At 37.7% G+C, this 144179-nt stretch overlaps 2 protein-coding genes and 1 pseudogene across 6 annotated transcripts; 1 reads left to right on the top strand and 2 right to left on the bottom strand.

Moving 5' to 3' along the window:
* Positions 1-27022: 27022 nt before the first annotated feature.
* LOC101334739 (securin-like) lies at positions 27023-27624 on the top strand (annotated as a pseudogene).
* Positions 27625-29469: 1845 nt separating this feature from the next.
* Positions 29470-35568, bottom strand: GCG (glucagon). 2 transcript variants are annotated; one of them, XM_033860347.2, is made up of 5 exons: positions 35447-35568; positions 33816-33977; positions 32042-32179; positions 30538-30681; positions 29470-29929 (listed from the first exon to the last, which is right to left on the bottom strand). In XM_033860347.2, exons 1-5 carry the CDS (start codon positions 35536-35538, stop codon positions 29923-29925), a joined length of 543 nt encoding a protein of 180 aa, XP_033716238.1. In that variant the 5' UTR covers positions 35539-35568; the 3' UTR covers positions 29470-29922. The 2 variants fall into 2 exon arrangements, with proteins under 2 accessions (XP_033716238.1, XP_073663083.1); XM_073806982.1 differs by lacking the exon at positions 29470-29929 and having other exon boundaries at positions 30534-30681.
* Positions 35569-54714: 19146 nt separating this feature from the next.
* On the bottom strand, positions 54715-126848 carry FAP (fibroblast activation protein alpha). 4 transcript variants are annotated; one of them, XM_019923268.3, is made up of 27 exons: positions 126759-126848; positions 125673-125854; positions 125256-125340; positions 109627-109725; positions 108570-108664; positions 107572-107646; positions 105986-106038; positions 102608-102680; positions 101782-101902; positions 100729-100883; positions 98602-98705; positions 96680-96815; positions 93018-93062; positions 86658-86762; positions 86489-86559; positions 84075-84128; positions 82312-82436; positions 78387-78434; positions 72946-73044; positions 72406-72475; positions 71467-71661; positions 65942-65996; positions 58558-58657; positions 57407-57471; positions 56833-56905; positions 56497-56570; positions 54715-55116 (listed from the first exon to the last, which is right to left on the bottom strand). In XM_019923268.3, the coding sequence occupies exons 2-27, from the start codon at positions 125676-125678 to the stop codon at positions 55015-55017; spliced, it is 2283 nt and encodes a 760-aa protein (XP_019778827.2). In that variant the 5' UTR covers positions 125679-125854; positions 126759-126848; the 3' UTR covers positions 54715-55014. The 4 variants fall into 4 exon arrangements, with proteins under 4 accessions (XP_019778827.2, XP_019778828.2, XP_073663744.1 ...); XM_019923269.3 differs by having other exon boundaries at positions 125673-125737; positions 126759-126813; XM_073807643.1 differs by lacking the exons at positions 125673-125854; positions 126759-126848 and adding an exon at positions 125589-125611.
* Positions 126849-144179: the final 17331 nt, after the last annotated feature.

The raw sequence follows: 144179 nt of genomic DNA, 5'->3' as shown, positions 1-144179 counted from the left end.
GCCACCCACAGAGAAGCAGCCCAAGCAAGGGAGCAGGAAAAGGTTTAGTGCTAAATCAGTTCTAGTTTCTGATTATGTAAGATATTCACATTACTGAATTTAACTCTGTTTGTTACTGAAGTGACTGCAGGATGTTCTTGTCCTGATATAGATGCCTGAGAATGTCTAGGAAAGTCGTGGGGTGTGCCTGAGTATGACAGGCACTTCCCTTTCAGGGACAAGGGAAGGTCAACTCCACTGAACACATGTGTAGTGGGAGTGGATCATAAAAACAGAGGTGCTGTGATTTCATCATGGATCATATTTGTTCAATATCTGTTACACTTGAAATTACATGACAAATTGAATGTCAAAGAAATAATTTGTCAATTCTCTGTTTGACTGTTCTCCCTAACCCAATCTCCTAATGACTACAGATACCAATGCAATTCCATTTCAACCAAAACTCTTCTCCCTTCTGCACTTACAGCAGTTCTACAGAGGAAAAACCAGGAGAACAAAGTATTCTAGAAGCCAGGTGAAAAAATCTGTAGGAAGGAAAGAGTGAACAATCCTATCAAATGCAGATAATCAAGGAAGATGAAGACTGAGAATGAATCATTGGATTTAGTAACATGTAAGTTACTGGTGAGCTTGATAAGAACAAATTTGGGGGAGTAATGTTTACAAAATCTCAATTAGAGTAGGTTCAACAGATAACAGAAGGAGCTCAATTGGAGGCAGCAAGTATAGACAGCTCTTTCAAGTTTTGTTGTTGTTGTTGTTAAGGGAAGGAGAAGAATGGGAAATAGCTAGAGAGAGAAATAGGATGAAGAGAGTTTTTAATCAGTGAATATAGAAATAAAAGTTTGTAGGATGATTCCAGTAGAGAGGAAGAAATGGATGAAACAGGAGAGAGAGGAAGAATTGCTGGAGCAATGGCTTGAGTAAGTAGGTTAGAGGGGATGGGTTCTAGCACATCATTGGAGGGGTTGGTCTTTAGGAACATGGAAGGCTCAACTGTACTGCAAGAAACAAAGTGAAGCACAAGCACCCATTCAGTTGTGTGGGTAGATGTGAAGGGGCTCTTCTGCTTGCTATAGTTTTCTTAGTTACATAGGAGGCAAAGTCATCATCTGAGAATGAGGGTGGAGGAGGTATTGGAGTTTGAGGAGAGAGAAGGTAAACATAGTCACTTAGGAGAGTAGAAGAGTAAGTGATCCAGGGAAATGCAATATAATTGCTGGATAGTTTAATCACCCACATAATATTGGTGATCATGAATCTAGATTGATGTCATCAGTGGATTTTTCTCTAGGCCTGTTCATCTGTGTGTGTGTGTGTAGGCACAGAGGAGTCAGAATGTTGAATTTAACCAGGACGGGGCTTTATCCTAGAGAGTGTGATGAAGCAAGAGCAAGGCAAAGATGTTGGGGACAGATTTACAGGGTGATTATAATAAATGACGATGGAAGGGAAAGTGAGTGAGGATACAAGGAGAACCAGTAAAAGTTGTAGGATCAATGGATTGGAGGCGTTTGTGGAGTTGAGAGATTGTTGGAATTGGGGTATAGGAAGTGAACTGGAGGAAAAAAGTGTAGTTATTGGCCAGAAAGTAAGCTGTTTAGAACTGAGATTGTGGAGGGTTTGTAGTTATTGATATAAATTCAAGGCTACATCCCTGGGAATGAGTGGCCAGGGTGAAGGGGAGGACAAGATCATTGAAAGAAGGGAGGGCAAGGAATTGAGAGGACAGACATGGAAAGGCATCACCTATTGGATATTGAACTCATTGAGAAGTATGAGAGGAGTAAAATTAGAAAGAGTGAATCTTAAACTATCTTCAAAGAATAACAAGGGGTAACCAAGTAATGGTGTGGGGCAGTGGTGGGGTAGGGCTTGGGTAGATGACTTCAAAGAACCCAGTCAACTCTAGAATGACACACAGGTCTAGCTTAAAATGTTCTCCTAGTTGTTCCATGTAGTCAAGTGGACAATGAGGGAACATGTTTTATGCTAGTATTCTTACTCTCATCATCATTTTTCTGTTTCAGCTGAGTACATGAGTATTATAACAGAGAGAGGAAAGAATTTGGAGTAATGATAATTCCGTTGCTTTAATACAGCTAATTAATGAATTTCAAAGTGTGGGCTGGAATTCCTCAAGAACTTTTTCAGGTCATAACTTTTCGCTTAATGATACTAAGATGTCACTTGCCGTTTTCCCTTTTTGTCTCATGAATGTACAGTGGGGTTTTCCAGAGACTATGTGATGTATGAGAGCACAATAGATTGAGTTCAGAAGCAGACATGAGAATCCAATTGTCTTCTATTAAGCTAGAAATTAAAGAAATTTCAAAAAATGTAAGACAACACCATTTTGGGGACTATTTTTTTTTGTTTTGGAAAATTTAGGATTTTTTCTCCATAAAAATTGTTATTTATGTTAACCTGTAACGGGCTTTTTTTTTTTCATTTTATTTATTTAAAAATTCACCAATTTATTAAACAGATTTACTGATTATCTACTGTATAATACATGTTGAACATCCTGAGATAATTTGTACAGCTCATTGGCTGATAGAGAAAACAGACACAGAAACAAATAAAGCTCAAAGTTATAATACTATGATAACTCTATGTGTATAACTACATTTCCCACTTTCTGTTTCTGCTTGCCAGAATGCTCCTCACCTCCATCTTCTCATAGCTGATTCTTTATCATTTGAGGTCTCAGAGAAAATATCCCCTCCTCAGGAAGAATTTTCCCCATTTTATCAGATAAATTATTTGAAGTATCCTACAGCCAGCCCCCTCCATAAACATATCTGAAGACACTAACCAATAGAATATGCCAAACGTGTGGGATATAGATGATTGTGTGATTCTCTTACATAAGACTGCAGTGCTCATTTTTCTGGAGGTGCTTGCTGTCTCCTTTGCTGGCTTTGAGGAAGCAAGTGGCCATGCTGGAGAACCCCATGTGGTGAGAAACTACAGGTGCCTCAAGGAGCTGAGGGTGGCCCTCAACCCACAGCCAGCAAGAAACTGTGTTCTGCCAACAACCTGAGTGAGTTCGGAAGCATATCCTTCCCCAGCAGAACCTCAGATGAGGCTGAAGTCTCAGACAGAATCTTTTGTTTTTTTGTTTTTCAGCTTTCTTGAGGTATAATTGACAAATAAAATTGTAAGTCTACAATGTGAATATTTGATATATGTAAACATTGTAAAAGGATTCCCTCATCAAATTAATTAGCACATCCATAACCTCACATATTTATCTTTTTTTGCTGAGAATATTTAAGTTCTACTCTCTTAGCAAATTTCAATTATACAATTACAGTGTCAACAACTAGAGTCACCAAGTTATACATTAGATTCTCAGATCGTATTCATCTTATAACTGAAACTTTGTACCATTTTACCAACTTCTCCTTATTCTGCTCACACTCCAGCCCATGGCAACGATTTCTCTACTCTCTGTTTCTATGACTTTGTCCTTTTTTTTTTAATTCCACATATAAGTGATAACATGCAGTATTTGTCTTTATGTGTCTTGTTTATTTCATATAACATCCTCCAGGTTCATACATGTCACAAATGACAGGAATTTCTTCTGTATTAAGGCTGAATAATATACATATACGTATACACACATATATATATATTTTTTTTTTAATAAATTTATTTATTTATTTATTTTTGGCTGCCTTGGGTCTTTGTTGCTGTGTGTGGGCTTTCTCTAGTTGCAGAGACAAAGGGCTACTCTTTGCTGCAGTGTGGGAGCTTCTCACCACAGTGGCTTCTCCTGTTGCGGAGCTCAGGCTCTAAGCACATGGGCTCAGTAGTTGTGGCTCACAGGCTCTAGGGCGCAGGCTCGGTTGTTGTGGTGCATGGGCTAGTTGCCCCATGGCATGTGGGAACTTCCTGGACCAGGGCTTGAACCCATGTCCCCTGCATTGGCAGGCGGATTCTTAACCACTGTGTCACCAGGGAAGTCCTATTTTTTTTTCTTTATTGATTCATCCCTTGACAGACACTTAGGTTGTGTCCATATCTTGGCTATTGTGACTAATGATTCAGTGAACTTGGGAGTACACATATCTCTTTGAGATATGATTTTGTTTACTTTGGATGTATAACCAGAAGTTCAATTTTCATATCATATGGTAGTTCTATTTTTAATTTTTTGAGGAAACTTCATAGTGCTTTCCATAGTAGTTTGTATTCCCACCAACAGTGTAAAAGTGTTCTCTTTTCTTTGTGTCCTTGACAACATTTGTGATTTCTTTTCTTTTAATAAAAGCCATCCTAACATATTTAAGGTGATAGATCACTGTGATCTTCATTTGCATTTCCCTGATGATTAGGGATGTTGAGCATCTCTTCATGTACCCTGTTGGCCATTTGTGTGTCTTCTTTGGAAAACTGTCTGTCCAGGTCTATTGCCCCTTTTTAAATTGGGTTATTTGATTTGTTGCTATTAAGTTGTATGAGTTCCAATATATTTTGGATATTAACCTCTTATTGGATATGTAGTTTTAAAATATTTTTATTTTGCTGATGGTTCCCCTTGCTGAGCAGAAGCTTTTAAGTTTGATGTAGCTCCACTTGTTTATTTTGGCTTTTAGTGTCAAACCCCCAAAATCATGGTCAAGACCAATGTCAAGAAGCTTACCATCTATATTTTTTTCCAAGTGTTTTACTGTTTCAGGTCTCACATTCAAGTCTTCAATCTATTTTGAGTTGATTTTTTTGTATGGTGCAAGACAGGGGTCCAGTTTCACTCTTTTGCATGTGACAATGCAGTTTCTTCAACACCATTTATTGCAGAGACTGCCCTTTCTCCATTGTATGTATTTGGTTCCTTTGTCAAAAATTAATTGACCATATATGCATGGGTTTATTTCTGGGCTCTCTAGTCTGTTCCATTGATCTATGTGTCTGTTTTTATGCCAATACCATACTGTTTTGATTACTATAGCTTTGTAATATAGTTTAAAATCAGGTCGTGTGATGCCTCCAGTTTTATTCCTCTTTCTCAAGATTGCATTAACTATTTGAGGTCTTTTGTGGCTCCAAACAAATTTTAGGATTGCTTTTTCTATTTCTGTGAAAAATGCTATTGTCATTTTTATAGGGATTGCATTGCATGTGTAGATCACTTTGAGAAGCATAGAAATTTTAACAGTATTAATTCTTCTAATCTATGAGCACAGAATATCTTTCAGTTTATCTGTGTTTTCTTCAATTTCTTTCATCAATAACTTAAAGTTTCAGTGCATAGATCTTTAACCTCATTTGTTAAATTTATTCTTAAGTATTTTATTCTTTTTCATGCTATAGTAAATGGGATTGTTTTCTTAATTCCTTTTTCTATGGCTTGTTGTTAGTGTATAGAAATGCAACTGATTTTGTATATTTATTTTCATATACTGCAATTTTACTAAACTTGTTTATTAGTTCTAAGAGTTTTTTGGTTGAGTCTTTAGGATTTTCTATATATAATATTATGTCTTCTGCAAATAGAGACAATTTTACTTCTTTCTTTCCAATTTGAATGACTTTTATTTCTTTTTCTTGCATAATTGCTCTGGCTAGGACTTCCAATATGATGTTGAATAAAAGTAGTGAGAGTGTGCATCCTCCAGGGATGATCACAAACATTTCCTAGATGTATATTAAATTAGAAGGCTGACTCTCAGGCAGCTGCTTTCAAAGTCTGCCGGTGGAGCCCTTTTACAGAAAGACTTGGAAATGGGCATTTTTCCTTGCTCCCTCTGTGCTGAGCCCTGGGGAGATAGCTGCAGTGAGTGCTGGCCTGTCCCTTAAGAACTGTTTCTTTGTTTGCTGTAGTCTTGAGGGTCTCAAGGATGCAAGCCTTATTGGCTTTCAGAGCTAGGTGTTTGGGGACCCATCTCTTGGGTGGGAGTCTTAAAAACTGGAGCACTAGATGTGGGGTCTAAATCATTCACTCCTTAGGGAGAATCTGGGAGTTGGGAGTGCCCTCAGGATTGTATACGCTGTACCAGGGGTGAGGTTTATGGCGAGAGTGTGCCTCAGCCTTTCCTACCCAATTCAATGTTGGTACATGTCATTCACTTGATGTGTAGGGTTTCTGGAGTTCTTTCAGAGGTAATTTCTCTGTGTGTAGCTATACTTTCTGCATGTCCATGGGAGGAGGGCAGTTCAGGAGCCTCCTATGTCATCATCTTGGTCGACCTCTTCCTTATTCTTTTATTTTAAATGAATTAAAATAAATACGTAGAAATTTCTGTTTTAATTTTGAATATGTTGAATATTAATAGATATAACCTAAATAAACAAAATCTCTTTGGCATAGTCAATCATTTTTAAAAGAGTAAAGGGGCCTTGACACCGGAAAGTTTGAGACCCACTAATTTTTAACACTTACTAGAAGATGAAGACCTGCTCCCAGGGAAAGGTTGAAAGGTTGGACCTGTGCAAAAGAAGTCGAGGTGGAGAAGCTTTCTGGAGACTGTGACCTACAACTTGAGACAATGTCTCCACAGGAATAGCAGGGAACATATGGAGAAAAAGTATCACAAAGTAACTTTTTGAGCTGTAGGAGGCTTCTTTGAATACTGCAAGAATATTTCTATGAAAAATTGGTTAATAAATAAATCTGTATGTATAGATATAAAGAAAATGATATATCTTTGCAATCTCCATGAAATCTATTTGTTTTAAAGATTTAGAAGATTTTTTTTCTGATTATGAAAGCAATACACATTCACTGTAGAAAATACAGAAAATTCTGAAAAGTGTTAATAAAATAGGAATTAGTTGCAATTCTACCTCTTAGAATGAGTTAGCATATATTCTATTTACTTCTGTCTCTATTTTTAAATTGTTATATGTATAATTTCATATCTACTATATTTACTTAACCTTCTATTATGAGCATTTTCTCATTTGACAATCATTTGAAATCACTATATGTAGTGGAGCAAAATATTCCATTGAGATAATACAATAATTTATTTAGCCCATCTGCTAAAGTTGTACATGAGGAGTTATTTTTCTCCTTTTATAAATAATATTTGAATGTGTCCCTCTCTATGTAATCATTTATTCTGTACACACACACACACACACACACACACACACACACACTTGCATAGGCCAAGAACTCTGCATATGTTCTTATCTACATCACTGGTTCAAAAGCATTCGTTATACTTAATGGAATAAATATTGCAAAGATGTAACCTCCTCCAAAATTAACTTCTAAATTTACTGTCAAAATTATTGTTAACTCCAATGAAAGTGCCAGTAATTTTTTAAAGACAATGAAATGATTCCAAATTTCATGTGGATAAATTAAAGGATTAAAAAGATTTGGAGGGCTTCCCTGGTGGCGCAGTGCTTGAGAGTCCACCTGCCGATGCAGGAGACATGGGTTTGTGCCCTGGTCTGGGAGGCTACCACATGCCGCCGAGCGGCTGGGCCCGTGAGCCATGGCTGCTGAGCCTGTGCATCTGGAGCCTGTGCTCTGCAACGGGCGAAGCCACAACAGTGAGAGGCCTGCGTACCGCAAAAAAAAAAAAAAAAAAGATTTTGAAATTGAAGACACAGTTGAGGAGTAATGGTGGTGATAAAAGATATTAAAGTGTATTGTAAAACTAAAGTAGTTAAAACAGCATGGTGTTGTAATAAGAATTGACAGGTAAAATAATAAAATTGTCTGGAAACGTGTAGCACATATAGAAATTTAGTATATGATTAAAAATAGTATTACAAATGAGTAATGACACAATGAACATTCAATAAATGGCACCAAAAAACTATTAACTCTTTGAAAAACAATAGACAAAAACAAAAAGGAAATCCCATTTCTAAAAAGCTACTTTGAGATCAAATTAGAAGGAAAGATGTAGAATGCCATCTAGTGGTGAAATAGGTAACTGCATACATATTGCTTAACAGCATCTATTGGCAGAAATTTAAACAAATGCAGACTTGAGGGAGGTAAATTATTCATTAATAAAAAGGCTTATACCTCATACTTCACAAATTTAAAGGAAGTTTTCTCAAAACTGATAAGATGATTTTACTGTTTCGGAGAATATTATAAATGATAACCTATATAGTGATCCTAAGTTAACATGTAAGAAATTACAGTGGCAGACATTCACATAAACAAGCATGCCAACCTGTCATACTTTTTTTTAGTAACACGATGAAACAAAAGAACAATTTGAGTAAAAGTGTGCTGTTCGGAAATTCACATATGAGAGTGGAACCTGCCAGTAATTATAGTTTTGAATAAGAACACATTCCCAGAACCTGTTCTCTGGATTGTGATGCTTGATGGAGGTCCAGAGCTTGCTCTGAGCTTGTGCCTCATGTGGCTGCATAGTTCCTGGAATTAACGGAGGCTTCATTTCCTCTCATTGACCCCAGATACAAGCTCCACATATGCCACAATGTCCATACTGGCTCTGCCTCCAGGTTTGCAATCAGTCCATCTAAGTTGTAGTAAGGAAACTCAGGGAAAATCTGCAAAGCAGCCCCTGCGGTTCTGGGAACAAGCCCTCCTTCCCCATCCAAGTGGCTGCAGCACAGCTGCCCTGTTGTGATGTACCTCTGCTCCCTGGCACGGCTCTTTGGTCAAGAGATGAGCTCCTAGATTAAAGATGAGCCTGGAAGTCCCCTCCATTGGCATTTAGGATTTAGACATGGAAGCACTGGACCAGTCTGAAAGCTTAAAATTCAGGAGCTTTTGGAGACCATTAATGAAACTGGAGGAACAGAAAAAGCAAGTGGAAGGGATGAAGCTCAAAGAAGCAACAATAGGAGATAAATGAAGCGCCACTTTGCTCCCACTCCTGGCTCCGTAGCTCCCAACAAACATCTCTGCCCTTCGCTCAGCTTGGACGTTCAGTTCCTACTTGGATTCCTTATATTCCTAATATCCTTCAGAGAAACACTTCCTTTTGCTAAAACAAATGTCAGTATGTTTTTCTGTCCCTTGGATTTAAAACTGTACCATATGGGACATCCCTGGTGGTTCCTGTGGGTAAGACCCCGTGCTCCCAATGCAGGGGGCCCGGGTTCGCTCCCTGCTCGGGGAACTAGATGCCACAGGTGTGCCGCAACTAAGACCCAGCACAACCAAAAAAAAAAAAAAAACACAGCAAGAACAAAAACTGTACCATAATAATGCTTTCGAAAGGACACACCTGATCTATATCTTTCAAGGGTGGCTCATTACCATTGCATAAAAGTCCAAATCCTTTAGCATGGTTATGAGGCCTCTCATGATCCCTCAAGCCTCATCACTGACTTTCTCTTGTTCTCTCCTTCTTCCCATCCACCGTTCACCCTCCTCTGCTGCCCTCCAAGCTCCAGCCATACGCTAAGACTCTCGTCTCCCATACCACAGCATTCTATCCGCCTCTTGGCCAGGCTCTTCCCTCTCCATGAAATACTCTCCACCACCCTCTCCCCCAGCAGCTCCCATTTATCCTTCAGATCCCAGCTTAGGCATCATTCCCTCCTGAAACCCTCGTAGGTCCCCTCAAACTGGGTTGGTTACTCCTCCTAAGTTTGCATCATGTCCCTAACCCCATTATAGCTTTTATCCCTTTACAGCAAAATGTCCTATTTATTTGTCTCCCCCAGGTGACTCTAAGTTCCATGAGGGAAGGACAGAGTCGGCCTCACCGTTGCATCCTAATGCCTTGGACATAACCTGGAATACAGTCAGCACTCAAATATTTGTTCGATGAACAAATGAACATACATAGAGAACTGTACTTAAGTGCGAAACACTGAGGCCCAAGTGAGCCATGAATCTTTTCAGAGCACAGTGTCCAATTGGTCTAATTTCTGCTCTGATGAGGTTCTGTACATTTTTCATAACATTTTAAAGAGCTACCACTTCAGATTTCAAAACCAGACAAATACTTCTAACATATGCAACTTCTTCTTATGTTAAATGAAAGCTGAATGCACGTGAATCAATGTAAGGATTATCTGTAATTTTGTGGACATGGGTGGTCCAGACACCCACGAGGAGATAAATAAATGTTTGAGGTGGGTCCTTCAATGATTTTTACACACAATGCCAATTTGGCAAGCTTGACCGGGCCCTACCAGTATGAGGAACCATGATTTTGGTATGATGTTGGGGAATTTGTGGCTTCCATCTGCTGGTTATCTCACAAAATGTGGAGCTGAGAAAAATCACATACTGATTAAATCATAGAATCCCACACTTGGAAGGGACTTCATGAGATGATCTGGGCCCGCCTCCTGAAGGTCAATGCATAAATCATCTTGTGCAGATGGCTGTTTATACTATTTTTAAAGCTCTTTAAGGATGGAGATTACACAGCTTCCCTTGGTAGTCTGATCTTCATGGTCAAGAACTTCCTTTTTTAAAAGCCCAGCTTCTCACTGCGGTTTGGCCCATTTCCTCTTTTTCTCAGCTCTCTGTGAATATGGAGAGTACAAGATCAACCTTTCCTGCTAAGTATCTCGGGCTCACACTCCATACACCCACAATTAATTATTAAGATTTATGCTACCCCCCCAAGCCACACAGTTGCAATTCGTTTAGTTTTCAGAAGACTTACTTTTTTCCCTCTACAATGATTTTTGTAATTAAGATTTTTCTCCTTAGAGCCTATTCTATACCTCACTATATAAAACTGGTAATGGCATTTCTTCTCAAATCCAAATCAGCTGTAGATAAACAGCAAAGTTTTCTTCTTATCTTACCCCAGCATCGTATTTGCTGTTTAAATTACAGCATTTCCTTTTTGTTTCTGGCATAGATAAATCTCAAGCCTTTTACTGTCAAACTGCTGTTTTTTATATGTCATATCTGTATAATTTGTCTTGGGTTTTGTGGTAGGCTAACGAATGTCCCCGCAAAGATGTCCGAATACTGATCCCCAGAACCTGTGATTATGCTACTTTACATGGAAAAGGGGACTTTGCAGATGCTATTACATTAAAGATCTTGAAAGGCAGAGGTTATCCTGGATTATCCAGATGGACCCAATATAATCACAAGCGTGCTTATAAAAGGGAGATAGGAGGATAAGGCGACTAAAAAGATATGACGGGAGCACAGATTGGAGAGAGACACTTTGAAGACAGAGGAAGAGTCAGGAATGCAGAGGAATGCAGGCAGCCTTTAAGAAGTTGGAAGAAGCGAGGGAACAGAGTTTTCCCTAGAGCCCCTGGAAGGAGTGTGGCCCTGCCAATACCTTGATTTCAGCCTATTGAAACCCATTTTGGGCTTCTGAACTGCAGAAGGGTAAGATAATAAATTCATGTTGCAATGAGCAACTAAGCTTGAGGTAGTTTGTTACAGCAGCAATAAGAAACTAATACAGCTTTATTCATGAAAATATCTGTGCTTGTCTTGAACTTCATGGTTTTATTTAACAGACCACTTTTGGATTCAAAATGGTTATTTAGTATTATGTTCCCATCACCCAAAGCCACAACAAAACTAGTGGGTATTTACTAGACTATTGATAACCTTAATTTCTTATCAACTGTTTTAAAATAATTTATGTAATAGAAGATTCCATTTATTGAAAGGGTTCTATTTGCCAGGGACTACAGCATGAGCTTGGAACGTGCTGTCTCACTTAATGAGGTAGGGATTATTATCCTCATTTCATTCACCGATAGAACTGACATTCAAGCCTCAGTATGCCTCATTTTAAAGCCCATCTTCTCTCAACTCCACCACGTTGACCTGCCACTGCCTTCTGCTCCATTTCTCTAGCTGGGGTATAAAATTGTTAAGAATGTGAAGCACCATGAAGTTTCAAGGAAGATGTGTTACTCTAAATGTAACTTTCTTGAAAAAAAAAAAGAGAGAAAGCTAGTTCCCTAGAAATGCCATGCGTTTGTTCCAGACGTCAGATAGAAACGATTTCAAACATCAAATGAAATGATAATTATTGGAAAAGTGGGAGGGATCCCTCAAAAACATTAGGGGGGAAGGCAAGAACTCTCTCTGTCTTGGCAGGGACATGTGATTTCCCTGGGGAAATAGCATTTGTAAAGAGAAAAACTTCAGAACTAGTTTCAAGCAAGGTTATTGTTTAAACTCATATTCTGCCCTATGAAAGTCTCTGAACTCGTGTTGTTCTTCAGTCATTGTTTTTGGTTACCTACATAATTTGACATGTTAGGCTATGAAGGGTGGTATTTTATCTCTGTGCACTGTTCCTTCTCTTACTTCTCTCTGTTTGAAAGAGAAGAGAGTGCAATTTCATTTGAATAGCAACCTTCCCCAATTCTGCTTTCCATGTGGTCTGCCCAGGCTGGGAGGGAGGAGATACAAATTTCTTCTCAAGTCATCTCATCTTAACAAACCAACCAACAAATATTCAATCAACAAACAACCACTCCTTAGTTCTACTAACCATCCCTCTCTCTCCTCCTTTTTCCATCTGAACAACTGGTAAGTTTTCTTCATTCTATATAAAACATTATGCAAAGATAGCATCAAATCCCACCCGTCTTCCAACCATACTGTTCCTATGTCCTTCTTATGTATAAACATTACAGCTGTTCCTATCCTTTTCCTTTTGGGTAAAACTCTAAAGACCACAGTGGTTTATACTTGGCTGCACCCCTCGTTTTCTTGTCTCTTCTTAATCCACTATAATTCTGTTGCTCCATTACTCTTTGGTGGGACAAGTTTCAGTGGGTTCTCACGGGGTAGGAGTGGGTGTAGAATTCAGCTGGATATCTTTTATATGTTCCAACTAAACCCACTGTTTTCTCTCCAGTTTCTAAAACCTGCCCCTCAGCCAGTATGTACTCTTTAGTGAAGGACACTACCTAGATGCCAAACCAGAAATCTAGAATGCGACTCTATTCTGTCTTCTTATATTCATGCCACCTCCTTAAGATTTTGCCTACATCTTCCTTTCTATTCACTATCAGTTCTTCAATTCAAGTCTTCAGCATTTTTCAACTGAATTACTGAAATTCTCTTCAACCTGCTGCTTCCCTCTAATCTTTAAAGTTGTTTTATGAGATTCCAGTTCATTCCTGATAAAAGAAGAAAACAGAGGGCATTGCTAATGTGTAGGAAACATAGATATCTGTGTCAAAAGCCAAAGACATCCAGAGCAATAAGATGGCCAAAGGAAGAAAATAAGGAAAGAAACTGAAATTAGACAGAAGATGTGGGCTAAAATGTGAGGGTCACAGTGACTGCTCTAAAATACATGTGAGCTAGTGTGCTCTTAAACACGCCTGTGTCCCAGAATATTATGTCTAATTGGGCATGAGTAGATGAAATATAGTCTATGTATGCATATATTATGCAGTGAGAGTTGTTAAGGTGATGAGAGGAGCTCAGTTTATAGAAGTGTAATCAGAATCACCAGCCATGGCTACAAAATTATTGTTATTTATTTTTATCATTATTTTGTCTTTATGGGTATTTTATTGAGAAGTTAGAACACAATAGCCTTTCCTTCTCATTCTCTTTCCTTATCATCATTTCCTCTATAATTTATTGTGACACTTTTAAGACATTTAAGAAAATATGAAGGCTAATGAACACCAATATACTCACCACCAACCCTAAAATATAAACTTCCAAATTCCACAAAAATTGAAGTACTATGCTCAATCTCTGCTTCTTTCCCTTGACTCTTAACCAGAGGTAACCCACTCTTCTAAAATTAGTATTCTTTCATTCCCACATGTATTCACTTTTAATGCCCAAATTACAATGGCTCTCACTCACCTGATGTAGCATCTCAGCCACACCACCCAATCGCTGAAGATAAAAATTGAGGAGTAATCCTTCATTCATCACTTTTTCTCATCTTGTGGAATGATGCTCTGGGCTCGTACACTGGGGAGTAACAATAGTGCACATTTCTTCCCAAATCCATGTTCAGTGTGAGATTGGCCATAGTGGGGGTACTCACACCATGAACACTGGCAATAACTACAAATCAAGTGTTTCCTCCTCATTCTCCTCCCACCCCCTAAGAATGGGCCATTAAACATTTACCAACATGTTACTGTTCATCTCAGAGGTGGCAATTTTGGGTGTGAAGGAGATGCCAGTGAGGGTGGAAGGAATAACAGGGGAACAGGGTCTCTCATGGATGCATCAGGAGGGAAGAAAGGCTGTAATCTAGGACACTGAGCAGGGAACACAGCAGCCAGAAGTCCCTGACCTTGGGATCTAAGCAGGCCAAGCTAGGGGTGTTTTGAGGAAGCACCTTATTATGGCTAGTACGGTTTCGAATACATTGTTTGGCTTGACATTGAGGTGAATGATGTTTAGTGCTGCCAGGCAGTTGGCAGGAGACTTACGGTTTTGCAAGTGTTTTGACAGACACATGGTTCTCAGGGTAAACAGTTAGTTATTTCAGAAAAATAGTATTCTACAGGGTCCTCTAAGCTGACCAACTGGAATCCTAATGTCTAGTGAGGTTGAGGTGTGTTGACTGAGGTGCTCTCATCTCCAATGGTGACCTCGTGGGCTGGGGTGACATCCTCTGAAGCGCTGGTGTCTTGGGGGTGGTGAAGGCCAACTTGGGGGAAGGTGACTTTTCTGAGTGGGACACAGGAAGGAGTGGCTGGCTGCTGTAAAGTTCTAAGTATAAATGCTAGAGGCCTATCTCAGGATGAAATTACAAGTACAGGATCGACTGCTAGTTGAGCAGATCTCAGTGAGCTCTGTAGGATCCTCAGGGGCTCCTTGCAAAGGAGTGTGTGATGTCTATGATGGAGGTTTGTGCGGACTCCAGCTATGATGCACGTAGCTTCTGGGCATATTGATGGGCTAATTGTAGGAACGTTTTGTGGATGGCAGCTTTAAAATCCAGAGATCGCCCTGTTAAGACTATATAGTAGAACCATTAGGGCACAAACCTGTCAGCCAGATGGGTCTGATTTGATTACACTGGGAGGCCATTCTGCCTGGGATATAATTTGAAGCATGGTATAAGGTGGGAGCGGCTCATTTAAGCATGGCTTCCATTGGAGACATTTAATATAGAAGGAAGTGAGCTCTGAGTCAGAATCCACTCCTGGTGGCACGCTGGCCGAAGCCCTTCCAACAGGGCCTGTCACTCAGTCATCCTCCTGTGCAGTTGTTCACCTGGCTGGTATTCCCACACATCTCCTGAGACAGGATTAGGCCTGCGGGGTCTACTAACAACTCTATCATCCAGGCTATACACAATTAAGAGCAATAACCATAATAAAGGAGAGTATTTGCATTGGACTAACTTGCTGGGGCCTCCTTCAGAGCAAGTAATCTGGATACTGATCAAAGGTAGAGTTGCTTTGAATCAGTAGGTTGTTTCCTCCTCCCCCAAGGTGCTGGATTCCAGGGTGACCTGGATTCCAGGGTTCCTTTATGGATTTCACTTCCTAATGTGACTGGCATCCATTAGGCAGAGGGCCTGTGTTCTTCTCTCTGAGACCCACACAGTTATTCACTAGTGGCTTCTGGAGCTATAATTTCCATCTCTTGTAAACTTTTTGATGAACTTGGTTTAATTAACCAACTTTTATTACCTGAATAGTGAGGCAGAGCCAGTGGCCTGAACTTCATGTCTGGTACTGGGCCATCATCTGGGCCAATGATATCTGTATAATCATGATTTCTAAACAATTTTGTTCCCTTGGTTTCTCTGTTATAAGAGGGTCATATTGCAGAATCCACCCTCAGTTGGGTTGCCAGTATGTGGAAGATGGCGAGATTATTGAAAAGTCAAAATGACAAGGGAAGCATTTATCTGTAAGCAGACTTGAATGACCTCCTCTCTGCTATGGAGGGAGTGAGAGTTCCCTGTAAGTACCAGCAGGGAAGTCTTTGGAGAAGACTGTCGGTGATGTGAGGGGTTTGGAGACTTGGAGTCCAGGAGTTAAGGAGTATGAGAGCTTGGGGTAAAAATTTTGTTTATTTGGGTGGTCATTTATTGTTTAAAAGCTTGAGGAACATGTCTTTGAGTAGGCCATTGTCCTTCTCTATAAGTCTGGTCACTTGGGGTCAGTAAGCTAGGTGGAAATTCCATAAGATTCCATGTTCTGGATGGATCTTAGCTAGATGTAGGGCATGATTGAACAGCTTGGGAAAGTGAAATGGTACCTTGATCTGACTCTACAATGTCTGGTGGGCCAAAGTGAATGAGTACCTGCTTAAGAAGGAGATTACACAATGGGAAGCAGCATTTCAGGAGGAAACAGCCATTAGGAGTCTGTCGCCTAATATGTCCCCTAATACTATGTTGCTTGTCCAACATATGGACCAGGGAGTTACAGCGACTTTCGAGAAATATTATTTATGTCACACTTTCCTCAGGCAGTAAAGGCGAGTGATGAATCAAGAACAACCTTGTGACAATTTTGGAAGGACTATAACATCTACAAGGCCATAAAAAACCTTGACTTTGCTTGGAGTGAGGTTACGGCAGTCACCATGGGGTGAATGGGGTTTGGAAGAACCTTTGCCCGCAGCTTGTTCATGATTTTCTTGGATATAGGAAGGTGGATGACGAGTCCAAAGAGGTCTTCAGCAACTTAGTGACCCTCAGCAAGAAGCTGGAGCTAGATCTGCAAGAGGACGACTTCACTGAAATCCTTACTGTGCAAGACGAGGAGCTTACTAATGAAGACCTGATGGAATTGGAGGCCCAGAGAAAGGACGAAGAGAGAAAAGAGGAAGAAGAAGTAATTGAAGAACTGAAGAGATTCATGATGCAGGAAACGGCGAAGGGATTTTGTTTATTTGATGAGGCACTGTTAGTTCTTGAGGCACAGGACCCAAATGTAGAACAGTACATGAAGGTTGCAGTAGTCGTTCAGAATGCAATCCAGTGCTACCGTGTCATCTATGATGAGAAAAAAAGAGCTACAACCCAGACATCACTGGATCATATTTTCAGGAAGGCAGATAGGATTGAATCCAGCAAGGAACCAGAACCTGTGCCATCAACGTTCAGGCCTGAGTGAAATTGCAGCTTGCCCTCCGTCTCCTATTGCTGACGATCCTTCAGCTCTACCATCTCCCACCTCCTCTCCCTCCTCCAGTCAGTAACTCTTCTTGCCTGTTCACTCGATGCCAGCCCCTCTATGCCAGCTGCTGTACTGTACTGTAAGATTTAATATGTTTTCTTTATTTTTTGTTTGTTTATTTTTTATGTATTATTTGGGTGAAAAGCATTATAAACCTATTACAGAACAGTACTATATAGCCGATTGTGTTAGTTGGGTACCTAGGCTAGTTTTGTTAGACTACGAACAAATTGGAGTTACGAACACACTCTCGGAACAGAACTCGTTGGTATGTAGGGGACTTACTGTATCCACAATGGTGGTTTCATACCTACTAGCTCCAGGAGAGGGCGGTGGCCGTCAAATAAAAATCATTTGCCGGGCTTCCCTGGTGGCGCAGTGGTTGAGAGTCCGCCTGCCGATGCAGGGGACACGGGTTCGTGCCCCGGTCCGGGAAGATCCCACATACCACGGAGTGGCTGGGCCCGTGAGCCATGGCCGCTGAGCCTGTGCGTCCGGAGCCTGTGCTCGGTAACGGGAGAGGCCACAACAGTGAGAGGCCCGCGTACCGCAAAAAGAAAAAAAAAAAAAAAAAAAATCATTTGCCATAGCAGTAGGGTCTATTGCCCCAGGGAACACACCCCCACCTGGGAGCCTCCCAGAGTTTTGTTTGGGAGCAAAGGGGGCAATTATCTGCCACCATTTTGTCTAGAGCCAGAGTGAAGAAGATGCTGTGCCTATTTTCCCAGTCAGTCACTACCTGATGTCTTGATGTGATGTGGTCCCATTCTGCTAGTGGGTATGGCATCTCTGGAGGAATAGTTGTTTCCGGGGCTATGTCTGGTACTCTGGGGTGCGGCTCATGTGGGGCCTTGGAACAGGTGTGTAACTTGGATAAAGAGTCTGCAATGCTATTATAATGTGCTTTTGGTGTTTGTTTATGTGTGTGTGTGTGTGTGTGCGTGCGTGCGTGTGCAGAGATACATAAGTGACCACAATCGACATGTGTGAGCTGCCTATCTCCAGATGGAGGCATCCCCGAGAGGCTTTCCTTGAATCATAAAATTACCCTTTTGCCAGTGTCCAGGCCAGGCTGTGACAGGCCTCCCCAAGATGTGCTACTTTGGCATGTGGATTATTTTGAGCTAAAGGCAGTGGAGACCCTATAGGCTCAAGAAAAACTACTGTCCCTCCCTTAACTACCTAGAAGAATTTAGATTGGAGATTTTCCCCAGTAAAACAGTTATTACCAAGAATCTCTCATGTATGTGGGGTTCCTGCATGTATGAAATGAAATTTGATTTTCTCCTGTTAATCTAATGTTAACTTAATTTTAGACCAGCCAGAAGAAACTAGAAGAGCAAAGGAAAATTTTTTTCTTCCCCAACAATTACGCTAATACTACTGGAAACAAACTTATCTTTATGAACTGAAACTCCTTCTTCTTCTTTTTTAATGGGTATACAGTTCCCTATTTCATGGATGTATCTTGATTCATTCAACTAGTATCATATGGGTATTCAGGTTATTTCTAATTTTTTACAATGAATAATCAATATCCACAAACAGTAACTTTGTACGTAAGTAGATTTTTATTTTTTTAATTTTATTTATTTATTTTTAAAATAAATTTATTTATTTATTTTTGGCTGTGTTGGGTCTTTGTTGCTGTGCACGGGCTTTCTCTAGCTGCCATGAGCGGGGGCTACTCTTTGTTGCAGTGCGCGGTCTTCTCATTGTTGTGGATTCTCTTATTGCGGAGCACGAGCTCTAGCCGCGCAGGTTTCAGTAGTTGTGGCAAGTGGGCTCAGTAGTTGTGGCTTGTGGGCTCTAGAGCGCAGGCTCAGTAGTTGTGGCACATGGGCTTAGTTGCTCCATGGCATGTGGGATCTTCCCCAGCCAGGGCATGAACCTGTGTCCCTTGCATTGGCAGGCAGATTGTTAACCACTGTGCCACCAGGGAAGCCCTAGATTTTTATTTTTTAGTGTGTATCTTTAGGGTAAATTTCTAGAACTGGGGCTGTTGAGGAAAAGGGCAAACGTCTAAGTAGTTCTGGTATATTGTCAAATACTCCTCCAGAAGGGGTAATGACATTTTGTATGCTCATCTACAGCGTTTGAAAGGTTCTGTGTACCCACATCCTTATCAACAGAGTGTATTGCCAAGCTTTTGAGTTAGAACTAATATCTTAATATAGTTTTATTCATATAGATTTTGCATATTTAAGTTTATTTATTAAGGCACAATTTATACACAGTGAACTGCATAGATCTCAAGCGCACATTTTGCCAAGGTCTGATAAATGTGCATTTCCATGTAACCCACATCTTAATCAAGAAATAGAACATTTCCGTCATTTTCATTTTCTAGGAAGCTCTCTGGTGTCCATTCTACTCAGAACTCCACACCTCCCTCCCCAGAGGCAGCCATTAAGCTATTCTACCACCATTGCTTAGTCTGTGCTGCTCTTAAGCTTCTTATAATAGAATCAAGTAGTATGTTCTATTTTGTCTTTGGCTACTTTTGTGTAACATATTATTTGTGAGATAATTGTCTTGTTGTGTGTATCATCATAATAATTTGTCTTTTTTATTGCTGTGTAATATTTCATTGTATGAATATACCAGTTTTTCTCTCCATTCTTCTGTTGATGGACATTTGGGTTTCCAATATTTCGGCTATTAGGAAAGTTACTAGAACATCTTTGTTCAAATCATATACATACAAATACACATTTTTTTAATGGCTATGCAGTTTGTCCATTTTGTCGAAGTAACTTGATTCCTTCAACCAGTATCCTATGGATAGATGTATGGGTATTTAAGTTGTTTATAATAATGTTTCTTTTGGTAATATATATAGGGTACATATGTGTTTAACTTTATAACAAATTGCCAAACAGCTTTCCTGTGTACTCATCTCATTTTATACTATCATCCAGAATATATGAGACTTCCAGTGCCATATCTTTGCCACCATTTTGGCTGTTGCCTTTTACAAATTTGATATAAATGTGTAATGCATTAATTCCATTTTATATGCAGCATGTGTGGAGATAATGATAATTTTTTTTCTTTTTAGATCTCTTAATATGGTACATTATATTGACAGATTTTCTAATATGGAACCCCCTTGATAACTTTGGAATAAATTACATTTAATCATAGTGTATTAATATTTTTAATATGCTATTGAATTCTATTTGCTGGGATTTTTAGGATTTGTGTGTGTGTGTGTGTGTGTGGTATGCAGGCCTCTCACTGCCGTGGCCTCTCCCCGTTGCAGAGCACAGACTCCGGACGCGCAGGATCAGCGGCCCTGGCTCACGGGCCCAGCCGCTCCGTGACATGTGGGATCTTCCCAGACCAGGACACGAACCCGTGTCCCCTGCATCGGCAGGCGGACTCTCAATCACCAGGGAAGCCCGATTTTTAGGATTTTAAAATCAACTTCATAAATGAAATTAGCTCACAATTTTCTGGGTTTTTTTCTTCTATCTTTATCAAACTTAAGTATCAATGTTACACTCACTTTATAAAAAGAATTAGAACATTGGTCTTCTCCTTTTCTCCCCTTAGCCTCTGAAATAAGTTAGGAAGTATCGTAATTACCAACTTCTTTGAAAGTTTGATAGAAGATCCATGCAAAACCACCTGGACCCGGTGACTTTTTAAAAAAATAAATTTATTTATTTTATTTATTTATTATTTTTGGCTGTGTTGGGTCTGTTGCTGCGTGTGGGCCTTCTCTAGTTGCAGCAATTGGGGGCTACTTTTCATTGCAGCGTGCAGGCTTCTCACTGCGGTGGCTTCTCTTGTTGAGAAGCATGGGCTCTAGTAGTTGCAGCTTCAGTAGTTGCAGCACGTGGCTTCAGTAGTTGTAGCTCATGGGCTCTAGAGTGCAGGCTCAGTAGTTGTGGTGTGTGAGCTTAGTTGCTCCGTGTCACGTGGGATCTTCCCAGACCAGGGATTGAACCCGTGTCCCCTGAACTGGCAGGTGGGTTCTTAACCATTGCACCACCAGGGAAGCCCCTAGACCTGGTGACTTTTTATGAGATGATTCTTTGATATTTTTGTCCATTTCTTCTATGGAAATTGGTTTATTTAAGCTTTTTTAATCTCTACTAATGTCAACTTTTATAATTACATTTTCTTTCAAATTTCATCTCTCTCTTCTAGGTTTTCAAATACATTTTATTCTAATAAATCATAGACATTTTCAATAGTCTCATATTTGTTTTAATTTCATTCGCTTCAGTGGTTGTTTTCAAATTCATTTTATTTTATATATTGTTGTTTCTTCTTATTCTTTGTTTGTTCTGTAATATTTCTTTTATATATTGCTAGATTTGATTCATCAATGTCTTATATAGGATTTTTTTACCTATGTTCAGTCAGATTGTGTTCCTTTTCTGTAAAATCTTTGTCAGATTTTTGTATCAGGGTTATCCTGGTCTCATAAAATGAGGTGGGAAATGTTTTATATTTGCTCCTTATTTTGAAGAATTTATGTAATATTGGTGGTTTTTTTTCCTTAGATGTTTAGAAGAATTCACCTGTTAAGCCATCTGGGCCTGGAGCTCTTTTCTGGAAAAGTTTTTAAAATAACAAATCCAATTTCCATAATAGACAGAGGACTATTAAGATTTTCCTATTATTTGTGTCTATTTAAGTAACATTTTAAAAAAGAATTTGTCCACTTTAACTAATTGTCAAATTTACCAGGCATAGAATTTTATGTACTATATACTTATTATCATGATATTGTCTGTAAGATCTTTAGAGATGTCCCCTTTTATTATAGGTATTGGTCATTTTTCCTCTTTTTGTCCTTGCCTAGTCTTGCTAGGGATTTATTAATTTTATTAATCTACCCAAAGCACTAACTTTTGCCTTTGTTAATTTTTAGTACCAATTTTTAACTATTTCATTATTTTCTTCTAGTTTTTTAAAATTTCCTTTCTTTTACTTTCTGAAATTTGCTGTCCTTTTCCCCCCAGCTTTTAGAGGTAAAAGCTTAGGCTATTGATTTCCAAACTTTCTTCTTTCCTAACAAATACATTTAAAGCTATGTTTTATTCTTAAATACAGCTTTAGTTGTATCTTCATTGTATTTATCTTATTTTCATTATAGTACAGTTCAAAAGTATTTTTTGATTTCCTTTATGATGTCTTTGACTGATGGGTTATTTAGAAGTGATTGCCTAGTTTCAAGCAGTTGTGAATTTTTAAGCTATCTTTTGTTTTTGATTTTTAACTTGATTCCACTATGGTCTGAATGATTCCAATCTTCAAAATTTGTACAATTATTTGTATAATTAAGGTTTTCTTTGTGGCCAACAATGTGGTCAATTTTTGTGACTTTTCCATTCCATTTTGAAGAACATGTATCCTCTTTCATCAGAATTCATAGTTCAATTTAGATCTATAAGATCTACCTTATTGATTATGCTGTTTAGGTATCTGTATCCTAATATTTTTCTTCCCTGACTCTATCTTGAGTTAAGAGAGGAGAGTTTAGATTTCTTTTTACCAGTGTATTTCTGACTATTGCTTCTTGAATCTCATGTAGTTTCTGCTTTATGAAAGTGGTTGATGTGTTATTGGGTGCATAAATATTAACAGCTGTTATAGATCTTCATTAAGATTCAGAACACTCAGCATTGTAAAGTGTCCTTCTTTTCCTTAATATTTTTTTGCTGGAGTTTTAACTTTTGGTGCCAATAGTTCAACCCCTGCTTTCTTTTATATTTATATCTGCCTGGTTCATTCAACATGACTGCTTTATAGTCTTATCCTCATTATTTAATCTTAGTTCTATAATTAAAGATATAAAATGCTTGTATGAGTCTTATCTAAATGTTCTACAGTAATCTTTGTTGGATGTTTTACTTTTATCACATTGAATTCAGAGGGAGTCCAGGGTTTGGCAAACCTGCTTGGACTTAGGCCAATGAAACTTCAAACTACAAAGGTGGCACTCAGTAAAATGTGGCTTGGGCATCTCAACCCCGACTGTGGCAAAGCACCACTTGATTCTAATTTCATACATATATTCATTCTCTTACCTTTCCTTACTAATATAATCCCGTTTTGTATGGGCTGCAACATATTCATCTGAAAGACAAAATTCCCTAGCCTTCCTTGTAGCCAGGATGAGGTCATGCGACACATTTCTGGCCAAAAAAAAAAAAAAATCAAAATTCTTCTGGAGATTCCTGGGAATGTTTTGCTTTTTCAAAATCTGTGCATTCCGGGCTTCCCTGGTGGCGCAGTGGCTGAGAGTCCGCCTGCCAATGCAGGGGACGCGGGTTCGTGCCCCAGTCTCTGGGAAGATCCCACATGCCGCAGAGCGGCTGGGCCCGTGAGCCGTGGCCACTGAGCCTGCGCGTCCGGAGCCTGTGCTCCGCGACGGGAGAGGCCACAGCAGTGAGAGGCCCGCGTACCGCCAAAAAAGAAAAAAATAATAATTTGTGCATTCCCTTCCTGATTGTCAGTTCTCCTTTTAGACTTATTCTCATTTTCCTCCTCTTCTTCTTCCTCTTTATCCTCCTACCCATCCTTTTTTCCTCTGTATCTTCCCTAAAAAATGGACAGGAAACTGGGAGATGGCTCAGTCCTTTTTCAAATTTGAGGTGCCTGTGAGAGGAAAGCCATTTGCTAATGATGGCAAAGCAGAAGAATAAAGAGCAGGTGTTATTGCTGATATGCTTACTTTTGGACTTCCTGCTTCTGGACTTCTTGTTTTGTAAAAAATATATATCCTCCTATTTAGTTCAGTCTCTGTGACTGGGTTTGTATTACACACAGGTAAACATAATATGTAACTAATATATTCAACTTCATTTCTAGGCTTGCAGTCCCCATCCTTAGCTTTATTTCCCACTGTCGTCCCTTAGTTTGCTTTTTTAAACCTAAGGGAAGATTAATCTCTGATTTTGACCTTTGGCATTATTTTGGACTTGACTCACATTTGCTGTTTCATGCTTCCCTTTTCCATTCACTCCAGCTAGGTGTCAGTTTCCTTAGCTGCCTACCTCCTCTCCTTTGTATCCCTGGTTCTGAAGGCTGCTGCTTAACTGGAGTGGGCATGGAGGTGCTCTCAAGCTTTTGACTTGGTGTCACAAGAACACATATCTGTTCAGTTTCTAAACCAAACGTCAGTTCCAAATGGAGCCTGTTATGTCACCTGTGATACATTGGTATCAGAATAAAGGCAACAATTTGCATAAAAGAAACCATGGTGGACATCGTAGAACAACCTTTTTTTTTTTTTTAAATAAATTTATTTACTTATTTATTTTTGGCTGCATTGTGTATTTGTTTCAGCATGCAGGCTTTCTCTAGTTGTGGTAAGCGGGGGCTACTCTTTGTTGCAGTGAGTGGGCTTCTCATTGCGGTGGCTTCTCTTGTTGTGGAGCACGGGCTCTAGGCCTGCGAGCTTCAGTAGTTGCAGCATGTGGGCTCAGTAGTTGTGGCTCGTGGGCTCTAGAGCACAGGCTCAGTAGTTGTGGTGCACGGGTTTAGTTGCTCCGCGGCATGTGGGATCTTCCTGGATCAGGGATCCAATCCGTGTCCCCTGCACTGGCAGGCAGATTCTTAACCACTGCGTCAGCAGGGAAGTCCCATAGAATAGCCTTGAGCTTGTTAACTCAGAGCTGTGAAAAATACAGTACATTGAACTTATCAGTTGAATGCCTTAACAATCCACAAAGCCATCCCCTACCTAAAACATCAAGCAAATATACGAACAACAACCCTACTCGGAAAGAACTTGTGCAACCTCTGAGCCTTCCCCTTTCAGATGCTTTGGAGGAAAACATGTTAGTTTTGGTTCTGGAGAAGCTGAGTGACATAATCTTGATACATACAAAGGTAACTTCTGCCCTGAGTAGCTCCATAATAATGATCTTAAGATGTATACTTCAGGATCCTATTATTACTGAGAACTCATTGTAAGACAAATACAGAGTTATAAACAAAGACTTCTGAAAGATATGCTGGTGATTAGGCACTTTTAATCTAATTTTTTCTCACAAGGAATTTAGGCCCAGGCAGCTTAAATTACCTGCTCAGGCTCCCACAGCTGGCACTAAACCTACTTAGATAATGCTAATCTTAAATTTTCTATCCAGATCAGGAAAAGCTTGTCATTATGTAAATGGGTGAGAGGATTATTACAGATATTACTCCTTTTGGTCAAAGTATATAAGTAATTTATAAACTTTGGAAACTTATTGGTGGGTAATTGGGAAATTCTGGCTTACAGGCACTTTAGAGATAGAGAAAGAGGATCCAACTCAAATTGATGTCGGCATCATTTTGGCATAATACGTTCCTCCTTTCTGTCCCCTTTTTAACAACCAAAAACCAGCATCCATTTATGAACAAAAGCATGTCTATAGAGTTGTGGGATCAAGCACCATATGTCAAGGGACCTGGAAGGAGTCTCTCCCAACTGTGCGTCTGGCAAAAGGAAGACAGACCTTTGTGCAGTCTGCGAACCAGCAGGAGCTGGTGAACCTGCCCCAACACCCCTTGGCGGCAGTTGAGGAAAACCTGGAGAGTGCTGACTTGGGCAGCCATCCAAGATAAGAGAGACTTCGTAGAGGTCTAGCCTTCCTAAGGGGCTATTCCAACACTCCATCAGAGCAAAAACAAAAACAAAAAACAAAACCAAATTTGGATGCTTTGGAGAGGGTGAGAGGAACCACCCAGCTCTGTCCCTCCCCCAAGGTGACACAGCGCAGGGCTGAACTAACTGGTGGCAACCTCTCTTGGGGGAGAAAAGGTGAGTGGTGAACGAGTGCCAGGTTACCCCAGCTGTATGGGAAGCTACTGGAGAAACCCATTTCTCTCCAGCTATACCCACAGTACTGAAGCGAGGACATCCATGACTGGATGATGAGAGGAGATGAGGAGAGAGGCAGATAAGAATATCAAAGGGCATTAGAGAGTCCTGCTGACTGCTTTCAGGACTCCACAGGAAGCCCACCTGAGAGAATCCCCCCCATCAGAACTGCAGGCATCCTCAATGCCCCAATTAGTAAATGCACACCTCACCCCACTCTTCTGCTGGCTCCTTGTGTGGGCTCCCAAGTGTGGCAAATGGAGTGTGCTCAGAAAATCAGACCGAAGTCTGTGGGCAAGGAAGAAATCACAAACTTGAGCTGTGGCACTACTTTTTGGAAAAAAGAGATAGGTTTCCAGCAGTTCACCTGGTGAGTAGTAAGAACCAGAGAAGGCATAAAAGCTTAAGAATTCTGCCACAAAGGGGGGCAAGAAGTGTGGAGTTGGTGTATCCATAGAAGGTCAGAGAAACCCCAGATATAATAGGACAAAGGATCAATGTATCTAACCTGACGGGAACTAGTAAAGATTTGTGGGTGATTCTGCTGCTTCAAATGTGAAATCATCAATGCAGAACTCCAAAAACATGAAGAATCAAGGAAATTTGTCATCATCAAAATAAAACAATAATCTCCAATTACCAAACTCAAAGACATGGAATTTTGCAATTTACTCGATAAAGAATTCAAAATAGCTCAATGAGCTACAAGAAAACACAGTAAGACAATTTAACAAAATCAGGAAAACAATACATGAACAAAATGAGAAATTTAACAGAGATAGAAATCATAAAAAAGAACCAAACAGAAATTCTGGAGCTGAAGAATCTAATGAATGAAATGGAAAATGCAATAGAAAGCATCTATAGCAGAGTAGCTACCATAATTTGTTAACAAACACATAATATAAAAAGACATAGCTTGTGATATAAAAAATATAAAAGTCGGGGAGTAGAAGTGTAGAGTTTTCATATGTGATTGAAGTTAAGTGGCTATCATATTAAAATGAACTTTTTCCATAAGACGTTTTATGTAAGCTTCCTGGCAACCAGAAAACTAAAACCTAGAGTAGATTTACAAAAGATAAAGAAAAGGGAATCAGAGTGGGAAATCAAGAAAAGCAGTCAGAACAGAAAAAGAGACTGAGTCTTGCTTAATCCAGAATGACTACTCTGATCTTTGCTATTAAGGAAAATGGAGAACCAGGCAGCCGTGTGGCTTCTAAGGAGAGACTGAAGCTGGGGTCTAGGACTTCAGTCAAAGTCTTAGATGGGAGATCTTGGGTTTCAACATCACATGTTTGCAAAATGTTTGATTTTCCAACAGCCTTACCTAAAGCCACCAGAAAGTCTTTAGGAACTGTCAACAGAGCTACAAAAAAAGTCAGTAAAGTCTAATAGATGCCTCAGAGACAAACTTCTCTGCCAAAAAGATGACCAAAAGCACTGTTAAAGAAAAAGCTCTGTTCCTGCCTCAAATGATACCTATCCAGAAATAGAGACACATTTTCCCTTCAATCCTCTAGATTTTGAGGGTTTTGACCTGCCTTAAAAGCACCAAATTGGACACCTCCCCTTGGATGGAGTGTCTCTCATGATTCTTAGTGAGGAGAGGAAACTTGAAAAGTTGTTATACCTTGGCCCCTCTTCACCTTTGAAGATTCCCTCTTCATCAGGGGGAATTTAATCTGTTGCAGTTTCTTTCAAGCAATTTGTCAACTCTGGATGTTGAATTGCCACCTGTTTGCTCTGACTTAGATATTTAAATTTCTTATCGCTTTATACTTTGTGTGTGCTTTTGTATTAATAAGCAATTTTTTTGTTTAACGAGAAGAAAATGGAAAATCACTAATTTAAAATGGTAAGCAGATACAGAGGAAAAAAGAAACAACGGAACTACAAAACACCTAAAAAGCAACTAATAAATGACATTAATAAGGCCTAACATATCAATAATTACTCTAAATGTAAATGGAATAAATTCACCAACCAAAAGTCACAGAGTGTATAAAGGGATAAAAAAACAAGACCTAACCATATGCTGCCTATAGGAGGCTCACTTCAGCTTTAAGGATATACATAGGCTCAAAATGAAAGGATGGAAAAAGATAATCCTTGCAATTGGAAACCAAAATAAAGTGGGGGTGGCTATACTTATAATAGACTTTAAGCCAATACAGTAACAAGAGAAAAGGAAGGTCATTATATAATAATTAAGGGGTCAATTTATCAAAAAGATATAACAATCATAAAAATATAGATACTTAACAATGGAGCAGCTGACTATATTAAGCAAATACTAACATATCTGAAGGGAGAAATAGACAACAATATCATGATAGCAGGGGACTTCAATATCCTACTTTCAGCAATGGATAGATCATCTAGACAGAAAATCTAGAAGGAAATGTTAGACTTGAACTATATATTAGACTAAAAGGATCTAACAGATATTTATAGAACATTCCATCCAACAGCAGCAAAATACACATTCTTCTCAAGTGCACATAGAACCTTCTCAAGGATAGGTCATATGACAGGTAACAGAATAAGTCTTAGTAGATTTAAGAAGATTGAAATCATACCAACTATCTTTTCTGATAACAATGATATGAAACTAGAAATCAACAACAAGAGGAAAGCTGGAATGTTTATGAGCATGTGGAAACTAAACAACACACTCTTGAAGAAACAATGGTTATCAGGACCTAGCGGGTGGGGAAGTTGTTATTAAAGGTTACACCTTTGCAACTAGAAGATGAGTGAGTTCTGGAGATCTAATGGGCAGTATAGTGATTATAGTCAATAATACAGTATTACATACTTCAAAATTGCTAGGAGACTAGATCTTAAATGTTCTCACTACAGAAAAGAAATAATTGTGTGACCTGACAGAGGAGTTAGCTAAAGCTCTGGTGGTAATCATATGGCAATATACAAATTGACATGTTCACCATAGACAAACACAATGTTATGTCTTTATCATATCTCAATAATAAAAGAGAGAAAGAGAGTTGGCAATGCTGTCTGTATACAACAAAGAAATGTCTCTGGCACGGCAATGAGCATCAGACTGGCCCAAGATACTGGACACTGCAGGACAGGGAGATAAGAGTACAGGGTATGATAGACAAATTTAAATGTCTGCAGGTGCCAGACAAGTAAGATGTATAAATAAAGTGGACTGGGGAAAGTGGCTACCTGTGTACATTATCTGGTTGTGAATGTATAACATGCACAGGTGTGTGTGTGTGTGTGTGTGTGTGTGTGTGTGTAGGGGGCACAATAGTGAGCTGAAAAGCATGTGACCATTCAGAAGAAGGCAGCTGGCTCTCAGCTTCAGAAAGATTTGTTTTGTGGGTCTAATATTTCCTGAGGACCTAATTTTTCAAGAAATCAACATTTTAATGTAAAATACCTTGATTTTTCAATGTTGGCCAAAAACGTTAAAGCACTGTGTGACAACTTAAAACGTGAAACCACGGCTGGGCATCGAATTGGCTTATGGGCTACTAGCTTAGGAAGCAGGGGTATTTGGAAGGAGTAGGAGCACAAAGAAGAGAGAAAACAGACCATGGTGAAGAAGCTTGAAATTTTTATTCAGTCTATCTTTTATATATTGAAAGCTGAGCATTTTTATGACAAAAGTTTTAAGAAGAAAGTTCACTTTCAGTTTCACAACTGTGGCTACCAGTCCTTCCCTTATCCTATTATTATAACGCAGATATGTTGTGATTGGAGTAATTTACATATACAAACTATATCATAGAACAACAATTTCATTGCTCAGTGTAAGCAGGTTAGGGTACTTCATCCAAAATAAGAAAAAAATAAGAGAATTCTGCAGTTTTTTAATTTTAAAGCTGACATTTTAGCACTATTTTGACAATGGTTCATTTACTCAAGATCTTTTGGTTACACAATATTAAAAGGAAATTTATTTATTGGCATGCAAAGCAATATGGCTTTAGAATACACCTCTTAAATTTACAGAACTTAAAATTTCAAACATCCCACATGGCTGGCAGGTGATATTGTGAAGATGAACTTGAGTAATGACACACTTACTTCCTGGAGATTTAAAAAAAAGAGAAAATGACTTAACATAGTATAATACACAGATGATATAGTTAACTTATCCAGGAAATATTTCAATGATTTATTTTGATCAAAGTTATTTATGTCTTTTCATCTTATATATCCCTTTGTCTTCTGGAGTTTTCAAATATTTACATTTGAAGATGGCTTACCCTAAAGTGTCCCTATCAAGATATATAAAACGTATGAATAATTATAAAAAAGGCAATTACAACCTACCAAGATAAGTGGTTACTTTTGGCATTTAAATTTTTACTGCTATGCTTATTACATTAAGTATTTAATACCATATATACTGGCATTTTACTTTGTGCTAAAATTTCAACATACACAGCAATTTGCAATGTGTTCCGAATGCCTTGTCCCTTATTGACACTCAGGAAATGTGTTTGGAATAAATGAGTGAATGGATAAAATTGTAATGACAGAAAACAAACATAATAATGTACTCTTGAATGATTATAATTTTGATTATATATCAAGAGAGTAAAGACTCTCTCCCCACATAGGAACAACCTGTAGCAGTATGATAATATTTATGAAAGTGTTGATGGTTTTCAGAATAAACTAAAATAAATCACCTGTCAGTAATTTTTGTCTGAAGCAACCAGTTTATAAAGTCTCGAGTGGCAAGATTATCGAGAACTGTGTTCATCTCATCAGAGAAAGAGCCATCGGCGTGTCTGCGGCGGAGTTCTTCAACAATGGTGACTTCTTCTGGGAAACTGAGAAAAAGAGAGGTAAAATCAGTACTTGGTTAAACGTTTCAAATAAATGCTTATTGGTTGCCTATCACTGGTAACATGTGTAAGCATCGCTGAGAAAACCATATGTTTCTATTTACAGAGGGCCTATCACGAAAAGCCTCATAGAAACTTGCATATCAGAAAGGGATTAGGTAGAATAGCGCAGAGCTGGGACCTGAAACTAAGGCCTTTTCCATATTCCAGCTGCTTCAAAGATTTTAGTGTATTGCCAACACAGAAGTTATTATTGAGACTATTAATTTGTTTATAATTCATAAAAATATATTCTAGCCTATAAAACTAGTGATTATCAAAACAGCCTTGCCAAGTGCAGTATTAAGGGATTAAACCTTAGTCTATATCAGATTTTCTCTTCGATTGATTTATTTAGCAGAATTTTTGATATGCCTTTAAAACACTATAAAATAGCGTCAAGTGTAAGTGACTCTTTTCCCACTGATTTTGTAAATTTGATTGTGTGACTATTTTCCCATTGATTTTGTAAATTTGATTGTTAATGTTTTAAAAATCAGCAACAATACTAGTTCCCTTTTGCCTCGAGAGCTCTTTAAAGTTTCACTAAAAATAAAAATAGAGTGGAACATGAATTTCCTGCTTCTCATAATTCAAATGTCAATCAAAATGGTCACAAGAAAACAGGATGGTTCAAGGGTCTGATTGGTTGTGGTAAGATCCAAGAAAGTACCTAAAGTTCTTGGACGTATTTTCAGCTGTGATAATTTAATGGTTATCTTTATGACAGTCCCTAAAAACTGGGCACGTTGTTAAATATATGGGTGTTGCCACATATCTGTATTTTGAATGTCATTTCATCTTAAGTTTAATTCGTCTTAAGTTTAATTCCTTTCAGTCTTTATCACATTTTTACCTCAATACTTACTAACACATTACTTACTAACACATAAATTATGTAAATATTTAAAGTGAAACTAAGTTTTCTGCATTATTTCTTCTTTTCCTTTATCCCTAGTTTTCCTGGACAGTCCTAGTTTAAGCTTATTTTCCTGGTGTAGTTATCAAAAGCACTCTGTTTATTCTCAAAAGTGTCCTGGATTGGCAAATTAATACCCTAATTATAATACAACTATAATGGGGGATAAAAAGTCACCTGTTTGACTCTATTAATACTTGCTAACAGAGATAAAACAGATGAGACTTTTGTAAATTGTCTCCCACCAACAAGAGTTATTTCTTTCCTCTGTCAGACTATACTAATGGCTTCTGTAAGGCAGATCCATATATAGATAACCGTATTCTGAGTTTTTCACATCAAGCAAAAAAAAAAAAAGAAAAGTTGAATAAGAATGTACAGACTTACTCTCGCCTTCCTCGGCCTTTCACCAGCCAAGCAATGAATTCCTTGGCGGCTTGGCCTTCCAGATAAGAACTTACATCACTGGTAAAGGTCCCTTCAGCATGTCTCTCAAATTCATCGTGACGTTTGGCAATGTTATTCCTGAAAGAAATGTGAAAGTTAAATTGAAGATCTGTCTCTTTAGAAATATGATTCTCACCTATAAGCAAGCAGTGGCAGCTTTGGGTTCGGGATTCTGTGTGGTTTTGAGAGATGAGGGTGGGTAGAGGACTTGTCTGGAAGCTACATTAATTATCTGGAGTGAAGGTTGATGGGGGGCTAATAAAAATTATGGGGAGCTAAGCTCCCTCACTCCACCTAGTGACCCATTTTCACCTGCCCTGCTTATCTGTGCCATTGACTATTAAAGCAGCATTTTCTTCCATCTCAATGTATGGGGGCTACCCACTGTGCTATGCTACCTGCAAACAAAGCAGCAGCTTGTCATTAGTACATATGGGGTCAGAGTTAGTTAACTGAATCAAGGGAAAGCAAAGGTGCATCTCAAAATGTCATCAAAAGACCACGTGATATTGGATTAAAGGAAATGTGTGATGGGCTAGCAGTGAGGAAAGCTAAGAAGATGACCCCGTATCACCCTCAAATGTGTACTGTGCTCTGTGGAGGTGGCTGACCAGATAGACGGTCAGTTGCTCCATCATATATTAGCCCTGGAAGGTTTCATCTTAAATACAACAGAAACTGCCTGGGAGCTAGGATTGTTTTACATTAGTTTACCAAGTCATGGCATTCTCTTTCTAGAAATGAACATAGTTGTTTGCATTTTTTCAAATATGTGATTTCTCCCATTTCACCAGTGGCTTCATTTGTAATCCTTAACGAGGACTTCTCGCAGTGTCTTCTCTGACCATGACTACCATCTTTCCTGTACTCTCCAGTTTAAGGATTTTTGGTCAACAGCTCTTTTTTATTCTTCTTGCTGGCTCGTCTCACTCTGTCCCCCTTCTCCATTCTATCTGGACAAATTTATTCCCTTTTCCTGATTTTTAGATTCCTTCAGCTACTTTGTGTGTATAACTCCCTTCCCCTTGTGGGTCACCCTCCAAAGTAATTGTGAAATTCCACCATCCCTGTGAAACTCTTGCAGCTGATTTCGTCCAGTACCCTGGATGCAGCAAAAAAAACCCCGAAACTGTCAAAGGAAATCCAGCATTAAAATGTATGCCTTGCGATAGGCTTGTGTTCTTATATACCTTCTTCTCTCTTTATGCTGTGCAGCTAGACTGTAATTTTAAATGTTTATCTTGGATTGTATTCTACAAGAAAAAGACTGCATCTGTTTCCATTCCTTACCATGACTAACTTGGCTAGAGGATACTTTGTGATCATAGTCATGAGTTTGAATCCTACAAGGGAATGTTGAATTTGCTCTTATCTTTTGGTCAGGATTAGATTTCTAATCTTGCAGGTCCACAAAAGTCAGCTTTCAATTTTAAAGGAAAATGGGCATGAAGTGAACATTGCTAAGACCACAGTTGGGAAAATTTAAATTCTATGTCCCATTGGAGGGCGGGTAAGAGTTTTGGAGGGATGAGGGGTGGGACATTCAGAGGCACATTATGAAGGATAGCATCACCAACCTTGAAAATCATCAAAATTGAAAGAGCTTATGGGCACTATTTGATAGGCACAATAACTTAAGAAAGTCAGGAGGAATTTTAGACATATTTAAGTAATACATTTGTGTGCAAATTTCTGATCAGGTTCAGACTCTTACTTATTCCTCTTGGTGTTCATCAACCACTGCACAAAATCCTGGGCGCGCCTGGAGTCCAGATACTTGCTGTAGTCACTGGTGAACGTGCCCTGCGAGTGGCGCTTGTCTTCACTCATCTGATCTGGGTCATTGAGCGGGTCGGTCTGGGGAGCTGGGAATGATCTGTGAAGAAGAGTGACTGGTGCGATTAAATCTCTCCTCAAGAGTAGCTTCACTTGAGAAGCAGCTTCTCTCCAAAATACAGAACCACATGAAGTTGGAAGGCAGGTTCCTTGAGTATTTCAGTTGGCAGTTCAGAAAAACCTTAATTTGCCATGGGAATCCCATGGTCTTACCAGAGTTGAATACACTCCGATTTGGAATTCTAGCAATTGATTTTACAACTGGCTTCTTTTTTCTGAAATAGGATTAAATAAATCTTTTTTTAACAATTTCATCTACTCGTAATTATGTTAATAATGCCAGAAGAGAGCAACGCCTTGAATATTTTAAAAGAGTGAAGAATACCAAACCGTTTTTCGGGGGGCAGCAGATTTATGTTCCGAATTCTGTTTCGCATATATTAATATAAAAAAGTAGCTCCATTACCTGGCTATGTGGTAGCTAATGGTGAAGGAAAGACAATTAAAAATTCGAAGAAAGGCAAGAAAAAGCCCACTTGCTAATTTGAAACTGTGTAGTGGATAATCCACATGCCAGTAATCAACAGTTGGTTGGCACGGCTATGTGGGGAAATATTCAATATGATTAAAACTCAAAAATAGAAATGAGATACTATTTTTACCTATCAAATTAGCAAGGATTAAATACCGAGGAGGATATTATGAGAGGAGTATTTCTATAATGCTGATGGGAGTGTGCATGTGTATGACTTTTCTGGAAAGCAAGTTGGCAAGATAAAACATTTAAACTCATTCAGATCCTTTGACATGATTATTTTACTAGAAATAAATACTAGAAATAAATCCTCAGAAAAACAGTAAGAAATGTAGGGAGAAATGTTATTTGCAGCATTCTTTGTGGGAAAATTTGAAGAACCCTTACGTATTCAATAGAGCAGGAGTAGCTAAATAAATATTGTATATTTATGAGGTGGAATAGTATGTAGCCATTAAATACCATACACTTAATAGATATTTGTAATGATATAATAAAAATAAGCTAACAATACAATGCTAAGAGACAGAACATAATACAAAGCTGTAACTGATCGGGATATATTTATATACAGTACATGCATATTTTTATAATGAGCACGTATGACTTTTACAATTAGTAAGAAACAGTGTTATTTTTTAGAAAAGAGTAAAAGAGGAAAAGTTGGTGTGAATAATTAAAATGACCTACTCTGCAGTGTGAGTAATGAATGAACGGGGAGTATTAGCTGAAGATTTCAAAGAGCTATAATTTCCCATGTAACATATTTTTCAACATTGCCCACCTCTTCGGTTATGTAACGACATACTCTGATCTGTACTCTAGAAAAGCCTTTATCACAATGATACTTTACACATTTGAAAATTGTGCAGAGTATTTACTCCAAATTATGGAGACCTATTTACTAATCACAGTTATCTCAGGCTGTATTCTAACCATAGTGCTATATTAGTTCAAGTCTAACGATTTAATACCTGGATTTCTCCTCTGTGTCCTGAAGGGAACGTTGCCAGCTGCCTTGGACCAGCATTACAAGCAATCCAGCCACAAAGTAAATGCTTTTCATTTTTGCTGCCTGTTGGAACACAGAGTCAAGGGAAAGATAGAGACCCTCAACCATATTTAAACCGGTCAGACTAAATTAGTTCAATTTTGACTAAGTAAATATTATAAATAGAACGAAAAGCTAGTCATCAATTTTATTCTGATTATATTTTGAGTAATTTCAAATATTAGATTATATTTTTCCTGCAGTTCTTTTTTATTTTTTTTGGGTGGCTAAAAAGAATACAAAAGATGTGTAGCACTCTGAAGCTTTTTCATTAGTGTAGGACACTTCTGTTAATGATTAGAAGGCTCATTTCCAGAATTGAAATTAAAAATGTCCACGATAAACATTGAAAATACCCACTGTAGATGATATGCTACATATGGTTAGCCTGAATGGCGCCTTATCCGTAATGCCACCCTCTTCACTATCAGTCTGGCTTTCAATTAATAGTCCTTCACTTCCAAGCATTTACATTATACTGCATTTCAACCATCTTAAAGCAGCCTCAGGCTACAACTTGGCATACCAGCTGTCGGTTCAGATGTATTATTCATTTATATTTTAAATAGTGTAACTTGGTCTAGACTTTGTAATTATAAAGCGGCCAACAGATTTGAGGTATTTTAGGGTGCTTTGACCTGTTCTAAATTAAAGGGAAAAAAAATCATTTTAAAGACAAGCAATTTGCAACAAGAACTAATGCTTCTGGCAACTTGAACAATCACAACTAAGAAACTAAGAGATCACTGTCAAAAGAAAATTAATGCTTGCTTCTGAAGTCTTGGAAGTCCCCTGGTTGTTTTATAATTGGACTGAGTCCAGGACGTGTCATTCACTGCTAGTGACACCCTAGACCAGGTTGTAGAATACCTCGCATCACAAGCAGATGCCTCATGAAGCCATGGGATGCCAAGGACATCATGATGCAGTGTGGATGGGCGGGGTGGGACCAACATGAATGTGGCCAGAATGTTCCCACAGGACAAGCACCCCTATTTTCTGAATGAAAACCTCAAGTCCAGTGTTTGTCATGAACTTCCCTCTGCTACTTTCAACCGATCGTGTTTACTTTGAGAAGTGGGGATTTCAATCCAAGTTTGATCATGCTTATCCATAAAATATTTGAATGAGTATTTTTAGCAAATGGCATTTGGTTTGAAATAAGTATTTTATAAATATTATCATTTTAAACTATCAGTCTTTTCTTTAACATCTTAGCCACACTTACTATCGGTCTTTGGCACTAAAACATGGAGACTGTAATACCTGCGTGATATTTTCTTTCCTTTGAAATATTAACTCTTTTTAGATTAAGAGGTCAGTTAGACAAAGCCACACAATAGGCATTACATATTCATCCTTCTTCATTCATCAACATTCAATTACTAATATGGCATTTTGCTGTGCTTCAGTTTATCTGGTTGGCAAACTTTGGAAACCTTGCCAAATATATAGGCAGGGTCTTCTGATTATAATTTTTAATGATAAATTTATGCTTTCAGAAACTTAAAAATTAAAGCAAGCATCTCTCTTTAGGATTACTAAAGAGTCATTGTTGGAAAGTCAATTGAGAACTGTAATTCCTTCCACACAATGTCCCTAACGGTTTTACAGTATCTTCTATGACGTCCTCTGAAGGCAGATACGGAGCAGGTGGTTTTCTGCCCCTGAGAGAGCTGGTAGAAGAAACAACCATACAGAAGAGAATGTTCGAAGTCCTCTCCAGGCAGCAGAATGAGCTCTACTGAAAGAAGTAACTGATTTTTAAAATTGTATTTATTCATTGTGTAAAAGTCAACAGAACTGTGAAAAATGTAAGAATAAGGTTGTTTGAATACCACGACTTGAGAAAGCAAATATTTGCGTTATTTTGGTATCAAAATCTTATTCAATAAGAGAAGACTTTCCAATTACTTCCCACCCCTGCTTTAGTCAGCCTACAGAAAGAATCTGCAGTTTTACAAGAACCTTACATTTCCACTCAAATTTAAAAGGAGATATGGTACCAATAGTATTTCCTGAATAGAAAGTCTTTTAGAAAGATTAATCTTTGACCTAGACAAGGTGACATACAGTATATCCCTAAATATATTGGTGCTTTAGGCCAAATGCTTTTAAAACTGGCTAGATCATTTCCTCTCACAGGTGTTAATTAGTATGTGTGGAAAAGAAACCATACCACGTAATCATTTACCCATTGAGGATCTTCATAAAAGTGTTCTTTATCCTTAAGAGCTTAAGTAGGTACTTTAGGACATCTGATTTTTTTTTCTAATGGTATTTACTATAATTTCATTTTGACATGTAAACATTTTAGATATTTTATTTATTACTATTGGTCCTCAATACATAGTAAGTAATTATTAATCTATGCGTTCACTCAGCTCCATCCACAGAATTCCCAGTAATCAATGATATTTGTTCTCTGCACAAAATATGCTATGTCTTATTTACAAAGAGCTGATTTCATGGACTTTGAGTTTTTGATAGCCTTATCAGCCTTATTTGAATATTTGAATGATGATGTTGATTCTGCGCTTTTGGAAAACCATACGTTTTCATTGGTAAGGAGCCATTGCTGTTATAACCTCTCTAATGGACACATTTCTGCTGAATTTAAAAGGCTCCTTCTGTTCACAATAGTATACACATTTATCAAATCCAAAGAAAAATATTTGTTTTTCAAAATGTTACCACTCATTTTTAAAATGCAGTTCTCATAACAGTTAAATCTTGTAGTAAGTGCATTGATTTGAATCTTTGCTTTTCTTTCTATTTTGTATCTTTGCACTTTGTTTCTCTTTCATTTTGTATCTTTGCATTGAATTATTTCTTCAACTCACTTTGCGGCTACAGTATGTTGAAGTTTATGTAAATGCATTTTATATCATTTTTTCATCTCAACTCTGCCCTGTGTATTATAGTAATAAAGTATAAGATGAAAAAACAGCACTATAATTCATAATACTTTGCCCCCTTATGAAAACTGTACCCCAAACAGGATTTTCAGTCTTACAATCTGTCAGTATTAATCTTACCTTCTGACACCAGGAGGTGGAACAGAGCAGGTAGAGAGAAAGAGAGCCCTCTTTTTGGGACTCTGGTGTGCAGTGTCCTGAGCTCTGTAGTTCTGCACCAAAGCGCACTGCTTTTATATCCTCTCCAGTGTTGTTTAGCCTCACAGATATTACGCTGACAATATAAATTTTTCATCTGTGAATAATGGGTTTTTGTTACAAACAATTTCACTCGCTCACTCACTTTGCTCGCCTGCATTCTACGTTTATATTGGGTGGGAAGTCAGAGACCAGGAAACTTTTTATTTACTCTTGTCTTTTTTTTTTTTGCTGAGAATGATGGAAAGGGCAGCTTGGAGATTCACCTTTCACTCTTGGTCAGGCATGAAAATCACTTAAGTACTCTAAAGTGAATTTTTATGCTGCAGACAAAAGAACGTGAAATTACATAGTCCGTGGCCAACCCACTTTGAGCATAGCCTTATTCGAGGGTCTGATAAGCCCCTCTTTGCTATTTAGTTACGATTAATTTATCTTAGTATAATAATCTATTCATCCTTTCATCTACCCAAATAATAAATCACTCACTCAAAACATACTTATTAAGAATCTTCTCATCTGCACTATACAAAATTAATTTGTATTAATTACTGTATTTCTTACTGTATTATTTGGGTGGGGAAGTTTAAAGAATATCAATTAAGACCTAATGTGTCCTGTTGTTAAAAATGGGATTCAGGAAGAAAGGGTAGAGCAAAGTGAGGATTAAACACCCAAGATAGGTGATGCTAATAAGACAGGGTCTAGTATTTCTTTTTCCTTCTAATGGATATTTAAAGGCTAACTCTGCTGATAAGAGAGTTGGACACTAATTTACAAAAGAATGAGTTACTATGTATACTGTCATATTTACTGAGCTTTGTGACCTGCCACTTAGGACTTCAGTGACCTATGGGATTTAGCAGATATGAGTCTGGTCACCTTAGAGAAAGAGAAAAAAGGGAAATGATCTGGACAGACAGCATGAGGACAGTGTTGGTGTAATTAGATTTTATAGTTTGGCTGCTATAAACAAGCTGTGTGGCCTCCGTCAAGTCACATACTCTCTTTACGCCTCAGCTTCCTGTTTGGAAATGAGAGTGTTGGTTAAATGACTCTTCTAAAATAAAAATTTGTTTTCATTTGACCAAATCATTGCAACATGTGTTAACTAGATTCCAATATTCTAATATAATCGACTGCATGGTGAAACTGGTACAGAAGTAAATCATTGAGATAACTGTAGAAACAGTCCCAATGAATTTAAATTGTTCACTTTGTGGATTGGACCCACTGTTGGATGTAGAGCTATTTAAAGGCCATAGAGATCAGTTCTCTGTGAAGCTGGGGGACCTCAGGAAGAAGTGTTTGTGCTGGTGATTACTGACGGTATATCATTAATGTTAGCCTTGCTAATCAAAGTGTGGTCCAAGGACCAACACCACTTGGGAGTTTGCCAGAAATGCAGACTCTCAGGCCCAAGCCCAGACTTAGTAAGTAATTTGCATTTTACCAAGATTCCCAGGCAATTCATATGCATATTAAAGTTTGAGAAGCACAACTGTGTAAAATACATATCTCATTTTCCTCACCTTCTCCCGGTGCTTGCTCGTGTTTCGACCTGAGGATGGCTTTCACCAGCAGAGGGGGTGAAAGAGCAGAGAACTGTGGCACACCTCAGGGCTGTCTGGATTAACACTTAACACATGCTGTAATGATTTGAGAGTGTGGATAAGTTTACTATATGATCAAATTGTTCTTCTCTCTGGCCTCAATCCTCATGAGTATATTGGATATATTTTTATTAAATTGTTTGGCATTCAGTTCTATTTTTTTCCCTCTGCCTATTTGAGTAGATGTTTCTTCCTCTCTTTCTCTGGCTCTGTCAGTCTCTCTTTCCTTTGCAGATGCTACTTGTTTGTGGGAGCAGCCTGAAGAAGAGGGCTCTGCAATGACGTATATAAGGGCATTAACATGGCACCTGGCATCTCAGTAAATGCCCTCTCCCAATATATCATGAAAAAACTTCTTTTTTTCCCTCCACTCCACTTGCTTTCTATTATTTCAGAAGTGACTATCTCGAGATTTTTCAGGAAATTTCCTCTAGCGTCATCTCCAGCCCAACAACACCGATTCTTGGGGTTCCCCAATACCATTAATAATAAGCGTTCTGAGAGTGCAGAAACACTAAGAGTGCCACTGAATAAGGCACTGCTCTCCTCCCTTGGAAGGGGAAATCAGGCTCCCTAACAGACATTGTATCGTCAGAAATCAAGACAAACAACAAGTACAACTTGGACTAGTGGATCTTCTTGCAATGACTGTCCCAACGTCAACATCCACTTGGCCTTCAGTTCCCATCATCACAGTTATTCAGTTATTTAGACGTGAGGCAGGGAAAGTGGTGGCCCTGCATTTATATAACTAGGGAAGAGATATGGGAACATATGTATATGTATAACTGATTCACTTTGTTATAAAGCAGAAGATGACACACCATTGTAAAGCAATTATACTCCAATAAAGATGTAAAAAAAAAAAAAAAAAAGCTTGTCTGGGAGCAGGGAAGTTCTGGGAGAAGTCATCTAGAGTTCTCCCATCAGGCTGTGTAGTGGCACCTGAGGTATGGCCATGTGATAGCTATGATATGCCTTCCTGAAAGGTCAGTTTGACTTGATAAGGGTAATTTAAAACATGACTATTATATGGAGTGGAGTGCAACAACGTACATCACATTTTAAGGTAAAATAAGTTCCTCCTCAAAGCTCTCTTACTTTCTTTACAGGGCCGCATGCTTGCCTTAATGTTCTACTCTCACCATCTTGAAATTCTTAATAATTTTTGAACAGGGACTCCACATTTTTGTTTTTTACTTGGCCGCACAAATTAAGTAGCAGATTCTGCTAAGGACCTCACCACACAAAATCATAGGGTGCCGGGGTTTTGCACGTTTATTTTCCTCAGCTGTTCAGGAAACTTGAGTTGAAATGCTTGAGAATGGCAAAGATCCAGGTTCACAGTGCACTCTGGTAGCAAGACTATGGTTGAGGGGAACGCTCATGCATTGCTGATGGGATTACAGCATGTCACAGCACGTTTGGGGCACAATTTGGCAACATTAACAAAATTACAAATACCTATCACCCTTGGCCTAGTAAGGCTAAAGCACCATTCTGGACATTTATCCCATCTATATGCCTACATATATATGTAATGATGTAGGTAAAAGTTTCTTCATTGCAGCCTATGTATAGTAGTAACAGGTTGGAACCAATCCGAGGGGCCATGGATAGAGCAGTTTTTATAAAAAGAATGAGGAACCTATTTATTCACCAATATGGAAAGTCTCTAAAATATGTTGTTAGGTGAAAATAAGAAGGTGTATTATGGCTATATAGTAGGTTACCTTTTGTGTTAGAAGAGGGAAGGGGACAAATGTATGTTTATTTACTCATCACTGTGTTTAAAAAAATTGGAAGAATGCACAAGAGATTAATAAAAGTGCTTACGTAGGAGGCAGTGTGGAGCAGTGGGCTAGACAGGAACAGAGTACAAAGAATACTTCTTAATATATATTTGTTATGCCGTCTGGAATTTTTTACCATTTTATTTAATTATTTATTCAAAATGCTTAAAAATGCAATTTAAAAAGGGATGAAAGTTTAAGCTTTAAAGCTAACTGTACAGCTACACTTTGACCTAGTAATTCCACTTCTAGGTGTTTTACCCAAAAGAAATGAAAACGTATATCCATGAAAAGACATGTATAAAAATATTCACAACAGTTAAAAACTGGGAAGAATCAAGCTATCCATCAACAAAAGAAAAAATAGACAAATTGTGGTATGGAATTCATATAATGGAATCCTACTGAACAATAACAGATACTGGCAGCAATATGGATGAATTTCACAGATATGATGCTGAGTGAAAGAAGGTGGACACAAAAAACTGCATACAGGGGCTTCCCTGGTGGCGCAGTGGTTGAGAGTTCGCCTGCCGATGCAGGGGACACAGGTTCCTGCCCCAGTCCGGGAGGATCCCACATGCCGCGGAGCGGCTGGGCCCGTGAGCCATGGCCGCTGAGCCTGCGCGTCCGGAGCCTGTGCTCCGCAACGGGAGAGGCCACAGCGGTGAGAGGCCCACGTACCGCAAAACAAACAAACAAAAAACTGCATACAGTATGAATCCATTCATAGAAGTTGCAGAAGCAAAACTAAGGTTAAATAAAACGCAGAACTGTGGTTGTCTCTTGGAAGAGGAGTATAGTCTGGGGGTAACTTTCTGGGGAGATGGAAATATTCCATATCGTGAAAGGGGTGTGTTTTACCAAGGCGTGTCCAGTTGTCAAAATAGTGCAGCTAAGATTTGTGATTTCAATTTATGTAAATTTTAACTAAAAGAAAAAAATAGTAAAATTAAAAGTGGTATGGAGAAGCATGGCAGAATATTGATAATCGTTGAAATTGACTGATGAGTTATTACCATGAGGTTTTATTATGTGATTCTACTTACTTTAGACACGTTTGAAATTTTCCAAACTAAAAAGTTAAATTAAAGCTATAATAAAATTAATGTGTGGGTGGGCCATTAGCACCAATTAATCAGTTACTCTGGAAGCTAAAGAGTTTGACCCTTCAGTTACCAAGGATGAGCTAGATAAGGTAAATGAAGTTCAGAGACACATGGGGGCACAAAGCTTGGAGGTAAATTGGTAGCACAGGGTCAGGCCTGGGTAATGGAAAAACAACTTCAAGAAGGCAGGGTGTGAGAACCACCATTCAGAGGTATTGGAATAGTGATCACAGCTCCTTCTCCATCATTTTCAAGGCCTGTCCCTAGGGTACGCCTCCGCCCTCACGTAAGACTTAATAGTGACCACTAACACTTTCCCGATGAGTTTGAGGTCCATTTTGGTTTCTTGGAGGTAATCCTCTCAATATGTATGCTATTCCTCTTCTCCATAACAAGGGTCTTCTGAAAATAACCCACGAGCCTGCAAAAGATCACCCTTCCCCACCCCAAAAAAATTGTCTATAGCATGCGAGAGAAAAGTTTACATTAACTCAGGTTTTTTTTTTTTAACTTGGAAGAAAAAAAGTAGCAAGTGATTTATCGAAACCCTTTGAAACTGTAAAACTCAAGTACATAAAACGTAATGATCAGATGCCTTTCACATCTCCTGAGTGTCTTGATGAACGCAGGGGTCCAGAGGCAATAAAAGAAGAACTTCCAAGGCGAGTTCTGAGTTTGCCAGAGGATGTGAGATAGATTTTTACTGAGAGATATTTAAGAAACAGGTCATGACCCTTTCATCTGGAATGATTCCAAAGAAGCCTGCTGGGTGAGGGGAAATTCCGTAATAAGATCAGCGGACAGTTTTCCCACCCTGAGGCTCTGAGACCCTGTAGACAGCGCAGCTCACAAGTCTGAGGAGGGGACCGTGCGGCATCATGGCTTTGCATATGTTGATTTTATCTCTTGCTAGATCCCTGGTATAATGAGATGTTTAAAATTGTTCTAAGTTTCAGTTGTTATTTTTATTCATAAAGGGAACAAGAAAGAGAAAGAAAACAAAATCACATTGATACAAAATAATCGTATCTCATAATTTATAATCAGAATATATATTTATATGTATAAATACATATATATCATTGAATACGTGTGTTATGCTTCTATTTTTTGCATATTGTGACTATAAAAAACAAACCATATGTCATTACATTTATCCAACCTCTTGCTCATCTGGAAAGACTTTTTTTCCCTCAAGCTTCTAAGAGTCTTTAATGTGAACAATTAAAACATTGCAATTTCTCAAAGGCTTCTGTAAAAAGAAGTAACCTCAGCCATTAGAATATTTAAAATTTGAAATCTGTATCCTAAAAAATGTTGAAAATGCAAAATGGAGTTATGAACACTTTTTTTTATTCATGATGTCTTATAATCAGGCTTGCCCTCTGCCTGAAGCTTGCTCAGGGCTGGTGCTACCACATCATATTTTATCAGATGTATTGCAAAGATATGCCCAGTTTTTTGGTGATATTGAAATGATATAATCATAGACCGAAGTCTAATTTATAAAGCCCTCTAGGCTATTATCATATTTTTAAGTAGAATTTTATCTAATTTAAAACAATCCATTGGTTGACTATTTTATTCTTCAAACATAGAGAATTAATCTCTACAATTTCATTTTGTAATAAATTACCCAAATAATTTATTTCTGAACTCAGAAACAGTTCTATGGCCTCAGTAGTGAGTTCTAATCCTGACTCCTTCTGACCGAAAAGTAAATTGTTTCTTTGTTGGAACGCTGTCAGAGGAAGTAAAGACTGATTTTTCACTTCCATTTTAATAAAAATCTTTTTATCCTCATAGAGCACACCAGAGTATTAACTGTGAGCCCTGTCTAATGCTGAAGAAAGGTAGATTCTCCCTTTCTTTCTCATAAATCTAGTGCATGGTCAGCCCCATAATCCTCCATAAACACTGATCAGCGAACTCTAGAAGTCAAAGTCTGGATATTAGACCTTTTTCTCCACTGCTTCCTCTCAACACTAGGCATAATGCATAGCAAAAAAGGCAACTCACTGAATATCTTAAATTTGGCTTTGATTTATTAAGCAGCAATTTGCATCTAATGTTTTTCTGGACAGTTGTCCTACATAAATGTATCATTTAGGACAGTTGACATTAATGAAAACAATCGAGTATAAATTATAATTTCAGGGCAACGTTTGACTTAGCACATGGATGAAAGCGTAAAGCCATTCATTTCAGTGGGTAGCACGTTATACCAACCACCTGATTAGGTGATTGCTTTTTTACATTTTCATCTGTGATTCATATATTGGCTTAGTTATAGGCAACCAATGTAGAAAATATTTGAGGAGCAAGTGCTCTAAGATAATTGAGATAGTTACCATTTATCATTGCCTACTAAAAGCAAAACTCTCTGAATATATGATTGTTTCATCCTCATAATATACAGTGAGTTAAATATTTTTTCCTCCATTTTACAAATAACGAAGCAAGGGCTTAGAGCAGGTAACCAAGTTGCTTAAAGCCGCATCTGGATCTGAATCCAGATCCTACTGCCTTTCTAGAGGAAGGCTCTACAAAGCAGTGGTGGGAATCCCAGCAGAATCTCCTAACCTCCTCAGAATCTGCCTTGACTTCTGCCTGAATCCATGCACAGCCACCAGATGGCTAAGATAGCAAGAGGACTAAAAAATAAACAATTGGCAATTCCAGGTATTTTATAGTTTAGCTTTTAAAAGTGTATGATTTTTGGTTTATTAACAATGTTGTATAACCATCACCACTGTCTACTTCCAGAACCTTTTCATTACTCTCAAAAGAAACCCTGTACCATTAGCAGTTATTCCCCACTGCCCCTTTCACAGCTCTTGACAACCACTGAAGTACTTTCTCTCTGTATATTTGCCTATTCTGCGCACATATCATATAAATGGAATTGCTCAATACATGCGTGTAACTTCTTTTACTTAGCATAATATTTTCAAAGTTCATCAATGTTGTAGCATGAATCAGTACATCACTGCGTTTTATGATTGCATAATATTCCATTATATGTATACATAACATTTTTGTTTAACTATTCATCAATTGATGAACACTTGGTTTGTTTCCACTTTTGAGCTACTGTGAATAATGCTGCTCTAAATAATTGTCTGGACTATGCTTTAAATTCCCTTAGGTAAAGTAGAATTCTAGAAGAATTCTAAAGAAGAATTCTAGAAGTAGAATTGATGGGTTATGTTTAACTTATCAAGAGACTACCAGAGTGCTTTCTAAAGTGACTGTGGAGATTCCATTTGTGAAGAATCAGATCCATGAGTTTTGGAGATGTCACCCAATTGACTTTTCACCCTTTCCAACAGCTACAGATTTCACTTTCTGATGAAGAAGCTGGAACATTGAAAGAACATAGGATTGAGAGCAGAGTAAGGGAATAAGACAGGTCTTGGCAGAGAGTTTGTTCTTATAGTTTTCTCTAGATTGATGTGAAAACAGAATGCAAGGAGCAAAAAAGGAGGCAGCCTGAGGTTGGGTATTGGAAAGAGTCATTTTGGAAGAACTGCTATACTGAGTGCGGTTGAGCAGGAAGTTGGAAGAACAGAATTTAAGAGGCAGACAAGCGAATATCTGGTATTTGAAAAGTCTGTTATGAATGCTCATGAGGTGTCAGGTATGACTCAGGGGGTGAATTCTATGGGTTTTCTCTCGTCCACATCCAGAGGTGTGATGGTGTGAATGACAACTGGTTAAATAAGTATAACAAATTTTAATTTTTCTTTAATTGAGAATAAAAATATTCCTTTTATTGGCAATGAGGATGGATCAAAATAAATATTTATAAAGCACCCAAGAGCCTAATTTCCTCAAATATACCTTTCTTTTAGATTAAAAACTTGAGTCTACTGATTCTAGAAGGGTGCCGTAATTATCATAGATTACTTATGCTAAAAATATTTACAAATAGAGTTTTTAAAACTAGATTTTTAAAAAAATTATTAAGATTAAATTCACATAACAAAACCAAACTGTTTAAAGTGAACAATTCAGTGGTATTTAGTACATTCACAATGTTGTGTAACCACCAACTCCATCTAGTACCAAAACATTTCAATCACTGCAAAAGAAAATATGCCTTCTCCATTAAGCAGTTTCTTCTCATCCTCAGGAAGCTACCAATCTGTATTCTGTTTTGTGGACTTATTCTGGATATTTCAAATAAATGGAATCATACAGTAGCCTTTTGTGTCTGGGCTTCTTTCACTTAGCTTGTTTTCGAGCATCTGTCACATTGTAGCATCTATCAGTACTTCTTTTTATGGCTGAATAATATTCTTTATGTGTATATACCACAATTTGTTCATCCATTCACCCACTGATGGACGTTTGTGCTGTTTCCACCCTTTTGACTATTGTGAATCAGTGCTGCTATGAACATACATGCCTATACATGTATTTGTTTGAGAACCTGTTTTCAGTTCTTTCAGGTTACAACTAGAAGTGAATTGCTGGGTTGTATAGTAATTCTATGTTTAACTTTTAGAAGAGCTACTAAACTGTTTTCCACAGCAGCTGAACCATTTTACATTCCTGCCAGCAGTATATGAGGCCTCCAATTTATCCATATCTTTGTCAATACTTTTCTTTTCTTTCCTTTTCTTTTCCTTTCTTTTCTTTTCTTTTCTTTTCTTTTCAATAACCATCTTTGTAGGTGTAAAGTGGTACTTCATTGTGGTTTTGATCTACACTTTTTCTGATGACTAAGGATGTTGAACATCTTTTCATGTGCTTGTTGGTCATTTGTATAACTTCTTTGGAAAAATGTTTATTCATGTTCTTTACCCATTTTTTAATTGTGTTGTTGAATTGTAAGATACACAAGGCCACACTCAGCTGTATCAGTTGGATCCTGGAAAGTTCAATTCACCCATTTTGAATGGTCACCTAGAAAAATATGATCTTAACTGTACAACTTTTGGAAGATATATTTCACTGGCTTATTTTTGATAACTCCAAGTTTACAATCTGAATTTAAAAAAACCAACCAATCAAACGTTCAGGGTTTGAACTTATGATCTATCTGATCAGGAGATAGAAATAGTGTAAAGCATGAGTATCCTTGTTTTACAATGTGAAAGAAACCTCTAGTACTTGAAATATATTAATTAAGTGAAATATATTTTTAAAAATACTTAAAAAAAAATGAAAGATGCTAAAATAATCAATAGCATTCCAGAGACTTATCTGACTTTTTTCAGTCTCAACATTTTGTGCTGAACTTACCCAGTCCGCGAAATCATCTAGGGGCAGTGAGAATCAGGGGTATGTCCGTGCAGTAGGCTGGTTTCTATTTCCTAACCCAAATTATTTTTTGTTCCAAAGACCAACTTCTTTTTTTTTTTTTTAAGGTACATTCTCAGAGATTACTTTTTTTTTACTACTTTTTTTAAAAAATAAATTTATTTATTTATTTTTGGCTGCGTTGAGTCTTCATTGCTGTGCGTGAGCTTTCTCTAGTTGCAGGCAGCGGGGGCTACTCTTTGTTGTGGTGCGTGGGCTTCTCATTGCGGTGGCTTCTGTTGTTGCAGAGCACGGGCTCTAGGCACATGGGCTTCAGCAGTTGTGGTTCGCAGGCTCTAGAGTGCAGGCTCAGTAGTTGTGGCGCACAGGCTTAGTTGCTCCACGGCATGTGGGATCTTCTCAGACCAGGGCTTGAACCCGTATCCCCTACATTGGCAGGTGGATTCTTAACCACTGCGCCACCAGAGAAGTCCCAAAGACCAACTTCTTAGACCTCTGGCTAAGATTCATGTCCTCCCTAACCCCATTCTCTTGACTGTGGATCACCTACTGCTCAGAGATTTTCTTCTTTCTCTTCGCTTTGAAGGGGAAAAGGCAAGTTTCTATTACATACTCATTTCCAGAAAGGGTGAGATCTGTTTCCACTGTGAAATCACACATAAGGATTCTAGTTTCATAGGCCTTCCTATTGGCAAAATGTGGGAATACATTCAGCAAATGTTTATCAGCTTCTTCTACCTTATTCCAAAGTCTATCAAGGCCCTGGGTGCAGAGAGGTGAAATGACAGATAGGGTCACTCCTTATAGAGAGCTTATATTTGAGTGGGAGAACTAAGTACCAAGCACATATCTAAATAAACATGCTTTATAGTGCTATCAAGTTATAAGTTGGTTATAAGTGCTGTTAAGCAAACAAAATTAGATATTGTGGTTGGAAGTCTCTGCCTGTGGAAGAAGCAACAGTAAATCCAGTGACCATTAAAGCTAGAGAAGTTCTCTCTAAAGTGCTGACACCTGGGCTGAGACCTCGATGGGCGAGGACACAGCCAAATGAAAACGTGAGAAATCCACATTTGAGGTCCTGAAGCAGAAATAAGCTTGGTCTGCACAAAACACCAGGAAGGAGACCAGTGGGGCTGGAGTTTGGAGGGCAGTGGGTGGAGACAGAGCCAGAGCAGAAGGACCCGTGTGGTGCTTTGTAGGTTGTTTTGTGAAGCTGGGTGAGGGAACTGTCCGTATCCTTCAAGCACACATTTCCTTGGTGGTCTGTCTTCCCCCAGGGTGTTTCCACTACTACTGTCAAATATTGACAATATTACTATTGTCAAATGATTCATTCAGGGTCGATGAGTTTCCTCATCATACTGGTTCTTCTTAAAAGGCCACATTGTTTCAGAAAAAGACAGAGATTCATTTTTTTTTTTTTTTGAAGATGTTGGGGATAGGAGTTTATTAATTAATTAATTAATTTTTGTTGTGTTGGGTCTTCGTTTCTGTGCGAGGGCTTTCTCTAGTTGTGGCAAGTGGGGGCCTCTCTTCATTGCTGTGCGTGGGCCTCTCACTGTCACGGCCTCTCTTGTTGCGGAGCACAGGCTCCAGACACGCAGGCTCAGTAGTTGTGGCTCTCGAGCCTAGTTGCTCAGCGGCATGTGGGATCTTCCCAGACCAGGGCTCGAACCCATGTCCCCCGCATTAGCAGGCAGATTCTCAACCACTGCGCCACCAGGGAAGCCCTCAGAGATTCAATTTTAAGTGATGGATGATTCTCATACTTCTACTAAACTCACTGATATGGGAAAGAAATGATTGGCTTCAGATTAAACTATTAATTTCTTGAGAATTAATTTACTGAAAATGCCAATTAAAAAGTTGGTTTAGTTTATGTATCTAGGCAGACCCCTGCAAAATACTTACTATATGCCAGACACTATGAACTCTATGAATAACAACTAATTTCAACCTCCAAATCATGCTATGGGATAGGAACTATTATTATTCCCCATTTCACATATAAGAAAACCGAAGCAGAAAGAATGTATGAACACTCACCAAAGTTACACAGCTAGTACGTTGCTGAGCTGGGGTTGAAACCACGTAGTCTAACTTTAGCATCTGTGCCCTTACCTGTTACAGTCCACTGCCTTTAAAATAAGTTATAATGAACATATTATATTTAAAAGAATTGGCACGTGAGCTATCTTGTATTTCATTTGAAAGGGAGGCATTTGCAATGTTGCAAAGTATTGCTTTAATCTTCTAAAGAAAATGAGAGAGCAGCGTTGTCTCCTGTCGGTATATAAAAGTACTTGCATATAGTAAAGCATCATCTCTTACAGCTGGAAATTTAGCCAAGTGTCAGTGTGTTACAAACAAATTTTACCTAAAATTTTCTATTATGTCCATGAATATCTGAAAGGATGTTTCAATAACAAACGGAATCATGAGTGAATGAATAGTAGCTTTTTAGCAAATAAATAACATTTATATCCTTTTAAATGATTTGTTAAGACATTTATTTCAAAAATTCACTTTCTGTAACAATGAGAAAAATTCCTACCCCCAATAAATCATGGCTAGCAAAGATGCTCCTGCCTTTGCTTGTCAATGACCAGTAATTATGAAAGTAGGAACATGAGTTGTCAAACCATGGCAGCATGACCTCAGCTTGATTACCCCTCCCTCTTATGAATGTGATATGGACTCTGTATAACCACAGAGCAAAGGCTGTACCACTGCACCAACGAATATGTGTTAAATCATGTATTGTCAAAGCCACTTTTAAAGTGAGTACAGTAAGTAATGGGGTATTAACTAGAGGCCAATAGAATGAAATCGTACTGCTCTAGCTTGCCAACGACATACCTGTGTGTCAAAAAGAAGTGTCTGTGACCAGCACGCTAGTATTGCATGCCAATAATCTGAGCAGGTGGTCAGTAGAGACTTTTGCCAGGAGCCAGACCTTTTTCCCCGTGAATAGCTCGGTAAGGTCCAGGCACTCATTTCTCCCTGAATTAGAAATTATTTCACTTCAGATTGCTAGGGTACCTGTTCATAAAGCCAAGGAAGTGTTTTTAGCAGTTCTTTCACAAGCAGAGAATGACTTACTGTGTTCAGAATTTTTAAATCTGTTTTATTAGATAAACGCAAAATATCTACTTTACTGGATACATCTAAAATATCTGTTAGGTGCCTTCTTTCTTCTTTACAAACAGGATAATTGAAAATGTTGTTTTGGTGGAATCTTCTCAGAAGACCACAAAATCACCGTTTAAATTAGCCCTACTTCATTTCACATTTGCTTATTTTACTGTTGTTTCCCAGAACTGTATTTTTTTTTACAATTAGAACATCTGAATTTTAATTACATTACCATCAAGAAGCTCATTAAAGTCACTTAATTGGCAACATTTCAAAAAAAAACCTTAGCTGGGTTTAATATATTTTAAAGAGTTACTGTCAAAGTATAATTTCACCATTACAAACAGCTTGGCAACAACATTTGCATAAAGATCTGTCAGTTTCTGAAAAATGCTTAAATGTTGGGAAAATCAGATTCGTTAAGTTGCCTTTACTGAAACAGTCTAGAAATGGAGAACCTGTCACATACATTCATCTTTGTAGCCCCTGCAGTACCCAGAATACTTCCATGCACAGTATAGGTTCTCAAAAAATGTTTCTTGAAGGAAATAAATCATACATTTTATACTTTGGAGAAGATTTTTTAAAAATTTAAACCTCAATCAAAATTCCCTCATCTGTATTAAATTTAACAAGATACCCATTTTTTTGCTGCTTTTCTTTCATTCACTCTGACAAATATTTGATGATCATTTAGAATTTTGAAACCTTTAAAAATAGCTCTAAGGCCAGCATTGCAGGGTTGACATTTGAGGTTATTTTGAAATGGCATCATTTCTTATGGTTTTCCTCTTACACCTACTAGAATCTCACCCCCAGAGTACTGATGTCATTTGAACTTGCATTGTAGTTACTCACATTCATATCTCATCTTCACAAGCCTTAAGCTCTGCCCACAGATATGCATACTGTTTAACATACATGTCATCTGCGGGGGAGGGTCACCTATAGTACCTGAGTCAGTGGCTTGCAATTGCATTTGTTGAATGAATGCGTGAAAATCCCTAGTTTGCGATATGTGAAGGATGATTCTACCCTGCAGCATGAATTAGGATGTTGGGACAACCTCCTCCCCAAATTACATATGAAAGAATAAAATGTGGTAAACAATAGTTATTATTATAATTCACTTCCTACAAATGGAAAAGGTAAGACGTTTAATCATCTCTTTTAATTTCGTATTTTCTACTAAAATCTTTGTACTTTATGTACCTCTTATTTTCCAAGCCAAAAGAAAAATCTAGTAAAGCTGTACAAAATGTGAATGTTAAAAAAAAAATTAAAAAACAACCTTGCCACTCTAGTTGCTGCCTTACTCTGCACTATGTCCTCAAAGCCTTGTCAGGTATACAGACAGTCTCAATAAATGGTTGTTGAATGGATGAATAAGTACATAAACACACACTGATAGTCCTGAGGCGCGCCTGAGGGGTCAGGGGAGGCTGCCTCAACGGTGATGTAGAAAACCCGAGTCTTCCATGTAGACAGAGTCGTTCAATCATTCACTGGTTGGCGAGCTTCTACCATATGCTATGTTCCAAGATATGGTCTGTGAAGATTCCTCTAGGATAGCACCATCGAATAGCACTTTCTGTGATGATGAAAATGTTCTACATAGAATATCTACAATGTTATTTTACAGACCATGGAGAATCCCTGGAGGTTTCTACTTGAGAAAATGACGCAGTTAGATCTGTCTTGTAGAAGTTGCCTCTGTGGCAGTGGGAGCCAAGGCCTGAGGCTGGAAACCACTTCTTGCACATTGATATTAAACACCAGGTTTGCATATTCCACAAAGGCGGAAGATAAGCTGGGGTAACAAGACTTCCTTATTATACAAATAATAATTACAAAATTGCCCTGCTGTCTCCCTTAACAGAGTGTTAGAAAAGGGCTGTTGGCTCGTCTCCCCTTCCTAGCTGGGGAGAGCGAATGGGAAGAAAACCATGCAGAAATCTCTTGGGCTTGCTTCACAGGCTGCTCCTTGTGGAACAGAAAAGGAGAGTAGTAGCTTCCCTCTGACCCTGAGGGCATCAGCAGTTGTATGGATGTGCAGAGGAGGGGCTGTGGCCAGTCCTGCATCTGTGAGGGTATTGCCCAGGCTCCCTGACCTCCACCAAGTACCCTTCCTGACAGGTGAGGTGGGTGGGACTCTGTGGCCTGAATGGGAGCATGATTTCAGAAAGTCATAGGAGAAAGAGTGCTGGACTGAGAAAGGTCTGAAAACTCTAGAAGAGTCTGTGGTGTATGACCTTTGAGGTCCCTGCCTGGACTGGCTCTTCTAGTTATACAGCATGACGGAAGGTGTGAGGGTCTTCTACCTGACACTGGGAAGAATCAAACCAAGGATGGGGAAAAATCATCCAGGGCAATTGAATGCTGGGAACTGCGTCAATGGAAAGTCCTCTCGGCAGCGGCTTCATAATACTTTCAGCATTCATTTAAGACATCTTCTGGTGATCTGTTGTGGATCTTTTTAATTCCGTGGCCATCACAGAGATGGCGTACTGCCTGTGTTTCTAATTGATGGGGACAGTTGTTGACAGAGCATTGCCTTTGGGATTGCTGGCATTATGGCTCTTTTTTTTTGTTTCTTTTCCAAAATAAACCCTGTAACATAGAACTAAAACCCCAGAATAAGCTCCAGATGTAACATTTTCCTTCTCCAGCTGTTGAAGTCCATTTTATCTGATTTTTTGTTTTATTTAGTTTGGTGTGGCTTAGCAATCAGAAAACAGTTAACCATTACTCATTCTAAAAAGGGATCCAAAATAGGAACATTTCCAAATTTGAAGCATTTCTTAAAAGGAGCCTGGATCCAAAATTCTGACTTTATCTTTATCAGATGCTTTTGGCAATGTTGAAGAAATCTTCTGGGAGAAATTTAATAAACATTTCTTGGAGGGACAGCACAGAGTGCAAACGTCAGGGTGCCTCTACAAAATGTATTGCCAACCTGATTTCTGAACAATGCTTTCGCACACTCTGAGCTGTGTGTTCCAGCATTTGGAGTTCTAATTACAAAAATCCAAAACTGCTTCTAGATTCTTCTCCTTCGTGACCACCCTAATATTATTCAAGCACTTGCCTAACATAAGCATTTCTTTCTCTGATAGAAACGGGAACCTGAAATTAATGCACACTGAGAAAATCATAGCATTTTAACTTCTGACTTTATTCTTTTTCCCCTCAAACGAACAGGTGATAAAACACTGTCTGTGTCCAAAGCAAAAGGTATGGCCTCCTCTTCTCTTCTTTCACAGAGTGCCAGAAAATGTAAACAATATTTAGGTTGAACTTCTGAGTCCTCTGAATTTTCTGTCAGCCTTCAGAACAACATTCGTTTGTTTGTTTACACCAACATTTAACAGCATAAAGAGTAAAACAAGCAAACAGTCTGAGGCATTTATAGGAAGTGTTCAGATTGTGATACAGTCTTGTATCTGCATCGTTTTTACTCTGACAAAGAAAAACATTGCTTTAGGAAGTGGGTCATGTGGGTGTATAAGTGCTTCGTGGACAGGCCGGATATGCCATGGTTCTGGTCTGAGTACCACTGAAACACAAAGGGAAGAAACCTGTTTTATTCCTGCAGACACACAATGCATCCAGCTTTGGCTTTTTGTCCTCTCAGGACCTGATAATTTTTCTAATATTATGGCTGGAAGTCTACCTCAGAACACTTGCATAAATAAAATAGGTTACAGGTAAACATTTAGAACAGGAAGATTTAAAGTCTTTTTATTAACCTTCACTACTGTTTCATATTTTTCAAACTTCTATTTTGAGATCTCGGTGGCTGAACTTCCACGGCGGCCAGCATCCTGGGTTCCAGAGCTGGGGCGTTAGGTCCGTTACTTTGCTTCTCTGGAGCTTGGTTTCCTCATTTGAAAAATGAGGGGGTTGGATTTGATTTTCTCTAAGGCTCTTTCTAGCTCAAAAATTCCATGAATCTAATTCCTATCTGTTGCAGAAAATTCACAATACATGTAACTGTAAATACCCTCCATAGGAGATGGTATTACAAATTGAAACTTTATTGCTGGAGAGTTGCTGGTAAGATAATTGCTTTCACTGAATAAGGTGGCTAGTGGTTATTGATGTAATGCTATGTACTTATGAGTTGAATTTACTTTGGGAGTCACAATTTCAAAAACGGGTAAATGGGGTAAAAAAAAGATCAGAAAAATCCCACCTCACCCTTTTTAAATTATTTTAAGAAACCAAATTTCCAAAAGATGGGGGTTTCCTTTTGTAGGTGCTTGGGCAACATAAGCAAGTGAGGGAGAATTTATGTTCCCTGAAGAGGGGGAACAATAGCCACCAGGGATTGTGTCCCTTGCTTTGGCTTTTGCCTTATTTTCCTCTCTGTTTCCATTTCCCATTCTTCATGCAACCGGATTTCACAGCTAGCTCATTTATTCATTTACTCAGTAAAAGTATGACCTTCTGTGATGGGCCGACCACACGCCAGGCACTGAGAACACAGAGCTGGAAGGATTCTCTAACTCTGTGGAACCACCTGATTTCAGGGAGCCTCTGAGGTCTCATAACATTCTGCGATTGCTTCTTACTGAATAAACAGAATCTTCTAGCTTCTTTGAGGCTCTCAGATTTTACAGGGACTCTAAGCACATAGCTACACTTAATACGTAGGACCACAGAACTATTGGATGTTTGAGCTAGAAGATCCTCTAAGCTTGTGGATGCCTTTATTTTATATATGACTCAGCTGGGATCAACAGAGGTGACGTGGTTTGACTAGTGTCCTTCAGGGAGTTCATGAAAAATCCAAGAGTCATTTGCTAATGTTCTGTCTACTCTACCTTAACAGCCTCCTTGTCAGGTTTTAGTGTTAAAAAAAAAAAAAAAGAAGCGTCCTCCTTTTAGCTTAGGGGTCTAAGGCCATGAACATGAGTGAAACAAAATTATGTACCATTGCCTGGAAATCCACTTGTGCATTAACCAGAGCTTTAGCAATCTGTGCTGAGTTTTGAAAGTGCACATTATCTGCAACAAAGAGAGAGAGTTAAAGTGCTGTTAAATACCAGAAAGCACAGAGTGACAATGTACCGCCTGGAAATGAACACCAACAATTATCTAGTCATGCAGTTGACATTGTCAGCAGTGAGTAATCACACTCGCTTATGGAAATGTCCCTGACTCTTAGGTATTGACCCTGAGCACAGGCATAGGAGGATGCTTAATGTTTCTTAAACAAAGTGATGCTGGCTCAGTATTTTTATGTGTAAGAGTCTTGCTTAAACCTCACCATCTGCTGTTCCGTGGATGAGAAGATAGTCTACATTTCTGAAATATTCTGCTCTTGCCATCACAGTTGAATTCTGGAAAAGGGGAAAAATTAACATTTTAGTTGCTGCAAGTTCTAATAGAAAACTAGCTAAATCATTGTGCAATGGACTTAGCACCAATACTGAAATTATGTATTGCTTTGGTTGATAAATATTTAAGAGTCAGAGCAACACATTTTCATCATCATTTGCATTACTTCCATCTGATTCTTAGTTTGAAAAACTGAAAGTTTATGTGTCATATGTTACATATGAGTGAGACCTTAGGCATAAATGATGCCCGCTCAAGCTGTGTAGGAGTAGGGGCTGGGGAGGGGGATGAAGAAAAGGGAAGTTAGGGAAGGAGGATGGGGAAAGAAAAAATAGAATCCAAAAGGAGTCAATTCCTTTTTAATGAGGTGTTTTGCAGCTGACAAAAGATCATCATACTTGCTTTGGGGACCCAGCAAAACTGTAAACTCTGAATGACTGCTTTCCAATTATTTAGCACATTTGAAATAAATTAATGACCTAAATCAAACAGAAAATGCTTACTTTATAATGCTCGAGATTATCATCCTTTGTTGGGAGGCCCATGAATCGCTCTGTGTAGATAGATGCTGTAAAACATATGAGTATATGAGTGTGTTGTTTGCATGTGATATGTGTCATTTCATTAACCAACCAGAACCCCCCACCCCCGAGTTTGATAACTGCTCATCAATCTCCCAGGTGGAGCTGCCGAGGAAGGTTCTTGCTGCCCTTTACTGTAACGCTCCACCCAAGTCATTGGCTCTGCAAGTTGCCTCAGTAGGGCTGGAGAAGCAATGCAGGAGAAGACTGTGGAAACAGCAGCAGCTAACGATAGAAAGGGCTGCTCTTAAACTTTTTCACTTCTACCCAAAGTTCTTCAGTGGGGGGAATGTTGAGCTAGGAATGACCTCATTATATTTTAAAAGAAATCACAAATGCAGCCACCTCTTGTACCTTTATTGGTGTCTTAATTAATTTGGGATGGAACTTTGTCCCCCAAGTCCTCCCCCAAAACACACACACACACACACACACACACACACACACACACACACACACACACGTTTTTCTCTGAATGGAGATTTCCTACAAGTCACAATTGTCTCATTTCCACCACAACACAGGGAAGAGGATCTGATGAAAGCTAATTTTCGTGCATTTATTAGAGTTATTTCCAAATAATCATCCTGCATTGATGTTGATCATAAAAATAGGCACACACGGAAGGTGTACTTCTTGAACAAATTTTTGTTTCTTTGATTTCTAGAGCAATGTAACAGGCAGCTGCAAACGGTGGCATGGCGGTGATTTGCTTGGTCACATCCTGACTTTCCCTAAGATGTGCTTAAAAGCTAGTTCAGCTGCACCTGTGTGTGTCTGTGAAAACAGGGTTAAGTCTGATTTTAAAGATTTGGTTCATCAGGGGGCACATGGTTTCTGGAAGAGAATAACTTATGTTGGGTTTTGGAAGAGTCCTTCCTCGTCTTAAAATTGCTGCGATTATTGCAACATGATTATAATGAATCATATAAACAATCTCATTTATAGATTATATTTTTCCCAGTGATGCTGGGGTGAATTTTACTGCATAATTTGTTTTCCTAGCAACCTTAAATATAGAGTAATTATGTGTTAAATGTTTTCGCAGCAACATTTATGCAATGTTTCCATACCGTAATATTCCCAGCTGGAGACTGGAGCCACTGCGATTCCACATTTGAAAAGACCACTTCCTGAAGCAAGGGCCAGCGATGAAACATACCCTCCGTAGGACTATAGAGACATTGTTACAAGTCAGTCCCAGATTGACTCTTATAAACTCTCTAAGGTATTTGTATAGCAATTCTACTCACAATAAGTGCTGGTGGGAGCTGGGGAATACGGATAGGGTAGATTAAATGTCTATCTTGAACTCTTGGTAGAAAACTCCACCAGACATGACAACAATTTCAGCTTAGTCAATTACAAATACTTGGTGTGCTGATCCAAACATGGTGTGGGCAGTTTAAGGATACTATAATTGCAATTTTTCTGCAAAATTCTTTTTTTCCCCCCTTTATGTTTTTCCAACCAGGACCTTGCTATGGCAAAAACAGGATTTTTACTTTAAAAAAATACACAAAAAAGAAGATCATTCCCCAAAAGTAAAAGCAAGATACTTCCCACAACGTGCAAAAAACTCCTGTGAGGCAGCACTTATATCTGTATATTTACTCATTGATTTTCATAACAGAACAGCAAGGAGAGGACTCAAGAACCTTTTGAGTAGTTTAAGACACGGCCAGAGTCTGTGTATAAGGTAGTGTTACGTATTCTGTTTTGAGGATTTCTGGCATAGCAGTGCAAAGGAGGAAAAGCCACTGGTATCTTAAAAAATCTTACATGCCCCCCTCCCCAACTTAATGGAAAAATGAAGTAATACAAAAGGGGATACAAATTGCAGAGTCTGGAGTAGGTTTAGCACTCATCAATTTTCTTCCCCAGGGAATTGGTAGGTGATTCAGAAATGTGACCCTCATAACAGAAGGAGATGCGTGCCTGTGTCACTTGAAAATTTGAACCTTTTCCTAAAAATGAAGAAATGAACAGAGTGTCACAGTAAAGCTCATCTCTCCCTGGAAGGCAAATTTTGTCTGTATTAACCTGCTGGGAGAGAGATGCTTCCTCTAGGAGCATGGTCTATGTTCTGGGACATAGACCCTCCTCCCCCCTCCCCTCTCCCCGCCACCCCAAATGTGTGCGCTAGATTAGGAAGTGACTCTCAGGGCTTATTCTTGCCCCAACACAGGAACATCCTTACAAATCAAAAGAGGACAGTGTGACTCTCTAACTAAGGGTGTGCCTTGCTTTGAGGACTTTATTGCCACAAACTTCTGGGAATCATTTGCCCTCCGGTCTGGAGAGATCCTATCATCCTTTGCTGCAGAAAAGTCAGTCTTGAGAGAGGGTGAAAGAGAGAGTGGGAGTGAGAGCCCTACAGAGCAAGGGAGAGACAGGAGACAGACGTGGTGAAATCAGGCAGCAGGTCAGTGGCCTGGGTCTGGTCTTAATCCGTGAAATACATGGCCTGAGGGAATAAACTAAACCATCTTGCTGAATTCAATTGTTAGAGAAAGAATGCTAACTAACTAGTTTACAGTCTTATGTTTCCAACTCTGGGGAATCTTATTGAGGACCCTTGGCTACAAAACACAGACTAAAAGTGGCAGCTCCAATTATACCGTGGCCTCCTTTCATTATACTTGGAGGAGAACTAAAATGTGTTTTAATAGAGGAAAAATATATTTTAAAATAGAAGGAACATGTGGGTTTAAAAATCATTTTGATAAGTGAAAATTCTCTATCAGGATCAAACTTTCACTTAAAACATAAGAATAGTCTGTTTTGATCAGCAGGTTAGCAACAACTATTACTGAAACAAAAGATTTCTTCTTCCTTCTTAATTTTTGGTTTAAATGAAAGTAGAGTAAGCCTGAGTCCTTTAGAAATATGATTACTGTTTATGGTTTTATTGGAAAAGTGTGATCACTGCAAATTATAATACTGGGTTCTGCTTCTCCCCTCCTATGCCCCAGAACAGAAAATAGCATGGAGTGACATTTGAAATTAAAGCATTTGCATATAGTAAAAACGGTTTTGAACATTTCTGTCCAAAATCTTAGGAATTATAAAAATATTAACTTGTATCTATTCAGTGATTAGATAATAGGGCAGTATGTAAATAAAATTGTCATGCTTTCAACATGAATACAAATTGCCTCTAGGAATTTGTAAAAGCAAACGAGTGTAGCAGCAGCACAATAAAAGAAGGTGTACTTGAAATTCTCAGGCAGCTTAGAAAAGCTGTTTCTATTGTAGAAAAAAAGAGAAAAAAAACCACCCGAGCTGACTTTTTTCTGCTCTCCCATGGGTGGGGCTCCAAGGCAGAGTGGGTGGCTGCAGAAAGAAAAGAACCCACGGAGCAGATTGGCCATGAGAATTCTAGAATTTTGTCCTTTGCACTTAGATGCCTTGCCATTTTGTTTAAATGAAGGATATCTTTAAAAACATTCTTAGAAGGGCACAGAATTTTGAGGGATTTATGGAATAGTACTCTGATGGGAGCTATAATGCAGATTGGAACATTTCACCTACAGACAATAATAATAACTAGCTAATGTTTGTATGGACAAGGTCATTGCAACAGTCTTTGTGGTCCCACAGGCTCTGTGTCCTTTCTCTCCCCCCTCCCACCTCCTCTGGCTCACTGGCTCTCTTGATGTTCTTTTTTTTTTTTTTTTGCGGTACGCGGGCCTCTCACTGTTGTGGCCTCTCCCGTTGCGGAGCACAGGCTCCGGACGCGCAGGCTCAGCGGCCATGGCTCACGGGCCCAGCCGCTCCGCGGCACGTGGGATCTTCCCGGACTGGGGCACGAACCCGTGTCTCCTGCATCAGCAGGCGGACTCTCAACCACTGCGCCACCAGGGAAGCCCTCTTGTTCTTTGAACTCTCCAAGCGTGATCTAGCCCCAGGACTTCTGCAAGTGCTGCCACCCTCTGCCTGGAATTCTCTATCCCCAGAAATTGGCATGGTTCACTCCCTCCCATTTGAAGTCTTAACTCAAAAAAAAAAAAAAAAGTCTCACCTGTCCTTCTAATCTAAAATTGCACCAATCCTGTATGATGCTCCTTGCTCCTTTCTTGCTTGGTTTTGCTTTTCTCCATCGCACTGATCATTGTTTAACATCCTGTATATGTTACTTATTTATCTTGCTTATTGCCTTTCTCCCCAACCATTCCCAACTCGATAAAGGTAGAGATTTTTGTCTGTCTGGTTAATGAATGTCTCCCTAGCACTGACAATACAATCTGAAACACAGTGGGAATAGAATAAATATTTGTTTAATATATGACTTTCCTATTAACTCATCTAACTCTCACACTGACTTGATGAGGAAATTATTGTTGCATTTCGTGATGAGGAAACTGAGGCTCAGAATAAATTTAGAGTAAGCGGTGGAGTTGAGACTCAACTGCAGGATGCCTGACGACAAGCCACTTCCTCTATAGCCCTACATTAGGGCAACCTCTTTGGGAAGTTTTAAGTTCAGAGTCTAACATAGTTTCATTAGAGGTGCATTTGTCCTACTTTTACATCGTTGATCACACATAGCAATTCAAATTGCTTATAATTAGTCACTGGAAGAGAAGGGAGCTAAGATTAAATCACGAACTAATGCTTATTCAACACCACCTGGCTAGGTCTATATTAACAAAGCAAAGCCCATAAATGAGGTTTTTATTCTAATAATTTAGGCAAAACCCCTGCTGCTCTTCAATTGTCAGAATAATTGCTTCAATTTTTCTTCATATAAATTAGGGTTGTTCAACCTCAGCACTATTGACTTTTTGGGTTGGAGAATTCTTTTTTGTTGGGTGCTGTCCTTTGCATTGTGGGATATTTAACAGCATCTCTGGCCTCTACCCACTAGACACTAGTAGCACTCCCCTAGTTCTGACAACCAACGACGTCTCCAGACATTGCCGAATGTCCCCTAAGGGACAAAATTGCCCAGGTCAGAACGGCTGTCATAACAGACACTTCCTAGGCATAATGCTGTGTGCACAGTGGATGTCTAAGAGGAAGCTAAAAAACAGGCTACTGGACTTTAATTTGGTGCCAGAAAAATGAAAGTGTAAGATAAAAAGATAAAAATGCCTTCTCTCCCCTTCTTAATCTGGATAATGGAGGGAAATGTAAGATTTGCAGCTTATTGACCAATTGACCAAAGAAAAAAATTGCGTGGCTAGCTTTAGAGTGTTTCTCAGACCACTAAGGTAGCTAATACTTCGTAGAAACAGGTACTTATGGAACACAGTGATAGCTAAACAAACCCACATGGTCATTCTCAACGTCTTTCTCTTTCCCTTCTCCAATTTCCCATAGGTCTCTGCTTATTATACTATAAAAGAGCACTCAGAGCTATGACCTATTCCTGTCCCCTTCTTGACTGCCTAAATTCAGGCCCTTGGTATTTGTTGCCCGTATTACTGCTCTCTTAGCCCTTTGGACCACTCTCTCCCCCAACATCAGGCTGCTCTTCATTCTGCAGCCAAGAGTATCTTTCTAAGACTCCAATTCCACTTCCTACTGACTTCAAGACCACTTTAAAAGAGGCACCCATGGAATCAAATACTTTTTGGTAATACTGTATTAAACAAAATTTAACAGGATTCTTTACTATAGGGGCTATATACACTATTATATAGACTTCATAGTTTACCAAACTATTAGACCAGAGAACATTTCCCCCAAATTTCCTGATACTAACATGACACCTTTGGGGGAACATTGACTTACAGGATTAAACTCATTTTAAACAGCATCATAGATATGTGAGATGGACAATATTGCGCTAAATATTTGAGAAACAAAGTTGAAGAAAGACAAAGTCCATTCCTTGATTCTTGTGAGAGCAAGCAATGCACAAACAAGATAAAGCATGGCAGTTCCTATAAAAGTAGTATAAAGAGCTACTGGAGCACAAAAATTCATATCTGAGTTGGGTCTTAAAGAACAAGTAGGAATTTTGTGTTTTGGAGAGAGGAAGACATGGGGAATGGGAGAAGAGGATGGGCATTGCCGGTGTAGGGAACAGGACTGATCAACACATGGGAAAAAGGAAGCACAGACATAAAACTAATTATTCATAAAGAGTGGGGAGGGCTTCCCTGGTGGCACAGTGGTTGAGAGTCCGCCTGCCGATGCAGGGGACATGGGTTCGTGCCCCAGTCCGGGAAGATCCCACGTGCCGTGGAGCGGCTGGGTCCGTGAGCCATGGCCGCTGAGCCTGTGAGTCCGGAGTCTGTGCTCCGCAACGGGAGAGGCCACAACAGTGAGGGGCCCACGTACCGCAAAAAAAAATAAATAAATAAAAGAGTGGGGAGAAGTGGAGGGAGAGAGACTAGAAAAGTAGGATGCAACCAGATTGCCAAGGGCCTTGCATGCAAGGAAATGTGTTTGGGCACTAGGCTGAGGTCAACATGTAGCCCTAGAAAATATGTAAGCAAAAAGGCAACATGGCAAGAATTGTGTTTTGGAACAATAACTTCATTAGCAACATTGGAGTTTGTGAGACCAAAGCAAGGAGGCTAGTTAAGAAGTAACTGGAATAGTTAAACCTGTACCACCCAATCTATGGTCAATGTAAGTGGACCCTCAGACTCCACACTGGAGTACTGGTCGGGGGGGTTGCCTGGAAACTGTTTTAACACGTTCTCCAGGTGATGCTTATGCAAGCTAAAGTTTGAGGAGCTCTGATTCAGATTACATATAAAGAAACTTGAACTAAAGCAGTGTCAGTGGGGATGATGAGAATAGACTCAAATGTTTGAAGGCAGAATTGATCGAATTTACTAATCAACAGAGTATTGGAGTCAGGGAGCAGGGGAAGCTGAAAATAGCTCTGAACTTACTAATTTGGATGACTAGGTGTGTGGTGAGGTCCTTATTAAAGATGAAGACTTGTTTTAAAGTAGACTGTAATACGTTTAACTTGGGCAAGTTAAGCTTGAGGCCTCTGTAAGACATGATCAGTATGATCAGTAGCCATTTGAAATGTGGAGCTCAGAAGAGAGAGGAGGGGGCTGGTGGCAGGCATCTGGCGGTCATCATCATCTTTGAAACCACATGGGTTTCCCCAAGGAAGTGAAGAACAAGAATGAAGACCAGACCCAGAAAAACACTGACATTTAAGGAATGGAGTGTAATGATCACAGAAACATAGAAAAATAAGAAGAGAAACATGTTACAGAGCCATGGCTAAAGCTCACTCTCCTTCATGTGATGAGTGGGTTTTTTAAATCATCCCACACACATGGTTCTCTACCAAACCACTTATACCTAGAATGTTCTAGAAGTGAAGTTAAAAGGTGGCTTTCAGTTATTTCAAAGACTGAAGTAAAAGCAAAGTGAAACTCTAAGAGAAATGTTAATATTATACGTAAGTGTTCAGCTTGAAATGTGAATCTTTCAAGGATTTACTTTAGGAAATTTCATAAAAATGGATGGTAAGAAAGGTCTTATCTGAAATATTTCACTATAAAAATATTTCATTTATTTCCACCCATTTGAATTCCATTCTGTTTAGATACTTAACATTTGATAGTTTTAAGAAGGACCAAATGGCTTGAAGTAACAACTTTCCACAAATTCATAACAGCTCTTCATCTGGTCACTGAGCTGAGAGATGAGTGGAATCCTGCAGATTCCCTTCAATATTGGGTTTCATTCCCTCCATCTTGTGCAGGCCGCGCTCCGAGAAAACAGCCAAGAAAAACAACCCAAGCACAAATGGCTGCAAATTGACTTGCAAATGTACAAACTCAGACCAAAAAGTGAAACAGGAAATCTTCTTTGAAGGGTAATTATCATAATTTATAATGGGCAAATCTAAACTCTTTCCCATATTTCTCTAAACTTTCCAGTGACTTCATTGCCCATGACTGATAAATGTTGCCACTTCCTTTTAATGTGTTTAAAAAAACCTGTGTAGCTCTTCAAACGTGGGAAATTATCTCCAAGATCTATAACTAGTAATAAATAATTATTTCTCTCCAGTTAGCACAGATTAACGTTAGGTCTGGTAAAAGAATTTGATTGCAAGAAAAAAAAAAAGAATCAAAACAGCCAAGATATATAATTTCAAACTTTATCTTAGCTTTTCATGAAAACGAAATGATGACATATAAAAGAAAAGGAATATATTAACCCTAAAATAACAAAGGAAATTAAAGTTCTGATGAATATGGTTCAGTTCAGTATACTCTAATACCAGAAATTAAGTGAAAATGTGTCAATTACGAGTTAATTTGCTATACAGGGAAGAAACTAAATGATTGAAAAAAAGGAACAAACACTTAAAGCCACCACTTTGAAGCCCAGATTATCCAAATTGACTGTTTCCATTGACCGATTAAATTATGTTGCAACATTAACATTTCATGAGAAACCTTATAAGCGAACACTTTAGAAAATGATGAACCAAATAACAGGCATAAAACATACAAAACAACTCACCCAGCCCCATATGGCTATTCTTTTTTCATCAATGAAACCCATTTCTATGAATTTTCTAAAGGAAAAGAAACAAATTTTTAGAATTTTAAGTGTGTACACATGACATTTACTTCATTACACAAGCATATTTAATCCAAAGATTTAATAGAAACGCTACATTTTCTTTGTTTAAACACTTGCATAATCAGACTGCATTTACAAATAGTTAAAAGAACATTATCATGCTTACTGCAAGGGGTAAAAGGATCCTTTAGACTCTATGGTACATCTATTGAGTAATATTTTCAGGGCTGTAAGGCCTCCTACCCTAACTGTGCTGGTGAGTTACTTGGGACTCAGGTTAAGAGACAGGCTCATACTCAGCAAATGAGAATAGACTGAAAGGGGAAAATGTTTTTTAATGCAGTGAACAAACAAATGGTTAACTCAGATTCTAACACTATAGCCACATGTTTTTGAATTTACTATTAAATGCACTTAAGATATTTTAAAGAAAAAAAAAGAGAGACTGGCTCATAGTAACACCAGAAGTAATAGCACCATGACTAGGACCAAATTTCCAAATCTCCAGCTTTTGGAAAAAAGGGTTTCATTATTGCTGTTTTAAAATTTATTAATTCTTATGATTTTGTTTGCTTAGATGTTAATGTAAAAGAATTTCAACCTAAAATGGGACTGAAGAATATAAATGAAAAATTGCACACATGTGCCCTCAGGAGTGAGAGACTGATTTCCATATATGCCTGATTTCCATAAAACTGGTCATATTGAAATTTTCTTAAACGATAGGGAGTTAGTCAAGGGTTGCCTCATATCAACCTTGGGAAGTTTTGCTTATGGTTTCCAGAGGCGTGAACAAGAAATGACCCAAGTTGGGTTGGTTTCTCAAAATATGCTGAATTGAGCTTTGTTTGTAGGATGGGATTGGTTTTGTCTGCCCAGGGAGTAGTCAAAGCTGGTCTCTGTTTGTTTCGATTTTAATAGACTCTCACTGAACTCTCCCCTCTTTCATTCCCTCCCTATAAATACAGCCTTCCCCAAACCCTCAATGGATGGGCCCATAGCTTGCTACAGTTTGTGAGTCCAGAATTTCAATTCCTCTGCTATTCCTGAATAAACTCATTTTTTTTGACAATTTTGAGCTTGCCTTGTTTTAACCCTTTATTTAGGTTGACATGCATTATAATCACTGTCTCATTTTTGGTCACATCCATCCATGGAAACACATCCATCCCTCTCCCATTTCACACTTAGGTACCCTCAGTTCATCATGGTTTGGACAATTGTATGCATCTTTCAGGATATGAACATTATTCATTCAATTTCCCTCACAGAAATTGAGGGAAATCCATTTAAAAATGAGTTTGAAAATAAATCTATCCTTAGGAGCAAGGGACCATGCTGAAAGACAACCTTCAAAAAAGTCCTGGGAAGCCCTCAGAAATCTAACTACGTCATTGGTACAAAAAGAGAGTGTTTTAGGCTAATTTATTCCATGCTTCCTTGATGGCTCGTGTTCTAGAGCAATTGTGATTTATTTGGGGAGCGTTTTAATAAAAACTCAAGAAACTCTTAGAGAAGCAGAAGCAGTGGAAGAAAAAAGCAAAGTGGATGAGCCATTATAGGGGCCTGGATGGGACAGTGAAGGAAAAGAGGGGAAGAGCCAAAAGTGACACTCATGACCCCAGAAAAATACTATTTTTTTGGTTGCCTTAAGTGACGTTAATGCCCTTTCTCATTCTTCTCTGGAACTAGGACCGAGTGATTTGCATTAGTTAAATAATGGAATTTCTTAAAGGGATTTCACAGCAACCATTTTGCTCGTTGCATGGATTGAAAATGCATGTTTCTGATGCATAGAGGAGTTGGGCAGATGCCCGGCACAAACAGATGGGAAGAAGCCCCGTCAGTCACAGCTTACTCGACACTGATTCTGAGGGACACTGAGGGGTCTACAGGGGAGAAACGCAGTAGCAAACGGAAAGTTGCTACCTGTGTTGACGCTTGGTCACGGTAAAGTAGAGACAACGGGCAGCAAATTGCGGCATTTCGGCAATTCTCCCACAAACTTCAAAAGCCAAGTGAAAGAAAAGAAGGTTCACTTTCTTTGTCAAAAAAATGATCTTGCTGCTAGTGCTTGAAGCCAGTTCTGAGCCATAAAATCAATCGTGATTTTATGATCTCCCAGAAGCTAGCAATCATATTGCCTTGCATTTGGGGTAAAAGCAAATAACAGGTGATACACGGGAACAGGAAATTCTTAACAACTCCCTTCCTAGATTTATTCTGAAAGGATGACATTTACAGGAAATGATAGTGCAATAGCTAACATGGAAATGAAACATTAACACTTACTGTGGAAGGACTAGGTTAAAGGTTAGCTAGATAATCTGAGACCAACAAGCCTCTATAAAATTTACCTCCAAATTCTGAAGAGCTTCCAGGAGGGTTATCAGAGATACTGTTGACAATGTGGTTAAATCAACAAAATGTTAATAGCAAGTGAAAAAGCATTTTTTCTAATTTTGGAGGCTGGACTGGACTTTACAACTTTTTTCTCATAAAAATACCCTAAATCTAAGGTCAATTCGAAACCTTAGTAATCAATTACTATTATTCTATTTTGGAAATGTTCTTATTGATACCATGTATAACAGTATGATATATTTTTTTTCTCATATAATCCTTCTTTACTGCTAACCCTGAAGTTATATAAAATTTCAAAATTGTGGGAATGTCAAAAATGCCAAACCTACCCCAAATGAGCATATTTGATCCTATAACTACTGAAATTTTAAGGGTCTCACATATGAACCACTTGCAGAGGAGCCTGAAGAAAGCAGGTCTCAGTTTTCCTTAAGCTTTGACCTCACAAGCGTATCCTTTGGGGCTTTCTCTTATGTATAGTCAAAATTTGTGCGGTTGTAGGGCCTCTCTTTTTTTCCTGCTTTGCTTTGCTTGACTCTGTTTCTTGACCCTGACTAGTATTTACTGTTGTTTCCAAATATGTACTTATGATATTTTTTGGTATATAAAAAATTTAGCCAGATTGCATTTCATAAGAGATTCCAGGGAAAAATTTCACTCTTTGAGGGGAGGTAATTTGAGGACTACCATAGAGGAATTGCAATCCCAATTCCTCAAGTCAGACGTTCAGTGTCTGATTACTAAAACACTTCTCAGGAAGATATGTGATTGAATTATTTCTAGAATTATCACTATAAGTCTATTCTTTTAGCTTTTGTTTTCTCAAAGCATAGGGTTTCAAGGCTTCCCTTTCCCTTTTGCAGGATAATGGTTTCAAGCAAAGCCAAGGCCAGTCCCAACTGGCATCTCCACTGCTGTATACGTGCTTTGCCATACAGCTGCCCCTGTTCACTAAGGTGAATACAAAAAGTTCCATCTAATAACCATGTTCCCTTGAGTGCATGTGGTTTATTCACTCTTCAAAAACTGTAAGTGCACTGAATGTTGAGATTGTAAATTGCACAATTTTATACAGAGTATTGTAATAGCATATACTAATATTTCATCTGTTCTTGAATGGCTGAGTCAATTAGCGAACATATGCCTGATCTATAGTAGGAAGACATTCTTCAGGTTCCATCCTAAAAATGGCTCAGAGAAGGTAAACGTAGCCAATTACCGCCTCTGGTCCATCTTCCTTTCAATTCTAAATGCCAAACACATTTATATTATTGTGAAAATCAATAGAATTTGTGGCTTCGTGTCCTATATGTTGGACACCAGAAATAACAATTTTTGTTACGGTCTATACATGGGTTTCATGTTTAAATTTTTATTTCATCCAAGGAAAAACATTAAGAAGCTATCAGTTCTGTTTCTTAAGGTATCCCTCTTAAATTTGAATGCTGCATTTTTGGTGGTAAATAAATGCACAAAAATATCATGATGTATGATGTTAATGATGATTGTTTTTTAACCAGTGCCAAAACAAACCATTTTTAGCTCTACCAACTTTGGAAAGTTGAATTACAAACCATAATTTACATCTCTGTCTTTTGATGTTGTCCCAGGATTACATGTCCTTGGTGTTTATTGCATGGTTTAAATACAAATAAATGTGACCCGACCCACAATGCCAAAAACAATACCGTAAAGAATTAAGTCTATAATGCTGACAATTGTGTTAATGTTCTTAAGGCGTACCACAGTCTTTACATGAACGATTGAATCTCAGAGTTTTTCTTTGAACTATCTTTTCTATGACTCTCTATCAGGCCGAAGACTCCCTCAAGAATGTTAAAATAGTGGAAAGGCCAAAAATCTGGATCAGTAAGAAAGACGGAGCCTCCTAGAAGTTAGGTGTGAATGATGCCTACAGATTGTATAGTGTTATTTAATAACTTATTTATCAATTTTTCAGATTTAACTCAAATCGACTTTGTTTTTCATTGAATGTTTTAGGTGTAAGTGTGTGTATATTACTGTTCACAGAATGAAAGAAAAATTTGAAAGCATATGGGTTATGATTACTTTTCTATTTAAAAAAAATAATTACTTGTGAGTCAAAATTCTTCTGCTTTGATTAGAGACAAAAAAATACAGAAAAGTGTTGTCTGGGCCTGGCTCCTAGTTGTTAAATATAATCTGTGTTGTGTGTGCTGCATTGAAATCAATAACTGCTGATGATATTAAGATGATAAAAGAAACATACTAATTAATTTTCTAAATTGCTCTTTGCTGTGAAACAGTGTTTGACCTTTAGACATCACTCATGCACATATATCCATGACTAAGAGTACAGTCAGCCTGTGTTAGCTTTTACATTTACAAACTAGTATTCCCCAACTTCACCTACTCACATCATAATAACAGAAACCCAACAACTATACAGAAATATCCAGAAGAATCCTGCACAGTGTTTCCAAATTAGGAACAATTTTGGTGACTCTATTCTTTTTGTTTCAGGAAGAGATGATTGAGCCATAAATTGTGGTTGAGAATGTAGTTGGGAAGAAGAACTCAGATTATAAATCTGTCTTTCCCCTACATGTTTTGGTAGATTTCTGTTATGTAAAAGAAATTTTTTGTCGAATGAAAATAGGAAAACACATTCTTGCTAAAATAGCTAGTTTAATTACAAAAGAATGCTAATATCTATAAGTATATAGTGCTGATGAAATCTTGAGCCATTTCTAAATTTATGAGGTAGAATCCACAAGGCTTGAGCAAATTCAGATGTCTGGTTTCCTACAGACCATCCCTAGAGTTATACAAAGTTTTCTGCTAATTGTGAGCCATGGTAATGAAAGTCTGTTAGAATGACTGAAACGTGGAAAGAGAGTATTTATCATCTTTCACCATAAATCCTTTTTCTTCTCTCTTCTGTGAATAATTTTTTCTTATATTGGGTAAAAATATCACTTTAAGGTTAATGATAGCTTTAGATGAAGTTAGGAAGATGGACAAAAAATATTTAAGACATTAAGGATGGGGAAACCCGAGAATGACTGCATGACTTTTGCTGACATCAGTTTCTGTTTGAATGAGAAGGCGCTCACCTGACAGCTGTGATCTGGTCCTCAACTTCATAAACACCCAGCTTTCGATACACTGCATACAGAAGTTTGTCACCTTGGAAAGCTGTTCCTCGACCATCCACCAAGGCAATGACTATCCCTTCCTTACTTGCAAGATAAGATATCCAACTAATAGAGAATACAGACCTTACACTCTGACTGCAGGGACCACCATACCTACAGAAAAAAAGAAAAAGATAGAATCTCTGATTCCTTTGTGAAACTCAACTTCCCATCATGGCCAAGAATTGCCTTTAGTATTTCCCAGTACATTTGTATGATAAAATTTCAATAACAGTGGCATTAGAACTGGCTCAAAATCAAGAGAGGACCAGGCTTTTCCCAGAGGTTTGCTACAAGGAAGTTGTTTTGGGACACAGCCTCTCCTATTCCCCAAAACGGATACATCTAGGGTTGGCATTTCAAGGAATATGTGTGGGTTTTTCGTCATTTCTGCCACCTGCCACTTGCTAAAAGCAGGCATAAGATATACTAAAAAAAATGCATGGTGTTTTAAGCAAATTGTGTGTAGGTCAGCACTGATTTTGGGTGTGATTCCACAAAATGTATTCCATTCCCTTATTTCATTTCTAACTCAATTACATAAGATGTTAAGATGATTTACAATATTTTTTGGCTGCAATTTCTCTATCTCAAAGGTATTCTGACACATTAGGCAATTTGCCATACAAAGGAAATTCAAAACAGTAAATGCAAGCAAGTCCATCTAAAAATCTCAAAATTTTCTCAGGCTATTTTAAATAGCCATATTTTATTTACTCTGATTAGTTGGGGAATATATAAAAACAGCATCAATAGGAACTGTTACAGAGGAGAATGGTTCATTCTATCTCACAAATGTGTATTTAATCCAACATATTTTCAGTAAATAGTTTTTAAACCAAAGAAAATATTACATACACTTGAATTAGCAAGGGATACTTCTTTGATCTGTCAAACCGAGGAGGAAGAATCATCTTGTACCATAAAGCTTGAAAAACAAAAATAGACAAAAATCTTCATTCCACTATACTCATAGCATTATTTATTTTCTTTAATAACAACATATAACATAAAATCAATTTATAACTAGTAAATTGTTAAGAACAAAGACTATGTTTTACTTGATTTTTATTACATATTTTTGTCCAGTTTACAAATTGCTAGAAATGTTGAACTGTTATTTTTCTAGAAGCACACATTTTAAAATGAGATAAACTCTTTTTAAAAGTATCAGTGTTGAAATGGAGCTATAGAAAAGTATAAGATCAACCTATTCACAAACATATGAAAGATATTTCATAAAAATTTAATGTGACAGTAAGATTTTTAAAATTAAGATCCTGTAATATTGTAGAGATTGGATTATAATATTTACCCTACAATTTTGTTTTAAAAAAGCAAAAGCTGATAAGTGTTCAGCTTCATATCTATTCATGAGAAATTTTTAAAAGGTCTTACTAATATCATCCACTTCAAGTTTCTTAATTTCCTCTTTAGGCAGCTGGATATTTTTCAAAGCATTTTCCAATTCCTTGTTTTCTTCCAGGATTTTAATTTCTTAAAAAAAAATAAAATGTTCATTTTTAATTAATAGAAATTCCATAGGAAAATTCTTTCTTAAAATGTCTTTGGCTTTACTATGGATGAAACTGAAACTGTATAAGGATTGCTTAAGGAGTTTCATATTGACAAGGATATTTTTAATCCAGCCTTTAAAGCAGGGATGAACTTATGAAGGACATCAGTCATTGTCTCTTAAACAGACCCTGATGGCATCAAAATACATTCTGAGCAGAATCACAGAAGTAACAATGTTTATTCAGCCACATTTTCCTGTTTCTAACTTTTGTTTTACAACATGAAGCCATGACCTGCGTAGGTGACATTTAAAAAAATATATTTTTACTGAAAAAGTGGTAGAAGCAAAATCTATATTGCTGAAACCTCAAATTTAAAATAATTAAGTATGTATTATAGTTACAAAGTTTGTTTTAAAATCTTCAATGTGTAAGGTCAAATATTAATTCTGTGATTTTTTTATATCTATTTCTTTCTTAAACTTTTCCTGCTGTACTTGCTTAATATAGGATCTTCTTCCTCTTTTTTTTTCTTTTTGTGATATTCTTCCTTTTTTTTCTTTTTGTAATTGAATTACTGTGCATCCTATTCCTTCAAATCCTTTCTTTCAAGGTAGTTATATATCTTAAAAGAACAACAGTATATACACACTATAATTTCTGTCTTTCACCTTAAAAGATCTCCTAAAAAAACTGTTGTTTATCTTTGAGTTTAGTTATGTTTCACACTTTAATTTTTGTAACTGAACAAATATATTGATCTCCTGATGCTGAAGATCAGTGATACATTCGAATGGGTTTCTAGCAGTAGAGGACTTTTTGTAAGCTTTGTTTTGACCTGGATAGATATTAGGTATCGTCTAGAGAGAAGTTAGATTTTTGTATAATAAGTGGAGTTTGTGGCTTTATTTTTTTATTTTTTGCGATACGCAGGTCTCTCACTGCTGTGGCCTCTCCCGTTGCGGAGCACAGGCTCCAGAAGCGCAGGCTCAGCAGCCATGGCTCACGGCCCCAGCCGCTCCGCGGCATGTGGGATCTTCCCGCACCGGGGCACGAACCCGTGTCCCCTGCATCGGCAGGCGGACTCTCAACCACTGCGCCACCAGGGAAGCCCATGTGGCTTTATATTTTAAAAGAGGGTCTGGATGACTTCTGAGATATGCCAGTTCCGTGGTCTCCTTGTTTTTGTGCCTTTTTAAAAAAGTGGTCCTTGAAGATGGGGAGCTGGGGGGAGTACTTGTAACTACACTAAGTTTGCCAAACCACTTCCCTTGTAACTCTCAGCTTTCATATACTCATGGCATTTTGCTCCAAAGTGTTATATTTAATCTTAGAACAAGTATAGATGTTTTAGTATGAGTTGTATAAGATACATAATACATTTCATTTTAACTTTGGACAATCTATCAGGAAAGAGATACTTGTGGCAACTTAAAAGTTACAACTAGAAAAAGGGATAGCAGGGGGCGGGGAGAAGGATAAATTAGGAGTTTGGGATTAACATATACACACAACTATACATAAAATAGATAAACAACAAGGACCCTACTGTATAGCCCAGAGAACTATATTCAATATATTATAATAACCTATGATGGAAAAGAATCTGAAAAAGAACATGTATATATGTATAACTGAGTCACTTTGCTGTACACCTGAAACTAACACAACATTGTAAATTAACTATAATTCAATTTAAAAAGTTAAAACTAAAAAAGAAAATAAAATGTATGCTCAATTATAACCACAATGCAGCCAGCTCTTCCTTCTTGTGTGGGTTCTCAGTGTGGAACTGTCAAGGATAAAGGGAATCTATGTGGAGTAAGCACAAAGAATGGCTGCAATATTTATTTATGTAGACCATGTTTATCATTCTGTAGACAGATACTGGAAGTCAGAGACAACACGCAGATGTTGCCTGGTTGGGTTGACCTTGATTCCTTTTCTATTCTGTTCCTAGCTACTGAAATTTTCTGATTCATGACTTACTGAAATGACGAGTTGAATGGAAAATCTTATTAAAGCTTCTACAGTCCGGGGTTGCATTTTTATAGATAGTAAATGTGCAATTTTCCCACCCCTTGGAGGCAATATGGAACTTCGTAGGTCTGTGAGGAGAGGGAGGGGTGGCAACTGGACTTCTCTATGTGGCTGTGCATTAGCAATGCATAATGTGGCGAGGAGTGCGACAGCCCAGACTGTACCTTTCACCTTCTTTCACTCATCATTGTATACTCAGCACTCAGCATGCTCAGTACCAAGTGCATGATATGTAGTATGTGCTCTCCAAATGTTTGAAGACTCTTCATTACAATGAAATCAAGTGGTAAGAATGATGAATCATATGTGAGATTTTTGTTTAAATCATATTAACTATGACATATTGTTCATTGATTAAATTATGTGAAGAATCTGCAGAAAATCTGATAAATAAAGTTATTCAATCAGTTAGGTAATTTTAATGAAGATCTGCTCTGCCCGAAGCAACTAAGCCTCAACTGGGCCCTCCATGTCAAGTGTCAACTCTTCTGGGTTTTTATAGCATCTGGTTCAAGTACTATCTGTTATTTTCCAATGACTTTACCCCACTTCGCAGAGAAAATGAAGCCACTGCACTGTTCTCTACAAACTTTCATATAATTACATCGGTAATTTCCTCATTCTCTCTCATCACAGTGCTGGAGATTAATGTCCCCACCTGTCTCTGGACTCCACTTTGCCCACCTTCTCGGCGACTTCCCTCCTTTATGCCTTCAACCCCTTTTGGTCTCCAAATTTCTTCCATCAGCATTCAACCATGTTCAAATGTTTATCAGCTTTCAAAAACTAACTTAAACCTCTATCAATCTCTTCCAGTCATTATCCCACCTCTTTGCTCATCAGTCAGACCTACTGAAAATAGTCTCTTTTTATTTATTTACCTCCTATGCAGACCTAAATTTGCTTCAGTCTGGCCTCTACCTCCACTGCTCCAATGAAACTGCTCTGACCGAGCTAATGCTCATCCTTATTTCGCTAAGCTCATTGATTTAGAGCAGGTCTTGCTTCACTCTCTGAAGCACTTGACACAGATAAGCACTCTCTTTTTCTTGAGACCCTCTCTTCCCCTGCCTTTCATGACTCCATATACTCTCAAGGTTGTCCTCCTTCTTGTTCCCCCTTGGTCTCCTTTACAGGTTCATTTTTCGCTTTGCATTTCTTGTGTTGGTTTTCTGCACAGTTTTACTCTAGGCTCACTTTCCACTACCCCTGCCCACCCTCATTTTCCCCACTCTGCTGCATCATCCATTTCCATGGACTTAGTAACCATGTATTCCATAAATGAATGACTTCATGATCATTCTCTTCAGTTCAAACAATCCTCCAACATCCAGTTCCAAAACTATGTCACTCCAGGACAGCTCTTCTTAGTTATATGCCATCAGTACCTCAAACTCAACATTGAAAACAAAATTCATCCTCTCTCCAAAATGTTCTCTGCACTGTGAATCCCATCTTTCAGTAAAGAGTATCCATACCAATCCACTTGAGCAAGCTAGACATCCAAACAGCATCAATCCCTCCTTTATATTTATGAGTCTTAAAGTCGATGTAGCTATCATTAGGAAACATTTCCTAAGCCCCCTACCCCAGATGAGGTGCCCTGCTTATATGTTTTTATGCTATCTCTATTTCCCCTATCTTAATACCTTACCCCACTGTGTTGTAACTGCCCCCCCCCCCATTCACACGTTTGCATTCGCCACTGATCTATAATCTCCTTGAGGACAGGGACCATATCTAACCCAGTATCTGTTCATTTTAAGGATCTAGTATCTAGTACAGTGTCTGTTTTAATGTAATAGTGCTTAATAAATATCTATTGAATGAAAATTTGGGGCACCAAATGCAATGGAAAATGGCTGAGAAAACTAGAAATAAATAGAAGAAATATCATCTGCTCTAAAAAGCAACTCCAAAACTTATTTGGGGATTTATTAAAAATATAGATTCCCTAGGCCAATATAAGACCTACTGAACTGGAATTTCTGGGGACAGCCTGAGAATCTGTATTTATAATAAACCTCTCCGGAGAATTTCATCATGCGGCAAGTTTGCAGAACTGTGCTGTAAAAGACTTTGCATTATGTTTTGAGAGTTAGAAAACAGATAAATACATATGACATATATGAGACTGACATGAACACTGTCCCTGTTTTGTAAGTATTGGGTGAAGTAACAAGGCTTTGCAAGCAGTACAGAAATTTGTATCTGGCAAGAATATGAGAAGGATAGTAAGAAAGTAGAAACTCATTGAAAAAAGGACGCTGACCTTTATTTTGCGGTCATGATAAAATGAGAATTATACATTACAAATTCCAAAGTATTCTTGCTTTAAAATTTCTCTCACTGCAGGTTGCAATGAGAAATACAATCTATTATTCTTAAAAGTATTTCATTATTAGACACAAGGTTAAAAAAAAATGCAAAACTTCAAACTGAAACTAAATTCACAGTGTCATTATTACAATGCCTGTCCTGTCCTAAGCTCCTGAATCTACTCTGTTTTTCCTCATTTTCTTATCTTCACCTATACTTAGGCCATTGGGCTGGCAGCCAAACCAATTCCAAAGCAGAGTACTGAAGTCCCTCACTGTCCCTAGACTCCATCAACTTCAACCCTATAATGTTTAATAGTAAATCAAAAGATAACAGAGAACCGCAGGAAGAGTCTCAGGGCAGTTATACACTTCGGTATCTCCGTTGAGAGCAAAAACGGTCATCTTTGAGCTGTGAACTATTTTGAACCAATATCTCAAATCAGGATGGAGGAGTTCTGTCTTGATAGAAATTGAAAATGGAAAGAGCCTCCAAATTTCAGGGCTCTCATACGTGGCAACAGTGTGATATAGCTGTTAAAACAAAAAAGCTAGCGTGATAGTCACCCTCTGCTTCGAACTGGAGTTATATCTGGAACTCTTCTCCAGTTTGGGATGTTACCAAAAAAACAGGTCTTCTTATTTGGGAGGGAGATTGTACTAAAAATCTTAAGTTTCCTTCCAATTCTAAGCCTCTGTGTTTTTGATAAGGGTGATTGGGGAAGACAGGATTAATCCCTCTTAGATATTTGCATTATGCCAGGTTCTTACTGCAAATAATTATTAAATTTCATATGATCAGGTTTGACTCAAAGAATAGGCTGATCTATATAATCATAAGCTATACAATAAGTGAATCCAGCACTGTTCCCCTTGTTGATGTGGGGAAACTGTCTTGCTTCCTCTAGTGTCATAAGAGTCCAGGATTTCTTAAGATAAGATAACAGCATGAGAGAGAGAGTACCTTGATCAGTGTGGCCGTCATGAAGGGTGGAAATTGGGAGGCCTGGGCCTGTGCATAGGATGAAAACAAAAACATGGGTTAGTTTTAAAATAACATTTAGTTTTCAACAAGAACTTCTGGTAGTATTTGTGATTACTGTCAAGCTCAATTACCTCTTTTAATTCTGCAACTATTTTTTTTCTCCCCATAGAGAAGTAAACATCACCTTTTAAGTTACATTGAAAGAACACATGAGACCAGAGCCCAATCAAAGGACAGACATAAGAGAAGAGTTGCCTGTGCACTTTTCCAAGAGTGATCCTAAATAGTTAAGATCTAATTACACGAATGGGTCCCAGAAGCTGCAGCGATAAACGGCCTTCTGGGAAGATATGCTGTATGGGCCAGTTTTAGCTGTGTTTTTATTATCAAATAACCTTCTCAGTACCTAGAGTGTATTTTCAATCTGGCTTCTTGGTTTGATGTTCAGTTTATTTTGGTAGGTAGAACCCAGCATCTTTTTTTCTTTCATTTAATTACTATATGCAGAAATAAATTTATATAGAAAATATTTCCTGTTCAAATACGCTGTGATGGGTCACATTCTCCACGAAACAGACCCAGAAGGAATTTTGTGCACCAAAAGTTCATCTGGGGTGTGGTGTTGACCTCAGCCAACCCCATTGGGAGCTCTGGAGATGTATGACCTGCAGAGTTGTCTTGAATGGGTCCAACTGAGCTGGCTTTTATACCCCAGAATGAAGTGGTAACTAGCTGTGGCCTGGGATGAGAGCAATCTCTGGGGTGGGAGTGGGGGTCCCAGCTGGGAGGTGTCTGCCACCAGCCCTCTCAGCAGCTAGAGAAATGAGTGATTCAGACCTGAAGATGGGACGTCTGGGTGGCAAACCACTGTCCACCATATATTCCAACATGAAATTCAGGTTCTCTGTGCAGAAATTGGCCCTTTTAACAAAATCTACAAATATTAAACACTATCACTTACTGGAGCTATAGAATAAATAATACTTGGAAATACATTTTTAAAGGGTAAATTTGCTCAGGCAGCCAAGGAGTTAAAAGCAACAAACACGGAGGTTGGGAGATGTTCATTTGCACTCCTGATGCTTCCTCCTCTGTGGCAGGAGTGCCATTAGAGCATCCTTGGTCCCAAGCAAGGAGGGGAGAATGACCTATGTGGTAAGTTCTGAGAAAACCGGAGTATGAGAAGCTCCTTCTTCTACCTTGCTCCTGGCATCTTTCAGCCTGCAGAGAACAGGACTGTTTTGATCTCTTCTGGTGCTGTAAGTGTGACAGTGGCCAGCCCCATGGGCGAAGGCAGTGGCTGTCTAGTTGTACCCATATTTGTGTGAGTAATTGTAATTCTGGGGTGCAGTATTAGGAAGCTTCACACCTTAGCCACATTTTCCAATTAACCTTTACAGGTAATAAAGCTAATATTGGTTTCCTTCCTGACTCTTCAGTCTAACCTGAGAGCAAGGAGAAGCAATATCGTTTATAAGACTCCCTCAAAAACCAGCAGTCCTTTACTGTGTGGAGTCTCATAATTTTACAGAATTTAATTTCAGAGATTTTCATTTTGGTTAGCTTTCCTTCAACGTTATTAAAAGGGACAAATACACATTATATTTTTTGTTAGAATGTAAGGCAGTGAGACATGAATCTGAATTTCTAGACTTTAGTCAATCAACATTGACCTTATGGAATTTTCATGGGTGTGCAGTTCCAATAGAGACAACTGGCATATATATCTCTTTTGCCCAAACTATGAGACAAACTAATGACTGACCGCCCTTGACACAAGTGGTCTGAGGGTGTGGTCCTAGTGGCATAAGCACCCTTTGCATTGCTTTTGTTCCATCAGCATCATCAGTATGACTTTACCTATTTCAAAATCCTATTATCTGGGATTTACTCACCATCCCTTTTGGAGAGTTTGAAGTTACATAATGAAGCTTTACTCTTAGTCCTAAAGGGAAAGATTTCAAGGTTTTTCCTATGATGGTGCAGTGACTCATTTTACTGGAGCTTCAAAAACACCAGACGATGTGATGCTTCCCACACAGTATATTTTTTGCTAAATGGGAAATTACCATACTGCCGAGGAAGAGTGAGTGTGGAAAAGTCAGGCGATTCAAGTTCTAGAAAGGAGTCTTTCACCAACTTTTGATGAGAGCTTAGTCCTTGATTCCTTACTCTTCAGGGGGCACTTAGGCTCAAGTAGATCTCAGGAAAACAAAGTGATATAAAAAGTGGTATAGCGCTTTCAAAAAGCATTAAAGCACTGTACAAATGCAGAATGCATATAAATATAAATGCATGTTTCTATGTGTAGGGTCACTGATGTCATTATCAGTAAATATATCAGCATAAAAATGAGGTTTTGGGTACACTCTGCAAAAGGCAGCAATGTTTTGATCTTCCCTAGAACCTATGTTCATTCCGCAAACCTTCAATGTCTATTATGCACTCATCATTCTTTTTGGCCTTATGAATATAAAGATGAAAGGAAAGCAGATTCTGCCTTCAGAAGAGAAAATAGACCAGATGACTCAGGACAGTTAGTTCAATGATACTATGTGCCTGGCATGTAAGCTTTCAATATATGCTGCATAAACACATAGCTTGGGATGAAAAATGTTGCACAAAACTTGAGAGGGACATTTAATGTATACCTTGAAATGCCATAACCACAATCAGCACATATGGTCATGAAAAACAATCTTTTGACTTTTCAGAGATGCCACTGACCAAACCTTTTGTGAAAATGTTGTATTAAACTGACATCTTGTGCCATCTTGAAGGGAGCGTTTGGATTAAAATGCTTACTCATTTCCATGGCTGGGGCTGAGGTTCTGGGCCCAGGTGATTGGACTGAGGAAGTGGCATATCAGGGTGGTCTTCCATCTGGGAAGTAAAGAAGACCTCAGGGTCCTCTACAACTGAGCAGGGATCTCAATCAGTCAAAGATTCTATTTATTCTCTGAGCTGCCCACCTGAATATGGGGAGTTAATACCAGAAACAGGAGAGTGGCATATGTTTGGTAATAACCCCCTTTGTTTTCTGTCCCCCCTCAACTCCCATGGAAACTCAGGGATTAATGGGGGTAGGGAGGTGGTGTCAGGACAGAGAATGGAGGGGTAGATATTTTACAGGTCAGTTTTCCTAATCCCCATGATGACTACCAAGGTCCTAATGTATCTCATTGATCTACTGATGGCCTAACCCAACTTTACTACGTGTCCAAGATATAGATGAAAGGTTACACATAAAATGAAATTATCTGGATAGAAAGTATTTGCTAAATGGACATATAGCCTAAACATCCAGGAAATGTCTAGTATATTTTATTACTTGTTTATTTTATACTTGAATGAATTACTTATCATGTTTCCCAAATTTAGAAAGAACGTACTAGGTGACAAAAGCTCATTTTCCATCTGCATTGAAGCTATAGTTCAAAGAATTGCTGGCCTCCAAGGCAAAGAGCTCAGGTTTCTTTCCCTGGCTATAGGAGATTGACATTTCTGCAGGTAAATGGGGCTGAAGTCCAGCAACCATTTTATCGAGGACACTTCTTTTTATGATATTGTTTTGGCAATACAACATCATGGTGCTGTGGCACTTGGTGGTAAGAGGTTGGGATTTACAGCCAAAGGACTCTTGCTCCCATCTGGCTCTCACGCTTACCAGCAGTGTGGACCTTTAACAGAAGGTCTGTTTCCTCAACTGCAAAAAATGGAGATAATAATCCCTTCCTATCCTCCTTATATTTTTCCCCATAAGCATTAGATAAGATAACCCAGATCAGTTCCTCACATATAACAGGTGCTCAGTAACCTGTAGCTAAGGATTGATCAGATAGTGATGACGAGGACAAAGAAAGTGGCAGAGGAGGGTAGAGAATGCGTTAGGTCCGTTACCTACCGTAGCAGACGAGTGCATAGTACTTGGCATAGTCGCTGAAACTTGCTGTGTAATATTGGCACCTTTTTCTCCTTAGATGGCAAGTAATGCACTTCTTGCTTGGAGGATAGCTTCCAATGCTAATTCTAGAGGAAAATGAAAATAAAACTAAGCTGAAATTTTGAGATTGTATTTATCAAAATGTACTACTCCATGTAAAATGACTAATTTACATATTGACATCAAACTCACTCTATTTTTCTGTTGCCAATATCGTTTAAAGTAAAGGGGGAATCACAGGATCTTGATTTGTCTGATTTTCAGTCCATCTTTGCCTGAATAGGCACAGACTTTGAGAGAGAAGCCCTCTGTGGTTTTCCTGCGGTGTGAGAAATATCTAACACCTCGAATGGGAGCCAAGTAGTCACTTCTCCTAACCATCACTTTCTTACACTTTACAAAGTGGTTGAGAATGCATAGTTCTTCCACGTCCCATCTTTCTTCCTGTGTTCCCACGGCAAATGATACAATGAAGATCTGACAGTATCACCCAAAACAGGGGTCCCTGTCCTTATCATATATCTAGAAGGGGAAATTAGTAATAAGCCAATTGCAAATAAGAAACACGGTTCTAAGTAGCTCCTGTGGCTTTCATTTTATTTGGCAGGAAATTTGGGCTCATGGAAGCTCTTCCTGGAAATGTTCCCTCCACACATTCCTACACAAGCCAACCTGTACCTACCAAGCTTGGGCCCACTCTCTGGGTGACTGGCTTTAACAAACAGCCTCCCAGACTTTACCCCAAACGCTCAGAGTCTCATTTGGGGATGACCAGGTGGAATTATGCCAGGATGGAAGCACAGTTGGAGTCCTGCTGTGGCTAGTAAGGTTACCTGTGGCCACTGCAGTGTTCCTTCTGCTGCTGCCCCTGACCTTGCCTTGGGCATGTTAGAAGGTGGCCAGAGCTATTGCTATCATCAGAGAGGGAGTCTTCTCAACAGATGAGAAGCCATGATCCAGGAGGGAACAGAGGAATGCAGCAGAGGGAAAAATTTCTTATTTTCTCAGCTACAGTTAGTAGTATTCATGTTCATATTTTGGTGTGACCTTGGAAAACATTAGGTAGGCAGTTAACGTAAGGAGTTAAGGTCAGCATGCCCAAGTATAAATTTTGGCTCCAACAATACCACCAACCTCATAGAGTTGTTGTGGGTATTAAATGAAATTACACATGTAAAGCAGATAAAAATGTGCCTATAGCAGACCACCAGCCCATGGTAGCTATTGTTTTTGTTTCCACATCCAGAAGGGGCTTTAAAGGGCACCATTCCAGCCACCATGGGGGCCAGTGGACTAACTTAAACACTAATTTAGGAACAGAGGTGAATTCTTTCCAATCATAATAGGTTTATGACAAAGCAAGTCACATTAAAAGAAAGCACACATTATAGGAATAAATACAATGCCTGGTACACAGTAGGAAAATGAATTTCCTCAATTACCTCTAAATTTAGTTGAAATGTTTAGTACCATGTTTATATCAGCATTAAAATTTCTTGATTTTTCTTTTTGAAAACAAACATTTTGAGTCAGCTAATATGTTGGGGGGTGTATATTTTTATACTGATGTGGTGTACAACAGTCTTAATATTTTATTTTAATTCACAAATTAATTTTATTACATTTCAGCCTTTTAAAAATATTCTATACATTCTGAGAACTCTGACAGATTTTTATTTAAATTTCAATATATAAAAATACTAGAATAAATTGATATAAATTACCTATAGATATTTCGTCTTCCAGGGTAGCCTTCAAATTCATTGCTAGAATAAAACCTGAAAATATATTCAGAAGTTAGTAAATAAGTATTGATGACTAAATGGTGATAGAATTGTTAATACTAGTACTAATACAGTAAACAATATAGTCCAATGTTCATTTATGAAACAATTAATTGGCACTTATGTACACAAATCCCTGCTGTTCATACCTCTGAATTTTGTGTTCTTACTCTGACTTTATAAATTATAATTCATATATAAATATATTTATAGCTACATAAAATATTCTTATAAATATGTTTATAAATTATAGGAGAAAAATTATGTTGAGTACTCTTTTTTCTTATATCTATATTATACTCTGAGGCATTAGTTATGAGTCACACAAAATAAACTAGGATGTTTGATCAATATCACCCCTTTCATTTCCATAATTAACAGCCTACTGATTTTTTATGCTACACTATTTAATTTTGTCTATGATTCCAAACATCTTTAGAACTTAGTTTACAGAAGCACTGACAGTAGATAACTTTTCTATAAATCAGGAAACTCGTCCACCCAGGGATACCACACAAAGGGCCAAGTGAATTTAGCCAGGAGCAGAACAAGTCACAAGAGAACACACTTGTTACTTAAGTATCTGGGTCCCGGTTTTAACCTGTTTTACTATAGCCACGAAGTGGGAAATCCAATTTAGTGGCATAATTTTTCCTCCTCTGTGAGTTCATCTGAATATCACAAAGTAACTGACTTTTAATTTTTAATTTTTATTTTTAGAACGAGCTCTATTATTAGAGTGTTAAAAGTTTGGAATAACTTAGGTTTGGTTACTAATTTTTAATTCTCAGAACTTTTTATTAACCCAGGTACTTGTATATCCTCACTGAAATAAAAACCTTGTTATCCCCAGTAAAAGGAAAAAGCAACAGAATACACCCTACTCCTAGTATTAATTTTACCTTTTAAACCAGCATCCTTCTAAATGCCTTTACTGACTTCACAGGACTCCAAACATCACTTATACTTGCCTTTCCCACATCACCTCAAACTACCTGTGAATAAACTATTCAGTAGCTTTTCCAAACAGCCTCCTGCAGTTTTCTTGCCATGTCAAAGTTTTCACAGTTGTCTTTATCTCTAACACTTAGAACAGAGTCTACTTTCTCTTTTTTCCTTTTCCTTTTCCCTCACAACCATTGACCCACCAGTGCTGTTCAGCCTCTCTCTTCACTGTCTGTCTACTCTTCCTTTCATTCATTTGACAGTAGTGTGCCAGGCACTATATGCCAAGTTCCAAAGATGCAAAAAAGAGGAGGCATAGTTTTCCCTTGGAGTCCAGGTTTCATGGCTACTTTTCTAGTTCAGTCCTCTGTCACCTCAGGCCTAGATTATGCCCATACCTGGGTCTTCCTGCTTTCAGTTTTCCCTTATCTCCTAAACATATTATTTCTGAACTGTCCCATTTGTTTCTATCTTGTCACTCCTCTTACACGCGCGGTTTTAATGGCTGCTCCATGTAATGTCCAAACTCCTTTGCCGACAGTTCAAAGAATTCCATGGATTAGCAATAAGTTTCTAAAGAGTTTTTATCCAGTGAGGTTGGACTAATGATCCTTCTCTTTTGCTCTTAGAACTCCAGCTAATGGCAGGCAGGTTACAAGAGAGTGCCCTGGATTTGGACTTTATTAAAAATAAGGGGAAGGAACTGCACATTCTTGATTAGAGATGTTTGCTCGTAAATGCTTATTTTAAGAAGATTTATTTACAGTACGCAGGATGGACTGAAAAGGAAAGACCTGGAAGGAAGAAGCCCCATGTTGAGGTTAATAATAAGAACCTTAGATTTAATGTGTTTTAGGTTTAAATCCTAGTTCTGCCACTATGTAGCCTTGGCCAAGTTAATTAAATTTCCAAGTATCAGTTTTCTCGTCTGTAAAACTGGGATCATCATTTCTACTTTACAGTACGTTGTACACAACAATCGCTCAATAAATAATAGCTGTTATAGATAATAATCTTAAACTTATATAACAGTGAATCACTACAGTAACATTTCTATATCAAGGGGCTGTCATCATGGACTTCTGAATCTTGCTTATTGCTTCAAGTGCTAGGGGGGAAATCTATCTTTAGAACCAGTTACTATTTTAAAATTTTTATACTTTTAATGTAATTATATACCAAGTGCCAGAAGAGAAATAACCACCTACTAAATCTTCTTTCCAAAAGGAAATCATGTTGACTAGTTATTAAAGAATATGCAATCTTAAAGAAACCACAGCTGTCTGAACTAAACTATAGAATAAGTAACAAAAATGCTCTTAACTGAAAGAAGTGGTGCTGTATCCTTTGTATGTCCATCAGTGCCAATTAAAACCTGAATGGTGCATCAAGCTTCATGCAATACTTACAGTGAATCCTGTGTTACTCTGAATATATTTATGGCCTCCCACTTGCCACTTGTAATTTGAATAGCATTTTCCTATAAAAAGACAAACATTATGTTGTGTGAAGCTGAGCGTTATTTGAGCAACCTCAAGTGAATGATCTTTGAGGAGATAAATCTTGGAAGGAACATACCACAGTGTCTTTGATATAGTGAATATGTTTGTAGCCATTCTTGTCGCTAAATATTTTGTAGTATGAAATGGCATCATAGCTGAAAACTGGTGTTGAAACAAAGAACTGAAAGAAATGAACAGAGGTTATGTTCAGAAGACAAACCAAGCTATAGATTCTTTTAAAGCCATGTGTAGTTATAATTATCGGGACCAGAATGCCTTTCTTCCCCTCCTTCCGTCACTCACACCTGAAATTCCATTCTTTCAGATGGACAGATTTTCTGGTGCTTCTAACAAGCACTTACATATTCCAACTACTATTTAATTGCTACTACGTACCCGTGGGTTTATATTGTTTAGTTTGATTGAATTTCTATGTTCTGAGATTATGTGATTTGAAATTGAGTTAAACGAATCACAAATGAATGTTGATGTTTAACCAAGTCAATCCTCAAAATGTGGCTTTTGGCCAAAGTGACTCTTCTGAAGCTCTTTTAACTCTTGATTTGTCTGATGCCAAGCACCTAATGCTAATGCTACAATAAAGACATTTTAAAGATTAAAATATCATGACCTGCTAGCCACAGTTTTTAATGGCAAGAAGAGACTTCTGGACTTGAGAGAAAAATGTAACGCACGGCAAGCCAAGAGGAGGATTACTCCTTGAACTCAGGGAGCAGAGCAGACCTCATTGCTCATCTCTGACCTCTTCCCAGGGCCCATGCTCTCCACCTGCTGGGAATTTCGGATGACCTAAGGAGTCCCTGCCACAGGTCTAGTGTGACCTGAACAGAGCAAGCCACGCCTCAGCATCCTGAAAGGTACAGATAACCAAAGTCCTGCAAATGTCCTCACACCAAATTTTAGCTAGTAATTTCTCCCTTAAAAAAAGAGACTCATTTTACATCTGCTGGTTTCCTTTTTTTTCCCGGTCATTGGGTTGGGGAAGGATGGTAATGTGATGAAAGTGTCCCATGAGGAAAGAGCTATTCCACATCATGCAGAGCAGAGCAGAGTAGATATTCCTACAAGTTATCCCAAACCAGCTCTCTTAGCTGGAGTGCTTCCACATGACAGCAAACCAAGACTTTCAGATTCTTTAAAACTGCCCAAGCAACAACAACCAAAAAAGACTACTGGTATCTTTTAGCTACAAATACCTATTTTGCTGATACCATCTTGCTGGGACCCACTTCTGAGCAAAAAGAAAGCAAAGGAAGTAGCTGTAGGCCTCTTTAATGATGGTCCTACCTGTGATTTGATACTTGATGCTTTTTGATAAAAGTCATGATTAGAATTTCATGATATTAAAATGCAACTTATTTGACGTGGTGTTGATGGGGTCTAAATAGTGTTCCCCTAAATTCTTTTCAACCCAACCTCAGAAGATAACTGTTGTGGACTGAATGTGTGCCCCCAAAATTCATGTGTTGAAACCCAACCCCCCAAAAGGATGGTATTTGGTATTAGGAGGTGGGGCCCTTGGGAGGTAATTAGGATTAGATGAAGTCATAAGGTAGAGCCCTCACGAATGGGATTAGTACGCTTACAAGAGTCACCAGAGAGAGGGCTCTCTCCGCTCTGCTCTCCGCCATTGAGGATACAACAAGAAGTTGATGGTTTGCAACCCAGAAGAGAGCTCTCACCAGAACCTGACCATGCTGGCATACTCATCTCAGACTTCCAGGCTCCAGAAATGTGAGAAATAATTTTCTGTTGTTTGTAAGCCACTCAGTCTATGGTATGTTGTTATAGCAGCTCAAATGGCCTAAGACAATGCCCCTATCTGAAAATAGGGTCTTCGCAGATGTAATCAAGGTAAGAACTGAGATGCAATCATAGTGGATTAGACTGGGCCCTATATCCAATGGCTGGTGTCCTCATAAGAAGAGATGTGGACTCAAAGAGACCCAGGGAAGAAGGCCATATGAAGATGGAAGCAGGGATTGGAGCTGGTGGAGCTCTAGCCAAGGAAGTCCAAGGATTGCCAGGGGCCACCAGAAGCTGAAAGAAGTGAGGAAGGATTCTTCCCTGGAGACTGCAAAGTATGGCCCTGCTAACCCCTTGACTTTGGACTTCTAGCCTCCAGAATGATGAATTTTTGTTGTTTTAAGCCAAATTGGTGGTAATTTGTTACAGCAACTCTAGAGAACTAATATAGTGTCCTAAGTCTTATGTATTTGGCATAGAATTGATGTTTTTAACAAAATGTAAAATGGAATAATGAGAAACTGCTGTCTCCTTACGTGATTCCTTTATTAGTTTCATTAATAATAAGACCAGCCCTGGTAGGGTTTTGTGTATTGAGACTCAGTGAGATTGAGAGCCAAGAGGTCCTGGAATAGGAAATTCTGATTTGCAGTTTTGCCGATGGAATTTCACTAGCATAGTTCTGACAAATCACTCTTTCATCTTAGAATGAGGCTTTACCCTCTTAGCCAAATGATTACTTACTAGTAACCACTTTACAGTGTCTCCCTCTGCCCCCCCCCCCGCAAGATGAAAGACAAAAACTGGCTCCCCATTGTCTTAACCACTACAATGGAACTGGGGTCACAAAATATTATAAGGTGTCCTAGTAAGAAAAAATACTCTCTTTACATCTGCAGTTAGTTAGGGAACTCTAAAAAAAAGATTTAGTTCTAGATTAAAACTGAAAACTTCATTTTCATTGAAATTAAAAAATAAGAGGGCAGAGTGTTATGTTTTAAGATATTAGAATTGGGCAAACAGGAAGAATATTTTGCTAGGCAAAGACTGTTATCTTCTCCCCTTTTATTGCAGACATCCAAGACAGCTGCTTTAGATGAGCAGGTAACTTGGGTGAGGTAAAGAGAGTGTGAAATATTTCCGCCTTCACTTTGCCAGAGTGAGGTCCATAATGCATCCTGAGTTAAGTCCCTCTCAAGGCAGGTCACGCCTGAGCCCTAGATAAGCTCATGTCACTAGGTGGGCCTCAGTTTTAACAAGTCCTCTTCACAGGTCCCTTTATCATGCTTAGATGTGCTGGTAAATTCCTCACCTTTACGTGCAAAGCCACTTAAAATATTTTTCTTGGAAGGTAAGGTTATTTACCACCAGTTAATTTCTTGCCACAGTTGGTAAATAGCCTGAGGAACTACTTTTCTAAGGCTTGTGCCTAAACTGAGTCCACATGCAGTTAAAAGCACAGACTTTCAAGCATCAAGTAGAACATCCGTTTTTCTGAGCCAAAGGATTTTGCCAACCGCCTAAAGGAAGTGTGGTGTGTTGCTTAATTACTTTAAAATAATTTAAATGTGGCTTTGCAATCTAAGCATTATGTTTTCAGTGTTTCTTCTTCACATTTTAGTAATTAAATATTAGATTCTTTGATTAAATCTTCCTTTTTGCCTGTTCTCCACAGGGTAAAAAATATATACGTATTCAAAGTGAATTTGTTGCTGTTATTTTTCTAATCAAATACCAAAGAAGAAGTTATGGTACTTCCCCCAAATTAAGACACAATATCTCATGCAGGAGGAAAGGAAAGTGACAAGTAAAATTCTTAAGAAACTACTTGCTAGTTCTGTGCCTGAAACTAACATGTTAACTACTTTTAGCAAGTCATTTAATCTCACATTTCTAATTCATAGGTGATCTCCAAAGGTCTTTTTCAATTTAAATCTCTTTGATAAATACTAAAGGAACAACTCCTCTAAAATTGCTCTTTAAATTTATATTAATATGACTAGCCTGTACACTTTATCCAAAACCCTCATAAATATTATTTGAACAAATGTCTGAAAGACAAACATTTCTAGGTTATTTCTGGGCACTTTTATTAAGCCACTGGTTTGATTATAGGTCAAAGGAAGCTATGCAGCATATTACCACACATGAGTTATAACTAAATAAAGTCATGAATTCAAAAGATGTGTCAGAACTTATAAAATCTAATGACTGACCTCTTGAAAGCAGTTGCCTTGGGGAAGTGTGAACTTACTCTTGAAAGCTATCATTTCAAAAAAATTTTGACAATTCCTCTTCTGATATTCAGAAAGTTTACTGACTATTGGATACATTTGAAGAGATTGAGATTAGTACACAAGAAAAATAATTTTCCCAATAGAATTCTAAAGCTACAGATATTAAAATGATCTAGTGCAAAATCATATGTTACAGATACACGTTTCACTTATTCACTAGATTTATGTTGGCATGGCTTTTGATTTAATGTAGAGACATCATCTTCCCTCAAAGGACACATATGTGCTTCCACTGAGGGTATTTAAAACAATATTCTAAAGCTTTAGAAGGCAATTCATTCATTCATTCATCCATTCATCCAGCTACTGTTTGCTGAGATTGCAAGGCTGGTGCTATACAAACTATAAAAATTGATAAGATACGATTGTTTTCCTCAAGATGCTTATACATAGGAGATTTCCAAAGATGCATTCTAAAATAGTTCAGTGTGTTTTGAATGGTGGCACTATTTTCAGAATAAATGTGTATGGATTCTTAGATCATGTCTTTGATAAGGTTGTTGGTATCGTTATCTATTTGTAAAATCACATCATTCATGTTACTTTATAGAAACTCTAGTTATACTATCTTCGTGGAGAACACAGCTAAAGGGCATATTCAAGTGTTCTTTCTTCCCTCATTCTTTACAGGAAATCTCTATAATGGCAGTAAACTCATAAATTAATTTTTTCCCTTTCCTCAAGTTTTCAAATGCTGATCTAGTAATTATCTTTCTGGAAGGTGAGCTTCTGATTGACCAAGAATCCAAAAAAATTATAAAATCCTGTTCTTTCACTGACTACTTCTCATTTTTCCTGTGTTATTTAGTACAGCGTTGAAGAGTGAATTAAAATAGGATTTTCAGGACTTCCATGGTGGTCCAGTGGTTAAGACTCTGTGCTCTCAATGCAGGGGGCCCAGGTTGCATGCTGCAACTAAGAGCCCACCTACTGCAGTGAAAAAGATCCCGTGTGCCACAGTTAAGTCCCAGTGCAGCCAAATAAATAAATAAATATTAAAAATAAAATAAAATAGGATTTTCCTTTTTTTCTGAATTACACACTTATCCTCGTTACCTTGTTATTTTAGAATGCAATGTACATTTACTTATACAATTAATAAAGTAATAACTATTCTCTAGTTAATGAATAAAACGGAAGTATCTTTAACTGAAGACAGAAAGTAAATATATGTAAGCTAAAATTGCTGAATCCAGGAAAGTATACAGAAAAGAATTTTGAATATCTGAAGATTTTTACTTCACTTCACATCCCATCTTAATTTAAAGTTTTACAAGACATCATCTTAGAATTGATTTCTGAATTCTTTATCGTCCCTTGTCTTGGGTTAATGTGTTAAACTAGTTCTTAAGAATTTCTTTTTTCTTTGCATGTGTCCAAATTTCAGAAGAAGCAGCCTTTTTTTCCCACCCAAATGCTAGCTGAAATCAACCACATGTGTGTGGTAAATGGACCATCCACACAGCATTCACGTATTATCTGTCCTATTTTGTATTCTCCATATAGGATATAAGATACAATTGATATTTTCCTAAAACATGATTTATTTTTACACAAAAAATCCTTATAAATCACTGAATAAAACTATTCCAAAAAAATCCAGATATATGTGATCACAAACCATAACAAAACACACACTTCCCTATTTGATACCACTTTACTTAAAAACTAGAATGAATATGCATATATATGAAATACATCTAATCATTTTAATTTATATAAAATTTAATAAGCAGTAGGTTGTCTCTAAACCAAGGATACCCAATGTAATTATTTTCCTTGGATTCAAATGGCTAATAATTATTCAGATTATTTTAAGCAATTCGGGGATTGTATTCTCTTTTGAAAACTGATCTTTATTGTATTTTTAAAGAGGTAATATTAATTATGGATATCAGAGAGTTGATTGAAAAAGTTAAGTTTGGAACATGAGGTATATGATTTATTCTTAATAGAATTCTAAATATATACACATTAAAAATTGTCTGGGGCTTCCCTGGTGGCGCAGTGGTTGAGAGTCCGCCTGCCGATGCAAGGGACACGGGTTCGTGCCCCGGTCCGGGAAGATCCCACGTGCCGCGGAGCGGCTGGACCCGTGAGCCATGGCCGCTGAGCCTGCACGTCCGGAGCCTGTGCTCCGCAATGGGAGAGGCCATAGCAGTGAGAGGCCCGCGTACCGCAAAAAAAAAAAAAAAAAAAAAAAAAAAAAAAAAAATTGTCTGGCACAAAATTACTGAAGGGATCACTACCTTTGTGTTTTTTACCTTGATATTTTTCTATAAAAGCAAGTAGTGCCAGTTTGGATACATTTCAAATAGTCCTTTGATAGCTGAGAATTTCATTAAAAGATAAGGAAAAGATAGCAATCATACTCCACCAGCCCATCCAGTTCTGCTTTCTTCTATATGTTCCTGGGTCTAAAAGAAAAAAAAGATCAAATAAAGCATAGTATTAGGAGGACAGTTTTCCCTAAATATAATCTGGACATTTGAACAAGTTAAGCTGCCTGGTCGGAGTATATTATTGCTAGTCAACTAACTTCACACTCGAGTTTAAGATGACTATATTCAAAATCTAATACAACACCACCACTGCGTACACAAGGATGATCTAAGGGCTGTATCTTATTGCAAACCATTCATAATTCTGGTTAAATTTTCCATAAGGCAGTGACTGGAATTATGACAATATCTATGGAGGCCTAGCACAAGCCAAACCCTTGGTGTCATGTAGGTAAAAAGGCATTTCACAGAGGAGTTTAGGTTAAATTTTTTCTTTTCTCAATCTTATGAAGCAGCTAGAAATCTTAAAATTTGCACTGAATCTTATTTTGGTATATATTTTAGCATAGTACAATCATTTATTGAACAAATATTTAATAAGCCTAAAAAAATGAATAGACTTTTCTAGACAATTAGAGGATAAACATTCTAGATAGAATGAAAAGCATAGAGACAAGGCCAGCTTAGAAAACCACAGGTGGCTCAGTATGGCTGAATGGAGGGTGACTGTGGGAAAGAGAAGATGAGAAAATGTATAGGGATCAGCAAGATTGTAGAGAAAATTTTATTCCACCCTAGGAAATTTGGATTTCTCCTGTAGGTAAGTCCTTTGAAAGACTTCAGAATCACAATTTAAAAAATATAATTGGGAACATGATACAGAGAATGGATTAAGTGGGTAGGATAGAGGGAAGCACAAAGAGCCATTAGAAGGCTACTGCAATGTTGGAAAAAGGATGCTGAAGACCCAAATCTACGTGCGGTAGTGAGGGTGGAGCAGAGAAGATGTAGCCAGAGATACATAAAAGTTCAAATCCTCAGAATGAACTTGTAGGGCAAGTGGTAATTGAAAACCTCTAGTATTAGATAAAAATCACCTAGGAGAATAATAGAGTTGTGACAGAGACTGTAGGATAATTAGTAACCATTTCCTGTTTTTGCTAGGACTTCAGGTAGGCTACATTTTCCAGGCCCCCTTCCAGTTGGATGTGGTCATGTGATAAGTTCTAACCCGGGATATGTGAGCGGAAGTGACCCGTGCTGTTTCTGCACTTAATCTGTAAGACCCTCTCACATGATCCTCCATTCTTTTTCCACCCGCCCTCCCCCCCGCCCCGTGAATGTTGATGACCAGGTTTGAATAACCTTGACCATCCTTAGAAGCCACTAGATGAAGATAGCAGAAATGTTATCAACCTGTGTTCCTGAATGCCTCTGTTAAGCAGGGGACCCCATCCCATACCCTCACCATTCCCCACTTACCTGGACTCACTATTAGATGGTTACATGAATGTGCAAAAACTTCCTATTGTATTAACCCACTGAAATTTTGGAGGGGTTTTGTTGTTGTAATTGTTATAGCAGTTAGCCTATCTTGCAAATACATTAACTTGGAAAATAATAAGATTTCTAGAGAAGTCAGAAGAGGAAGAGCTGGAAAGGAAAAGAACAGTCAGTAAAGTAGAAAGAGAACCACGAGAGAGTACTGTCAAAAAAAGCAAGGGAATAATAAATTTTAAAAACACAGTTTGGATTTTCTCTTACAAGGATAGGCCAGTGTCTCAGAGAGAACAAGTTAAGACAAGACTTAATAAAGCAAAACTTTTTTGATTCATTATTTCTAGTTATTAAGATAAAATTAATTTTAATTCCCTTTTCAGAGAAGAAAGAATACTATGATGTCTCTCCCCCAAACTACAAATTTCTTAATAAATCTTATTAATATAGTTATATTAAGCAATTATTGTCAGTTTCCTTTGCCTCTTTGTTTTGGGTATGACTCCCAACATGAATAAAGTGTAGCCGTCACTTAACCTTAAATGTTATTTGTTTTCAAAACAAAACACACACACACACACACACACACACACACACACACACACACACACACACACACACACCAGTCATGAGTATGGTTACTGGAAAATTCAACCCTGTTTTTCTTAAATCTGAAAATATGTTCCATGAACTTACCAGACTATTTTGAAACAGAGGTTGTTTTGAAATTCTAAGGTTATTCAAACCTGGTATTCTAAACTTAATCATTGATTTTGGCCATAAAACTAAAGCTTATATTCCAGGGAATTCCACATCTCATTGAATGAGCATCTTATATGTTCTGTCAGTTTGGATTAAGTTGTCTCAGATTTGATAAATTAGAATTTCAAATTCCAAAGCAATCACAGTTTTAAATGCCTAGTTTTAAGAGCTAAAAATTGTATCTAAATGACCAATCTTATAGTTTTAAACTAGTAAAATTAAAGCAATAATTCCTAGTATCTAGCTTCAATGAAAACATTAAAGTTATATTCACCCAAAGCTGACTAATCAGACTGATGGCTTTTAATTAACTAGAACAATCAAGTTTATTCTTTTTTATTTTTGCCTATGATACTGCATTAAAGCCAAAAAAATCTTTCTGCTTTGTATATCAAACTATAAATAAGATAAAAATCAGCTCTAACATATTCCATCAAAATTAGTCAAGCTTCTTATAGACACAGTAGTGATTTAAAAATATTTTTAGCCTGAGTAATGTTGACTATTATAGTCCTGATATACTTCCAAACAGATTCATATGACTTTTTTCTTGCAAAACATAATGTCCTAATTTCTAGATGGAATTTAGTGTTTTACTTTGATTGCTTTGTGCTTTTTTTCTTACTTTATAAAATAGGTTTATTCTATATTTGGTTTAATGAAACATTTCTTCATAATTAGATGTCTCATGAAATGTACCCATAAAATTTCCTATTTAAAGAAAACATTTTGTGTTTCTTAGTCTCTAATATGAGTACTTATGAACAGGCTTATTTTGAAGATTTTTCTATTGGTGAAGTAGTTTTCTGACTCATTAATTCAACAGATTATGTTTGGATTTGAGCAATAAAAACAATTAAAACTCAACAATAAATCCGTGCCTAGTTTTTAAGTTTTTTCTCCCTAAAATTAGCACAGTATTGAGCACTCTTCTAAGATAACAGGATAGCAAGATAATTTGATCTGTTTCATGTCATTCTTAGTTATCTACGTTTGATTTTCAAATGGGAGTATTTGGCTTTCCTTTGATAATATTTGTTTACTCTGGAGTTTTTATTTTTCAGTTTTGACATTGAATAGAACATGTTACCATTTGCTAATTCTTTTGAATAGAACACATCTATTTCCTTAATGGACCCATCTTATCTTTTCATCTTCATTATTTTGCTTTTTTTGACTGCCAATCTTATAATCTTAAAAGGATGGATTTCCATCCTAATGGAAATTTCCATCCTACTGATTTTCCCAGTATTACATTGTTTCATTTAGTCTTTTTCTCTATTCAGTTTCAATGCTAAAGTCTTTCAAGAAAGCAAAAGGTATCTTATTTATTTAATAAAAATAATGAAACTTTGAATAGAGAGGTTTTTTTGCAAATTGGGCGTTGAGTGCAGTAATTCTGCTTTATAATATAAAATGTTAGCTATAAATAAGTCACCACTCTTGTACTTTCATCTTCAGAAACACACCTCTATGGTTTTAATACAACTTACCTTTGGACAGCTCCATGTCTTCCAGTCTTCCCTGAAATCACATATAGATAAGACTGAAATATTCTGGATTCTTTTCAGCCACTGCAAACATATTCGCTCATCAGTAACCCATGTAAGCCAACTGAAATAATAATCACTGCAAACAAATCAAAACAGACAGTCACAACCATAAACCAAGATCACATTCAAATAATTTCTTAATTTGTGCTTTCTAAAGGATGTATTTTATTATCTGAAATATTTATTCCATAGATAAGGAAGGCAAAACATTCCTTTCTCTGCAGAGAAAGTTTAAATATACCTGCTGACTTTTAAAGAATATCTATAAGAGAGTTCATTCATCTAATAGAATGAGTTTACACTTGAGTTTTCTCCCAGTTGGGATTTTTATATCTCAGGAAAAAATTTAAGACGGAAGGCCAAAGCTACTGGTCAATCTAGAGGAGAAAAAGCATTAAACTGGCTATTTTCCCATAGCTAAACTCAAATTTTCGCTTCTTAACTAGTTGAAAGAGAGCTAAGTGGGTAAAAGATAGGCAGGCTTGTGTTGGAAGCCGAGTTTTAGCTGTGACCATGGTCAGGGGTTGAAATTCAGGTTAATAAAATGGAGATGATGTATGCAAAGTAACTCAAACAATGCTTGGCACAAAGTGGATGTCAATGAAAGGCAGCAATGGTTACTTGGCTCTGAGGGTGAACTTGTAGTTAAGAGAACAGCAATATAAATGAACCACAGAATGTTGGACATTAATATAAAAGGAATCACAGAGCTAGAAGGGGTCTCTGGCTCAGATTCTGGCTTTATCTCCTACTAGTTATACTACCTTAGGCTAATTACTTAACATACCCAAGGCTCTGCTTCTATATAAAATGGGAATAATAATAGTACCAGTTTTAAAGCTTTCTGTAAAGATCTACTGAGAATGCTTAAAGTGCTTACAGACTATGCTCACTACATAGTGAGTGCTCAAAAAATGTTAGCTATTACTATTGTATTGTTAGTATTTTACAGATGCTTAAACAAGACTCATGACTCCATACATGATGCTCTTCCTATCATTCTGCTTGCCTCCTAAGGAGAATGACACATAAAAAACCAGATGTATTCAGTCAAGTTTTCATCAACTAGATTAGGGTGGGGAATAATGGATAATTTAAAAAAGCCATTTTTGATTATCAGAGAGGGGATTCATCTTGGCAAAGCCCAGCAGAGGTCTCTGATGAGGTTTTTTTTCCTATTAGTGATCAATCAACTGGCCCCGGTGGGATAGGGTGTGGGAAGGGGTAAGGAGGGCCACCAGGCAAGGCTTGCGGACCCCTCCCCTTTTACCCACTTCAACCTGAATGACCAGGACTAATCAGACAAGATGTACATAGGGCACCATGCTGGGGAAGTGAGAATGCTTCTGTCCCTGTCTGCCTGCAGTTAATTCCAAAACAGATAATTCTACAACCAGACCGTTTCAAATAGACTGCATCCTAGTGAAAAACGCTAATATTTGGAGAGAGTTGGCGTATCTTCTCCTGTTTGCCATACACATGTGATAAGCATGATCTACAAACCCTGGGAGAAAGTAGGTCAGACTTGGAAGAAGCCAGGATGAGGATATATATGAATTTTACTATCTCTCTGTTTGTCTCTAGCTTACACTCACACATCCAGAAGTAGCACTTAGACTGAGCACCATGGTCATCTTTACATGTGTGAAAAGGGCTAATATTTTCAAATCAATTTAAGAAAATTATTTGTGAATTTCGATTTTGATATATATTTAGCTGGGCATGCTAATTTTATTTATTTATTTATTTTTGCTGTAGCATATACATCATAAACTCATTAGAAAAGAAATGTAAACCTTGATGAAGAAATTTCAGTGTTAAAATTCAATTTGAAAAGTGGGAAGCAACAGAGATGACTATACCTTGAGGCTATCATTGCTGGAACTGGCGCTTCTCTGGGACCTACATGCTCAGGGTAAGTGGCATCAACAATAAAGATCCGAACAATGGGATTCTTAGCTCCAGCCTGTGAAGAAAATGGAGATATATAAGCTCATAAAATTCTAATTATCACCAACTTTTTAAAGACAGTTTAGGAATTTAGGCATATTTTTATAAGCTAACTATGTTAGGTATATTATTGTTGAAAACATTCTAATTATAACATGACCACGAATTTCACAGCAGTGCAATTACAAATCTTGTGCAACCAGAGTGAAAACACATATTCTAAGTGATTAATGAGGGAGCCTTGATTCATAGGGAAAAATATTTGGGCTATAAAAATGCAGTTCCGTAAGTGATACTCTCTTTTCTGACTTTTAAGACAGATATTTCCCATTATAATTGTTATTAGGATAATTAATCATAATAATATTTCTTCACGTGCCAAGGGGAGTGCCGAGGGGGATTGATTTGGGGAAGAGAGGGTAAAGAATAGATAGTGAAAGATACCTTTTTCTTTTACCCTGTAATTTGGTCTAGGACAATTATCAGACAGTCTACTAGCTGGTTACATTATTACTGCTATCAATACTCCCAAATTAGGAAAATTCCACCTCAAAATAAAGTGTCATGGGATTTACGCTGTTCTTGCTTTGTGCTTTACGTGTTAGTATATGCCCTAGATTTACATGACAGTATAGTTCATGCCCAGACATCTTCTTAGAGTTCTGTTACTTTACCACAGAAAAGAGAATCTTATAATTGTCAAACAATTTAAATCCACAAAATTTAGATATAGAGCCATAAATGGCTCCATGCTATTTGGCTTTATCTAAGAAATTGTCCAGGCTCTCCTCACACCTTCCTGTTTCACTCTGAGGTTTAGGTGGGACTTTCTGCTTCTTTCAAGTTGTCTCACTTCTCAGTTCAATGTCAGATGTTTCAGCAACTTCAGCCTTCAAAGAAACATGAGAATTTGGGTCCTGACTTCTCTGTCCATGTGAGTTTCTCCTCAGTTCTAGATTTCTTCATCTCTTTCTGCACCCTACCACCTTCTAAAGATCCAAGTCCTTTTACATCTTTTGGGTTCCAAGTATCATACCTCTCACTTCCAAACATCTTAGCTTTCAGACTTTATATACAACCCTGAGGGGTCTCTTACCTAAACACTCATCTCCTACCCATTGCCTTTTCTCAAAAGACTTTTAACATAAATTTTAGACTATCTGGAATTTCTATTTCTCTCGCTATGGTCACTTTGAATTGCTTTGGAATCCACTTGTGTGTATGCATATCCATCCCGTCTTTGTCACATATAGGGACCCATTGGCTCCATCTATGACAGTGTTCCCCTTGGCAAGGGAAAACAATCACGACTTAAGAACAAAGAGCTAAATCCTAAAATCACTTCCACTCCTTGTGCAAGAGGAGAATTTATGATTTGATTCCCTTTCAGATTTCTTGTCTAAATTAAATTAGGATACGACGTTTCTCCACCGTGACCTGGCCATTCTTCTTTTGCATACAGGTTGACTGTCTTGAGACATGGGACTGCATGTGAAGTATGTAAGCTAAGGATTCTAGAATGTTTATACGAGAAACTGAGGGCTTACACCATGTCTAATTCCCTCAAAGAAGAGCCTAGGCTTATAAACTTAACCTACCATGTATGTCCAGAAAAGACCATAACTCAGGCTTACTTCGACCTGACAGGAGCACCACATTCAACATTTTAATTTCCCATTCTACTTTGAATTTACATGAGAATTCAAGAGGGAATTGCAAAACAGAACTTTACCCGAATTTGGAGCATGAAATATGAAAAAAATTAAAATTAAGTTAAGCTTGTTTTTCCTCCATGATCTAGACCATATGTTTTTCAAAGACTCTGCAATGGTTTTTGCAAAGACTACTTCATCCAGCCCAACCAGATGTCCAAAGCAACAGATGTCCACATAAATAATAGAGCACAGTACAATGTTTGCCTTACAATGCACCAGGATAAGAAGCTCTCCAAACTTGTTGATCCCACCTCTATTCATGGTATTGGTTGCTCATTTTGACACCAGGGAAATGGAAGCATCTGCTAAAAGTATTCCACATACCTTTGGGTATGGAATATTTATTGTTCTAGGATATTGTTCATCGCCATAATAGGAATAGGCAATAACTGGTATCTCTGTATCATTAAATTCTGCATATGCCAAAAATTTTCCATTAGGAGACCACCAGAGAGCATATTTTGTAGCAAGCATTTCCTCTGAAAAATAAATACTACCATATTAATTACTATGACAGTGTACTGTTAAAATCATCATAAATACTTCAAAGTACATTGTATATAGCCATTTATTAACTGAAATAATATATTTAATGTGGATATGACATATGCCATGCTTTGGTTATCAAAAGATAAATGATCTAGGTTTAGAGGAATAGTTTAACTTAATACCCCATATCAAACATCAATCAGTCTTCTGGGGAATTGACATTAATCAGAAATGTAATTTTTAAAATAAATAGTAAACATTTCAACAATAATTAATTTTCCCTTTGGGGGCCGCTTCTGATTTTTACAGTCATCTAAATTAGCCAAAACAAGGAGAACTGTACTTATACTACAGAGTGACATTAACTTGAAAGTTGACTTTCTCTCCTGGGAATATTTTTTAAAAACCAGTTAATTCAGTTATATACATTTTTAATAAAGGCAAGGACTAGAAGACCTTTTAAAGTCCAGTTAATTCCTAGATACTACATGACCCAGAAAGAGGACAAAATTCATGAGAGCACCAAGAGCCGAGAATATTTTCCTGCAAAATAATACAGACAGTTGTCTAGTTTTGGAAAAAAGGTTTATTTTGCAAGAAAAAAACAAACCCGAGAAAATGTACTAATACAGCATCTAAGGACCATATACTTCTTGGAATATAAATTATTGCTACCACTTTATAATGCTCATGAAAATAAATTCTGCAAGTCAGATAACAAGATTTTGTTCTTTCAGAATTTGCACGTCCTGTTCATAACCTGATAACAGCTTTCAGAAATGCCACCATTCATCTCAGTAACATACCACTCATCTAAACGTTACTAAACGTGTGCGATTATTTTCAATTAAAAGCCTAACGGCAGCAGTAAAAAAAGAATACACGTACCTTCATAAACCCAGTCTGGGATTCCATTAAATATTTTATTTTCTTTTCCATTATATGTTATTTGAAAAGGTGGGTCTTCTGGTCTTTGTTTCAGATAGATATTGTTTTGATAGACATATGCCTAGAAGTGGTGGTAAGTTAGTTAACAAGGAGAAATTTCATAAGAAATACAATAAAGCCTGCATGTTTGTGTTAATCGTTCACCTAATACTTTTAAAAAGAGCGATAATCCAGATGCAAAAAGGCTCACAACTAAGATATCATTTCAATAGGTCAAGAAACCCCAACCAACTTATACTAACATTATGATTTTTAACATAACATAAAAATTATGATTTTAAAGTCTATATATTAAATAGAGAATAAAGTCTGCTATTATATTCATTGCCTTTATTACCTAAATAAATAATTGTGTATATTGACAGAAAGTCAAATAAATCTCTGAATATTAATAGCTAGCCAGATCTAATCTTTATTTAGAGTCCTTAAATAAGAGCTTGGACAAAATTTCATGTTGTCTGAAGCTAGTCTGGGAAACTTGTGAAAACCATATTTTTCCTGAGCTTTCTGGCACAACGCATTCTGGCTGAGTATAAGGATAAAGTTTTTGACTGCGATATTTAAAGAAGTCTATCCATGAGCTTGAGATTTTACGGAATTCTCAGATGGGTTTCAATTTATCAAAACTCTTCCCGTTTTTAACCACTTAAAATAGTCATAAATGTATTTTTTTTTTCTTTCAGGCATGGAAATTTAACAAAGGCCAAAATCAAATGGCTCCTCTTTTATTTGAATGATTAAACACTTCTATAATTTAAACATTTACTAATTTACTCCCAACAGGCGACCAGCATAAATATTGAATTGGACGAGGAAGCTCATTTCTTCTTATAAACTCTCTAGAAGAAAAGAAAGAAAATAAATAAATAAACTTTGCTGTTCAATGCAAATAACAGGTATAAAAAGAAAAAAATAAACAAACAATAAACATAAAGCATCATCGTTTCTGCTTCTTCAAACCTAATGGAAAAAATGTGACAACATGGGACAGAGGACATGGGGTAGTAGTTGGAATTCTTCACTAGTTACTTACAGGTCGTTTAACTTCTGACCTTTTATATTGAGCTGAGTGGATTAAAGGGTTATAGACTGAGAAAGTGGGAATACCTCCAGAAATTACCTAATGGAACCCCCCTCATCTTATAGAAAATAAACTTGAGGTTAGAGAAATGATATGACTTTTTAAACATCATATCACTAGCTCTTGGAAGACCCCTCATTAAACTCAAGCCTTTTAACCCTCAGGACTGTAAAATGTGTACACACCAGGCTGAGATGGTTGCTGAAGCCTTCCAGCTCTGAAATTCTATAATTGTGCTGAAGTTTAATATGTACTCTTCCACATTTTCATTCACAACCGCCATCTCTGTGAATGCATATGCATTTCAAATTTTTGAAAATAAGATGCCATTTGACAATCTCCCCAGGGATCTGACTTGAAATCAGAAAAGGAAAGGAACATCTGATCTCAAGCTAAACTGAAAAAACAGATCATATACTGGGCAGTATGCCTTAAGCTTGAAAGTCCTCCACTCCACCCATGGGAAAATTTCAAATATATTATTGACCAAAAATCTCACTTTGATGCTTAGAGTCGCCCTGCAAATATTCAATTGACTGACTTGCACTGTGGAGTTTCTACAGTTCTTCAGCAAGAATGTGTTCAGAGTTTTATAAGTGTTAAAGCGTTGTAGGATGCTTAAGTTTTGACTATTATCTTCTTGAAGACTGTATGAATAGTTTCATCAAGAATGCTTTTGTGGAGATGCAAAACAAGACCTGCCTCCAAAGTATAATGTGAAGAGCTTGAAGGAAGACTCCTTGTCTGCCCCCTCCAAAAAAAATCTCTCCAACCTGGACCTAAACATATGCTTGATATTTCTACTTTTCCCATTCTTTTAAATTTTGGACACCTGTGAAGATGTGCAGCACACGTCACCTTGATTTAACTTATTAGGTCATGAAGTACGAGGCCTAGCGACCAATGAGGGAACATGGCACTAGACAGATCAGCTTTGACTGGAGAAAGAGTGATGTCCCCGGAGGAAGGAGACTATTGGTGCTGCAGTGGGAATCCTGATTGCTGGAGGGCAGTTTATGAGCACCAGGCCCCTGGGAAGTCTGGAACAGATCAACATACGAGGGCACAGGCAAAAGAACGTCCCAGAAGAGAAGACATTCATCCCTCGTTTACAATTCTCTCTCAAACCAGTGTCCATGTTACCTTTGACATTGTAACACTGCCTTAGGTTTCCATATACCATGGAATCATCTATGCAAGCATGCAGACAGCACCAAGCTGAAAATCTCAGTGCATAGTTTCTTCATGGCAAGCGGGTCACCACAGCTGCCATTGTCTGTGTTTTACAGTATGAGAGAAAGTGGAGGAGCGTGCTTTACAAAGGCTGTCATCTCCTCCGTAATCCTTCCCTTGCTTGAAATCAGAACTATCTTCATTTTCTCTATGGTAGATTTTTTATAAACCTTTTGGAGGCACATAGAAGACTTGGAATGAGTGATATTCCGTCTTGCCTTGAAGCTCAACAAATTTGTCATTCTTCACTCCTTAAATTATGGTATATTTACCTGACAAAAAACCAATCTGGCAAATTAGATGGTTGTGCAAGAAAAAAACAAACAAAATAGTGGTTTGATTAAATTCACTGCACAAAAGCTAAATATTTCAAATGATTCTAGGCCATAAAGCTTATACAAACCATGATTGAAATATTAGTATTGTCATCTTCTTTTGGAGTGCTGTTTAATTTGGTGAACCTCAACATAGGTAGGACGTGGAGAATTTCAAAATGATTAAAAGAAAAACAAGGAAATTCTACTGAAAGAGTAAGGTTTCCACTTCACTAGTCTAAAGGTTTCTTGAGAATAGGGTTGGTGCCTCAAGCTCATTTGTGTCTCCCCACATATGCTTTTCACATAGTAAGTGCTCAATAAACACTTCTTGAATTTGGTAACAATGTGGTACAGAGAAAAAGACTCAGAGTGCATTAGATGGATTTAGAGTCTACGTTACATTGCAGTTCCTATTTCTTGATTTGACAGTTTAAGAAGATCAGAGTTATTCTTTTCTGGACATTTAAAAGAAGTAGAAACATAAAGTTCAAAAAAATTTTTGTGTTCTTACTAGACAAAAGGGGAAATAGACCATAAGATTTTTCAGTGCCTCTTCAAGCCATACAATTATTTTCACTTTTATATAACAGCAAATAGGATATCACATTAAGATGAGTAATTTAACCAATTCATTGTCCATACTTAGAAAGATTTTTCTAAAGTGCAAATCTGATCATGTCATTTCCCATCTAAAACTGTTCAGTGATTCCCTATTGTCATCAGAATGAGATCTAAACTATTCTTAATGGTTTCCTCATTATTATTTGGTCCATGATTTCTGGCCTCAACTCCTTCCTAAACTTACACCACCTCCTACTAGTAAGCATGCCCTCCTCCAATTTCAACTCAACTGACCTACTTTTGAGTTTCCCCAACACTCCGTGCTTTCATTTCCTTTTGGGCCTTTACATGTTGTTCTTTCTGCCAGGAATTCTCTCCCTCAGTCCTTTGCCTACCTACTCATTCATTTAATTTTTTTTCTTTTAAGCTGTAAATATTTCAAATAATTAAACATAAAGATAAAAAAAAATATAATAGATGACAATTTAACATCTAAATTTAAAAGATATTAACATTTTACATTTTAAAAAACAATTCGTTTAAAATCAATTAAATTTAAATTTAATGCTGCATCTCCCTCCCTTCTGCTTCCTTCCAGTGAAGGAGCCCCCTCTCCCCAACATTTTGTATCATTCCCATGCATTTTTGGTACTTTTATAAATATGTGTACTTTTATAAATTATATATTTATAATTTGGTGTTCAAAAGTAGGAAAAGTAAAACTATAGAGTATATAAAAATGTAAGATATTAGTCAAATAAAAAGAGGTGAATATTCCAAAGGAGTATTTCTTTGAATTTCTTAAGTTGTATAGGTATACATATATTGTAAAGAAGTAAGAAATTAAGACCAGAAACAAGGGAACGCAGTCTTAATCTCAAATCAGAGTCTGGAGTGAAAAAGTCTCTATATGAGACTTAAGTAGTGTTAATAAAAAGACATGAAGTTTTACCCATTTGTAAGGTGGTAGATGTGATACGTTGCTGTGTAAGAGTATCTCCAAAGCTGTCAGGAAGAAGAGGCAAAGACAAATCATGATTCTTAAAAAGCTCAGGGCAATAACGTATAATCATAGGTCACTCAATTCAAGGTTCAGAATTATAAAAGGACTATCTTCACAAAGCACTAGGAAAGACATGTTTCAATTCTAAATGAGTCTCATTTAAAGAGTTTTACTGTGGACTTTTGTGCTGTTCATCCAAATTCCAGAACTAATCTCAGCAGTGATTCAACCCTCACTCCATAAAAAGCATATCCAAAGACATTTCTTAACATAAAAAGCATTTCTCTGACACACTCTACCCTACAAAATGTTCCCCTTATGCTTTACCTTGATTGAAGTAAAACCACTATAATTTCCAAGTCCCATAAAGATTACCCTGCACCTGGGTAATTATTATGATAATAACCCTTTAAAATTGGGTGAAGAGAAGTTATTCAACATATAGTTTTGTTGCAAAATGCTTGCTTTTCTTTGAGCATAGTTTTTTAAAATAGTAGAGACTGAAAAAATAAATAAGAGATATATAGCATATAATTCCTCCAGAAAAAAAAACTGCTCGGTTCTCATTAAGTTTATTTGTGCTGTGGTTAGTGAATAAAGCAAGTATTATTCTGGATTTTGTTTCCTAAAGGGCTTTCAAACTTTTGGCAAGGAAGCTCCAGTGGATTGAAACATATCTTTCTGAAGATTGCAGGTGACCAAGACCTGGTCCACTGGAAAATAATCAGCTGTCTGAACAATGCGGGAGGGGCAAGCTTGACTTTTCATTCTGTGTATTAAGGGAGTTTTGCATCTCAAGTAGAATATGAAAAATGGCAGTTAAAACAAAAGGTTCTTGATCTAAGAGTAACTATTAGAAGTTGAATTTGATAGTAAATTCTTCTTTCCTTTTACCAGCATAAGTAGAAAAAATAAGGTGATTATCTTCCATCCACAACTTCATTCAGGAGGGGGAACTTAAGTAAGGCCTAATAGTCCAGCTATGTGGGATTCTCCTACACTAGGCTTTCGAAGACACAGATTTAAACCCCTGGTCTACCAGGGTTAATTTATATATATATACTGACTGTGGAGAAAAGGGAACCATTTTGCACTGTTGGTGGGCATGTAAATTGAAACAGCCACTATGGAGAACAGTATGGGGGTTCCTTAAAAAGCAAGTGAATTAAATAAGGTATATCTTGATTTTTCCATTTTCAATAATAATAAATATCAACAAGGTTAAAATATGTGAGAATTGACTAATGATTCATGATACCAAATAACTTTTTTCTGATGAATATCAGTGCCCCCAAAATAAGTTTTTCCCTTAAGATGAAAGTAGTTTCTACTACTTGATGATAACCAGACAAGAATGCCAAATTCTGAATGATTTGTATATGTTTCTGTTATGCTTTGGGGGCTCAGCTAGAACTGCATCAATTTCTTGAATATTTAGAGATAAAGATAGACTCTTGCTTCCTCTTACTTTTATAAACCAATCTGTGAGCTAGTAGGAGATACAATCAGATAAACCCAAATTAAATAGTCAATACCTTTGAATAATCACTTTCTAGATATGCAAATTGCCGATCAGGTGATAAACCATAATTTGAAGCATTCACACTTTTCTGAAATTATGAAGAAGTTGATTAGAATACAGAAAAAGTAACAGAGCCATATAAATTTGTAGTTCTAAAAGAATATTATATCATCCATATACTCCAAAATATACATTCAAAGCAATTTTTTTAAAGTTTAAGTAGTACCTACTGTATACAAAGAAATTTACTACACATTAGGGGATGAGGATGTGATAAATAGGATATACTTTGTGATTTCAAGAAGCTTATAATAGTAAACTTCTAAATAAATAACATTACAATTTAGAAAATTTTATAAAAGAGATATAACATTGCAAAAGTGTTAAACAGGAAGTGATTGAATGCAAATGATAAGATGGTTTGTTGCACAGAGGAGAAATAGCTGAGCTTGACTCTAAAAGATTACTAGGCTCTTGAAGGTAGAGAAAGTAGGAGGTCTGAGAGTCCAGGAGGACAGAATAACATGTTCCTATGTATCATAGGACCAGTCACTGAGCCTTTATTAGGTACTATCCTAAGCACTTTCAAATGATACTTCATTTAATTCTTATACTAACCCAAAGAGGTATTATTATTCCTACTTTACAGAGGGAGAACCTGAGGCATGATGAGGATGGAATAATGTGGAATCTTACCCAAGGCTCCATAACTAGTAAATGACAGAGCCAGGATTTGAACCTCAGTTTGCCTGACTACAAGAACTGAGTTTGTACATTTTATCTCGTAGGATACCTGTTCCACAGAGGAAGGAAAATGCTAGGTGATTTGAGCGGGCAAGGGCAATAATCTAGTGTGACTAGAAGAGAGAATGGGAGGATAACTGTGGTGGGGGATGGAGCTGAGAAGGCAGGTTGGGTCCAGATCAGGTGCTCAGTTGTTTGGACTCTGTTCTTTGGTCAGTGAAGAGCTGACAGAGGTTTTCGAGGAGGAAGATAATGGAGGATACATACCATGGTGGTATTACTCAAAATAGTATATGATTCTCCTGTTTCAATATTATAAAATACTATATTATTATCTGTAGATTGATGAAGATATTCTTGTCCTTTAAACAAGAAGGAAAACAAAACTTGAAATGATCTCCCTTAACAGGAAATACATTTATAACAAAGAGAAACCTCTCTTATTTCACATACTGACTTTCTTTTTCCTCTCTGTCTGGTACATATTGCCTTGTCAAATTTAAAATATGATAGTAAGTTGATGGTGGAAGGGAGGAAAGGGTTTTTTTCCCACATTACACAAAAATGCCATATTTACTAGTAGGAGCCTTATTCTAACCAGTTCAGGGTGCTTAGGAGTAAATTTGGACTTTTTCTGTGTTACAAAGAGAATAAACCAGTTTAAAATTGTATGTTTCTTCTGCAATAAAAAAATATATATTCCATTTAGGCTGTGTTTGACTTAGTTAAAAACCTATTTTATATGGTTATTATTTTCTAAAGAGAAAATGAAAATATTCTATTGTGTTTAGTGGCACTTTAGATATAAATTATATATAATATAAACAATTTAGTTGCTCTTACCGCTTGTTTGATTAGACTCTTTTGACAACATACTATTTTGAAAAACTATATGTAAATATCAATTTTATGGACCTTAAAGGATTTGTCTTCAAGTTAGGATTTGTTCATTTCTCAGATTATCTAGGTTAACAATGGAATTTTTCTTTTGGTAAAATTCTCATGACCTCTTCTAAATAGGTGCTTATTTCCCATTCTGAAAAGCTCTATCATATGATCAGTTTTTTCTAACAGTGCACTCTCAGATTTTACTGTTCTGCTAAAGCTACTACTGTATTGGCCTCATTACTATTGTACAAACCCTGTCTAAATAGTTCTGTGAAAAAATGTTTTGTTGGCCACTTGACTTATCTAAATAATTGCTGTTTTTATCCATTTCAACTAAGATGGCTTATGTTACCATAGAGAATTGTTGGCAATAAAAATAAAAACCAAAAATCATACATTTAAAGAAAAACAAAAGGTAAAGAAATAATTCACTTACCTGAAATCCAGTTTGGAAAAAATGTTTTATAAGAAAATGTCCCATTTAAAATATCCTTCAGTGTGAGTGCTCTTGTTGTCCTTCCTTCAGAGTTATGAACTTTGGGGGAGGAGGAAACATATTATTACTTAAAAGAAGATGAATAACTCAAACGTCTTTCATCTGTTATTCCTCATATAATGAAAAGATCTGCCATTGCTAAATCCTTGTTTAACTCTTGTCTTAATAGCTCTGAGTAGTATTTCCTTTTTGATAGACAAGCTAATGAGGCTTAGAGAAGTAGTCTGACTGCCTGGAAAGGGACACTGGTGGGAAAATTTGAGGAGTGTGATGGGGACCACACTGAGAAGCAGGGACATTATTCTTCAGACAGTGAAGAATTTTCAGAGATTTTTAAGAAGAAAGATGAGATGAGGTTCCGATAACTCTAGGTCTTGCAAAGCTGGGATTGCAGACCATGCAGGTTTCACTAAAAACTTTGCCTTTTAAGCAGTTCATTGTAGTTCCTCACATATGCTTGGCTTGGATTTCTACTGATTTATCAGTGATATATTTTAGCATCCCAGTTGATCAGATGACATCATCCAGAATCCTTACCTTCAGACATCTCAAGAGAGGCATTAATGAAGGTAGATAATTTCTTATCCTGGCTAGGGGTTTTTATAAAGAGAAAATGGACCAGAAGAAAAGAAAACCACATCATCTATACAAATGATCTTGGAAATTCCAAGAGTAGAGGTTTTCCATATAAAAACTAACCTAAAGTAGCTCACAAACCACAAGCAAATTTCTCCTGTGTTTGAGCCCTCCAAAACAATTTTATGTTTCAAACGTTGATTTCCATTATCAGAACAAATTCATTATAGAGCCCTGAAACAGTCAGATATACCAGAAACTGTGGCAACCAACTTCCAAACCTTCTTCAATCCATATTCCTGTTCTCCATCCCTCCCACCTTACCCCTTCTCCAGGCCATCACTTACAGAATCAAAACTTAGAAAAGTGTCCTATACCTTGAATAGCATATATGAATCTGGTATTTGTTCATGTAAAAATAAAACTGTCAAAGATGAGCTATACATTTATATCTTCCTGCTAAACTCTTCCACAGCTTTCTATGACTCTTAAGATAAAGACCAAAAATGTTAGTCTGGACTATAGGCCCTAGCTGGTCTGGAATGGTCTACCTCTCCAGCCCCTTCTTGCCCCACTCTCACTACTTTGTAGACTCCAAACATGCTGGGCTTTCTGTTTCTCAAATACTGATTTCTTTCTCCAGGGCTACTGAACCTCTTCCCACCCTCTCCCTTCTCCTTATAACTTCTCTTCAGCCTTTAGTGCTTAATATAAGTGCCACTTTCTCTGGAAAGCCCTTCCTGATCCCCTGGTTTAGGTCTGGTTCCCTTCTTATATATTACCATAGACCAGGTTCCCTTTTTTAAGAACATTTGTCTTGGTTTGTAATCTTGTATGTATTTGAGTGATTATTTTATTCATATTTCTTCACCTCCCACTGTGTTCTCAAAACAGTCACCATAGGCCAGAGACCATGTCTAAGTTTTGCTCACCGCCACATCCCTAGTGTCTAGCACATAATAGGCATTTAATAAATACTTGTTGAATGAATGAATTCATGAAATGAAGGATTGATGGGTGGATGGATGAGATTTGTGCCCTCTTCTTTACAGAATGGTTCTACTACTAATTTCCTATATGACTTAAGTAAGTTAATCTCTGGCATCACAGCTTGCTCATCTATAATACAAAGGACTAGACTAGAAAATGCTGATAATACCTTCCAATTTTACCACATTAGGTTTTGAAATTTGAGACACAACATGCTCTATTAACCTTATAGTCACATAAATGCACTGCCATGTGATAAGGTCGAACTGACCAACTGGATAATAGCATCTTCTGCAGTTTTAACTGAGTCACACTGATGTATGTATGCTCCATACTTTTGATTAGGACCATGAGTTATTTTCTCAATTTACTAAAACTTATCCTGTAGCTATAAGAACATAAGTGACTGATGAACCCCTAAGCAACCAGGCACTAAATACTTAATAACATTAGATTATTCTAATAATCATCTTTGTACAGGTTCTTTGCATCCTAAGTAAGGTTGTACATGCCATACAATTATTCATAATGAAAGTGCTTCTATTTAGTTAAATGGTCTTGTGCAAAATTCATACCACTGATTTTATAATTCCCATTCTATGAATAAAATACTACCATTTTACTGCAACAGCATTAGTATAATTGCTAAGTATTTTAATTCAATTTTATTTAACTCTCTTAAGAGCAAATTGTAATCTGTTTCTAATATAGTCAAGGGGAAATTCTAACACTATTTACAATGGAAATTATTTTCCTTTTGAGATATATTTAATTTGTGTCCTCACAACCCTGAACATATAGATGAAAAAAATTTTAATTTAGAGAATTCCTGTATTGTGAATACCAAAAAACTAGGTAATTTTTTTTCTTTAAACTTTTTTCAATATTAATTCAATAAATGAATATAGTCTTGGTGATATCTTTTTTTGTCTAGCATAAATAATGGTTTGATTATGGATAATGACTTATATAATAGATTTTCCTATTTAAGTATCCTTGCATATAATTTTCCTTACTTGCAATTATGTTTAATTGAGAAATTCTTAGCTATAATTAATCTTCATTTTTATAGAAGGTTAAATTAAGTGAGCTAATTCAAATGAAACGTTTAGCTCTATGCTTGGCAGTCAATAAATGTTAGCTTTTGTTATTGTCATAGCTTATCAGTAGTCTTCAAATAAATATATATTTTTTTGAACAAATATTTTTGATCATTGTTTCTCAAACTAATTTGACCACTGGGATTTTTTTTTTTAATATCTACTAAAATCACAGTATGGGAAATGCAGTTTCAGATTAAGCTATTAGTATATGTAATTAAGATTAACTTTTATTCTAATATAATGGAATTCATCAGTTATACTTAGAACATCTTGGTCATCCTAGGGTTCCATAAGTGAAATAGTCCAATTATGATCATAAATAGGGTTAGTACTAATATCCCACATATGAATAAATAAAATTTATAAAAAAACAAGAGTTTCAAATTATTTAAAAAATTCCTACTCATTTTCCTTTTTCAACATTAATGATCATGCTGATCCTTATCAGATTTCCCAAAAAGATTTCAAGGGTTAGTTATTTACTCTTTTTAACCTCTAATTTAGATTATCCTCAAAAGTTACATGAGATTATATTTCATATTACTTCCCAGTTAGTCATTTATTTCAAATGGGTGCATAGTAGCTATAAATACCAATGATCTATATAGAGAACTTAACATATGTCATATTATAACTCAATATCTATAAAGCAGTTTAAATATATATTAATTGTACTACTAATTACTGTCATGATAATAAGCCCCACCAGTGCCAATGAAGTGATAAGGGAATATACAGAACACATCCAGAGGAGCCAGCTGTGTTTATGCGGAAATAGGCTTGTGGCACAGATTTGGGGTAGGTGATTACTCCTAACCTCACATGGGCTCAGAAGGTGTGATTATCCTGGCACCAGGCTGGGCTCAGAGTGATACCAAATCAAATGGGGAGAATTTAAATTAGGCATTCTTTTCTTCCTGCTGAAAATGACCACATGTTCGTAAATGCAATAGAGTAATGTATCTGCTCTAAGACAATGCTTTAGGTCACATATTAAGAGTTATAAGACATGTACTTAGAATTTCCAATCCAAGTTCTGGTTCTTTGTACCAGCTAGGACAGTGCTCGGCATACAGTGGAAGCATGATAAATATTTGTTGAATGAAAAAATAAATCAACTGGACAAATTTTATTATAGTTTGTTTTCAGTAATTCTCCCCCGAAGATACACCTGCCCTTACTCTTTGTCCTCCTGTCCATGTTGTAAATTTCATGTATAATTCTACCTGGACATGCCATCCTTTAAATATGTATCAAAATTTTGTCCTTCGAGTTAGCTGGAGTGCTTGTTTGAAAAGCAAGTTTCCCAGTCCTTATCTCAAATCTACTGATTCAGAATCTCTGGGGATACGGCCCTGATTTTCAGTTTTTACCAAGCCCCACAGGTGATTCTTCTGCAAAGAATCCAAATTTAGTGATTTCACTGAATCTATTGTACTTGGTTCAATGTTCTCCTGTGCCTGTTGGTGGAATTGCTCCTTGCTTATAAACCCCTGGTAGGTGGATGGGTCTGGCCTGCGTAGCAATTCACACTTCATGGACAGGCCACAGCTAATGTTAATCATGGCTTTCAAGGAATGTTAACGGTCGCCTGTAATGTTTATGTCCCTATTCAGTCCTCTTGCTCATTGTCCAGATGGACTCTTCCTTAGGTACATTCCCTCCTCTGATCCTTGAGCAGTGGAGAAAGGGCAAAGGGAGTGATTCTGCCCCAGATTAGATTTAAACAAGATAACAGGGAAAGCACTGGTAGGGGAATGGGTCATTGTTTTCTAGTGTTTTGAATGTGTGTATGTGTGTGTGTGTTTCTGTGTAAGTCAGTATAAAATGCATCTCTATGGCATCAATCACACTAAACAAGTTCTAGTCACCTGAAAAATATTCCACTAATAATTACTGAATGAATACGTGGATTTTCATGCCTTTTTCCAAATAATGTTTTAATGTTGAATTATGATCTTTTGATTATTTTGGAAGTTTAGTTTTGGCATCTATAATTTTTAAACTCTAAGTAGCTGAGCAGAAGTAGAAAAGAATTCTGAGAGCATATCTCTCTTCTATACGTAACTGACACCACTTAACACTTAATTCTTGATAGAGCCCCTATAGTCAATTTAGCTCATCTTTAGCACAGTTATTTATACACTGCAAAACACTCCAATTTACTATAGTTTAATTATTTGCATTTTCAACTTTTTAAAGCACAGCTGGAAATTATTTCAATTATGAATCCAAGAAATGACAATTCACAGAAATGATTCCCAAGTAAATAATGATTCACTATTCTCCTAATTCTTTCTTAAAACTTTGTATTTATTCTTTATTAGGGTTCTATTTCTATTTCTGCCATTTAATTTTCTAGTCCTAAAAAATTACAAATAAGTATCAGAACAGAGACATCTGATGTCAGCTCTAATATTCAGCATAAATTAAATGAGAAAATATGGTTTATTAAGTTAGCACACGAATGGCTGGTAGGTCTTTTTGTTCTCACTTTCATACTTGTTTTGGAACTGATGCTTATGAGGCCACTCCAATGAAAGTGACGTGGGCTCCCAGGCACACTGCACCTGTCTCTCTGCTGGCTCTGCAAAGATGTTGTCCTCAGATAGGCAATGTCTCCAGCCATTGCATCAACTCATGTTTGTTTTTGGAGTGAGCACCACAGGGGCAAATGTTGGAGATATTTGGTTGGGAAATAAACTATTTAAAACTAATATTATATTTGGGCAAAGACTGACAACTTTGAAAAACATGGAAGTGAGGTAGCTTTAGACCAGTAATAAGTGTTATAATTTACTAAGTTCTAATAAGTACCAAGCACTCTGCATGCGTGGTCCTGTGAAACACTCACAGCAACTCTCTAAGTATTATTATTAACACCATTTTACAGATTAGGAAATGGATATTAGAGAGTTAAAGTAACTTGCCTAATACATAACAGAGCTGGGGTTTAAATCCAGCTCCATCTAATTTTAGAGACTGGACACTTTACCACTACCTTTTGATTTAAAGTGAAAGCATACGTGTGATATAACAAGACAAAACAAACACAAAAATAAGGTCAAGAACCAAGCAACACACAAGGGGGGTTAAATAATTATACCTCAAAATGAACGTTAAGAGAAAATGAGACCATTTGAGTTTTGTCAAAACAAAGAGTTCGCTATAAGCTTTCAATGTCTCACTGAAGAATGTAGTAGCTCTCAGTTCTGAAAGAATTTCCCATGGTTCTCTCTACAGGTAGCACTGATCAACATATGTTATTCAAAGTTATTGTCAGGTTTAAGTTCATTTTGTGTATTATGTTATTGTTGTGCTATGTTAATTAGGGCTATTTTTTTCGTGATCTCTGAAGCGGTAAAGGTCATAGGGTATGGTCAACATAATGCACAAGAACATGGTGGTAAATGCCAAATATTTTGGTGACCCTGAAGATGAAAATAAACCTCGTCTATATCTGAAGGCCCACTCAGTCTGCTTTGCCAGCTCATCTTCCTATAATCTCTGCTTTAAGTTGTGGTGTGGCTTATATTCGTTTTACTTGGGACCTCAGAAAGAGTCACCTTCCTCAACCATTTAATTCTCCCAGGGTTTCTATCACATCTTCTTAGCTGGCTCACACCCACCCCCACTGCCACCCCTCACCCCTCACTGGATTCCTTCTCTGAGATCCAGACGATATATTAAACTTCCTCTTTAACACCTCCACCTGCATATCTCACAGGCACTTCAAAATCAGTATGTCTAATAGGTAACTAATGAGAACCTACTGTATAGCACAGGGAATTCTACTCAGTGCTCTGTGGTGACCTAAATGGAAGGAAATCTGAAAAAGAGTGGATAGATGTATATGTATAACTGATTCACTTTGCTGAACAGCAAAACTAACACAACACTGTAAAGCAACTGTACTCCGATAAAAATTAATTTTAAAAAATCAGTATGTCTAAAGCTAAGAAAAAAGGAATTCCATGCTGTCCCTCCAGATTTCTGCAAGTCAATGCAACTGTCGTCCATGTAGTTCCTCAATTCAAATACTTGGGAGTTATTCTTAAGCTCACTCTTCTTTTACTGCTTTTGTCCAGCACCCAGGTTTGACAATTCTATCTCCAAAATCTCTCTCAACTCCCTGCACTTCTACTGAACCTCCAAGGCCAAGCCATTTCTCACTAGGCAGGCTGTAATGGATACCTATTTGCTACACCTGTAATTTCATTCCTAGTATTTCATTGTGGTTTTGATTTACATTTTCCTAATGACTAATAATGTTGAGTCTCTTTCCATGAGCTTATTGGTCACTTTTATATCTTTTGGGAGGTAAATGTCTATCCTTTGTCTATTTTTTGAATTTGGTTATTTGCCTTTTATTATTGATTTGTAAGAGTTTTTAAAAAATATATTCTGGATGCAAGTTGCATATCAGATGTATGTATGTGCAAACATTTCCCCCCCATTTTGTGGGTAGTCTTTTCACTTCCTTGATGATAGCTTTTGCAACCAAAGTGTTAAATTTCAAAGAAGTCCAATTTATGTACTTTTTCCTTTGTTGCTTGTGCATTGGGTCGTATCTAAGAAACCACTGCCTAATCCAAGGACAAGAAGATTTATCCCTAGGTTTTGTTTTTAAGTGTTTTATAGTTTTAGCTCTTACATATACGTCTTTGATCCATTTTGAGTTAACTTTTATGTATGGTGTGAGGAAGTGGGTCCAACATTTTTTACATGTTGATATCCAGTTGTCCAATTGTTGAAAAGACTTTCTCCATTAAATTGCTATGGCATCCTTATTGAAAATCAATTAACCATAAATGTAAGGCTTTTACACTTATTTCTGGGCTCTCAGTTCTATTTGATTGATTTATGTGTCTATCTTTTTTTTTTAATTTATTTATTTTTGGCTGCGTTGGGTTTTTGTTGCTACGCTCAGACTTTCTCTAGTTGCGGTGAGTGGGGGCTTCTCTTGTTGCAGAGCACAGGCTCTAGGCGCATGCGTTTCTGTAGTTGTGATACGCGAGCTCAGTAGTTGTGGCTCGCGGGCTCTGGAGCTCAGGCTCAGTAGTTGTGGCGCACGGGCTTAGCTGCTCCATGGCATGTGGGATCTTCCCAGACCAGGGCTCAAACCTGTGTTCCCTTCACTGGCAGGTGGATTCTTAACCACTGCGCCACCAGGGAAGTCCCTATATTTCTATCCTTATGCCAGTATCACATGGTCTTGATTATGTAAGCTTTGTAGTAAGTTTTGAAATAAGGAAGTGTGATTCCTCCAACTTTGTTCTTCATTTTCAATATAGCTATTATGGATCACTTGCATTTCCATATGAATTTTGGAATCAGCTTGTCAATTTCTGCAAAAGAAAAAGTCATCTGGGATTTGGATAGGGATTGCATTTAATGTGCAGATAAATTTGGGGAGTATTGCCATCTTAAACATATTGTTTTCTGATCTATAAATATAAGATCTCTTTCCATTTATTTATATATTTTTTGTATTGTTTATTGGTAATGTATAGAAATCCAAATGATTTTTTATATATTGGTCTTGTGTTTTGCAAATTTTCTCAACTTGTTTATTAGTCCCAATATTTTTTGGTGAATTCCTTAGGATTTTCTATAAACAATGTCATCTGCAAATAGAGATAGTTTTACTTTTTCCTTTCCAGTCTGGATACTTTTTATTTCTTTTCCTTATCTAATTGCCCTGGTTACAACCACCAATAAAATATTAAACACAAGTAAGAGCAGACATGCTGTCTTGCTCTTGATCTTAGGGGAAGAGCACTGAATCTTTCACCCGTGTGGTGTTAGCTGTGAGGTTTTTGTGGATGCCCTTTATCAGATAGAGGAAATTCCTCCTATTTCTAGTCTGCTGAGTGTTTTTACAATGAGAGGCTGCTGTGTTTTGTTAAATACTTTTGCTGTGTCTATTGAAATGACCATGTCATTTTTGTCCTTTTTTCTATTAATATAGCTTATTATAGTAATTGATTTTTGGATATTAAACCTTGCATTCTTGGGATAAATCTCACTTGATCTTGGTGAATAGTCCTTTTTATACATTGCTGGATTTGACTTGCTAGTATTATGTTCAGTGTTTTTCCATTTATATTCATAATAAATATTGGTCTGTAACTACTATTGGTCTGTAACTTCTTTTCTTGTAATGTTTTTGAATATTTTTTGTATCACAGCAATACTGGCCTTACAGCGTGAGTTGAGACGTGTTCTCCTTTATTTTTTGGAAGAGTTTGTGAAGGATTGGTAATAATTCTTAAAAAGTTTGGTAGAGTTTACCAGTGAAGCCAGCTGGGCTTGGGGTTTTCTTTGCAGGAAGTTAAAAATCACTAAATCAACTTCTTCAGTTGTTATAGTTCTATTCAGGTTTTCTATTTATTCTTGAGTGAATTGTGGTAGTTTGTATCTTTCTAGAAATTTGTTCTTTTCTTCTAAGTTATCTGATTTTTTGACAGTCTTTCTATCCTGTTCCTTTAAGGAGTCCTATCATATCAGTTTTTCTACCGAGTATAAAAACCATAATCAGTTTGAAAAAATTTTAATTTAGATACTAAGCAACCCTATTTTTTTTTATTATTAACAGGAATAAAGGTTAATAAAGATTGTAAATGATTCTGTTTTTACTACATAATTTTGGTTAATTCACAAGGATACTAAAATGAAAAATAAATTCTTTGCTCTATATATAATAACCAATAAGTAAGTAAAAGACTGATTAGTATTGATTATCCCATTGAAATATTATTTTAATTTATGCCTAACATGTTGCTAGATTTTAAGGCTCAGTTTGACTGTCTCTGGTTCTTAAGAACCTTTAGCTTTGATTCCACCTCCCCTATTTGAACTTTAGAACATGTTTTTCTCAAGGACTATATGTGACTAGATATTCTTGTGTAAGTTGTAACAATTTGCTTTGGAAATCAGAGACAGGTAAACTCCTCTGCATAATAGGAGTCATCCAAAGACTTGGATTATTTTCTAAATTATTTAGAATTTGACAAAACTCAAAGAATTTTCCAAGATTCGTCTTCTGTGATTTTAAAATCCAAGTGCAAAGTAGAGAAATATAATCTGCAAGGTTGATGTGTTTACACTCAACTCAAAAGCTCTGTTATGTCCATGAACTTTCTGAAACTTTTCCTCAGCACTTTAGACTTCCCCATATTTCCTCCAAAAGAACAGTGAATAAATAAGCTTAAAACTCTTAAGATATTTGAGGGAATCTGTTTCACAGTTCTGAATGTTGATACTGGGAAAATTTTAAGCCTTAAAAACATATTCACATCTCCTTTGATGCTAATTTGGTCTCACAAATATCTTATTTTATAAAAAGTGGTTGTTGAGGTTATAATAGTAGTAATAGTAACAATAATGATAATAGTAACAATGGTTTTCTGCCCAAAATATAGACATTCTAAATGATATTTATTCTTATAAAATATTGATTTATATTCTGTCTAAATCATCTGTGACTTCAGATATATTCTGAAATAAATTATATAAGGTATTACTTACCTAAGTAAGCAATCACTATAAATTTTACATATGTGTGTACAGTCATAAATACATATGTATATATGTATTTTCCTGTGTTCATTTGTTTACATAATTTTGGCCTCACAGCTATCACTTTCCTTTTGATTCCTTGAACTTCCCAAATATACTTTCCTGCTTCAGAGCCTTTGTATCTGCTTTTCCCTCTGCATTGAGGGTCTAGACCCCAGCTTGCGTCCTTCCGTCCTTAAGGTCTTGGCTCAAATATAATCTCAGAGAAGCCTTCCTTGACCACTTCTGTTATGAACTGAATTATGTCCCCCCAAAATACATAAATTGAAACTCTAACCCTCAATGGAACTGTATTTGTAGATAAATCCTTTAACAAGGTAATTAAGATTATGTAAGACCATAATGGTGGAGCCCTAATCTGATAGAACTGGTGGTGCCCTTATTGGAAGAGGAAGAGACACCAGGAGTGCACATGCACAGAGGAAAAGCCATATGAGGACAAAACAAGAAGGCAGCCATCTACAAGCCAAGGAGAGAAGCCTCCAGAAAAACTAAACCTGACTATACCTTGATCATGGACTTCCAGCCTCCAGAACTGTGAGAATATAAATTTCTGTTGTTTAAGCCACCCAGTCTGTGATATTTTGTCATGGCAGCCCTAGATGTCTAACACAGCCTCCACTCCAGTTGCTTTCTGTAGCACTTTTACGAATTTGAAATACTCTATTAATTCACTTATTTACTTGTTTATTATCAGATTGTCCTTTCCTAAGGCCAGAGACCTTGTCATTCATGCCTTATACCTGTGCTTAGTAGTTAGAAGGTGCTCAATAAATAATTCGTTGAACAAATAACCAAAGTATCCAGGAGCACAGTGGACTGGGTATTGTGGATAATGGATAACTATGGATGCTAATCTCTGTTTTTTCATATTCAGTAGATTGCTATTTTCAATCTCAGGAAGAATACTACAGCTTCTTCAGTCCAAAGGTTAAAAATCCAAGTGTTTATAGGAGTCAAGCAGATGTTGTAAGTGAATATGGTACCTTGTGTAAATAAAATAGAAAATATTTTCTATTTTCTATTGGGGTACGTAGCAAACTGGAGAATTCACTGTCAATCTAAAGACAACTGTTTCTCAGTCAACTATTACCTTGGGCCCAATGTTGCCAGATCTAATATTTAAAAAGGAGCCAAAAATGTACATTTCTATGTGAAATCTTCTGATTTTAAAAAGTTGACAACTAATACAAACTTGTATAAAACACTGCAGGCCAAAACCACCACCACCAACAACAACAACAATAAAAGAAAAAGTGTGCAAAGGTAGACAGGAGGACTTCAGGGAGATCTGAGGCTAGGCTAATGATGGTTCTCCTTTCACAGCAGATACTAGAGGTCCTCCCTGCCCAGGAGAACCTGGATTTCTCCACACTACATAATCTCCCTCTTCTTTCTCTCTCACTCAGTCTTATTCTGCATCCTCACCCACCTCAGCTTCCTTTATCATATCTCTTCCTTTTTTCAATCTTGCTTTTGCCTCAGAGCTGCCAATGTCCTTTATGAGGGCCTTGCACACAAAATTTCTGAAAAAATATTTGTTTTTGATCCAAGGAGGTGGGGGATAGGAACAGGGATGCTGCCCAGGGATAAGTACTCCCTACTCTCAGACTTAAGAAGAGCATTATTGAAATCAAAATACATCACACAGAAGGTCTAGTTGCCATCTTTGTGTGCTATGATGGAGAGCACAATAAAATGGTAGCTACCATTTATTAAGCTGCTACAAAATGTTAGAAATCTTAGAAAAAATAGTTAGTGTTTATTGAGTGTTTGCTTATCACCATGTAGGGAACTCTATGCTTGACAGAAATCAAGAAAAGTGCAGATAGCTCCCACAATTCCTTTCGCAAAGGTCCAGGAATTCAGAAACTATTAATCATGAAGCAAGGCCATATAGAATTTACTTGCAAAATTCTGTAGCTTCTGTTACTTTCCAATTCTAGCTTTTTGTGTGTTTGGTTTTTGTCTTGTCACCTCTGTATATCTCTTGAAACAAAAAGTTCTGTATTTATCCTTGGGGTTGGCGAAAACGAGGAAAAGGCGAGGAGCTTAGTTTCCACTCTTGGTTTGGTTGCATCTTTACACAGGAAGAGGAGTGATGCTTGGGAAGAAGAATCTCAAGAGAAAAAATAGAGACAGGAGAAAAGAAAGGGAATCGGTTGAAGGAGTAGGCTGAGGCCAAGGAGGACGGCCTGGGTCTAAGGGGTGGAAACTCATATGTGTTTCCCATTCAGTGAAAATAAAAAAAGGAAAACTTGGCAGTCCCCAAAAAAGTTGTCTGTTATTTTTATGATTATGTGAGTGAGCTAAACGAATCTTTCTCATTTCACCATTCCGTTGCCCTATTTGTTCCTAAAATCCTGCCTGATTCCTCCAAAGCTCTTTTAATCCTGAGATTGGTGTTCCTGGGACCTGCTCCCTCCTTGGAAAAGCCCCTCTCTCTTCTTCTTTCACTTACACTCAGTGGTTTAAGTGAGCCAGTGGTCTAAGTGAACTCCTGATCTCATATTCGTGGTGACAACTGAACATCCAGACTAGGTGCTTACCGTGCTTTCAGAGGAAAGTCTAAATCGCAGTATCTTTGTTTCCCCAACTAGCACAATGATGGGCAGGTGGAACTCAATTCATTGAGCGGGACTAACTAGTGGGACTTCATTTGTTATTATATAAATAAATGAATGAGTGTTTCATAATGGGGTCCTTAAGTTTCTCAAAGGAAGACTGTTCTTAATGCTGGTGCATAAATCCTGGGTTAGGAATACGAGGGCGCTTAAGGCAAATGTGAGGTAATCGGATTTCTGATGAAGTGTGAAAAGAAGGCTAAAGAGAAGCTTGTTTGGCTCTGAATTTTCCATTCTTCCTTCCCCTTTCTCCTTCCCTTCTCCTGCCTTGCCACCTCAGATCCTCCCTCACCAGCCGCTGGGCAGATGTGAGACTGAGAACTGGACCTGAAGTTCCACACTGGGGATGGCTGAGGAGCAGGGTGTGAGGAGAAAAGAGGGAAGTCATCAGGGCACACTTCACATCAGGGCTGCCTGGACCACTGACTCAAGGCAAGAAGAGTCTCAACCCCGGTCCTGCTCAGGAAAGTAGATAAATGAACTGTCCCCTGTACAACTTACTTAACATTCTGACAAGTTCTGACATTCTGATAAGTTCTTCAGCAAACTTAGAATAGAAAAAGAATGGTATTATGGAAAAAAATAGTTCTCAGCTTTTTTATGATTTTCTGTTGCTGAAAGAGTACTAAAATTTCATCTGGGACTTCCCTGGCGGTGCAGTGGTTAAGAATCCGCCTGCCAATTCAGGGGACACAGGTTCGAGCCCTGGTCCGGAAAGATCCCACATACCGTGGAGCAACTAAGCCCATGCACCACAACTACTGAGCCCGCATGCCACAACTACCGAGCCCACATGCCACAACTACTGAAGCCTGTGCGCCTAGAGCCCGTGCCCTGCAACAAGAGAAACCACCGCAATGAGAAGCCTGTGCACCGCAACGAAGAGTAGCCCCCACTCACCAAAACTAGAGAAAGCCCACGCGCAGCGAAGAAAATAAATAATGCAGCCCAAAATAAATAAATAAATAAAATATTAAATTACTTCCAAAAATCTTATAATAAATAAATAAATAAAATTTCATCTGAAGCTTAAACTGATTATTTCACTCTATCTGAAAATTACTTTGCTCTGAGAATCTCCTGTTGGTTGAAACAGAAAATTAACTTATAAAGAACATAAGACTTTTATAATATATGTAGATTATAACATATATCTATGTTAAACTTGGGGAGAGGGTAAGGATTGGGATTATATATAATTAGACAAATATCTATGAATGTGTATAGTTATATACTATAACTGTAGTGTATTTCTTATTAGAAATTATGACTCTATAATTCCAAAGTGCAAATGCAACCCATCCTTGCCTGTAGACAAGGTGCAGGCTCACCATAAAATCCACACACTTTTGTTCTCAGAACATTTGTTTCTGATGGAGCAAAGTGTCCATTTCAAGGATTGGGGAGTTTTCTTTAAAATTCAGGAACTAATTTTGAATGTATTAACATCCAAAGGGCCAATAGGAACTAATTTACTACCTGACAATTGCTGGTGTGAGGAAAATATGGCCCCCAAACGAGGAAAGACACCAGTCTGAAAATAATTTTAACTTGAAAAAATATAAAAAATGTGAACTCAGCCTATCTCAACAGCCTCAGAATAATCTTGTGCTAGCAGAGAGGAATGAGGACTGAAAATCAACACTGAAAATACAGGAACATTGCCTTCGTTTTATTGGTTAACCTCTTCATTTTGTAATTCTGTGAAAATCCCATGAGCATTTTGAATTTTTCAAAATATTTTTCTATATTTCATTTTTTAAAGCAACAAATCATTCAGGACTCATACTTTCTTTAGCTAAAGGCTTGTCATTGACCTTCCTTTACTGTCAGTTAGCTTTTAACCAAAGATATTTTCCACTTTAGCTATCATAAGATTTTAATATTTGCTGATACAAACTTTTTTCCTTTCCCTGGACCCCAAGGCAGAAGACCTGTTATTATTGTGCATTTTTCCTGTTTAGAACTTGAGCTTCTTTTCAGAGTTTCATAAAAATCTATTTCTCTAATATCACTGAAATATTTATAGACAGGGTCTTAATTTAAATCCAAACTAGCCCCCAACATCAGTCTCCCAAGTTTTAGCAAAGTGAGATCAATCTTAATCTAAGCTTTTCTAAAAAGGATAAATTTATAACTAAACATAACGCTTGCTTAATAATATTTAGTCTTCTAACTTGATTTTCTTGGCTACTGCATCTAGAACAACAATTTCACTTTTTCTATGCAGCTATTCTCGAGATCTCTATTCTTGACTGCCTCCCTAAATTTTTGGAAAGACTCATAATAAAAATTTCCATAGGTTCTGTTTTAACTTTTCCATTCTTACTCATCTTTACTTTCCATGAGGCAATCCAATAACGAAAGCAATGTTAGTTAAAAATATTGTCTCTAAAGGCCTGTCAAAGCTTGGAATTTAGCACATACTTTGCAGAGATGTAGGGGTGATATAGAAGAGCACTCAGGTTTTTCTATTGCTGAAATAATGCTGGAAACCTCTTCCTACCCATGCCTTAAATTCCTCAGTATTTCTGGTTGCTCAACAACATATCTGGGAGCTTATAAGTCTTCTTAGAAATAACAGATTTACTTTGGAAAATAAGCACTTAGGAAATGTTCGATCACTTGTGACCAAGCACTAGTGCATTTTCCGAAGTATTCTAGGCAGACAGAGCAAATTAGAGAAAATTCTTACCTCTTGAAGGACGTAAGACAATGCACATCACCAATAAGGCAAGCACAGCAGAAGTGGCAACTCCAAGTACAATTTTTAACCATGTCTGCATAAAATAAAGAAAATTAGACATATAAATGGTTTCTGCTAAATAGTAGAATTGGCAAGCTTTTGTTTACACCTAAATCCTCTTTCTCCCTCCCCATAAAGCTTTTGATTGTCTTCCACTGATCTGGCTATAATTGCTGGAATTCTTCCAGCTCTGCAAGGAGAAATGTTTCTACAGTATATTTAGAACAAATTTCCCAATCCCAACCCACTCCAGGAAGTACATACTTATGTACAAATCCTCACCTTCTAAACGATAGAAAACTCTGATTGCGCTCAATTCAGCCAGCCCCCATGCTTTAGCAAGTATCTGAGGCTGCATATACTAACCTTCATTTTTTCCAGATGTTTTTGAAAGTTAGCTAATTCTGACTTCAGAGCGTGGGTCACCGGATCTGTGAAAACCGTTGAAAGAAGTAAGTCTGTCTTCGTAGTTGGAAGCCGAAGCTAGGGCAAGGGTTTTTTTTTCTTTCCACAGACTTTTGAATACCGTGCCAAATTTCAAAAGATTTCTGTAAAATCAGAAACAGATTTTGGGGGCGTTCTTGGCCTTGAAATGAACTGTGAGTGGCTCAAGGGAGGTTTTATAGCATTCTCATCCTTGTAAATTCTACACCAACATCTGCTTACGTTGCCACACAGAAGTTTTTTTTTTAATTATTTTTTACAAGTTTAGGTTTCTGTTTCATTTTCTTCTAGAAATCACTTACAGATCACATTGGCAAGTCATTGGGTTTTGGATAACCTTTCTATCTGCAACCAAAAGAAGAATTTAAAATAATATAAATTCCAGGTGTGTACAGTACACATATATCTCATTTTTAGCAGAGGGAGAAAATTAAAGTCACATAAGATTTTGTGAGAAAGACACCACATTACTGCAATTTCTTTTCTTCCTCTGGGAGATTATGAGGTACTGCAGACAGAAATGTTTTTCTTTCAGCACAATTTCTTTGTCCATATAGCACCATATGCACTTTCAGTAAATACAGAAGTTTAAAAATTCAACTGTCTAAACCCACGACTGCTTTACTTTAAAGAAATAAAATGCCATCTGGTGAAATTTAGGATGGGTTAGGTGTGTATGCACAGGCCAGAAAGATGGAAAGATCAGTAAGAATAATTTACCAGCAGACCTTTGAAAGAATGAAAATGGCTTTGCAAAAGTGATATTTTTGCTTCCCTCTCAGAATAGCTTCTGAGAGAGGAGAACAGTTAGTAATTATAAAGCCTTTAAAATAAATAAAAAAGCATTTGAGAAGAGAAGTAAGTTGTATGTACAATTTCATTTTGGATAAATTTACATAAATCCAAGGCAATTGGTCAACTTGACATCAGTAAAATGGTAGTCTGAATTAAAACACACACATACACACGCACACACACACACACACACACACACACACACATACACACCAGTTTCTTGGAGTATATCGGCTGGTTCAATGCAATTCATTTGGATAGATTCTGTTGTTCCACATAAATACGGTTGTTAACCTACTGTCTTTTAGTTCTTCCACTAATGGTTTTCTTCTTCGGACATTTGTACTGGTCTCAACCTGACTAAAACAAACTTCATGGTGAGCTTTCATGGATTTTTCATGAAAAGTAACGAGGAAATGTTCCTGAAATCTTTTGCTGTTTGCTTTATTCAACTGGTCTGATTACCATGGGAGGCTTTCTCCAGCAAAGAGCAGGACGGTGGCTTATGAACTTCCTCTTAGACATTCTCCAGACATCCCTCTCTGAATTCCAGCCTTATGAAAATTCTGTTGAGGAAAATGAGTCATTAAGCACTTACTGGCAGAGAGATGTAACCACCCTGAGTTAGAGAGGAGCCCCTCCTTCCTTTCCAGTTGATGGGGTCAGCTCTTTACAAACTGAAGCTAGCATTAAGATAAACATCCAAGTCATGCTATATGCTTGTGGGCATCTCCGTGTGATTGTGAGATCCTCAAATGCAAGATAAAAGCCACCAGCCAGGTCCCAAATGGACTGCTCCCATGTGGGTCCTCTGGGACTGATTGCCTTCTTTGGAAAATTCACACAACGTGTTCTCAGAAGTTCTGTCCCAGCCTGCCAAAGCCTCAAAGTCCGCAAGTACTTTTTAGTGAGTTATTCCCATGACTTTACATCCTGAAGAGAAACTGACTATAATAAATGATTAGGGCATGATTAAAATGGTTACTCTTGGCTTTAGCAATTAAAAATGCACTGATGTGTGTGACTGGTCTGAGTACCACTTAGGACTGCAGTCAAGTGTGGGTGTCTGCAAGAAAATCATTTTGACAGGATCTAAGGAGAAATCAGGGTGCTTTAAGAGGGAGAAATTTAAATTGAAACTGTTAGTGAGAAGGAAAATTATAGGCTAAAACACATTTCTTTTGTTTGCTTTTTCCTTGGATGGTTGGGTGATTCAAACTGCAACTTCTGGAAAATTCTGACTGGTTTGAATGGTTTCAAGAAAAATGAGACTGACTGCAGAAATAAAGATGTCAAGATTTTTTCCATCTGATTCCATGAGTTAGGGATACATTGCTTATAACAGAACTGTAAATGTCCATCTCTTTGAGATAATGTGTAAATGCTCTAATTTTCATCCAAACAAGTACTCCCACAAAAAAATTTAGATTCTTTTAATTTTATAACATCTTCACTGACTTTTTCTTCTTCTAGAGTCAAAATGAAAATGCTTATACTAACATTTTTTTAAACATTGAGGAAACTGACTAGTATTCTTATTTTAGACAGTTAGTTAATATCTAATCAACATTTTTGTTGGGAAAACAAATATGAATAAGCCACAGTGTGCATCTTCAGGAAGCTTGCATTCTTCTACAAGCTTGGCAAGTAAGTCCTTACATATTTGTTTCTTTTCCCTCTCTGGAGCTCTTGCTGAGAATGAGCCTGAATCTAAGTTTGTGCTTAGTAGAAAAGAACCTACTTTTCTGGGTTTGTTGACTGCTGCACGGACTCAGAAGGAGAGACAGAAAGTAAACATGGCTCATGTTTGTGATTCTTAATTCAAGTCCTATTTTTGCCAAGACTGGGACTTTTCTCAGAAAGCAACTCTGGATCTATTCATTGCTCCGGAAATAGAAAGTATGACTTTGGCCTGTAAACAATTAAGAGCAAGAATTAGGACAGTAGTGGGCTTTCCTGGTGGCACAGTGGTTGAGAGTCCGCCTGCCGATGCAGGGGACACGGGTTCGTGCCCTGGTCCGGAAGATCCCACGTGCCCTGGAGCGGCTGGGCCCGTAAGCCATGGCCGCTGAGCCTGCGCGTCTGGAGCCTGTGCTCCGCAACGAGAGAGGCCACAACAGTGAGAGGCTCGCGTACCGCAAAAAAAAAAAAAAAAAGAATTAGGATAGTAGAGGCTCAAGTGAGCTTTTTCCAGAGATGGACCGTATAAGGCTTAATTTAGAATATGACTGCATTTTAGTAAGCCCACTGGATAAGTTAACTATAACATAAATCCTTAGCTTGCTAAGAGAGCTTTCTAGAACTATTTAGTAATAGCCACTGTGTGTCTGCCAAAAATGATTTTGATTTAGATGTTTTCCGAGAAAACACATTCAGCTATATATTCCTACAGTGTGAAGGTTAAGATGACGCTGAAAGCATAAATAAGGATGTTGTGTTTTTAGTTGGGGGTAGGGAGATAAAGAGACATGCATTCATTAACCAAAAGCTAAAATAGATTAATTAAGTTTGAGTGATACTCTAAAATAAAAATTTGCTCCAAAGAAGGCCATGCCTGCCCATTTGATTCCTCAGGTTTGGTAAAAATTTCCTGTCAACTGTTTTATACAAAGTGTTTTAATACATTTCATTTAACTCATACCAAAACTCATTTTAATGATTAGGAAATGGAGCCCTGAAAAATTAGGTAACTTGCCCAAGATTCCAACAGGAACCAATGTTACTATGTTATATTGCTTCTTTGTGATAATTCCTGAAGCTGATTCCAAAGTAATAAATATGTTTTTAAAAATAAATAAATAAAATTTTTAATTAACATCTCATTGATTTTCTTTTGAAACACATCTTAAGGGGGTGATGGTAAAATAATTACAGCTAAAATATGCGTAATCCTCACATCTTCAGAGGACATTGTTACACATGACTCAAAAGACCACAGTCTTACTGTGCAGGGACTGTGTCCAAAATGTTAACTTGGTTAGAGTTTTGTTAGAATTGAGGTCTGATAATCAGAGCAGTAGTTATATAGTACCTGGGGTTAGAAGGTCTTCCTCCAGGGACTTGTTTAAATTAAGGGATTCATCAGAATACCCAACATCAAAGATATTTGAGACCTAAGTCAAGAAAAGCTAAGATTGGGACTTCCCTGGTGGCACAGTGGTTAAGAATCTGCCTCCCAATGCAGGGGATGCTGGTTCGATCCCTGGTCAGGGAACTAGATCCCACATGCCTGCTGCAACTAAGAGTTCGCATGCCACAACTGAGGACCGCACAACCCACAACTAAGACCTGGCACAACCTAAATAAATAAATAACTAATAATAATAATAATAAAAAGAAGAGCTAAGATTGTCAAAGCTCATAGTAACTATCCCATAGTTATTGATCTGGAAGACGTGACATAACAGCATCAATGAAAAATGATACAGCTTAAACTACTTTTGAATCTGATTTATTTTCTAAAACCCCAGTTGTTACAAGAGGGAGAATATGAAGCAACATGCCTCCTAGTTTGTAATTGATACCTACTTTCTTAATAGATGTTATAATTAGATGCCAGTGGTTTATTATCCTCTAATAATTAGGGCAAGGTCTCCTTAGTGGCCCAGAGAGTTAACAGTCAAGTTGGATTAGAAAAGAAACAGTATGGAAACAACCTGTTTCTTTGGGTGTTTTGATGTAGTTTAAAAATGCAAATATTGGACTTCCCTGGTGGCTCACTTGTTAAGAATCTGCCTGCCAATGCAGGGGACATGGGTTCGAGACCAGGTCCAGGAAGATCCCACAAGCCGTGGAACAACTAAGCCCGTGTGCCACAACTACTGAGCCTGCGCTCTAGAGCCCACAAGCCGCAACTACTGAGTCCGTGTGCTGCAACTACTGAAGCCTGCGTGCCTAGAGCCTGTGCTCCACAACAAGAGAAGCAACCACAATAAGAAGCCAGTGCACCACAACGAAGAGTAGCCCCCCTTCGCCGCAACGAGAGAAAGCCTGCATGCAGCAATGAAGACCCAACACAGCCAAAAATAAATAAAATAAAATAAATAAATTTAAAAAAATAAAAATGCAAATATTACATTTCCTTAGAAGTAGTTAATCGATAGACTTGATCATATTAAATAGTTTAAATTGAATGTGTAAGCGTTTTATATACTTTGATAAAACTTATTAAAGACACTGCTACTTCACTAGTATTTTAGAGTAGAGAATATTACTACTAATAGCTAATGCTTACTGAACACTTTTATTAATCCTGACATTTTTCTAAGCACAGTACCTGTACTCTCTCATTTCATCTTCAGAACATTAGTACCATTATGATCTTCATAATGAAACATAAGGACATGGATGCACAGAAAATTTAAGTAACTCCCTCACAGTCATATAGCTTATGACTATGTGTTCATGAGCAATGTGGGCAGTAGCAATGGCACATGAACCCAAACAGTCTTATTCTATAACACGATTTGATTGGTCCATGTTTAAGTTACTGCCAAGAGGGTATATAGTGATGGGATGTGTAATCGAGACTGGATCTAGGAGGAGGTAAAGCAGAAGGAAGATATTAGATGGGCTAATAAGCTGGATATCTTGATGAGGCCAGTGATAAAATAGGAAGTAAAGAAGTTGTTACCAGAAAGGAGCAGGTTTCAGTTTAAGATTTCAGTTCAAAGTGCTGACAAGGTCTAGGTGTGGATCCAGAAGTAGTGACTGAGGAAGAGGAAAGAAGGGAAGGTACCTAGAGATATAAATAGTTGTCAAAACAGTGAGAGGCAAGGGATCATTTGAGATGTATATCTGGGAACTTAATTTACCTCAAATTATGGCAATACTTGTGGAGGGGGAAGAAATACACTGACTCACATTCTAAGCTCTTTATAAAAGATTTGGAGAGATTCCCAGATCAAACTGGTAGAATGAACATGTACATCAATTTCTTTGCCTTCTGAAACACCATTAAACTGATTGCAAAAGGAAGAAAAGGATAAGGCATGTAACAATGGAGAGATGGAGAGAGTATCACCAGTGGATAAAGCAGAGCAGAAATAGCAACTGCCTGGGACACATCTAGAAAGAAACTTGCATGGAACAGTTCCAGAATTGAAATGACATTTACCACTGAGGGCAAGAGAGAGAAATGGTGCCGGAAAAAAGGAGGCTAGTTAGACATCCGTATACAGACTCTTCATCTCTGGATGCAAAACAGTCTGCAGCTGAGCATTTACCCCAGGCAAAAAACAAAAGATTAAATTTTAAGAGATATTAAACTACTGTTGTGGAGTACCAGAGGAGCCAGCTGGGAGTCAGTGCAACAAAGTAAATTCAGTCCTCCAGCTCAAGGGCTTCCTGACCTCTTATCCTTAAATAAAACCCACCAGCTTACAAGCCCCACCTGCATAACAGGGTCTCTCCATTCTTCACTCATTCTTATGTCTGCTACAAAAACCAAGCATCAGTAGACAAGGATAATATTTTTTTAAAAAAAAGAAGAATCCAAACCTTAAAACATGAAAGAAAAGTAAAGACACTAAGAAGGACAAGTAGGAAAAAAAAAAAAGACACTCAAGAAAAATGGAAAAAAATGACCAGGAAGATAATTATGAGAACAGAAGACAACCTTTAAAAAAGCTTGAATTTAGCAATCCCACTTCTGGCTCATATCCAAAGGAAATGAAGACGGGATATCAAAGAGATATCTGCACTCCCATGTTCATTGCAGCATTATTCACAATAGCCAAAATATGGAAACAACCTAAGTGTCCATCAACAGGTGAGTGGATAAGGAATTCTGGTATACATATACAATGGAATATTATTCAACCATGAGAAAGAAGGGATCCTGTCATTTGTAACAAGATGGATGGATCTGGGAGGCATTATGCAAGGTGAAATAAACTAGACAAAGAAAGACAAATATGTCATGTTAACATTTACACATAAAATCTTTAAAAAAATGTCAAACTCATAAACACAGAGTAGAAAAGTGGCTGCTGGGGAAATAGGGAGAGCTTGGTAAAGGGTACAAACTTTCAGCTATAAGCTGAATAAGGTCTGCGGATCTAATGTAAAGCATGGTGATTACAGGTGATAACACTGTATTGTACAAACAAAAGCTGCTAAGAGAGAAGAACTTAAATATTCTTACAAAAAATGTGAGGTGATGCATGTATTAATTAACTCAAGGGGGGTTCCTTTCATAATGTATATGTATATCAAATAACCACGATTTACACCTTAAATATCTTGCAATTTTACTTGTCAGTTATACCCCAATAAAGCTAAAATTTAAAAAAAATTTAAAAGCTTGAATTAGCATCCTCACTGTGATTCAATAAGATATTGCCACAATTTAGACAACAGGTTATGAAAAAGTAATATTAAAAAAGCTCTTACATATTGAAAATAACGATTGCCAAATTTTTAAAAATCGATATAGGTTTTGGGAAATGAAATTGAAGAAATCTCTCAGAACAGAAAGACGAAGATGGATAATATGATGAAAAAGGTAAGACCCATAGAATATGAACTCAGAAAGTCCAACATCCAATTAGTTGGAGTTTGAGAAAGAAATGTCAAAGAAAGCAGAGGGAAAGTATTATTATAGAATGAAGGCAAGAGAATTTCCCAAAGATGAAGAAGAAAATACATCTTCTGGGCCTACAAAATGCCCAGGGCAAAATATGAGAAAAAACTCATACAAAGACATATAACTGTGAACTTCTAAAATATTAATTACAAAGAGGAAATTCTAAATTCTTCCAGAGAGAAAAAATTGCCTACAAAAGGAGCAAGAATTAGACTGACAACAAATTTACCATCTGCCAACTAGATGCTGCAGAACAAAGGTGGAATGTTTTTAAAGTTCTGAGAGAAAATGCTTGTCACGCTAGAATCTACTTAGTCAAGATAGGAGTCAAATATGAGGACAAAATGAAGATAGTTTCAGATGTATGAAAACTCAGAAAGCTTACACCCCAGATATCCTTTCTTAGGAAGGAACTTGAGGGTGTATTTCAGCAAAATGAGGCATGAAAGTACTGAAGTCATCATTCAGGGGAGAGAAAAGCTGAGCCAAGAAAGAAAGAATCTGGTCTTTGAAAACCCGATGCTAGCATTTTGGGAACCCCCGTCTCCAGTCTTTTCTAAAGACAGATCTATTCCTTTGCATAACTAATTTTTTCTAAGTTTGAATTGTTTTTCATGCCACTTGTAAAGAAGAGTCCCAGTAGTCACACAACTGATGGAAGTAATTGATGGTATTGATGTAAAGTAGGTAAGTAATTGATGGTATGTAAAAGTAGGATCTTACAAACATTCTCTACTAAGCAGCATGAGAAGTTCTGTTAGACCCACAGAGAAAGAAATGTAATCCTGCTAAACCATTTAGCTCAAAAGCAATACTTACCTAGTCACAATAGTTTGAGTGTTTATTGGTTTTACATTTTTACAATTCATGTAGACAAATCACAAAAGACTATTTTGTAGTCAGAAATTATTGATCAAAATGATTTATTATTTATATGTTAATAAAATTAAATGTATAGCTAACAAAGTTGGAAAGTGGAAGGGGGGTGAAGAAACACAGATAGATGGACAAGAAAACACATGCCCTCATCTCCCAAAGCAGGCAGTCAAGAGATCTCATCCATGATGAACAGAGTAAGAATTGGAAGTACACATAACTGTCCCTGCCATGTCATCTCCAAATGGTGTTGAGGGCACAGTGTAGGAAGGGAATATTTACCTTAGTAGAAATATAGAACCATGTGATTTTTCATATTGTTTCAGAAAGTTTAAAAGATAAATCTGAAAATTCATATGATGAATTAGCAGGTCTTCTTCACTAAGTAGTCTCATACAGTAGGTGACATTTGTGGATTTGCCTGGGTAAACTGCCTGTTTCTACCATTTACCTATTTTTTTCTATTGTGCTATGGAGCAAATGTGTCTGGCAGACGGTGTAGGGAAAGATGATGATAGCAAAGTAAGATTTATGGATGAGAAAATAGGAAAGATATTACCAACATGGGCTCAAGTTTTTGCTTGTGTCACCTTCTCAATGGGGCTCAATCACTCCCTTAAAATTGACCCCCCTCCACCTCCAGTTTTTCTTAGCTTACTCTTCTTTTTTTCTATAGATTTTGCCACTTCCCAATATCCTGGAATATATATGTATGTATTATTTTTATTGCTTATTCCTCTTTACCTCACATACTATCTCCATTTTTGGCTTGTTTCACTCATATAGCCCAAGGACATAGGAACAATTCTTGGTGTAAAGTAAGTGCTTAATAAATATTGTTATCTGAATGAATGCACGAAGAAGAATATAGAGGATTTGGTGCTCGCTGGCTGCTCACTGTGGGCCCAAGCTAGATATGGCTCAAAGAGAGCACCTCCAGGTGTGACCAGTAAAGGGCCAAGCTCACGATTATTAAACAATCAGATATTAACAATTGTTGTCTTAACAATTATCACTTAATCCTTGTGTTACTGTTTCAGGGTGCCTTTCAACATGAATTGCAGTTTAGTTCATTATAACATGGAGAATTAGGAATAGGAGATTTTACTGCAGATATTCAGTTATTTTTTCCTGAGAACTGAGGAAAGATTACCAACTATGTATGAGAAGTATCTGTTTTATGGATTAGTCCAGTGAGAATTAGTTGAACTTCATGTCTCCTTCCCTTGACATTCTAATTAGTGAAATTTCAATTAATACATAATCTAATCAATTCTGTGCTCCACTCTGATAATTTTTCTAATGTTGACCTGAAATAAATAGACTGCCAGATATTTCTCCAGCAAAGAGGGGTTTATTCAGGATCAGCAGAGAATTGCTATTTGGGGTCCGTGAACATGATGAGCCAAGTGCAAGTTCCCCTGCACAGCAAGCAAAGGAGAATGCTTTATAGGGAGGAAAAGGAAGTTGAGAGGGCTGTAGTAAACAAAGAGCCCATAGCTTTTCATTGGCTGTGTCCTCGCCAGGAAAGAAGAGTACTTTTTCTTCTTCCTGTTGGGCGCTGCTATCCTTGAAGGGCGTGAGAGCTCCCTCTTCTGGTCTCCCAATTGTATTGATGTTTCTGTCTATTAATATTTTACATCTCCCCCTTTTGATCAAGATCTTTCTCTGAGGGACTCCCCTAGCAGTCCAGTGGTTAGGACTCCGAGCTTCCACTGCAGGGAGCACAGGTTCTATCCCTGGTCAGGGATATGTTACATGGCACAGCCAAAAAAAAGTCTCTGAATGCATTGCTTATCAACATTAGGTTTTCTGGTTTCAGTGACCTTTTATCTTTTACTGTCAGGAAGGACCTTTCCTAGGTATAATATCTTATATATCATACCTAGTGTCCAGATTAGAAAACTATTAAGGTCACATTAGAGAAACAAGGAGGAGTAGGAAGGAGAACTCCCAGGCATTTTTTATCTCAAGTCCATATGCTATCAAGATCATAGACACTGGAGATCATCTGAAGCATAATGTCATCATCAAAGTTTTGGCAACAAACTTCCAACATGCCTAGTCTGGATATTTTAGGAAAGCTGTCTTATTGATGTCATCTACTTCAATTCTCTGAAATCTTTACTTTTAGGTCACCAGATGATGATCTAGTCAATGTTTGGTGCTTTCTTTAAGTGTGTCTTGTGAATCCAAGAGTCTATTCCTTGGAGTTTGACAGCACAGGGGTTGGTTAGTAGTACCTGATAGGGGCCTTTTGAGAAAGGTTGAAGAGAGGTATTCTGGAAGTGCCTTTTCCAGTAGATGAACCTCCAGGTTGCAAGGTATGATGCTTAAGGTCTTCATCTCCCAAGGGCACACTGTGAAATTATTGCTCTACCAAAGCATGATTATTTTTATTAGAAGCAATTAGGCCTTTGCAATATTGGAATATGTCTCCTTTTCACAGTCGTGTGTCAAAAGAAGCAGGAGCCAAGTTCACTGGGCATCCCATGACTGTCTCAAAGGGTGAGAATTTGTGAGTTCCAAAAGGGGTGGATCTGAGATTTAGAAGGACCAATGGCAATGCTTTTGGCCAAGGTATTTGGGGGGCCTTGACCAATTCTGCCAATTGAGATTTTTTAATAATGTCGTTAATGCATTCAGCTAAACCAGAGGATTGGGGCTAGTAAGCGCAGGGAAAGTTTTCCAGATCAGACTTCAGGATTTGTGAGGAATTAGGACTCTCAGTAAAAGCCCAAGGCATTACTGTGCAGGTGAATTATTTTTCTTCTCAAGTGAAGGCAAAAATGTATTGGTTAGCTTCACCAACGGCAATACTAGAGAATGCACTGCATAAATCAGTTACAGTAAAGAATTTACTTCTGGTGGGAATGGATGTTAGTAATGTATGAGAGTTAGAAAAACAGGGTGTCAAGGGATAGCACTGTTGTTTATTGCTTGGAGGTCCTGGACAAACCTCCACCTTTGGCCCTTAGTTTTTCTCACAGGTGAGAAAATGGGGCTAGTATGAGGGTTAATGAGGCCTTGAGCCTTGTAATCATTTGTTATGGGCTTTCTGCGTTATAGGGTTTCTTTACTTATAGGGTATTGATAATTTTGGGAAGAGGTCTTGAGGATTCTATTTGAAACTTGTTGGGAGGTGCACTGTGAATTTTGCCAACTTCATTTGGAGATTTTGCTCATAAGGAAAGTGGTAGCTTATTCAATAGGGACAAAAGATCAGTGTTTTCAGAAACAGCTCTAGTATCTTCAGGGACTGGACAAATAAATAATGTCAAAGGGTTATTTAATTCACCTGGTTGATTATTTTGAGGACTACTGTCAAATCTCAGAATTATTTTCCACTTTTGGGAGAAAGAAATACCAGCATGATACTTCTCTAAGAAGTCTCAGCCTAATAAATGAATAAGGGTGGAGGAACAAAGGAGGAAAGGGGGTGTATCTCTCAAAGGGTCTAAACACAAGGGAATAAGTTCAGAGACAGGAACTTCTTAAGGTTCATTAGAGATCCCCACTATTTTGACTGTTTTAGTACTCCAAGACAGGGGCTGCTTTGTTGTAGTGGGGCTGAGCACCAAGAGTGTGGTTCTGATGTTATTTAGGACTGGAAGAGAGTCATCCTCAGTCTAGAGAAATGTTTCTCCAAGCCAGTGAAGAAGACTGAGAAGAGCCCCTGTAGGTCCTTGGAGCCATGTCATTGAGAATCAGGAGGATATTGGAAAAGCTGGTTAGAAGACTGAAGGCGCCTAAAGTGCTTAAATTTGCAATAATCTCTTTTTCAATGTTCTGGCTCTTTGTAACAGTAAAAGAAACTAGGAAGGTTTTGTTTTGTTTAGGACACTTCATTTGCTGGAGTTGAAGAATTTTGGCCGTATTTTTTTGAGGTGACTCATCTGGAGTTTGAGAGAGCTGGTGTGCCAGATTAGCTAAATCTGGAATAAGCATAGTTTCCCATCCCATTCTGGTCCTTTTTACTAGAAGGGAAAGGTCACAGTTCAGCTCATTAATAAGCATAAAGTTAAAAGCTACTTAGGTAGAATCAGCATCTGAAAAAAAAAGCCAGAATTTTCTTTAAAAATAATCTGAAGTCGATTGTAAGAATCATAACAGATTCATCAGATTCTATGTGCAAACTTGAATTTTGTTCCAACTAACAGGCTTTGGAAAAGCCCTAAGAATGACTCCATGAAGGTGCCTGGTGATTGCTTGAGCCTGATCAAATAATAAGTTAGGGGGCTGGTCTCCCATTTGTAATTTTAGAGATCTTTCAGGATTTTCCCAGTTAGTGGTTTTCATCCAATGCTGGGCTTGACCTTCACTGACAAATATATGAACTAGATGATATAAGTCAGAGAAACCAGGTCAACAAGTTTGAATGACTATATTAAATTCCTCAGCAAATCTGTGAGGACCTTCAGTTACTTTGGAAAAATCTTTGGCTGTGGCTCGCAGTTCAGCTTTGCTTCAGGGGATATAAGAAATTAAAGGTTTAGCCTCTGAATCCACAGAAGGCTTAATTTAAAAAGGACAATTTCTGACAAGTTCAGAGGAAAAGGGAGTGGGTAGAGTTTCAGAAAAGGGGAAGTCTGGCAAGAGAATGAGTATAAGGGAACTGAGGGTATAGAGGAGACGTGGGTGGTGTAGAAGGAAAGGAGGAAGATGGTGCTGGTGACTGGTGCCTCAGTTAATCTTAAAAATCTTATTTTGCAGAGAAGCAATTTTAGACTCCTGATAATGTTGAGAAGCCTTAAAATACCAATTGAAATAAGCATTCCACTAAGCTCTGGAAATTTTTGAGCTATTGCAGTCCAATTCAGTTTTAAGGAAATTAAATTTAGAGATTCCGAAAGTTCTCCATAATGGCCATTGATATTCTAAATTGCCTTTGGTCAGGTGGGTCCATTTTTTTGGAAATGAACATGAGGAAAAAGCACAGCTTTTAAACATAAAATTGACCAGAGACCTTGTAGGGGGACACCCTCAAAATATTTAGATAACTGGGATCCTATTCTCAGAGGTTTTTCTCTCGAGTAGAGAACAATTTTCAAACAGCTTAAACAGCTTATAGCACAAACAGCTCAATTCAAACAGCTTGCAAGCAGTACCAGCCAATTCTAAGGAAACAGCTTGGTCCCAGAAGAGTGAGGCCAAAGGCTTTTTCAGCCAGTTTCCAGAGAATAGCCCCTTCCAAAGGAATAGGCCAAAGGCTGAAAACCAGCAGTTTCAGAGAAGCAGACCCTGTTCCCAAAGGAATTAGCCGAAGGCTTTTTTAGCCAGCTTCAGTTGAAACAGACTGATCTCAAAATCAAACCAAAATGCCAAAAAGGTACTCATATACAGAACAAGGCTTTAACCGGAAAGACAAAACCTTAAAATAGATTTCAAATAAATCCTGGAGAGCTTCAAATGCAAAGAGGATGTGAGTTCTGATCCAGGAGAAAGAAGTGCTTTCAAACTCCAGGGTTGGCAAGAAAGGAGTGAGTGACAATGGGCTCTATTGTGGATACTGCACCTGTTTGCTAACCAACCCCAGAGCTATTGGAGGTCTTCTCTGGTCCCAGTACAGGTCAACATTTTGGTAGCTGGAAATATTTATTTGGAAATAAATAGATTGCCAGATATTTCTATAGCAAAGATAGGTTCATTCAGGATCAGTAGACAACTGTAATTCAGGATCTGCAACAATGTGAGCCACATGCAAGTCCCCGCACAGCAAAAGAAGAACTCTTTTACAGAGGGGAAAAGGAAGTTGGGAGGGCTATAGTAAACAAAGAGTCCATGGCTTTTCATTGGCCGAATCCTTGCCAGGAAAGAAGAGGAGGCTTTCTTCTTCCAGTTGGGCTCTGCTATCCTCCAGGGCATGAGAGCTCCCCCTTGTGGCTCCCCAACTGTACTTAATTGAGGTTTCTGTTTATTAATTTTTTACACCAGCAACTTGTAGTTTAAAATATATACATATAATAGTATCAGAATATTATAATTAATTATAAGAGCAATCATTTGATCAAATTCTAGAGAGAGAGAAAAAAGTCTGTGGAGTTCATGTGCCACATTTGTGGGACTTCAAAAACTTTTTATTGAGGTATAGTTGATGTACAATATTATATAAGTTTCAGGTGTATGACATAGTGATTCACAATTTTTAAAGGTTATACTCCATTTATAGTTATCATAAAATATTGGCTACATTCCCTGTGCTGTTCCATGCTCATGGTGGATGACTTGGTGTAACAATCGGTTTGAATGGCAGGGCTTAGCTAATGTGGTCAAGGAGTCGTATGGGAGCCTGTGGGATCCAAAAAGACTGTGGGCTGTCTGGACCATCTGGTGGCTAAGGGATTGTGCTTTTCCTCTAATTAGCACCGACTCTGATGCAGCAAGTTCTCCCTTTCATGCTGCCTCCTCAGAGCTCATACTGATGAACTGTCACAGGGGAGGAAGTTGTGAAGAAGGATAAAGGAAACAGCAGGCAGGAGAGAGGAAAAGCAGATGGTGGACTCTGTGGAAACACGCAGTCTGGTCAGGCATGAATTTGTTGTCCTATAATGTGATGCCACAACTGGTTACACTGAGGCATGAGTGCAAACCCACAATTTCTCTCTTGGCGAACACTGAAGGTCAGAGAAATTACTTTTGTTGTGATACAGAGGCATGGCCTTTTATTCTGTTGTTACCCTGTTCCTACTGTAACAGGAAAAAGGAACAACAACATTGCCTTCTCCCATATAAACTCCCATTTCCTGATGGAAGGTAAAAGAAGAAAATCCCCTTTGTTGAAAACAGGAGGGACCATGCTTGACTGCATGAGGACTTGCTCTAGTTTTGCTTTTATTCAAATAAAATATCCAATGTGCATTACTCGATATTTTCAAACGTAATCTTACAGCCTGAAGTACTATTTATGCCAGGATCTCCTTATCTGTATGATGCACACAATTTGTCCTTCGCTAAATGTAGGGTCCCTCCTTTGAAAAATCCATAGTCACTGACCTCTGGGTGCCATTACAGTATCAGCCTAGTGGTAAGCCTAATATTTCATAGAAGCACAGAGACTTCTATGGTTTCAGTATTTCTAACATGGTCATATCTTAGTTATAGACGAGATAAAAATACCCAGAAAAAAATATTTTTTTCATAATACTTCAGGAAAACATCCACTTGCTCTAAAATTCTTTTCTACCACCCCTCTGAATGTTTCCAGGACCAAAGAGGCAGCAAGGTTTTTGAGGAAAAGACACACTGTCGACCTTGTGTAAGATTTTATCCAATCTTGAATTTGTGGGCTAGAAAAGATTTGCAGGACACAAAACACTTTTAATCATTATTTTGCTACACTCTATTTAACAATTAGGTAATAGAATACTCCAGACATTAAACCAGTCACAAAAGCTTTGGTAAGAGAAAAAAATCAGATGGAGAACCAAGAACTAAGTACCTCATCTTATTTAGAGGACTTGAGGTATAGGGGCGGGGAGGGGAAAATGATGGGAATGATGCCTTCCTTCTTCCACTTCCCTAGATCATAATGGTCTTCTCTGTAACAATAATCAATTGATTATGACTTGGTGAGATCTGGAAGAAAGCCATCCGAAGTGCTGTGCAGAACAAACTGTCATTAACCTGGACGAGTGTGTGTGTATGTGTGTGTAAGACAGAGATATGAAGTCATCCAAGAGGGCTAAAGGTGGAATAGTAACAGCCAACAATCTCCAGGAGAATAAAATCAGATGTTTGCGAGTCACAGATCTGTGTGGCAGACAAGCCCACGTTTTAAGACAAGGGAGATCTTGATTTCCCCCTTCAACAGGATTGATTTCCCCTTTCTCATGCTTTGACCCAGTGCTGATTCATCCCAGTTTTGACCATACCCTTTACTCAGTTGTCACTTTGGCCTTTGGGAGACAAAAGATACAGGAAAAAAGATAATAGGAGTGAACAGACGTATAGAGAGGAAGGGTCAGAGAGGGCTCTAGCCTTGTTCACCTAAAGGTTAAGTCTAGTTTAGTACCCGGATATCAATCAAAGCGTGCCTCCTGCTTTTTCCTCACTTCACTTCAAACAGTGCCTATAATCTTGCTTTTGTAGAATAAAGATGACTTTATCTTCTCTCTTTACCTGGGTTCCCTGGAAACAGATTCTGAGATGGAGAGATGCAAGCAAGGTTTGTTTTGGGGGTGAGATCGAGAGCAGAAAGATCTCTCAGCAGATCCACCAGTAGGCAAGTGAAGAGGGCAGGATGGGGCAGTGAAAGATGCTGACCAGCAGTACGATTGCAAAGGAAGCCTCAGGAACTTGGATGGCCCTTCAGAGTGTTCCCAAATGAAGTAAGGGAGGAGAGGCTTGTGTTCCCTCATTCATCAGTCATTGGGTTCAGGCCACCCCAAAAGGGCATAACCTTAGGGGAGAATGTTCCCAGGGCCTAGGGTAGTACCAAGTGAGGGAGGCAGCTGTGGGCTCTTGGAAGCCATATTCCCAGGGCTGGGCCTGGGGGTATCCCCATCCTGAAGATGGGATCTGAGCAGAGAACTATGGTGTCCATTATGTTCTCTCACAAGTAATTGTTTTACCAGATTAAAAAAATATGCAAAACCAGGAAGATAAGACTTCGGAGAAAATAAGAGAATTCAAAGTTGGATAGTAACTTGCAAGGAGCAGATTGGAACTTCACATTTAAGCTGAGTTTTATCTATGTCCTTCTTAAAAAATAAAATGTCTAAAATGACACTATCCACTATAATGACAACTAGCCACATGTGTCGATTGAGCCCTTGAAATACGGCCAGTCCAAATTGAGATGTATTAGACGTGTAAAATGCACGCATTTTGGAGACTTAGTGGGAAAAAAATAATGTGAAATATCTTATTAATAATTTTTACATTGTTAACATCAATATAATATTTCTGTTGTAGTGAGTTAAATAAAATGTTATTAAAATTAATCTCACCTGTGTAACTTTTTCAATGCAGCTATTGGCAAATTTTAAATTAATTATGTGTATCATATGTGTATTGGACAGAGCTGGTCCAGAATAATCTTAAATCTTGACAAAGTGTCATCATCTCAAGCCACAGCCTAAGACAGAGCAGCACCAAAAGGGCCACAGAATGGGGAGTGCAGAAACCATCTCCCCCACTTACCAGAAATTCACTTCCCGCAGCCGCATAGCACAGGGAGATGAGCTCGGTGCTTCGTGACCACGTAGAGGGGTGGGATAGGGAGGATGGGAGGGAGACGCAAGAGGGAGGGGATATGGGGATATATGTATATGTATAGCTGATTCACTATGTTATAAAGCAGAAACTAACACAACATTGTAAAGCAATTATACTCCAATAAATATGTTAAAAAAATAGATAAATAAATAAAACAAATTCATTTCCCTGGCCTTACTAACACGGGAACTCCAAAGCGCCTTATTTAGCTCTTGAGAGACCAAGATAGCACCTGGATCATACAACCAGTTGGGCCTCATTTGTAGAGTGGGAGTGGATGGAGGAAGTAAGCAAGATTCATTGTGCCATCCTCTTTGGGAACCAGAGCCTCTGGCAAGTAAAAGGTTTTGCTTTATTCACAAATCAACAGATTCTGACTCATTTCAAACCTTTTCCTCAGGACAAAGGAATTGTATCTGCCACAGCTCAGTGATCAGTTTGGGTGGACCAGGGAACAGCTGGAGCCCAGTGAGCAAGCTCTTGGACGTAGTGAAACAATTACTCCATATGCCAGGAACATGACCACATGCGGCACTAGATGACGACCAAACAGAACTGAGTCACACTGAGAGCAAAAATAAGGTAATGTAAAGAAGTGACTTGTATTTGTTTCTATCACCAACTGTGCAGCAGTCCTTTTGTACTGATTTTGTTGATTGCCATCAATTCTATGCCAGCCGTGTTTTCCCCAGCTCGTGATTTTATTTCAACATCATCCAGAACCACTCATTTCTCTCGCTCTCACTGCCAAAGACCGAGTCCAGATTTTCATCACCTCAGCCCGAATGACTGCAACCAGCTCCTTCCTTAATCTTTTTCCTTCCAAGTTTTCTCTCTTCAGTATGATTTAGCTTGTTAACTCCTTGTAGACCATCTTTTCTAAAACGCGTCACTCCACTGCGCAAAAAACTAGAATGACTTCATTTGTATTGGTCACCCAGTCAAACCCAAGCTCG

Source organism: Tursiops truncatus, chromosome 7 (assembly GCF_011762595.2).
Source record: "Tursiops truncatus isolate mTurTru1 chromosome 7, mTurTru1.mat.Y, whole genome shotgun sequence".
NCBI lineage: Eukaryota > Metazoa > Chordata > Mammalia > Artiodactyla > Delphinidae > Tursiops > Tursiops truncatus.
Note: the sequence above shows the minus strand (reverse complement) of the source record. Positions and strands in the feature narration are given on the sequence as shown.

What these genes read in the sequence shown, in the direction of transcription:
- GCG (XM_033860347.2), bottom strand. Translation starts at nt 35,538, where the DNA reads ATGAAAAGCATTTACTTTGTGGCTGGATTGCTTGTAATGCTGGTCCAA. An exon ending in ATGAACACCAAGAGGAATAA is followed by an intron (nt 32,180 to 33,815) that starts GTAAGAGTCTGA and finishes CATTTCTTTCAG; the next exon opens with GAATAACATTGCCAAACGTC. An exon ending in AAAGGCCGAGGAAGGCGAGA is followed by an intron (nt 30,682 to 32,041) that starts GTAAGTCTGTAC and finishes TCTTTTTCTCAG; the next exon opens with TTTCCCAGAAGAAGTCACCA.
- FAP (XM_019923269.3), bottom strand. Translation starts at nt 126,798, where the DNA reads ATGAATTGCATTGAACCAGCCGATATACTCCAAGAAACTG. An exon ending in AACATCTGGAAAAAATGAAG is followed by an intron (nt 125,341 to 125,672) that starts GTTAGTATATGC and finishes TATTTTATGCAG; the next exon opens with ACATGGTTAAAAATTGTACT. An exon ending in TTTTCCAAACTGGATTTCAG is followed by an intron (nt 108,665 to 109,626) that starts GTAAGTGAATTA and finishes TCTTGTTTAAAG; the next exon opens with GACAAGAATATCTTCATCAA.